This window comes from Capsicum annuum, chromosome 8 (genome assembly GCF_002878395.1).
Source record: "Capsicum annuum cultivar UCD-10X-F1 chromosome 8, UCD10Xv1.1, whole genome shotgun sequence".
Classification (NCBI taxonomy): Eukaryota; Viridiplantae; Streptophyta; class Magnoliopsida; order Solanales; family Solanaceae; genus Capsicum; species Capsicum annuum.
This window is the reverse complement of record NC_061118.1, coordinates 65763163-65907341: the sequence shown is the minus strand read 5'-3', so window position 1 is coordinate 65907341 and position 144179 is coordinate 65763163.

Genomic DNA, 144179 nt, shown 5'->3' with positions numbered 1-144179 from the left:
CTTTTAAGTGCTTAAAAAAAGATTTCCTACAATCAAGCTCATAATCATTCATCAAAAACTAGCATTATCAATCTCCTCCTTTTTGATGAATAACAAAAAGATTAGATTACTTAGATTACATCCCTATTAGGTATACCTGAGTCGCGACAGTGAATGAACTCCCCTTGAATGAGTGAACTCCCCTGAGTGGGTAGTTTCTTGCATGGTTAGATCAGATACCAAAATACACAACCAATTGGTGATTCATTACATGGTTAGAGCAGATATCAAAATATACAACCAATCTCCTTCTCTGACATCAATCAAAAAGAAAGAAGGGTGACCTAAAGAAAACATAAAGACAGTCATGAAGAATAAAGCATAATTAGAGAGAGCGCACATAATCAGTTAAAAAAATATCAATATTTTCAAAAGGGTTTAGCAATAATGCCAAGGAATTTTCTAAGAGAACCAAATCTTTCTTCATGCTGAGGTTTGGTAAAAATATCAGCTAATTAAAAATTAGTGCTGACAAAAAATAACTCAATGCCTCATTTTGAAACATGATCTCTAATGAAATGATGCTTAACATCAATGTGTTTTGCTCTAGAATGATGCACAGAATTCTTAGACAAGCAAATAACACTAGAGTTATCACAAAATATCTTGATAGGTTTAAAACATAGATCATAATCACTGAGTTGATGGGACATCTAAAGAATCTGATCACAACATAATCCAATAGCTATATATTTATATTTTGTGGTGGATAGAGACACAATTTTGCTTCTAGATATTCCATGACACAAGGGATTGTCCTATGAACTGACAAGTGCCACTGGTGCTTTTTCTATTAGTTTTATCACCTGCAAAATCTACATCTAAAAAACCTTTTAAAATAATGTTAGCAGACTTAGGGTACCATAGACCATAGGAGCTTGTACCAAAAAGGTATCTGATAATACATTTCACAGCAGTCAGATGAGCCTCTTTGGGAGCTGACTGAAACCTTGTACATTTGCAAATACTGAAAAGAATGTCAGGTCGACTGACTGTAAGATATAAGAGTGGACCAATGATGCCACGATAGTAGGTTTCATTAACATTTTTTCCATCTTTACATAATTCCAGAACACAGGTAGAGCTCATAGGAGTATTGGAAGGTTTGACATTTTTTATTCCAAATCTTTGAATGAAATATTTGGTGTACTCATTTTGGGAGATGAATGTTCTCTCAGTAGACTGGTGGATTTGTAATTTCACAAAGAATGTTAATTCTCCCATCACGCTCATTTCAAATTCACTTTCCATTAATTTAGATAATTCCTTGCATAAAACAACATTAGTACTTTCAAAGATAATATCATCCACATAAATTTGAATAATCAAGTTTCTAGAGGGGATACGTTTGATAAACAGAGTAGTATTAATTTTTATTCTTGAGAAATCATGGTCAATTAAAAAGTTACTCAGTCTATCATACCAAGCTCTAGGAGTTTATTTTAGATCATAGAGAGATTTAGAGAGTTTGAAGACATGATAGGGAAAGTTTGGATTTTCAAAACCTGGGAGTTAATTCACGAAGACTTGATTATCGATAAAACCGTTTTAAAAAGCACTTTTCATATCCAATTGAAATAATTTGAACCCTTTATCAGAAGCGTAAGTAATTAAAAGTCTAATGGATTCTAACCTTGCTACTGTGTGAAGGTTTCATCATAATCGACTCCTTCTTGTTGTGAATAGCCTTGAGCGACTAGACGAGCTTTGTTTCGCACAACTTTACCTGATTCATCTATTTTGATTCCGAATATCCATTTGGTTCCAATAATGAGGATATTTTCTGATTTTGGAATGAGAGTCCACACATTATTTCTGTCAAGCTGCTCAAGCTCTTCTTTCCTTATTTTTACCCAACTGTCATCTTTTAAGGCTTCATTTACTTTCTTTGATTCAAGTTGAGATATGAGGGCTATGTTCATATTTTTTCTGCTGGAGGCCCTTATTTGCATTCCTTTCTTTGGGTCCTTAGTGATGAATTTCTTAGGATCGTCAGACTCGCTTCTCCATTCATTTAGAATTGCTTTTTGTTTGATTTGATCATTTGGAGCAGTGTCAGTTTCACTAGGGGGTTCGAAAAGGAGATATCCATGGTGGGCAGAGCTTTTTTTAAATTGTACCTATCCAATCTCATTATCTACAAAGCTAGCATTCTTAACACAATGATTAATATCATAAAAAACAACATGGACAGATTCCTCAACACAAAGAGTGTGTTTATTGAAAATTCTATATGATCTACTAGAGTTAGAGTAACCCATGAAAATACCTTCGTCGCTTCTTTAATCGAACTTACCAATATTGTCCTTGCCATTGTTATGAACAAAACATTTAGACCTAAAAGCATGGAAGTACCCAATATTGGGTCTTTTATTATTCCAAAGCTCATATGGATTTTTCTTCAGAATAGGTCTAATGTCACGATCCAAACCAGGCCTGGCCATGATGGGTATCTCAAGTCCACCATAGATCAGAGATCACCCCATTAACCTAGCCTCAAGAGCAAAATAATAGCAAAAATAACAATCGAAAGCCAATTAAACAGTGATAAAAAATAAATAGTTAACTCTATGAAATTAAGATTCAATCAATAACCAACCAACCCACATCTGTCTACAATAGCCTCTAAAACTAGAATAATATCTAAGTCGGGACGTGCCCCCGACTATGACAAAAAAGAATCTACAAGTACTGAACCAATAATTAAAGATAAAATGATAAAGCCTTCCGAAGGATGGAAGCTCACCACTTCACAACGACTCAATGAACAGGATCAACCACCTAACACTGCACAAGAGCAATAGAAGTGTCTTCGAACCCTACATCATAAAATGATATAGCATCCTAGGATGGTCAGTGGGATAAGCACTGGCATGTAACTCAGGGAAAAAGCTAAAATAATACCATATCTAAAATTAGTTAAAACCACGTGCACACATTCATATATACATATATATAGGATGACGACATAGGGTATGGTTCATGAACATGAGAGTTTTAAAATCGTTAACCTGGACTGTGTAGCTCGATCCATCCTAAAGGCATCCATGGGCTATATGGGTTTAGATCCCCCTGCTGAAAGGGACCTAGTAAGTGTTAGCTACATGAACTGAGAAAAATTTGAGGAAAAACCAAAGCCACCATAGGAAATAGTCATCCCCAATATATATATATATCAAGTGTGTATCTAACACACAGTCATATAGACCTCTACCGCTGGCAAACATGGTTTCCAGTGTTCGTCCTCCCAGGACTTACGTCTTCAAGGTGAGCTACGCAATCCCCTTTATGTCTATATTAAAATAAATTTACACATAATTCTAACCATTAACCTGAGATTCATTCATTAAAACGTTTAACACTTGGTATAGTCATATTAATACGCTTGTAAGCTAAAATAAATAGGCCAAACCAATTCACACAACAAAATTGGACACCCAAGTTCCATTTTTATATTTAATTATCCATTAATCCAATGCATTGGGTTCAAAAGCAAGTTAAACCATGCAGTTTTTCATAATAAAAATAAAATTTACAATGTGGGTTGAGGTTCATGCAATTCCAAATCAAAATTCATCCAATTTGGGAAAACCCATGTCTCCCATTCCAACCATTTAACTAATATACCAATTCAGTTCTAAAAAATTAGTTTAAAACATGAATAATCAATTCTAAACATGGAACAAGTGATTCAAACAGTAACCACCAAAACTCCTCAACCCAATTTCAAAACCCACAACTTAAATCACATGAAAATCCATTTAAATCAATGCCACAATGCAAAATTAAAGTTTAGGGAAGAGAAACATGTCTAAAACACACAATACTTCAAAGTCAATTTGAAGTTTGGAGCCCGAATGATGAATGCACAGTGAAACCCTCAAGCTTTCTTGGTTTAAATGTTAGAAAAGAGATTGAGAGTGTTTGATCTTTTTAAATAAAGGATAAAAGGTTAATTTTATGTTTATAAGTCGTGGAAAGGGTGAAAAGACCCCAAAGTCCCTCACCTTAAGTGGAACAAAACAAAACTAGATAAAATTTGCACCTTGACGTGGCATGCCACTATCGCAGAGTTTATCCTATATGTCACACCGATATCGCAGATGGTAACATATGTGACAGGGCGATATCGCAGACCCTCACTTCCTCGGGGTCCCAAAATGACCTCGAACCTCTTTCAAAAATTTCAAAACTTTTTCAAATTATCCTTTTATCATCTCTAAACACAATTCAAGTCAAAAATTGATATTACGCATGCAGACAGGTTAAAAAATAAAATGATCAAAATTTTAAGGGTCTTACATTATTTCTCCCTAGGATCATTCATCCCTAATGATAAGTTAGGACATTTTTAGCATAATAATAGCAAGAATACACCCGAATCAAATGACAACTCGAAATGTAAAAAGAGGAAAACAAAATTCATACCTTAGGCACTTTCATCCAACCCTAGGAACAAGAATGGATAATTGGCCTTCATATCTTCCTCAGCTTCCCATGTAACCTCTTCTACCTTTTGGTTTCTCCATAGGACCTTCACGAAAGCTATATCTTTCGTCCTCAATCTACGTACTTGCCTATCCAATATCTCAATCGGGACTTTCTCGAAAGATAAAGAATTTGTAACACTAGCATCACCAACGGGCATATCAAGGAAGGATCACCCATACACTTTTTCAGCATAGACACATGAAACATAGGATGAGTAGAAGCTAACTTGCAGGCAAGTCTAACTCATATGCTACATTCCCAATTCTCCACACAATTTGATAGGGACCAACATAATGGGGACTGAGCTTCCCCTTATTCCTAACCTCATGACTCCTTTAATCAGAGACACTTTCAATAATACCTAATCACTGACCTTAAATTCCAATTCTCTTCATCTCACATCTACATAAGACATTTGGTGAATCTGAGCAGTCTTAAGTCTTTCTCTAATCACCTTCGTCTTCTTCATGGCTTAGTGAACAAAGTTGGGACCAAACAACCTACTCTCACCAACCTCAAACTATCCAATAGGAGACCTACACCTCCTAGCATAAAGAGCCTCAAAAGGAGCCATTTGAATGCTCGAATGAAAAATTTTATTGTACGCAAACTCGATAAGAGGCAAATGGTACACCCAATTACCCTTAAAATCAATCACACATGCCCTTAGTATATCCTCAAAGGTATGAATAGTACGCTCTGCTTGTCCATCCATTTGAGGGTGGAAAGCAGTGTTGAGGTTCACCTAAGTACCCAAACCTTTCTAAAACAAATGCCAAAAGAGAGAAAAGAACTGCGTACCTCTGTCTAAAATAATGGACATTGCCGCACCATGCAACTTGATAATCTCCTGAATGAACAACTTTGCATAATCCTCTCCTGAATAGTTAGTCCTCATAGGCAAGAAGTGAGCAGACTTAGTTATCCTATCCATAATGACCCAAATTGAATCATACTAATTGCGAAACCGCAAAAAACCTATAATGAAATCTATATTAATCATCTCCCACTTCCATATGGGTAACTCTATCTCTTGGGATATGCCACCAGGTCTTAAATGTTCAACCTTGATTTGCTAACAAACCATACACTTTGCAACAAAATTAGCCATATCCTCTTCAGATTATTCCACCAGTAGATTTCCTTCAAGTCATGGTACATCTTAGTTGAACCTGGATGAACTGTATAGATGGACTCATGAGCCTCAGTCAAAATCCTTTCTCACAGCCCATCAATATCAGGAACGCACAACCTACCTTGGTATCTTAGAATACCATCTCCCCCAATCTCGAAAGCCATAACCTTTTGCTGATCCACATCATCCTTAATCTATATAAGTATGGGATTCAAAGCTTGCTTCTCCTTCACCTCAGCACCAAGGGATGATTTAACCACTTCTTAAATAATGACTCCTCCATCTTCAGAGTCTAAAACTCCCAAGTTAGCTAAATTGTAAATGTCCTTCACCCAACCTTTTTTCTCCTCAGCAACATAGGATAGGCTTTCCATAGACAACTTGCTGAGAGCATCAACAACAACATTAGCTTTACGTGGATGGTAGTGAAGACTTATGTTGTAATCTCTAAGAAATTCAAGCCACCACCTCTGTCTGAGATTAAACTCCTTCTGAGTAAACACATACTGCAAGCTCTTATGATCCAAATAGATATTTACATGCAGCTCATACAAATAATGATGCCAAATCTTCGAAGTAAAAGCCAAAGCTACCAACTCCAAATTGTGAGTTGAATGATTCCTCTCATGAACCTTAAGCTGTCTAGAAGCATAGGCCACAATTTTACTATGCTGCATTAAAACACAACCCAGTCCTACAAAGGATGCATCATAGAACACGAAAAAACTATCAATACCCACTAGCAGGGTCAAAACTGGAGTCAAAGTCAACTTATTCTTCAGTTCCTGAAAAATGACCTCACAAGCATCAGACCACAAAAACTTAAACTTCTTTCGAGTTAAATTAGTCAATGAAGAAGCAATAGAAGAGAAACTCTCCACAAACCTTTTATAATATCCAACCAAGCCCAAGAAGCTTCTAATGTTGGTTGGAGTTATGGGTCTAGGCCATTTATTAACTGTCTCAACCTTCTGCGGGTCCATCTTGATCCCCTCACTAGAAATAATATATCTAAGAAAGGTCACAACACTTAGCCAAAATTCACACTTAGAAAATTTTGCATACAACCCCTAATCCTTAAGAGTCTACATTACAATTCGTAGGTGATTGGCATGATCCTCCTCACTCTTGGAGTACACCAGAATGTCATCAATAATGACTATAACAAACAAGTCCAAAATTTGCTTGAAAACCCAATTCATAAGATCCATAAAAGCAGCAGGAGCATTAGTCAACCCAAATGACATAACCAAGAACTCATAATGGCCATACCAGGTTCTAAAAACAGTCTTGGGAATATCAACCTCCCTAAATTTCAACTGGTGATAGCCCGAGCGAAGATCAATCATAAGAATTACCTAGCACCTTGAAGCTGATCGAAATGGTCATTAATTCTAGAAAAAAGGCTACTTATTTTTCACTGTAACCTTATTCAACTGACGATAATCTATACACATCCAAAAAAACCCATCTTTCTTTCGCATAAAAAGTACAGGATCAACCTATAGAGAAACACTAGGACGAATGAAACCCTTATCAAGAAGATATTTCAACTGGTCCTTTAGCTCTTTTAATTCAGCTGGAGCCATTCTATAAGGAGGAATAGAAATAGGATGAGTATCCGGTAGAAGATCAATTCCAAATACTATTTCCCTATCAGGAGGAATTCCAGGAAGATCATCGAGATGAACTTCAGGAAATTTACTAACCACAGGGATGGTTTGCAAAGAAGGACTTTCAGAGTTAGAATCCTTAACCCAAACTAGATGATATAGACACCCTTTTGAAATTATTTTCTAAGCTCTAAGATGAGGTACTAAAGAACCCCCCACCTCTAAAAAAAAATATCAACTCACTAGGAAAGTGAAAACTGACTTTTTGAATCCTATAATCCAGATAATCATAGCATGAATGAAGCCAATCCATCCCTAAGATAACATTGAAATCCACCATACCCAACTCTATTAAATCCACCAATGTCCCTATGAAATATAGACACCACGCAACCCCTATAGATCCTTTTAGCAACATTAGACTCACCCACTAAAGAAGACACAGAAAAGTGGTCAAAAATATTTTTAGGACCAAAACCAAAATGCACAACCACATAAAGGGTCACATAAGAAAGGGTAGAACCCAAATCAAGCAAACAATCAACATCACGAAAAAAGAGCTGTAATATATCAGTAACAACATCAGGAGATGCCTCATATTCCTGATGGGTTGAGAGAGCATTGAGATAATTACTACCAGTGCTAGTACTAGAAGTAGCGCCCTTCGATCCAGGAGCTTAAGATGTGGCAACCAAATCTTTATTAGCTCCAGTGGCAACCCTGGCCGAAGGATAATCTTGCTACATATGACCAAGTTGACCATAATTATTACATTGATTTCTCCCCCCCATACAATAACCATGGTAAAGCTATCCACAAAAATGGCAAAGAGGATATGGTGGGGCTGATTGAGCTCCACTAGCCTGAGAGTGAGCACCATGTGCCTTAGAACCTCTGCTAGCCTGAAAATGATAATCACCTGAAGGCTTAGGAAAGGGAGCACTGGTAAACAAATAAGAGTAACCCTAGTTCTTCTTCTTGGTCCAATGTCTACCATATCTCCTACTATTCTATTGAACCCTACGCTACTTTGAATACCTAAAATTCTTGTTCTGCCTCTCTTCCATCTCCGTCTACTTCTTCTTTTCATCCTTAACCTGCTGTATATAAACTATAGGCCTGGAGATGTCCATATAATTGTTCAATATTGTAGCCTTACACTTTAATACCAAGTTGCGGGACAACCCAAAAGCAAACTTCCTCATCTTGGATCTGTAGCTAAATACTAACTCTGGAGCATAACGAGATAATTGCTGAAATTTTGAGGCAAACTCTTCACGCTCATCTTACCCTGCTTCAAATTAACAAACTCCCCAGCCTTAGCTTTCCTCAACTTTGGAGGAAAGAAGTGATCAATAAAGGTACCCAAAAACTCATCCCACACTACCTGCTTAATATCATCACCCGCATATCTTCCCATTCCTCATACCATTGATAAGCTTACATCCTTGATTGTAAGCAGCAAATTCCATACCCTCTATTTCAATAACATACATCACCCTAAAAATCTTCTCCATCTTATCTATAATCCTCTGAAAATCCTCCTCCACCTTAGAGCCTGTAATGGTTGGGAGATTCAACCTCATAAACTAGACAATTTGAGTGACCTCAAAAGAAGGAGCAACACAACCAACATGATCTGACTAACGGGATGGAGATGTCACCGACTAACTAGACAGATAAAACTCTGCATTAAAGATGTCTCCTTGAGTGTCATGACCTAAAATCTATAGGTTATGATGACACTTGTCGCGGTGAACCTTGACAAGTAAGCCTATCACCCAAACCGACATAGAAGGAGGAAAATGACAATAATAACCCCAAGGTAAGGCTTCTAGAATGAGCCAAAACAAGTATAATAAATGCAGAAAGAAACATAACAATGTAGCCATAACTTTCAAAACCAGATGTCAATAATATAAGAACAAATCTAGTAAAACTCAAATCCAAATAAAATACATGAGATATCCAAATACAAAGGAAAATCTATCTATAAAATGAAAATAAAGACTTAGTCTATAGAGAAGGTAGTAGAAGACATTCGTATGCTTTAAAAATCATTAGCTATCTTGAAGGCTCTGATAGTCACCCGAGTTATGCAATGTGAGGCGCACCCAAATCTGAATCTGTACCAAAAGGGTGAAGTAGGAGTGAGTACAGTCCACTTGTACTCAATTGATATCATAGGACGACTGAGCAAAGTAGAAAATAAAGTATACAAAATATATACTAAGGGCACACCACCCGCAGTCAGAAAATATCACACAACCGAAGCCCACATTGCTTGCACTAACAGTTCTAATATTTATATATATCACAAATACAATAACAATACAACAAGTATAATACTAGTATACAATATGTCACACACGAGTACAAATAGAGAAGAACATGTATATACAAGGTGGTCAAGTATAAATAGCATGATATAGAGCAAGTAGACATATAACAATTCAACATGGAAATTCAATCACTAAATCAACACAATAAAGCAAGTGCAATGTATAAGATGATGATGCCAATGATGAGGATGATAATGATGATGATGATGATGATAATGATGATGATAATGTTGGCACACAACCTTGAGATTGGCACACAGCCTTAAGATTGACACACAAACTTAAAAATTAGCACACAACATTAAAATTGGCACACAACCTTCTAATGTTTCAGTATTTCTAATATTTTTAGTGTTTCCAAAGTACATAAATAACAGAAGACACACAAATCAAGTACACATACATGACAACAAGTATATATAAAGTAGTAAAACAAACAAGTGAGATGATATATATGATGACATGAGAATGATGATGCATGTTTACAACCATTCAAAATGAGTATTTCCACAACCAATCCACAATGTATTTTTGCAACCAACCACAAGGTTACAATTATACAACCACGAGAGCCAATATTCACTCATTATTTCTACTATTCATGACTTTTTTTCCACATGATTTATATGCCCACAAAGTATGATTATATCATAACATGCCAAAGGTACCACAATAGGCATTTCTATCAATACAATACAATTATTCACACATATTCCAGGATATCAACATCATATAAGACCCCGCACGATCACACATATCATATAATATCGTAGATTTAACAATACATCACATTTAGGCCTCCACACGGGCATAACATATAGATAGTCATATTTCAATATTGGGTCCCACCCTTAACATGTATTTTGATATACAAATTAACTGTCTAACACAGTCTGAAAAGTTAAGCCATAACCTACCTCGAATGTCAAAATCGGTCCGCTACACTATGAATCCGCGACCTTACTTTCCATGAATGATCCTTAACTCTACTAAAACCATCAAATATGAAATCTATGCGTCAAAATAAAACCATTAACACCCATATTGACTACTTTTGGTTCGAGATCAAAACGGACCTCCGGAATGGGTTTACAAAAAAAAGGGCAAAATCATAACTTTACTTCAAAAACACATTCCCCATATTTGTGGAAATCTACTGCTAAAAACCCAAGTCAAATTGAGTAAAAAATAAGGTTTAAATCGAAAAAAAATTATTTTTAAGCTTTACTAGGTAAAATCTTTAAAATTCGGGTTAAAATCAAGAATCAGGGTTGTTTTAAAGGTTAATTGATGAAAAACGATTAATTATAAAATTAAATATTATCAAGTGAAAAGGAGTGAAATTGGGATTTAAAATCAAGCCCTATAATTTTTGAGGTTTTGAGAAATTAATTAAGAAATTACTAAAAAAGTGGGTGATTTCTTACCATAAATTCGTAAGAGAATCAAGAAATAGATGTTAATCTAGCTTTCCAAGCACCCACAAGCTTCACTTTTAAACTCTCGCACTATTTTATGGTTTTATTAACAAGAGGCAAGATGAGAAATGAGCAAAATGGGCCCGAAAAGCTACTTTAATAGTGCAGTTTTTTCTGCACTAGCTATTGAAAAATCTGATTTTTTAAGTCCAATTCGGACTTCGATGGGGTGCTCGGGATTCGTTTGGAGTATAATATACAAAAACGAACTATGTAACCATACTAAATTCGATGTTCCAGACTCAATGACGATATCAATTTTTTTTTAAAAAAATATTATTTTCACAAAGTTGACCCCTAAAATATAAAATTGTAATTTTCTAAATCGAGGGTCGAAGTGAGATTTAAAAGCCATAAAGTCACACCAATCATGTTACCACCCTAAAATCGATGTTCCAGATGCATTGGCAAATTTAGATTTCCCATCTGAGGTCGTTTCGATTAAATGTGGGTCCCACACCCATATTTCTAATTTTTTAACTTTCCGACCAACAGGTCAAAATGAGCTGGGGTGCATCGGGACCCGAACCAAATGTCTACCTAGGCTAAAATCGATATTCCAGAGCTGTTAGCATAGTCCATTCATCCATCCATCACATGGATCGAAAGATATCCACATAATTTCAAAATAAGGCTCTTGAAGCCATAAAAAAATACAATATCGCATAAATGGTACCAAAATGCATTCTGAAACCATGCCAATTACCCCCACACTTCATAAATACCATAATTCAACCACGGGAAGGGGTAAAATAGTCAAATTTCATAAAAATACACATTTCACATATTTCATCAAATTTTCAGGTCGTTAATCATCCACTACTAAAATTCTAGGTCGTCCTCGAACTAAAGCCAAAAGAAATACCTGAATCAATAAAGAGATGGGGATAAGAACTATGCATATTATACTCGACCTCCCAAGTAGCCTCATCTATAGGTCGATGTTTCCATTGAACCTTAACCACAGGGATGACTCTGAATTGCAACTGCTTCACATCCCTAGCCAAAATGGAGACCGACTCCTCAACTAAAGACAACCTCTCATCTAACTGAACTGACTCCCAATTTATAACATGAGACTCAGCCAAAATGTAACGGCAAAGTATAGAAAGATAAAAAATTAGATGAACAACCGCTATATTTGGGGGTAAGGCTAACTCATCGGCCACACCACCAACAGTCTAAAAAATCTCAAATGGACCAATATACCTGGGGCTAAGCTTTCCCATCTTTCCAAACTTCATCACACCTTTCATGGGTGAAACTCGAAGGAAAACACGATCCCTAGCACCAAATCTCAACGCACGAAGTCTACGATCAGCATAACACTTCTTCCCACTCTAGGTCGTTTCAAGTTTGTACCTCGAGGTCTAACCTCAGAAACATCAAACCAACAAACTGAAGAGAGCTAACTCCTATCATACAATGCCTCAAAAGGAGCCACGTTGATGCTAGAATGGTAGCTATTATTATGCAAACACTGCTAAAGCCAAATGCTGCTTCCAATGGTCACCAAAATCCATCATGCAAGCACGAAGCATATCTTTTAAAACCTGAATAGTACACTTTGATTGACCGTCAATGCAGGGATGAAATGCCATGCTAAGATCAACCCGAGTACCCAACTCATCCTGAAAAGTCTTTCAAAAGTGAGATGTAAACATAGAACCTCAATCTGAAATAATGGACATTGGCACACCATGCAGACACACAATCTCATGAATAAAGATATGGGCCAACCTCTCGGCCTTCAACTGCTGACAACAAAGGCAACGAGCCATAAAATCTGCTACATCTCGCCTTATACTACCCTACTAATAGTGCTGTCTCAAATTATGATACATCTTAGTCACACCTGGATGGATGGAATATCTAGAAAAATGGACCTCCTCCAAGATCAACGTAATCTAGTCACCCACTCTTGGCACACAAACTCAGTCTCCAATTTGCAAAACTCCATCTGAATCAAGTGAGGCTTCCTTAGTCTCTCCATTCAACACCTTATCTCAAATCAACCTTAATCTGGCATTATCAAATTGATGAGCTCAAATTTACTTGAATCTGGTAAAGCCCACGCCCTCCTTAGGCAAAGCCAATAAAGGAGCTAAAGTCAACAAATCCTTGAGCTTTTAAAATCTCACTTCACAAGCATCGGACCACTGAAAGAAAGTCTTCTTCTGAGTCAACTTAGTCAAAGGAGCTGCAATACAAGAAAAACCCTTGACAAAATACTGATAATAACTGTCCAATAAAACTTTGAATCTCGATGGGCAAAGTAGGTCTAGCTTAATCACGAACCACTGTAACCTTGGTTGGATAAACCATAATACCTTCCTTAGTCACCACATGACCCAAGAAAGAAACATGCCCTAACCAAAACTCACACTTAGAGAACTTTGTTTACAACTTTTCATCCCCCAATATTTGAAGCACAATCTGTAAATGCTCCTTATGCTCAACCTCACTCTTTAAATAAACCATGATATCATCTATAAATACAATAACAATGTTGTCAAGATACGATCAAAATACCCGATTCATCAACTCCATGAACGTGGTATGTGCATTGGTCAACTGAAAGGACATGACCAAGAACTCGTAATGGCCATATCAAGTCCAAAAAGCTATATTTGGAATATTTGAAGCTCTAATCCTCAACTGGTGATAATCAAACCTTAAATCAATCTTTGAAAACACCACAACACCCTCAAGCTAATCAAATAAATCATCAATGTGAGAAAGAGGATACTTATTCTAAACCATCACCTTGTTTAATTATTGATAATCAATACACATATGCATATCCATTAATTTTCTTCACAAACAAGATAGGCACACCCCAAGGCGATATACTAGGTCGGATAAATCCCTTATCTAATAACTCCTACAACTGATCCTTTAATTTCTTCAACTCGACTAGAGCCATCCTATAAGGAGGAATAAAGATGGGCTTGGTGCCTTACTCAAATTCAATAGCAAAGTCAATATCACGATCCAGAGGCATACCAAGCAAATTCATAGGAAACACATCCATAAACTCATGAACAATATGGATAGAATCTAAGAAAGGAGGCAAAACAACACTGGTGTTATGAATATAAGCCAAGTAAGATAAATATCCCCTCTCAATCAATTTATGAGCTTGAACATAAGATATAATCCTCTTAGACCAGAATGAAGTGAACCCTTCTAACCTATCCTTGGTACACCCGGCGAGGCTAAAAATCAGCAACTACAAGAAGAGTAGATGAGGAAGAGAACACATGGATTCAACAAGAAACAAAAGAAAAGTGCATAAATACAAAGGATAGATAGTGAGACATACACCTACACCAATGAATAGCACCAAGGTGTGTATCAAACACTTAGACACATAACACCAATGGAGGATAACACCGCACTCTTAGGTGGACACAAAGGGATCAACTCCTCAAGCACCCAACCTTTCTTGCCAAAATTTCAACAAGAGTGATTCCACACTCAAAGATGACCTAGTTTCAATATCTTTTCCAAGACCTACACTGAGATGGCTTTTCCAAGCCCTACACTAAGGAAAGAAAATAAAATTTGAGTTTCACTCAATCAATTCTTCAAAACTAATGAAAAGAGAAGCTAGTTTGTCTATTTATACTATTACGTAGTAAATCTCAAAAGTACCCTTAATGAATAAGGGAATTGGGGTGCCTCTTGAGTGTGACTTTAATGTGTAAAATTTCTTATATACCTTTCGCTTGAGGTTCCTCTTGAGTGTAAAGGTTCTCCTCCTAGCTTCTCTTGAACAAGGTTTCAAAAATACCCCAAAAGGCCTTCAATCACTTGTTGATTCTGAAGCTCGAACCTTTGATAATGCCTTGTACTCATTTGTGCTCTTTAGGATTGTATCATCCTCTCCATCTTGAAAGGAATTTGGCCTCAAATTCAGATCTAAGAGAGAGCAAAAAAAGCACACAATCCTCTTGGTAGGAGGGTTAGTATTAGTACCACACTTATCTCATCAATCCATGGTTGTTCACACTTAACATACACCCACATATCCTTGGTATTCAATGTGAGAAGCTTAGCATAAAGGATACCAAAGAAGTGAATAGCATCAATATTAAAAGATAATAAGCATGAACTGAAACTACACCTCCCACACCCCACAAGTACACCGAGATCAAATAGAAATAGTAGACTAGGGTCTAAACGAGAGGAGCCATTACTTTCACTAGTCTATCAAGCTAAGGGGGTATATATTTGAAATAAAACCAATAGTACTTTGTTATGATCATGAAATACTTACTACGAGCATGACAAAGGACATGGTTAAGAGAGACATCAAGGAAAAAACAATGCAATCAAAACACAACCTTCCCCACCCCAATAATATACCAGGATCAAATGGAAGAAATAGACAAGGATCTAAGCCAAGGTTACCCATTTCTTTTACTAGAGAATCAATCCCACAATCACCCAAGGAATTTCTCACAACTTTGACATACACATGGTCACTATGAAAAAGACTAATATCATGACTTTCATCACATAAGTTCAAAGGACCATACTCATTATCTACATCAACATTATAAGCATCAACATCTACTTGAGAGATTTCAAGCATATCATTCACATGTTTAAGTAGTGAGTTATTCTTAGGAGCACATTGCTCATTATACATAACAAGAGCACTACCAAGAAAATAAGCACATACTTGTAAACTCACGTACTTTTACACTATGTAAACCCAAATTCACATCCCCTTGGCTACTAATAGACACATCAGAATATTTTAAACTTAAGGGAGTGTAGAGTGTACCAATTTTACCTTGATTTATACTAGAGAAGCCCACATGTTTTTCACAATGGCCAACTATTGTGTGAATACTCTTGTCACTTGGTAAGGGAACCTTATTCAAGTTATAAGTGCTAGAACTAGGTGGACACAAATCATTTTTACAAAAAGAATTGATTTTATCATCTAAAGGATCAACTAGTGCTTGCGTACTCATAACAAGAGCTTGGTCCTTATGCAACGTAGTATCACAAAACAAAGATTCATACACTTCTTCACTAAGAAAATCCAAAACTACACCACTTTGGCCACTGTTAGCCACATGTAATAATTCAAGTTTCTAGAAGTGTAGAAGATAGGTTTGTTACCTTGTAGATCATGGGAAGTGTGTTCTTCACTTGTGTTTGCATTGTGGCAGCCTTTATGCTCCACATTACAAGGGAATATGTCAAGGTTTTCCTTTGGGCTCATTTCTTCATCACTTATCCCAAAATCTGGACTTTCGGCCAAGGGCTTAAAGGGAAATTCCTTGGGATTCTCCTTGGGGCTTCTAAGGTCTTGAACCTGCATATGAGAAGATAAATACTAGGGAAAATGCTAGTATTTTGGTTAGTGAGTAATAAGGATTCTTTGTGGACAAGACCCACAATCAATTGTGACTTTTCCCTTCCAACTTCATCTATTCTAGCCTCGGGTTCCCCTTTTCTTTTCCTCTTTTCTTCACATTCTTCTTGTATCCCAACACTAAGTTTCTCTCCATCTTGAGGTTTGACCTCATTCTCCTTGGATTCTAACTTATAGAGAGGAGTCATTGGATTTGGTTGTTGATGGGTTTGGATTTGTGTCATGGGGTTTGTGGAGTGTAAGGTCTTTGGTCAAGTGGATTTGGGACTTGGTGGTTTGAATTTTGTGGAGGTTTTGGTGGACATAGTCTATCAACCCCCGCGTTAATTCTAATCATGTCACCCCTTATGGATATTACGTCACCCTTCATGGATCTCAAATCTCCTTTTATAATGTCAAAATCACCCTTAAGTCTCGGGAAAGGGCATCAATCTGAGCTAACAAGACTCCCAAAACATCATTCCCAAGTGAGGGAGCACTTGAACTCTCTGATCCCATGCTCCTTGAACCTAACAAAAAATCAAAAACATCAAAGGAAACACCTACAAAATGAACACACAAGTTAGTTCAAAAGCCTCACCACACTCACACTCGGATCTCACCTCACACTTGGTCTCACAAGTGATGAAAACTTAGCAATGCTTGGAAAGTGAATTGAGTAGTGAATATGCCTTGGTCTGGAATCGATTTTTGTTTGATAAGACTCAAATAAAATAATGCACAGACTTGAGCCAACAAACTACTATGAATTAAAAATAAGAAAAGGCATACAAAAAATTGAAGACACGAACAAACGGACTCAAAACTAATTATCAATCTAGTAGGTACTTACTATCTTGCTAATTAGTGATAGATTTTAAGACACAAGAAACTAGAATAAAAATTAGAAACTAAGAAATCTAATTTTAGGACTCAATTTGGTTGTTCATAAAGTGATAATGTGGCAGCTTGTGGTTGGACGTCACTTTTCAAAATTTTCAATTCCAAATCTCTTGTTTCGCACTCCTTTAGGGAAGAAGAATTTCGGTTTTAGGGGGAAAAAAATGAAGGTTTGAATCCTTTTTGGAGCTTCAAATGAATTCAAAATAGATTGGTCCCCTCAAGTGTACTTTCAATTGTACTTGCTTGTCCCCTTGTCCCTTCTTCCTTTTTGGAAGACTTAGAATATGCTAGGGAATATTCTTGTATAAACACTTAGTACACTCTCTTTCTTCTCCCTTTTTGGATCAAACAAGCTACTTGAATATTCTTCTTCAACAAGATTTGAAGATGGTGGATGAACAAGATGAATATTCAAGAGTTGACCAAGGTTTGACCACTAGGCAAATAAACTCTAACTTTAATTTTTCTTTTAGATCTAGGTTCCATTTTCCAAACCAAGCACAACCAACACAAAACCAGCCACAAAAAGTTGATCAAAAATGATATCCCTCCTCAAAAGCTTTAAACAAGCCACAACAATGGTGGATCTAGCTCAAAAATAACCAAATCTTGTTCTACACTTAGGTCTAGACCCTTTAAGTGCTAGAGAACAAGAATCTAACACTAGAAACTATCAAAACAAGCTAAAAATTAGTAGATCTAACTTGTAACACATGGATCCACAACAAACACTACAAGATCTATCTTTTTTGTGATTTTTCTATGGATTTGACTCTTTTTTTGTGAGATTTTCTTAGATCCAAGGCTTAGAGTTATGGGAACAACTCTAAAACATGGATCTTGATACTAAATGATACAAAAATAAACTACTAAACATGAAATTACTCCCAAGGGATCAAACATTAGCAACTACAAGAAGAGTAGATGAAGAAGAGAACCCACGGATTCAATAAGAAACAAAAGAAAAGTGCATAAATGTAAAGGATAATTAGTGAGACATACACCTACACCAATGAATAGCACCAAGGTGTGTATAAAACACCAAGACACACAAAACCAATGGAGGATAACACCACACTCTTAGGTGGACACAAAGGGATCAACTCCTCAAGCACCCAACCTTTCTTGCCAAAATTTCAACAAGAGTGATTCCACACTCAAAGATGACCTAGTTTCAATGTCTTTTCCAAGACCTACACTGAGATGGCTTTTCCAAGCCCTACACTAAGGAAAGAAAATACAATTTGAGTTTCACTCAATCAATTCTTCAAAACTAATGAAAAGAGAAGCTAATTTGTCTATTTATACTATTACGTAGTAAATCTCAAAAGTACCCTTAATGAATAAGGGAATTGGGGTGCCTCTTGAGTGTGACTTTAATGTGTAAAATTTCTTATATACCTTTTGCTTGAGGTTCCTCTTGAGTGTAAAGGTTCTCCTCCTAGCTTCTCTTGAACAAGGCTTCAAAAATACTCCAAAAGGCCTTTAATCACTTATCAATTCCGAAGCTTGAACCTTTGATAATGCCTTAGACTGTTTTGTGCTCTTTAGGCTTGTATCAGGGAACCATTGGTCCTGAATGGCCACCTTACACTACTGAACCCAAAGATCCACCACCCAAATTTTGTAAGGCCACCTGCACTAGCCTACCCTGATGTCTACGAGAAACCCTAAAATCCCCACCACGAGAAATCTAACCTCTAAACTCACCAAAATAGCACACCTTTTTGGCACCTCCATGCAATACCCTAAGAATAACCTCTGTCATCTTTGTATGATCTATAGTACTCTGAAAACACGCTTTAAATACAACCATCTGAAATGTAGCCAACTAAAAGAGACATCCAAATCCTTCATAAACTTCTAAATCTTGTCTGACTCGATGGAAATATTGGTATAGAAATATATGAACAAGGCATTAAAACATACCTCATACTCTACAATGGTCATGGAACCTTGCTCCAGACAATCAAACTCATCGCACATTCGATCCCTCAAATTGTAAGGTACAAACCTCTCCAGAAAGGTATCGGATACTTGATTCTATGACAACTCAGGAGCATCAACAGGCCTACAACTAACAAATGATCTCTACCAATATCTTATAGTATCTTTCAACTAATATGTAGTATAGGCCACATCATCCATATAGAAAGAGTGAAACACAACTCAGAACACAAAATAAAAAAGAACTTTGTATTATAAAGAATAAAATAAGGAAAGTTTCCTTAAAAAATTATACAGCCTCTCGAAGATAGATACGAACTTCTACGTACCGATCCACTAGAATCTATTAGACATCCCATTCTTACACCATTGAGACCAATGAACCTGGATGCTCTGATACTAATTTTTCATGACCCAAAATCCATAGGTCATAATGACACTTGCCTATCACCCAAACCGATAAACAAGGGGAAAAAGATAGTAATAACCCCAAATACAATAAATGTGAAAAGAAACATAACAATGCTATCATAACTCTCAAAACTAGGTTTCAACAGTATAAAAATGTATCTAGTACACCTCATATCCAATTGAACTACATAAGATATCCAAATACAAGGAAAACTCCGTATTTGTTTTGAGAGTTAAAATCAAGAATTAGAGTTATTTGAAGGTTAAACTGATAAAAAAACTAGTAATTATAAGATTAAAATATTATTTAAATGAAAAGAAGTGAAATTGGGGTTTTGAGAAGTTAATCAAGAAATTACTAGAAAAAAAGGTGATTTCTTATCTTAAATCCGTAAGAGAATCAAGAAATAGATGTTAATCTAGCTTTCCAAGCACCCACAAACTTCACTTTTAAGCCCTCACGCTATTTTAGGGTTTAATTCTCAAGAGGCAAGATGAAAAATGAGCGAAATAGGCCCAAAAAGCTACTTTAATAGAGCAGATTTTTTTGTACTAGCTATTGAAAAAACTGATTCTTTTAAGTCCAATCCGGACTTCGATAGGGCGCTCAAGATTTATTTGGAGTCGGATATACGCAAATGAAATATGTAACCAGACTAAATTTGATGCTCCAGACTCAATGGACATATGAAATTTTCAAAAAAAAAAGGTCCTTTTCACAAAGTGACCTCCAAAGCCTGAAATTATAATTTTTCAAATCGAGAATCGAAATGAGATTTAAAAGTCATAAAATCACACCAAAATGTTACCATCCTAAAATCAATGTTTTGGACATGTTGGCGAGGTGGGATTTTCAATCCGAAGTTATTTTGACTAAATTTGGGTTCCACACCTATATTTCTAATTTTTTAGCTTTTTGACCAACAGGTCGAAATAAGCTTGGGTCTATTGAGACCCAAATCAAAGGTATACCTAGCCTAAATCAATATTCTGGGATACTGGTGTAGTCCGTTCAGTCATCCGTGACACAAATCAAAAGATATCCACATAAGTCCAAAATAAGGCTCTTGAAGCCATAAAAAATTACAATATCGCATAAATGGTACCAAAATGCATTTGAAAACCATGCCAATAACTACCACACCTCATAAATACCATAATGCAACTACGACAAGGGGTAAAATAGTCAAATCACAGAGAAACACATATTTAATATATTTCATCAATCTTTTAGGTCATTACATTGAGGTAGCTGATCATAGGTATCACCAGTCCGGGAAGCAGGAAGACTAGTAGAGACCAGTGGAACTCTACATGGAGCGGCATAATTAGGAGTAGGGACCCTAGACTTGGTCTACATTCCCTAATCAGGGCGAGTCCCTTCCACGTTCTCCTCACGTGGAATAGAGTTTCCAGCAGAGTTTCTATAAATATCAAATCTTCAGGAAGGCATGATTTGAAACATGAGCAAGTCAGGAGTTAGGGAAGTTTGATTACACTAAACTCTACGGCCCGAAATAGAACATAAGAAAGGAAAACATTTCTAAATACCTTGTAGCAACACATGAAAATCTCTCTACTCGACACGGATTTTTGGACACCCAACGACTCTAAACTTGACTCTAATACCAAGCTTGTCATGACCCAAATCAAGGCCTGGCCGTGGTGTGTATCTCCAGTCCACCACAAACCGGAGATCGCCCCCTTAACCTATCCTCAAGAGCACAATAATAACAAAAATAACAATGCAGAAGCCAATTAAACCATGATAAAAGATGAATAGTTAACTTTATGAAACTAAGATTAATCAATAACCAACCAACTCACACCTGTCCATAATAGCCTCTAAAACTAGAATAAAATCTAAGTCAAGACATGCCCCCGATTATGACCAAAATGAATCCAAAAGTACTAAACTAATAATGAAAGAATAATGAAATGATAAGGCCTTCCAAAGGATGGAAGCTCACCACTTCATAATGACTTAACAAATGGGATCAAACACCTAATGTTGCACAAGGAAATGGAAGTGTCTTTGGACCCTATATCCTAAAATAATATAGGTCCTAGGATGGTCAGTGGGATAAACACTGGCATGTAACTCAAAAAAGAGATGCAATAATGCCATGTCCAAAATCAGTTAAAACCATTTGAGCACATTTGTATATACATATATATAGGATGTAGAGACAGGGTATGGGTCATAAACATGAGAGTTTTAAAACCATTAACCTAGACTTTGTAGATCAATCTATCCTAAAGGCACCCATGGGCTATATGGGTTCAGCTCCCCTAGGCTATATAGGTTAGCTCCCCCTGCTGAAAGGGCCTTGGTGCATGTTAGCCTAACGAACCAAGGAAAATCCAAGGGAAAACTAAGCTACCATGGATAATAGTCATCCCGAATATACATATTTCAAATGTGTATCCAGTATATGGTCATATAGATCCCCAACGCTGGCAAACATAGTTTTCGATGTTCGTCCCACTGGGACTTACACCTTCACAGTGAGCCCATATTAAAATCAATTTACCCATAATTCTAACCATTAACCTGGGAGTCATTCATTAAGACATATACCACTTGGTATCGTCATACCAATACGCTTGCAAGCTAAACTAAATAGACCAAATCAATTCACACAACCAAATGGACTCCCAAGTTCTATTTATATCTAATTATCCATCAATGCAATGTATTGGGTCCACAAGCAAGTTAAAACCATGAAATTTTTCATAGTATAAATCAAATTTACAATATAGGTAGAGGTTCATGTAATTCCAAGACAAAATTCATCCAGTTTGAGTAAACCCATGTACCTCATTCCAACCATTTAAATAATATACAAATTTAATCCTAAAAATATTAATTTGAAGTATGAATAATCAATTCAAAATATAAGATAAGTAATTCAAAAAATAACCATCAAAACCCCTCAACCCAATTTCAAAATTCACAACTTAAATCACATAAAAATTTATTTAAATCAATACCATAATGTAAAATTAAATTTTAGGTAAGAGAAAAATGCCTAAACACACAAAATTTAAAATCAATTTGAAATTTGGAGCCTGGATGATGAATGCATAGTGAAATCTTTAAACTTTTTTGGTTTAGGTGTTAGAGAAGATAATGAGAGTGTTTGATTAATACGTCATTCTAGGCTAATTAAGAACTGAATAATTAGTCTACATCATCACAAATTTGGGTAAGAGTTCAAGTTACCTCAAAAGAAAGGTATTAGACATTTTTCGAGGTCCACAAATATGATTTTCGGCCAAATTCATATTTTACGTGGGAATTTCATGTGATAAGTAAAGATCACTTATTTTACTAACTCAATGTTAACTAAGTGATGAATAAACAAGACATGTTATTTAATTATTTTTAATTATTTATTATCTAAGTGATGATAACAACAAGACAAGAAACAATGTAACACAAATAAGTGAGGAAATAGAAATGACACAGTTTATATAGCAAATATGGGTTGCTTATATAATAAACCTAGATACCCTAAACGAATAAATGTACAAAGTAAAGAAAATAGAAAAACATATTCACAAAATTAGACAAAATATTTATTGGTTTTATTTGGATTAGCACCCAGATTATTAACTATTACCCGACCATTAACCAGCAACTAGGTTATTAACGGGTGATAATGTTGTATGCTGCATTGTTGGAATATGCATGGGTTATCATCATCTATAAATGACTAACCACACCCACCTAGTATAGTTATTAAGCCTAAAGGCACTTAAAAAAAGAAAAGATAAAACTAGAGTTCTCTAACATGCCTACCCGTTCCACTTTATTGTCTAAGAGGCATTGAAATTTTCTACTTTGGATTTTGAATCTTGAGAAAGAAACTGGGTTTACTAATTAGACTCAAAGTGCGTCAAACACATTGAACGGAATTTGGCACATAATTGTCTCAAATAATGCCTCTTGATTAGTTAAAAGTTGGTTAAGTGATTAACATTCTTAGAAGACAATTATTACTCATTTTTTAATTAGTTTGCCAATGCATAATTATGCCATTACAATTCCATTAACTTGGGGGAATGCCTCGATTCCCTTGTTCATTAAATCAAAACATAGACAACAAGATCTTCAAAATCCATGCTCATTGTTTAACCATTTAAGCAATGCAATAATATTGGTGAGTAATTCAAACCAAGTGACAATTCCACAATTCAAAGCCATTTACAGAAGTGGGTTGAGGTAACACAATTATTCAAAACCAATTATTTCATGTTTAAAACATCAATTTTGGGGAATAACTCGACCCCCATTCCAATTCTCATACCCATGCACTCCATTAGTTAAAAAATATTCAAATCAAAGTATGAACTATTCATGAAAACAATATAAAAATAATTTGATAATCAACCACTCCTAAACCCTCAACCTATGTAAAAACCCATATTCAAATCCATACAATTAATCCTTTAAAATACATGCTTTTCACAAAATAAGAATTGGGGAAGAGTAACATGTCTAAAAATATCACAACGCTGGAGAGAAATAACCCTTGAGAGCGCTAATTGATCAACTTCTTGGAAACCCTAAGTTCTCTTGACCTTGGATATTTATGAGTGTTTGAGAAGTTATTTTGATTTGTTTTTGAGTGATAATGATACCAAAAGGGGTTTTAAGTCGTGACACACGATTCGGGAAGAGAAAAAATATCCAGAGTGCCCTTAATGAAATACTGAAAAATTATCGCCAGTGACTATGGGTTACTACCCAACTTGTAAGGACTTACTACGACTCATCACCACGAGTCATAGTCTGGACAGTAGTTGATGGGACCCCATGGTAACCCTATGACTCACACCGTATGACTTGTTAAGAGATCCTACGACTCTTAGAGTCCTAGTCATAACCAAAACAGAGACACTTGGGGCAGACACTGGTTTAGCTATGGATACGACTCGTATAGAGTCTTTACGACTCTTTAAGATCCAATCATAATCATAATAAAAATTAATAAAAAATATATTTTGCATTTAACAATTAATGCTGAAAATATTTTAATGTCAAAAAATGATAAAATATATATTCTGCGTTTAACAATTAATGCTGGAAAATACTTTTAATGGCAGAAATTAACAAAACATGTTCTGTAAACTACTTAACCACAGAAAAATGGATTTTTTATTTCTGATAATTTATTTAATATGTCGAAACTGATTTTTGATATTGCTGAAAAATTATTTAAAGGCTGAATTTTTTAGAAACAATTGCTAAACTATCATTTAAGTATTTTGAAAAGTTAAACTACATGATGAAAATATGTCGAAAACTAGCAAATGTGCTATAAGCTAATTTGACCTACTCAGAGTTGATTTTAATTTATAAAGTTAATTATCAATCCTAAAACATGCTTTCTAGGCGATAAGCAAATTAATTAATAAATCCTAAATTATGTTTGACTAAGCGATTTACCTAATCACATAAAGCACATAAATTCTGCCCCACAAGCAGTCCCATAATTTTATTATACATAAGCTTTTATACAATAATATTACAGACTAATATAAGAAAAAAAGAAAACAACTAAACTAGGAAGGAATAATGTAGTCCCTCTCAAACACCGGGGTGACTGTTCAAATTCCAAAACTATCTGTTCATACCTGTTATACACAAAGAAATAGCAAAGCAAACCCAAAAGAGAAAATTACATAACAAAGATATAGCAAACAAAAACACCGGATAGTTCCTATATGCATGTTTTCTAACATCATCACATAGGATACTAAAATTACATCAACAAAAACTTACCGATAAGTTGCAAAGAAAAATAATAAAGAAGACCTTATCAAAGTAGTTGAAATAGTAGGACAGAATCAAACACCTTCTTTAAAATCAAAATGCAAAAAGACCTTAATATAATTATGAACTTTTTTATAGAGAAAGAAGTAACTAGCAGTGAGTCGAATGTCAGATGAAGGGTGACTATTAAAAGAGGAGGAGAGTGTTTATATATTTTAATATTTCAAGCCAGTTGTGTTTGCGTAAGGAAGGAAAATCATTTAAAAAAATCAGATCAATTGTATAAGTTAATCAAATCTCAAGTAAAAAGCTTACCATAAATAGGCAAAGTACCAAAGGGAGCAAAAGATGTGCAAATATCATAGAGATTCTCTTTAAAAGTGGTAAACAAAATCAAACGCAAGCTACCAATATTATGAACACGTAATTAAAGAAATTTTTAAAAACAACTAGGTACATAACAACTCAAAATTTACCAAACTTATCAGTAATTCAAATTTATCTTGATAAAAAAATCATTACCTGGAATGATGTAACTAAAAGTTGTCACATGTTTGAAAATAATTAGGATAAAATTGAATAACAAGCTTCCTTAATTAGCATGTAAATTTGTCATACTTGATTCAAGAGAGGGAGAAGATAAGCTATGTGAAGGAAATTTGAGATTATATACTAAATCAAGAAAATGATAGTATGAGAAAGAGCAAGGATCACATCATTTATCCATAAATAATTGAAAGACAATGTTTTGAATTCACACAAGTCAATCCCTAATTATTGAATTTAGGCTAGCCCCCAATTTGGCAGAAATTAGGGCTTTTAACATATGATAGTATTAGCACATAAACAAACACAAATGACAAAGAATCAGACAAAAAAATTCAATCAAACTTTGTTAATTTCAAATATGAAATCTGTCAAAGAACAGGGAAAAAAGAGGTAGAAGATAGTTGAAATTAAACACAAACATTCAACACTTTTTCAAACCTGTAGATAAGTTCTTGAGAAACCATCTCCTTATGATAAAAATAGGTCAACAACGGTGACTGCAGGCTTCATCGAAAAAGAGGACAAAATGGGCATTGGAGGCGGTGTTGACTGGCTCCGGTGGCTGGGTAGTGACACTAGTTTTGCTGCTTCACTGGTGACAGTGGCTGGAGGGATCACTTGGTTCTCTATTTTTTGCAACTGGAGGTGGTGGGTTTTGGTGAGGTTGGCCTTTTTGAGATGTTTAAACCAGTAGAGGGATTAAGAAAATAGGGAAAAGAGGAAAGGAGTATGGAGGATGACCAATTTTTGTAGGTAGGAATCATCGGCCTAAATTGTGGTGACACCAATAGTGATGTACGGTTGTGGAGGAGTTTAAGAGGGAAATAAAAGAGGAAGTACTGGGCGGCTTCGGTGGCATCTGATTTTTTAGAGAGTGTAGAGAGAGGAAGAAGGTGGTGTAGCTGAATTTGGGTAATAAGAAATTAGGTTTAGATTTTGATTAAAAATTATAAGCATTCCAAAGATGCTTGGAAAGGAAAGTCTTCTTGTTGAGAGGTTCAGGCTCATATTTTTGGCTTTTGAAGTAGGTTATGACTTAACTTTCTTTAGACTGGGCTGGGTAGATAACTATTTATGTAAAGTATGCTCTAGATTGAGGAGTTTATCATTGTTTTTATTTTTTAAAATCATTATTACTATCATGTGGCCTATGCGGGAGTTTATATGATCCTTATTATTGATTTGGGAGATTACTATAATTGAAATACCTACGTGGGGCTGGTGTTGATTTGGTTTGAGTATTAATTGTTATTTATTTTCATTGTGTGCTCGAGTGGGGGCTTATGTTGACTTCGTTGATGTCATATATGGATTCTTCACTATTGTGTAGCCATGAGGGGCTTATATCATGATACATTGAGTTTTGGGTGAATTGAGGTTATTCATACCATTGTTGATCTGATTATTGTATGTTGTTGATTTTGCTATGGTCATGCATACTTATTTACCTCCTATTTTCATGGAGTTGATATAACTATGGAACTTGAACTTCTTTGCAAAATAAAATATATCATTTTATAAAATCTTTTAGATGAGGGAAGTGCCAGCAAGGTTGATGATAAGCTTGTAATTAGTATATGGGTTGATATCCCTCCATGGGTACTTTCCTAGAAGCTTAGGCTCTAAGAGTGTATACAAAAAAAATTGCCTATATACCATATTATTGTGTGGAACTATATGTCATATATAAATGATACTGCATTTTGAAATTCTTTATATATGGTGTGATATCCTTATAATGTTGTTATGGTTGAACTATTATATTATTAGAAGATGTATGGCTCGATCCATTAGGATTTTTCTATTTGCAGAGTGGGTGCGTACTTATATCTTTCTTTAATTTTTTATTTGTCTATTTTGGTTGGTCTACCTATGATGCATACTAAGTATAAATGAACCATACTCTTTCTTTCCTTTTGTACCATTTTATTGCAGATCCTGGTTTGAGTGCTACTCGTAGACGTGATTTCATGCAGCTTTGTGATTTCAAAGTAAGGGTGAGCTCCCTATCCATTGCCTATTCTCAACTTCATGTAGTTCCTTTATGTCCTTACTTTATTTTAGAGACAGATGTTATGTATTCGTACTTTATGTTAGTACTAGAGTTGCTCTTACTCATTACACTAGATCTTTGGGGATATGAGTTTTATTATTCAGATATTTGTCTTGTTATCATATTTACTCGAATTTATTCTAAAGTCTCATATATTGTATTATTCTTTACCTTTTTTTTAATTATTTATTATCTTTTAGAGTTGGGAGTACCTACCAAGATTAGATCAGGGTATGTTCCATAACGACCTCAGATTTTAAGTCGTAACAAATTGATATAGTAGAGAGTGCTATATTTGTGATGAGTTTGAACACCTACCTAGATATTTACCCATGTGAGTGTTAGGTACTTCCTATCAAAGTTAATAACTTCAGCCTTTTCTAGCACCATTACCTCTGGTCAGAGGGTGCACAGAATGGTAAAGGTGGATCATGGGGTACTAGGGGGCGGAGAGCTTACCATAGCGGATGAGGAATTGTTGGAAGAAAACATAGAGGGAATACTATAGTCATAAGGATGGTGAAGTAAATTCATGACAAGGAGGAAAAATGATCAAGATGTTATATCCATGGATAAAAAGTGTGTCATGGACTTGGCAAGAAATAATTGGTAAGCTCAGTATTATAATCCAAAACTACATAATCATAGTGATACTTGAAGGAGGCCTAACATACATAAACTTAAGTGTATCTTAGATGGAGCATGTAGGGGAAATCCATGAATAATCTCATATGGTTTCTGCCTAAGGGATGATAACAGAGATATAGTATATGCCAAAGCAAAATAAATAAGCATTGCCACAAACACAAATGATAAGTTATTAGCTATCTAAGAAGAATTAGGTTGTTGCCAGAAAAAGGAATTAAGGGATGTTATAGACTGATTCAGTCAGCCTCAAAAACATCATTCATAAATAATGGAAGGTGCACTGGGACTGTTGGAGAGGGTAGAAGATATTAGTAGAAGATAACAATAATTCAATTTAAATATTATTCTTACTTTTTTAGGGAGGGGAACAACATCATAATTTTATTAACTAATAAAGAGATGGAATTACAATAAAAAAAGGAGTACCAGAATTTTTAGGAGTTACCATTGAAGATTATGAGAGTTCTTAACATGAATAAGTCATAGATACCTAATCTAAAGGTTAACATGAATAAGTCATATATACCTAATCTAAAGGTAAAAACCCACAAAGTCATTCCATAATGCTAGTAGAATAGATTACCCAAATTAAAAGATTTATGTCATATCGCAAAAATAAACATAGGAGAAGCGTAGATATAGAGCCATCGAAATTCAAAGATAGTAAGTACACAACCATATTATAAACTAAGTTTTCTCCAAAGAAGACATCAAAACTGTGAATAAACTATCTAGGATTACAAGCTATAGCTATTAAAAAGATTCAAAAATAGAGGTAGAGAATGAAAAACATACGAGATTTGATAAGTTCAGGCTTTTTTCTATGGTCCCTTAGGATGAATCCCGACCACCTTTGGAAAAAAGGGACTCTAATTTATAGAGTAGAAAAAGGAAAAAGTAGAAGAGGAAAAAGGTACATCTTGGAATAATAAAGATGATAAAAAGAGATATAACCACACTATTCATGGCTCAATCTTGAAGATGACCAAAAAGAGGAGCCTTAAAAACTAGGAGTTCTACCAACACCACTCCAATAATATTTTCAGATGAAAATGACAAGCTTATAGAAAGAGTATACTAGACTTTTCTCAGATACTCCAACATTTGTATAGATTAGGAAATTATTTCCTAATAGCTTACCTTATTAGATACTTTAATATTCTATCAATCTAAATCATTGTACTTCATCCCATCAGTATATTAAAACTCAGCATGTATGGACTATTCATCCACCTTACAAGCAGTGATCCATAATTGGCGTTATGATATAAATCGATAACATTGCATACATATCTAGTAGTCGACTTAACAAATATTAGTTAAAAGTTCTATGCACATGCCCTCACCACAAAGAAGTTTCATACTCAAAATATTGAGTTAATATGGGACTGAAATTAAATTTCTCACTCTCATAATGAATTTTAAACAATGCACATATGATGCCATATACTTTTGCTTGCTATTTTATATCAGAGGGTGAGAAGGTTGACCAAGATCACTAAAGGGCTTAGCTTGTAATAAAGGCATTGGTGCAAGTAAGATATATTTGGGGGTTAGTGACTCAACCTTCCTTGACATCTATGGACTTTTATTTCATTTTGCACCCAATTATCTCACCCTTATTCTCCCTTTTGTCTCTAGTATTTTTATTCACGAATATGGAAACTCTTTTGATTCAACTTTCTCTTAACTAATCTTATAAAGTTCTACCATGTAAGTAAATATTTTATAGTCAGCAGTTTCTATTATAGTTCTGGCCTTGGTGGAATCCTAAGTAGATTGAGTCATTGTTGAAATAGTATTCAAGGCCTGCTTCCTACTTGGGACAACTCTTGACACTTCTGAAGGTATACCTTCTATGGCTTATCTACTAGACCCAAGGATAAGAGGTGATGGCTTGTGTACTCTTAATTTAAACTTGTGCTCATCTTTGGACTTTTCAATATCATGCTTCTTTGATGTGACAACCTAGTCATCAAATTCCAATCAGCACTGGCATTTGAGCTTGTTTACCCAACCTCCAAATGAGGTAAAGAAATAAAAGAGAAATGGATAATTTTGTTACTCGACCCCTTAATATCATCTACTATGATCATTCTATAATTTATATTGAATCTCAACATATGACAGGCCACCATGATTGCTCTCTTATCTACCAACTGATTAGTTTCTCCCATAGTACTCAACCCATACTGCATTACTACCCACTCAAACTTAGCCATCAAGTTTAGGGTCTCCTTGTTGATTTTCTCCTTTGTGCTAGTTCACCTTCAGCTATTACTTGATCTAAACATAGACGTGATCTTGTACCATATTTTGGGGTCAAAATTTGTAACATTGGTAGGTGGAACATAATTAGGCCCATATAAGAAATGTTTGATTTTTAGATCAGAATATCTACTGAGATTTCGTGAACCAGAACTTTTAGCAAGTGTGGCATCTCTGAAAGCTTTTTCCTCCTTTTGCAATATATCTCCAAGGTGGCAACATAGTTTGCATAGAACTCACGCATCACGGTTGGGTAGTAGTATCTTAGTACTGTGCTAGTCTATCTTAAATTATAATAATTGAACTACTTTTTAATGTCTATTCAGCCAACTCTAATAAGATAGTATGAACCTCCTAAGCAAATGGTCCTTTAATATTTCCTTTTTTGATCATCGTCATGCTATCTTTGAAATACTTATGAGAGCCCTTAACTTTCAAATATATTGCTTCTCAAAAACCCAGAGTTTGTCATTTAATGACCCTATTTTGAAGAGGTTCTTGTTCCTCTTCTAGGCTTTCAGTGGCATCATTAACACCTTTATTATCAATATTTAAACTTGAGGCTTTTGTACTAGACTCATTGTCAGAGGATTCTTCTCCCTCATCAGACTAGGGAGAAAATTCTCCTTGTCTTACTACTTGTCTAATATGGTAGACTTTTACTTCATTAATTTCTCCGACCTTTAGGTCGGGTTCATTCCTAAGATTGGAGATAGTGGTGTCCTTTTTAAACCTCTTTTTGCCCCTTTACATATATGTTAAAACTTAGGAGGCATAATTACCTATAGATAAATGAGTTTAGAAACTAAACAAATGCTGTACAAATAAGAACAAAATGTATGACTTTTAATGGTCCATCACCTTATTGATGCTCCATGGATTGTACCGTTGAGCTTAAATAGTTTTAAAGGTTCAAAATGATGGTGAAGATGATGGTCTATAGACGTGGCTATGGTTTATCAGTTTTACCATCCTTCCTATCCAGAATCAAATCCAAAATTAGGTGCCAGATGACAGTGAAGTCGATGGTCCGTTAGGTCTATCGTCACACCTATACAAAAACAACTTATCGGTTTTTTGATGTGATGATAAAGTGGATGCCATGTTGATCATGTAACGGTTTACTACTATTACCATCACCATAAAACAGTGTCAAAATATATCTTGGAGATGGGATTGCTCTTGAAATTATTAGTATTTCATTTAATAATTAAGATCACCAACCCATATGGGGTGTTGATCTCATTATGTAGTATTTTTTTCAATCACTATAAGTCAGGGTTACTTAGAATACACCCTCCATGTCTCAATTAGATTATTGCCTTCCAACTCAAAATCAAAAATTAAAAAGAAAAATAATAAAAATAAGAAAAATTTACAATAATATTTCGTACCATGAAAGTGTTGTGCAGAAGACACAAGTGTGAATTTGAAGCTTATTCTTTACCCATTTGCAGAAAATAAAAACAATAGCAAATTTTTGGGTTATTATAAATAGTGTCAGTGGGTTTCAGAGTTATAAATGGTGTGTGGTGGGATTTTGAGAGTTTTGGAAGAATAAGAGGTGTTGTGATTGTGGGTGATGTAGTAAAAATGGAAAAAGGAATATTTAAAACATTTCATTCATTTAAAAATTCTATAGTTTAGATCAGGTATGGTATTTGTCGATCGAATCGAGTCTTGATCATTTCAGTCGAGTCAGGATTTCATTTGGTGTATGATTATTTATTGATTTTTAGTTGGGTGATGGTGCGGCCAATTTAATTTTAAAAGTACATAACCTTTCCTGGGATTAACGATTGACGTATAGTCCATTGATGTCTCCATAGGCCTTTTAAGCAACCATCAAACATAATAGAATCAACTACAATTAGGTGCCGACTGACAGTGTAAATGATAGTCTATCGAGTGCTTAACGACCCATAGAGTTAACTATCCTCCTTATCTAGAATCCACCTAATAACATTTCCAACTTGACATTGTACTCGATAATTAATCAACTTGCCACGGCCGTTGGTTGTACCATAACATTAATTTAGTTTCAACAACTTACACCTGCATACTTCAACACAACATTAATGACCAAGAATGGAATCTAGTCTAAAAATATGGTATCATAATGAAATATGGGTTGTCTCCCATTAATTTTGAATATAATGTCGCAGCATGACTTGGGTATTTAAATTACTCAGTCTTCATAAAGATACATCAATGTTAACACCTTTACTCTTTAGGAACTTCTACATACTATTTTACGCATTGGCCGTTCACTTTGAAAAACTTTCCATCTTTGTTTTCCAATTCCACTACTCTGGATGGAAACACTTGAGTGACTTTGAACTGCCCAAACTATTTTGATTTCATTTTGCTCAAAAACAACTTTAGTCTTGAGTTGAACAATAATACCAAGTCTCCGACGTTACATTCTCTCTTATCATTTCTCTTGTCATGGTATAATTTCATCCTCTCCTTATAAAGGACATCCCTATAATAAGCTCATAGCTGGAATTCATCCATCTTATTCAGTTGTCCTATATCAAATCTGCAGCCTCACTCCAACTCAGATTTAGCATTTTGAGTGCCCACAGGGCCTTGTGCTCAAGCTCTACTAGCAAATAACAGGCTTTTCCAAAGACAAGTTGGTAAGGAGACATACCAATTGGCATTTTATAAGCCTATAGTGCATCTTTAAGTTTGCAAGCCGAATCATTCTGGTTGGCTTTTACTAACTTGGCTAGTACTATCTTGATTTCTTGATTTGATACATCCACTTTCCTACTATTTTTAGGTTCTACATAGTAGCCATCTTATGTTGCTACACTCTGCACTCAGCTAAAAGTGTATGGAATATCTTATTGCATAAATTCTACCTCCCATCACTTATAATTATTTGTGAAGTCCCAAACCTTAAGAAAATATTCTTTTTCAAAAACTTAGCAACACTTTTTCCTTTATTTTTTGCCTAAGTCACAGCTTTCACCCATTTTGATACATAATCCAATGCCACCAAGATATACTTTATGGCCATCAGAACTCACAAATAAGCTCATAAAGTTTATGCCCCACATATATTCTACTTACAATATTATGGACAAAGGTAATTTCTATTTTTGGGAGATAAACCCTAGTTGTTGGCACTGATCACATGCCTTGACAACGTCTTGAACATTTGTGGATGGTGGGCTAGAGTAACCATATTTCAATATTTTTGGGGTTGTACGATTACCTACTTGATTTTCCCCTATTGAGGAGAAATAGAAATACTTGATTACCTACTTGATTTCCACCTGAGCTTGGATGTCGTGGCCTATTATTCCTACAGAACAATGCAGTATGAGGACCAGTGTATCACAGGAATCTCTGAAGCATCAAATTCAGGAACATCGTGGCTTAAACCATAATGTGAATCTCTTTGGAGCTGGTTGGATTCGATCATAATGCCTGAAGGTATAAAACCTGAACTCCATGAGAATGTAGTGATGGTAGCAAAAATACCACAACTTCCATAGGATTTCTTACTGGAGGTCATCGGCTAGTGATATGAACACATAACAGAAAAGATATCCTAGTTGTACTTTAAATGGCTTCAGGATGGATTTTCTACACCTTTTGAACACTTGAAGCTCGTACTGGAGGGGTACACCACTTGTACAGCACCCTATTTTTATTACTCTAGAGGAATAATTCATCTCACAGCAGATGCCAGAATACTTTCCACAATAGTAGAGAAGCCTGGGATTTACTCATCTGCATATTAGTGCTATATGAATTGCGTTTACATATCAAGGGAGAAAAGGCTGATTAGTTGCAACACATATTTCTCTTCTTGATGCCAGATTCAATAAGTACCAACATGTGAATATGAGTACATCAGAGATCATCCTGAATTATTGTGCAGTCTTTGTCACCATGTTCCCCAAATTCAACATTCAACTATCTGATCCATATCAAAAGAGGTGTTAAAGATCCAAGTTTTTCTTCTCGGAGCTCCACAGGACAAAGGTGCCATTCAAGCAACTCTCTATTTCTAGATAGCCTGGCAAGTTCAAAACCATAATATGAACCTATCTCCTTCAAGTGTCAAGAACTTTTTGTTCTTGAGCATAAATATAACTGATGAAACCATAAAGTGTAGTAAGATCCTGAGAAACATATTGAGGGATGAACTGGTCAGCATTATCCTAACTTTATAGGTTACCAATATGAGAAGTTGAGAGCCTAACATCAACCTCTCAAGTTTACTAATGATTCTGACCACCTATATTTAAAAAATCCACCCAGAACTACCTTCTACATCCCCATGTACAACCCAAGTGATGATCTTCCGAATGTAAAGAAATCGAGGACCATTCTCAGGTTCCTCGCTGGCTTTATGAAATATCATGATTATATAAAGAACTTAAATCATGAGGATCATAGTCTAATATGGTGTAAATTCCCTTACTCAGGAAATTACCCATAGAGGACTGATTGTGGCTGTAAAAATTATAATAGAAAGGATGAAATAGCTGCTCGATCTAGGGTCAATCCTCAAATGCTCATGAAGTCCCTTTCTAGCTCTAGTTGCATCAATGCTTTCCCAATCAACCACCACTATGAAAAGGATAACATAAGCCAAGCTCCAAAAGTACCACATGTTATCCGCTCAGGAGGTGCTCAAGCATACACTCAGTATGCCATACTTATCAAAGCACTTGAAGATAAGTTGCGAACCATCCAGTTTGAAAAATATCCTTTAGGAAACCCATTCCTATATTTTCTTGACCAACAAAAAAAGGAAATGGCCTCTCTTGACGAACAAATCTAGAATCTGAAATATAATTGCACCATACTACAAAACGCCCAACTATCCACCGTATTTCCACATGAAATCCTTCACAAGGATTAGGATAACCTTTCCCACCTCATTCATCCCTACTATCCACTTCAACTTTAAAAGATAAACAATAATTTGATACTATGTAGGCAAGGAAAAATGCTATGGCACAAAATCGAGTCGAAAAGATAATGAAATTTAAGAGGGGGTGAATTAAAATTTTCTTGTGAGTCGACTACTGAATCCTCACAGCTGAATTTCCTGCAAATCAGAATGCTTCACAAATAGATTAAATTCAGAATAGTTAAGTAAGTAAAAAACAAAATATAAAGTAATAACACAAAGATTTATCCTAGTTCAGAACACTAATGTGGTGACTATGTCAAGTCCCTTTGGGTTTCAAAATTTTCTTAGATCATTGAATGTTCGGCTCGAGTACAATGATAAAAAACAAGTTCTGAAGACTTATTTTGCTCTTCAGATCTTTTGACATAGCTTCGATTGATGTTAAAAAGTTGAATCGATCCTAATCTTTATGTAACAATTGTAAACTAAAGTTACAAAGCCTTGTGAGACGAAGATTTTACTTGAAATTGCATGGGAATTGTCTATCTTCGGTCTTCATCATTTGTAGTCTTTAGCTGCTACTCTTCACAAGGAAATCCAAGAGATTTCTTCTCAATCATGGATTTAAATTGATTCCTTTATTAAGGAATGTAGCCATTTAGTATGTCCGTATACAACTTTGGATCATGTCCATATCAGATATGTCCGTGATCTATATTTCCTTTTAGTCTTGATATCTATGTGACGATTATAGACTTTTTTCTTTTATTTAGATCCTAATTGATTTTCTGATTGATCCAATCTGCCGTGATTCTGGGATAGTGATTCTCCTTTTATTTCTAAGATATTTGATCAATTTACTTGCCATGCTTGTTTGAGTGCCGTGATCTTTTTATGATTGGATGTCCTTCCATTCCAAGAGTCAGCTTTCTTTATTAGTGGTCTTGAATATCCTGCAAGGATTCACTTGTTAGTTTTTTATTATTAAAATATAGACTTTGGAGGCTAACAATATCCCCCATTTTGATAATGATAAACATGAGTAAATATCAATTGACTTCTCTATAAGTCAGCTTGCTCCCATTGACTTGTAAGTATCAGCCTGCCTTTATGCGCTGAAAGTCGACTTTTGTCCCCCAACTTGTGTGAATCTTTGTTGCTCTAAATTTCTGTGATGATCATTCGACCTTTGTGTGTCAACAGTCAACTTATTTCTGTGTCGACATTCAACTTGTTTCTCCTGACTAATAGGTGCTTACCTTCCTGTCTTTCTCCCCCCTTTGGCATAATTAAAAAGAATAACAGCAAGAAAATAGCACATACAAATAGAGCAACACATAATACACATACACAGAGGCAGTAGATAACCATGGATAGTCATAACTAGACATAGTAAAAGAAGTCAAATAGTATGATAAAAATTATCTTACAACCCAAAAACGTAAGGGACATAACCCCCTTCTGAATGAAAAGTTCATAATTCACCGTTTCTAAAATAAGTAGGTGAGAGTGTTATGCATATTTTTATAGAACTTGCCATAGGATTTTTCAACATTCTTGACAAAGGAAGAGTAGGAGTTTTGAACACAAACAACCAGATCATCATTCGAGGAAGAGGCTTGGGATTTCAAAGAGTATGTGAGAGAGCACTCGAGAGAACAACTTGACTCCTTCTTGTTTGAGCCCATCAAGTCTTAGCCAGACCATACTTATGTCGGAGCTCGTACTTTTCACTAGATCCAAGAGCTTGGCAATAAAATCTTGGAGTTGCATTATACCTTCATAGATAGCTTTGAACCACTGCTTAAATTCTTTAAGTTCCTTCATCAAAGAGATAGAGGAGTTAGAGACATATTTACTTACATTTGGAGGCTCAGACTTAGTACTGATAGACTCCTTCCTGCACCATTCATCTTTCACCAGAACATATCCCATACTGTTGAAAGTTCTTGAATCATAAGTTGTAGTAACTTCTATAGGGGGATAACCAGACAGATCAATGGAGTAGAACAAGAGGATCTAGGTGATAAGCAGTCCGTATGGCAAACTGGCAGATAAATTAAATTCCCTTGTGCTATCAAGCATATACTCACATATCCAAGTATCCCAATATATTTTGATCTTTTTAACCAGGCAGTACAACATAAAGACATCATGATAAGTGATGTTGCTTATGGATCCTTTTCGCAGAATCAAAATGGTAGCAACGATATTGGCCATAATACCAAATTTGAAGCATAGCGAGAGAGGACCACAGTTGGTTGATATGGAGTTAGGGTTAGACAAAAATTTCTTGGCTTTCTCAAACCCTACTTCAAAGCCCTCAGGCTAGTTATTGTTCTTAAAAAGGGACCATACCAAAAAATTTAGTATAAAAACATTCTCAAATAGAAAGTTGTTCAAGAAAATTCTTGTGCCTAGTATAAGATTCTTGAATTCACCACTGTCTGGGGAAAGTCTAAGATAGGCGTAAAATATGCGAATAGGGTCTTCATAAACTAGAGTTCCACAGAGGCGAAAAAGCAAGGATAGGTCTTGAAATTTGAAAAAGTGGCTAATATTACAAGAGGCATCTTTAAGTTGGGTAGGATAGATGATATGTCCAGGAATGATTAAGCAATTTTTGAAGGAGAGGAACTTTTCTTTGTGAAGGTTTGTCCAAAATTGGTGTATATTTTTTGGAGGAAGAGAGTTAGAAGGATTTGGATAGGGCTTCTTTGCAGAAGAGACAGGGATGGAAGAGGTCTATTGTCTCTTGAGGAGAATGGATTGAGATGAAATGGATTGAGATGAGGACTCATCAAAGGATTTTGAAAGAGGAATAAGGCCGTCGAAGGAATTCTAGAGACGTTAGCCATGGAATGATTTTTGTCATAAAAAAGAGAGGGTAAGAATTAAAGGAGGAAAGAGAGGGAGAAGGAGATCCGGTTAAGAGAACCTAGAGAAGGCAACTGTTTAGAAAGGAGAGGAATGGAGAAGTGAAGGGGCGTGAAAGGGAACTGATAGAAGTCAAAGAACATTACATAAGGAAGCGAGAGGGGCCACAGTGGTGGCATAGGAAATGATGAAATATTGATGGCAATCTTTTAAAGAAGATTTTTTGGTAAAATAGGTAAAATTGGACAAAAAACTGTTGTGACCAAAAATATGACTCATAAGTCATTAATGCTAAATCTTTTTCAAAATCTTTCTTCCAGTAAAAAATAATATTGGATTAAGTAAAATGATTTGTGTCCAAAAATATGACTCATGAATTACACCAAATCTTTTTGAGAAATCAAGATTTTTTGATAATATACGATTGTCGTCAAGATCATGGATAAAAAATACTTAGATCTAATATACTTTTCCCTAAATACACAGAACATTTAGCACAACATTATCATATATTTTGGGAATAATCTCAAAAGACAGATTAAAATCAGCTAGTTGATGCAAGATTCAGAGAATTTAAGTACAAAAACTTTCAAGAGTTATGTATACTACTACTCTAGTTATCGAGTCAACTAAAGTTTTGTTCCTTGCAGAGTCATGAGTTTGGGGCATCACTCGTGAGATGAAACTTTTATTAAAATAGCAAAATTCTCACAAGAAGATGTTAGAATTACCAGGAGTAATGCTAAAGCTTGAATAGTAAAAAAATAATTAATTTCTAAAGGCTTAAGAAAATGCCCCCCTTTTCAAAAGTTTTGAAAACAAATTTTAAAATTTTGGAGATTGTTTCACGATTTTTTTTATAAAAAATAAAGCTTAAAATATTTGAGGGCATCAACTGATAAAGTCAATTTATATTTGATTCTGACCTTGTCATAGGCATAAAAGATTTTGTTGAGGTCTGTACCCTCCTGGAGGAAATCTATCTTTATTTCTATTTCATTATTTCAGATACAAGAGTCGACTCTGAAGAGGGTATAGCCAACTCTGGTGATATTTCCTTCAATGTTGTCAGTGAATCTGACTATTTTTTATCTACATTCTTTTAAAATAGAAGAGACCCTTTCTTTCCAGCTATAATTCTGAAACATCCACTATCAATCCTTCTTTTTTTTATAGATTTTATGGACATATCCCTGTAAAATAAAAAGATTAATTCCGTTAAGGTACCCGAGTGGTCTTGGGTCCTTGCGGGTTAGATATACTTCCTTTGGGATTCCAAACCCACAAAATTTTAGGCTTATACCTACAATTATAGGATTTGTGCCCTCTATGTCCATAGATAAAACAAATGGGCCCTTGATAGGAGAAAGAGTTCTTAGCTGATTTAAACGACCCTGATAAGGAACTCGAATAGTTTTTGAATGATTTTGATCCTACAAAACTATGGCTTGAGGATACCTTAAAATTGTTTAATTTTATTTTTGCATTATGAAGCTCTTCGTGAAGTAGGTCAATTTCAATTTGACATGCTTCAATTTCTATTTGCCAATTTTGTCGTTCCTCTTTGAGTTTTCATTTAAATCGAGCTTCACAAATTTTCTTCTCTTGAGTGAGTTTGGTATATGTATCTATAAGTTTTTGAATCTCATCAGTAATCATATCTAAGTTAGATTCAAGAGTGTTACAATTATGACAATCGTGTAGTCTTACCTTGCTAGATTCACCTATTGCCAGGAAACACATATTTTTGGCTTCTACTTCTTCTTTGGTTTCATCTTCATCACTCCCAGCTCCAAAATTTTTATTTTTCCTAGATGTTCTTCTTTTTAATTCTGGACAATTCTGTTTGAAGTGGCCAGTCTTTCCACAGTAGTAACAACATTCATCATTTCTAATGAAATTATTATTTTTGCCTCTTTGGGATCTTTGCTATCTCTGTATCATGGTCTACCTTACCTCATGGTGGATGAGGGCTATTACTTCGCTATTAGTGTTATATAGAATGTCCTTCTCTCCAGCTGAAGTAGCGTTGAAGGCTACTAGTTTATTCTTTTTATTCTTGTAAAACCTGTTAATATAACTTTTCTCATATGCGATAAGGTCACCTCGTAGTTCGTCATATGTCATGTTGTGAAGATCTCCGTCTTACAGAATAGCAACTTTGGTTTCCCAAGTCTTTGGGAGACTTTGGACTAGCTTATGTACATGTAGGATATATGGAAAGATCATTCCCAGTGATTTCAATTCACACATAATTTTGCTCAATCTGGCAAACATTGTTTCAATGTCCTCATTTTCATCCATTTTGAATAGCTCGTATTTATTAAACAGGGCAGTAATTTTTGACTTCTTGACTTCGATAGTTCCTTCATAGGTTACCTCCAGTTTGTCCCATAATTCTTTTGCAGTTTCATTCGTTGATATCTTGTCGTATTCTTCTCCACTAACCACACATAAAAGAAAACTTATAGAACATGCGTTAGTTTGAATTACCTCTTTTTGTTTTCTGGTAACCTCAAATCTTTCAAGGTCTTCTATATTAGAATTTCTAGATTCTTTATCTTTTTCCTTTGACTTCTCTTTAAGTCCCAGAATGGGCTTTGAACCCTTCTTGATAACAACCCAGGCTCCGAAGTCATTTGATTGGACAAAAATTCTGAACCTATTTTTCCAGTAAGAGTAATGTTGCCCATTAAAGTATGGTGGTCTTGTGGAGTGGTGACCATCCTAGGGAAGAGCACTAGGAGTTTGATAATTGGCCATCTAATCTTTGCTGACTTGCAGTTAAGTAATGTAGTTGGTGAGACTTGCTTGATACCAATTGAAATTCAAAAGGGGTAGGAGTGGGTGAATCAAAAATTTCTTCTATGAGTCGACTACTGACTCCTCATAGTTGACACTCCTATAGATCAAAACACTTCATAAACAGATTAAATTCAAAAAAATTACTAAGTAAAAAAATAACATGTAAAGCAATAACACAAAGATTTATCTTGGTTTCGAACACCAATGTGGTGCCTACGTCCAGTCCCCTTGGGTTTTAAAATTTCCTTAGATTGTTGAATGTTTGGCTCGAGTACAATGATAGGATATAAGTTCTGAAGACTTATTTTGCTCTTCAGATCTTACGACACAACTTCAGTTGATGTTCTGAAGTTTACTCGATCCTACTCTTTATATAACAATTGTAAACTAAAGTTACAAAGCCTTATGAAACTAAGATTGAGACACTTTGAGTTTTTTGCTTGAAGTTGCATGACAAGTGTATGTCTTTGGTCTTCATCATTTATAGTCATCAGCTGCTACTCTTCATAAGGAAACCCAAGAGTTATCTAAATTAAGGATTTAAATAGATCCCTTGATTGAGGAATGCAACTATTTTTTATGTCCATTTACGGCTTTGGATCACGTCCATATCAGATATGTCCGTGATCTTTCTTTTTAGTCTTGATGCCCATGTCTTAGTTTTATCCTTTCTTCTTTTGTTTAGATCCTGATTGATTTTCGGATTGATCTAATCTTCCATGATTTTGGGGTAGTGATTCTTCTTTCATTTCCAAGATATTTGATTAATTTACTTGCTATGCTTGTTTGAGTGCCGTGATCTTCTTATGATTGGATGTCATTCTATTCCTAGAGCCGACTTTCTTTATCAGTGGTCTTGAATATCCTGCAAGGATCCACTTGTTAGTTTGTCACTATTAAAATATAGACTTTGAAGGCTAACAAATAAGGCATTCTAGCCGGGTTCCATATGACACTGATGGAATAGCCTTGATGTAGGCTCTAATCCTCTATAGTCCAGATCCTCTAATCCTAGCTAATGACTTGGAGATTCATAGCATAGATAATGACAAGCCACTAGATGTTCTTTCTGTTTAGAGAATAGTCCAAAATTGTGATCCAAAAGAACAACTGTAGGAAAAGAATGACCAGTCAATTGATCTAGCCCTTATGATAATCACAAGTTGTGAACTAGATTTTACCACTTCAGATGATCTATTGCAGATCATTAATGAGGAATCCCATAACGACGAACAAATATCTCAAAAGCAAATGTCTTATTAAGAACAATAGCAAGGTATCTGACTTGATCAACCTCAAACTATATGAACCAATTCTTATTGTTCCAAAGGATAATAAGTCTATGCCGAAAGATTCATCTCCTCCCACTGACTCCCATCCTTTTGAGAAGCATAAGGAAATTGTTTTTAGAAATACCATGTCGGATGTATGTTCACAATCTATCCAGTTTGACTGTATACCTGATGATCCAATTTTCAAGATATATGGGTCTCAAAATATCTCAAAGAGTCAAAAAAGACACAAGAGATACATGCAGTACTGCTGTTGGGTGTATTTATGCATTCTAGCATTACTATTCTAGCCTATTTAGCCTTGTTTTGAGGATGATTATTATAATACATGTGTTGATAATAAAATAAGTATTTTTTCAAGTGTCCATGAATGTGATTACAATGTTTAATGGTGTTTTCACATGATTTTGGGTCCTATTTGAGCATTTAGAGTCAATCAAGAAAACCAGTGTGACTAGCTTGAGCTACGTGTTTGTCTTGTCTATCGTGTTGGGTTCTAATGTGTTTAATGAGTTATAAAGGTTGTTATTATGAATTTATATGTGGAAAAAATTGCTTATAATATTCAAGGGTCAATTGGATCAAGCCAAGGGTCAAAACAATGAGTTAAATATCAAAGTGAAATTAGCCTATGCGTAGCTAGTGTTTTTGATTCACCGTCTTGGATGTTGTGTTATTATGAGCTCTAAATTGTTTTGTTTAATGCTATAGGATGCTTGATGAATGGATTATTATGATATATGAAGGATATAAAAGCTTTAAATCAATTGGAAACAACTCAAAAAGGGCTTGGAATGGCTCAACAAAACCAAAATTCATAAATTGACGCAATTTGGACCCCTAAAGTGTCTTGGGCGTGTGTGGACTATGTAATTGTCCAATGGGAACGTGCTGTACACCATTGAATTCGGAAAGGTCCTGAAATGGTAACCCACCACTCAGTGGTGATAAGTCAATTGATATTTATCGAAAAACAAAAGCTCAACGCGATTATACCGCTTAGCGGTGAGCACCAAAATCGGGAAAAAGCACCCAGTGATGGCATTTGGCACTATACCGCTCAGCAGTGAGCATCAAAATCAGGAAAATTCTGCCTTACTAAACAAGGACAATGTTGAAACCTAATCTAAGTCGGTTTATGAATTGTCTACTATAAATATAACGTCTTAAATTCTGTTTTAAACATATTGGAGTGTCTTGGAACACCTTAGATCAATTAGAACATCATTGGAGGCTACCACAGATTATTTTTAGGTTTTATATTCTTTTATTCTTAGTTTATTTATGGTTTTAATCATTCATACAATTATTTGGATGTTAATTATGATTATGAGTGGCTAGAAACTCCCTCTCCGGGGTTAAAGCCAAGAACAAGAGTATTAATGCTTTGAACTAAGTTTGCTTGATTTGCTTATCATTTTGGTTGTTTGTTTATTCTTGATTTAACTATTATATGGATTGATCACCCAAAAAATACATCTATTGTCACCCTTGTGATCTCGGGAGAGGGAATAGGGAGATAGAACATTTTGATGAACAAAGTATGGGTTTTTATTCTTTTATGAAATAAAGAATGGAACGGAGCATCTAGGATAGGGATGCCCTTAGATGTCTTAGTTGATTCAAACTTAGGATGATGGCTTTAAAACACTTAATTGGATCTTTGCATCCTCGCTCAATGATGTAGTTGTAATATCCATATTAGGTAAACAATTAGAAGTTGGGAGACCATAATCATGCCATTAACCCTACGAATCAACAATCAAGATAAGAAAATTAATGAATGAAGTTCAATAACATAGTATGATTGTTCGAAGTGCTTTAACCCTGGGCTTTACTTCATTGATTGTTTCAAGACTTTATTTTATGCAGTTTTTAGTCCACCTTGCAGTTTTCAATACTTTCTAACTATGGCCTTTACGAATTCATTTCAATACTTTCTAACTATGGCCTTTACGAATTCATACATGCTTCGTGCTTATAGGGAAATGTATTGTATTTAATAGCATAATCCTAGTGTTTATCAACCATCAAGGACTAATTTACTTTAGTGGAAACGAATAAAAAATGTTTACCAAAAACAATATGAAATATCCAAGTAGTTAATCCTGCTAAGGCATTACCATATGAAATAGGGGTTGGGAATCCTATTTTCTTGTCACTACTCTCTTATCCTAACATCAACCTTTCTTTTGAACAATTTGCATTTTAAGGCATATCCTTTATGTTTCCAACCACGAGAATTCAAGATAAGCGAAGAGAGTATGATGTAAAAAAATCAATGCATACTAAATTCAAAACCCAAAGTGATAGATTGTATGCTACAAGGCTTCCATAACCCTAACTAATAAACTTAGCTACTCATGAATAAAACAAAAATCATCATAAGTATATTCATCATACCAAAACCTATAAGAAGATCTTGGTGTCCGGATAGGGAAAACAAGAGAAAAATATTTCTCTCTCTCTCCTCAAGCTAAGCCGCCTTTCTCCCCTCCCCCAAAATAATACAGAATAATGAATTATGAATAAAAATTCAGCATTAAGCCTTTTAATAATCTTTTCTCTCATAATTGCCTTCTAAGTCCCTGAACTAATTATAAATGACAAATAGTCTTGGACATAGTTTCTAGGCGCCACATTTGGTCCAGACTGCTGCTCTCTCTTGTGTCATATGCCATCTACATTCCATAGTCCCATTATGTCTTCATCTACTTCATTAATACCTGAAATCATGGGAATCACATCAGTTAGCTCAGTTACATAGAAGTAGAGTAAAAACATAAGAAACTAGGCACTTTGTTCTCTAAACTTTTCTAAAATATGGATAAGTTATGGTGCTTAGGCGTATAAATACACCCAAAATCTCCACCCCACACTTAAAGCTTTGTTCGTCCTCGAACAACATATCTATTTATGCATACTACAAAAGCCTTAGCACCCACAACGGAAAACAAGATGCTCAATAGGCTCACACAACAATTATGAACAAGAAGTAGATTCAGGAATCATTACTAGAGACAACCTACCCTCAAGAATAGACTCATTAAGTTTGCAATTTCATGCATATCATTTAAGCATAGAAATCATATAAATTATTCAACCTTCATCAACCATGTGCCCTTACAATAAGAAAGTTACCCATAATTACTCACAATTATGTAATTTCTAACAAAATGGGTACAAGAATCAAGTTGAGCTAACTCTCACAAAGAATTCTCAAATTACATATGATGACCATATGCTTTCCCTTAGTGTAATTCTCCACTAATATCAGAATGCTAAGATTAGGATCAAATAGGTGTTCTACGGGTTGTAATGCAGGCTAAATGATAGGTAGGAACTATTTTGGCCAGAAATACTGACTATATTCCCTAAGTGATTTAATACACTACATTATGCAATTAAGACCAATCTCTAACAACCAATTTCCACTTCTGCTATCTTCACAGATTTGCTTTTCACCCCAACTCATTAAGCTTAATTAATAACACTATGGTAGAAGTATGCAACCCTTTCAAATAATTTTTTTTCACCCTTTTCACGTTACGCACCCCTATAATAGCCACCCTCAACTTAAGTGACTTGCCTTAGTTGAGGTGCATAATGTCAAAGAAGGACCAGGATCAAAACAGGTTCATCGTAACATGTCCGCGATAAAATTTAGTTCTTTTTTCAACAATTTTCACTACTCCTAACTACATCAATTGCTCAAGCCAATAACTAGGCTTTGGGGCATCAATTTCACTTTTTTCCTCTTATTGTCAAACTCTGAACTCACATTGATTTTACATTAAAGTGCTTAGGAGCTTTTGGATCAAATTACGGTCTATTAAAGAACGAATTAGGATACATATGAGGCTAACAAAAGAACAAGATAAAGGCTCAACGGGGATAACTATGATAATGTACAAAGATAGGTCAAAAGAAGGTATGAACAATGGCTATCAAAGAAATGCTTAAATCATCTCCTAAACTCACAGTCTTTATTTTGCTTTGCATACACACCAGGCAAGTTCTAGCATCAGTTACAATAAGGAATATACAACATTCTTACACACTCATGGCACATGGTCAACTCAATTAGGAGCACTATAGATTCTCAACCCAACAATTACATGAATTCAAATAAAACCAACAATCACAACTAGAGTCACGACTAGAGCCTAGGTGTTTCAAACGTAATGATCCATCGCATACTTATGTTATAATGTCATGTGATCCACAAGAACAGTTACATGTAATTAAATGACTAATTTTCTCTTAAGACTATTGTCATCCATTAATCATCGATAAAAACACCTAATTATGTCTAAATTAAATAAACATCTAACAAGAAATAAAATAAACAAAATAACTAATCCTATCACAGAAGAATGCTAAGGAGAAGGTACTATTTTCTTACAAAACAAGTAGCAAAGTAACCAACCACCCCACACTCAATCTCAAAACTGTCCCTAGTGCAAATAACTAGATAAAGAACCTGGCTAGTAGTACTCCTCATCCATATTATGATTCATGCCACCTGCATTGAGATCATCATCAGAGCCATTTTTCCTGTATTCATCATATCATCCACGTCAGCCACACATAATGAAACTAACTACAATTAAGATGAAGGTGGTGAAGTCACCACCCCACACTTAATTTGTTAGTATAAACCAATTAAGTGTTATTATCAGGTACTCAGACTTCACCGACATACACTTTGGTATGGTGCACCTACATTATTCTCAATATAATTCACTCACTTCAATTTCCTCAATTATATTTCAATGAAGCACTTTTTAAATAGAATTATGCTCTACACTTTTAGCTATACCAAAATATACAAAACACTATCACTTTCACAACATCGCCATGGCAAGAATTTAATTCGTAATCCTTAAGAAATAAATTAACTATAACATAAAGTCATAATAACTAAGCATTAAGAAAGTAAAACTTACCTTGAAGATGAAAGATTAGTGAAGCACAAAGAGAATGGTGAGAGCTTAATATTGTAACGCTTAAGGGTAAAATAAGGATGAATTTAGGCATTTAGGGTATGAAGTATATTTCAAGAATAAAAATCTGGGTCGGGTTGGACCAAGTTAAAGTTGGATATTAAGCTAACATTGGAGAGGTTTGCGGCACACAACTTATCACACAAGATTAAGTGTACGTCACATTAGGCATCACACACTTTAGATAGTGAGCATATGCCTTATTGTGTGCGACGCATATGTTATCGCACATATAAAGGTATCTGACGCACCAGTTATTGCAGAAGTTGTATTATGTGGCGCACATGGTATCACACAGTTAGTTAGTGAGCATGTGTAGAGTATTGGGCGGTGCACATGTTATCGCACATCTTAAAGTGTGTGGCGCACATGGTATCACATAGTTGAGACAGTGAACATGTGCAGAGACTTATGCGACGCACAAGTTATCACACACTTTGAGGTGTGCGGCGTACATATTATTGCACAACTTAAGGTATCCGGCCAACATCATGCCACCCATTTTTACCCATGTAAAGCAATGTGTTTAGGCAAACTTGTGAAGCATGTTTAGGCAATGCCTTTACCATGGTCTATGAAAACTTGGACATCATGCACCCCATTCTCCATATAAAGCCTTGAGAAATATTCGTACCATGGGGGATTTACCCCCGAACCCCCATCGAGGTCACAAAATAAAGTCGCACCACAAAAATTTTTAGGTTGGATTAACATAATTCGAGGCATGACTCTAACACGAATCATACTTGACCCTTGCACATTTGCCCACTCCCACTTATCTGTAATGTTCCAATCACTCCTAAAATTAACACCATTGACATGGCTCAATTCCAAACCAAATTTAATAATAATAACCTCCTTAGTACTTCATGCACTTATACTTAATCAAAAATAACAAAAACAATTAGAAAGATGAGTTCCCTCCCACCAAGCGCTGTAGTTTCTGTTGTGATTCGAATCTTATTTTTGCATTTTTTTAACATGATAAAATAAAAATAAAATCATAGGTTGCCTCCCATGTAGAGCTTGATTTAACGTCGCGGCACGACTCGATTATCTTGACTACTCAGACTTTGTCAAGATACATCGATGATACCATTTGTACCTTATTTGTTGGATCAAGACAATGCTTTATTCCTAGTCCAACCACTTTTTAGTCACTCACATCCTTGCTTGAGAGCTCAACCAAACCATCTATGGTCTCTAATGTAGACCTATCCTTAATTGGTGTATCTCGCTCATCTTCATAGAATACATCAACAATTGAGAAGACACTCATCTTCTTTGGTTGTTTCATATACCAACATGCTTCAAAACTAACTTCTTTCTCGTTGAGCCTAAATTTTAGCTCTTTCAGCTCCATGTCAACTAACACTCCCCTAGTTTCTAAGAATGGCCTACCCAAAATTATGGGTACTTCAAAGTCCACTTTGTAATCAAGAATTACAAAGTTAGCAGGAAATATAAAATTCAAAACTTTTACAAGTACATCATGTAGAATCCCAATCGGCCTTCTTATCGATCTATTTGCCATTAAAAGCCACATATTGGTGGGTGTAGGATCTGCTAAACCCAGTTTCTTGAAAACCATCAATGGCATAAGATTTATTCTTTCCCCAAGATCACAAAGGGCCTTTTCAAACTTTAGCAATCCAATCATACATAGAACAGTAAATTCTTCCGGATCAGCTTTCATCTGGACAATAGATCATGTAGAAATAACACTACAATGATGAATATTATCTACCATTTCATGGCTCAAAGTCCTTTTCTTTGTCAACACGTATTTCATAAACTTAGCATATTCGAGCATCTGTTCTAGTACTTCAACTAAGGGCACATTCACTGTCAGTTGCTTCAACATAGACATGAATTTGCTAAACTTTCCATCATCTTTTTTCTTCTTAAACTATTGTGGAAATAGGAGTGGTGGTCTTGGGATTTTAGTTGGAGCAACTTTTACCTCCTTTATTATGCCTTGTGCCGCATCACTAACATGCTTTGGCTTAGGTGGTTTTTCCACTGCCGCACTCTTTTTTTTGAACCTCCCAAATCTATAGGTACCACTGAAGATTCATCAACCATCTCCTAATCCATTTCGACCGCATCAGTATGAGAGGATGCTCCCAATCCTAGATTAGATAATATCTTACCACTCCTAGTGGTAATGACTATACACGATCCATCAGTCCTCAAATTCTGAACTGTATCACTCGGTAAAGTCCCATTCTATCTTTGGTTAAATACTTTAGATAATTGGATCATCTGCTGCCCCAGTTGTTTATAGCAATTGAGTGCGAATTTACTAGTTGACTCATAGAAGATAAGTCACTCTTCATAGTAGTCACCCCAGAATTGGTCGCCTTAACTCCTTTTAATAGTTTCTCCATCATGTCCTCCATGGACATTTTACCTGAACTGGTGGCAGCATTATCACGGTTTCTAGGAGGTACATATAGTCCACTCCTGTCACTTTTATTCTTCCTATCTCCTTGATGGTTCTAACCTTGGTTTCCTTGACCACCGGTCTGGAAACCCCCTGGTTATACAAGTAGTTAGCCTCTTCCTCGGTGTTTGATTTAGCTCCCTTACCATGGGACCCTACAACTTTTACCTTTTCTATATTCCCTGATAGCAAATGTTTCATGAGCAAATCTATCTGGGTTTTTATGTGAGCCATATCTCGATCACGCTCCTCTTCTCTTCTATGCTGCTTCATTGATATTATACTAGACCTAATATTGCTTGCTACCACAGAATCTCTAGTATGCCAAGCTCTACTTGTCTTAGTCATTCTTTCTAACATGTCCGTAGCCTTAGTAAAGGTGAACTCCATGAAAGCTTCTCCTGCAGCATTATCCACTATTGGCTTTGGAAGGGAGTTCAAAGCTTTGTAGAATATTTCCATTAAGTGTTCATCAGTCATCTTATGGTTTGGGCATTAAGTTAACTTCTTTTTAGATCTCACCCAAGTCTTATTCAAAGCTTCATTAGCCAATTGCCTAAAGTTGCTGATCTTATCTCTCTACTATAACATTCTGGAGGAAAGAAAGAACCTTTTTAGGAAATCTCCTTTCAATTACCTCTAGTTTGTTATAGAATCAGGAGTCAACTCATTTAACCACATAGTTGTTTCTCCAGACAGAGACAGTGGGAACAATCTTAAATGAATAGAATTTTTTCCCTCTCCAATATTATCAAATGACTTATAAATACTGATGAAATTCACCAAATATAGATTTGGATCATCACCAGATAATCCACCAAAGAGTCCTTTCAGATTCAGTAGCTAGATCATAGTACTAGTGATATTGAATTTTACCCCAGGAGCTAGTGGTGGTAGAATGATTTCCCCTGTAGATCTGGTTCCATCTAAATCATCCTCTTCGTTGTCAATATCAAGCTATGCAGCTTGGCGGTATGGTCTTCCTCTGAATGGAAGATTTCGATTTACAGGTGTAACTACCTCTACTATGTGCCTGCTATTAGCCTGGTCAATTAAATTATTATCTCCCAGGTCCTCTTCATCTTGATTAGGTACCCGACCTAGGTTATATGCATTCTGTAGATTTAATTGAGCATTATCCAAAGCGGCTAATCTTTTAGCTTTCTGTTGGTTAGCCATTCTTTCAATGAGATGAGGTTCAGGATTGAAGAGTAATAATGGTTTTCCTGAACTTTTGGTTTGTGGCATAAACAATAATGAGCCTGTAACAAGCAAAAACAACAAATAAACATAAAATCAGCAAACTTGACTAGCAGTCAATTAACACACATAGGCTCAATCGACAACCGTATTCCCCAACAACGGCGCCAAAATTTGATATGCTCAAATTACACCTCTCTTACGAGAGAGTAAGCGGTCATTGTCAAATATATAACCCAACTAGGTTGGGTTCGAATACCACAGGGAATATGGTGCTAATTAAGTTGTATGCGTATTAGTTGACTTTTAATCATTTGTTTCCATAAAATAAAAAGGGGGGAATTGATTCAGTTCACAAATTAATGGTTTTAGTTTAACAAGATGAAATATATGTAGACGTATTCAAATTCAGAGAAACAGCAAGCTAGGGTTATGTCCACCTTGTAGTTTTTAATACTTTCTAACTATGGGCTTTACGAATTCATACATGCTTCATTCTTATAGAGAAAAGTATTGTATTTAATAACATTAACCTAGTGTTTCTCCAACATCAAGGACTAATTCACTTTAGTTATCTCGAGTCAAAAGCGTTTACCAAAAACAATATGAAATCTCTAAGTAGTTAATCCTGCTAAGGCATTACCATGTCAAATAGGGGTTGGGAATCTTATTTTCTTGTCACTACTCTCTTTTCTAAACATCAACCTTTCTTTAAAATAAGTTATGTTTTAAGGCATATCCTCTATGTTTGCAACCACCAGAATTCAAGATAAGCGAAGAGAGTATAATGTAAACATATCAATGCATAATGAATTCAAAACCCAAAGTGATAGATTGTATGCTACAAGGATTCCAAAGCCCTAAATAATAAACTTAGCTACTCTTGAATAAAATGAAAATCATCATAAGTATATTCATCATACCAAAAATTAGGAGAAGATCTTGGTGTGCGAATAGGGAAAACAAGAGAAAAACATTTCTCTCTCTCTCCTCAAGCTAAGCCACCTTTCTCCTATCCCCAAAAATAATACAAAATAATGAATTATGAATAAAAATTTAGCATTAAGCCTTTTAATAATCTTTTCTCTCATAATTGCCTTCTAAGTCCCTAAATTAATTATAATTGACAAACTAGTCTTGGACATAGTTTCTAGGCGCCACATTTGGTCCAGACTGCTACTCTCTCTTGTGTCATATGCCATCCACATTCCATAGTCCCATTATGTCTCCATCTACTTCATTAATACCTGAAATCATGCTAATCACATCGATTAGCTCACTTACATAGAAGTACAGTAAAAACATAAGAAACTAGGCACTTTATTCTCTAAACTTAGCTAAAATATGGATAAGTTATGGTGCTTAGGTGTATAAATACACCCAAGATCACAACATTAGTGTGTTTTGTTTTTATTTTCCTCATCATATGTTAGTAGGGACCGGTGTGAATAAATATAAGGCTTATCTAGTGATAACCGATAAAGCTTATCCCTTACAAAAGGACAAGACTTATCTAGTCATACCGAATAATGAATTTCCCTTAGAAGATAGGATAGGATTGTAATATTTTATTTTATGTTTCTTCATAGGTCTAGCTTATCTAGTAATCTTCCTTCTCCTATAAAAGGAAGGATAGGCCTTTAGATAGAGGGAATATTTTCTCCACTTAGAAATTCACTCTCTATTTGGACAAAATTCCCCCTCTTGTAATCTTTTCATATTTTCAATAATGATACTCGTTGGCTAAAATCTCTTGCTCTTGTTTTTTCTCTTCCAAAGGGATGGGTGCTTTGGTCCTTTAGGTCAGAGATTGCGTAAGGAAAAACTTTGGTGAGATACTTGTTGTGACTGCTATATGGAACACCAAAGGTACTTTCCATAAATATAAAACAAAGATGGCTTCATCCACTCTATATAGATGTCTATGTCCTTTCTATTTATATGAAACTAAATTGGCTTAGTCTACACTACAGCATTCTGATTTGATTCATTATTTGATAAAGAACACGTAGATCAGAGCTCTGCCTTAGTACACCTTTGGTTCTGCAGATGCTTGAGGGAAACAGGCTTGGGAGAGCTGCCTTGAGACCCATTTACGTCATATACAGAACAATATTGTACTCTGGAGATAAAATATTTCATGTGTACTAAGACTGGCAAAGTCAAGCCATCCCGCTATGGGTTGCAAAGTCATTGTTACCCAGGTAAACCATCTAGATATGTAGCTCAGTTTCAAAGTCATGCCATCCCATTTAGGGTTGTGAAGTCCTTGTTACTAAAGCAAACTATCCTATCAGATGCGTAGCTCAGTCATAAGAAAGCTATGGTGTATCGATTAAAAGCTTTGATTTTGTATGGCTTGCCACCTATATGGATATGAATTATCTATCATGTTAGAAAGGTTAGTCTCTCTATCTGTAGTGTCGACGAAAGATTTGATTTCATATAGCGTGCCACCTATATAGTGATGAAACCATCTATCATGTTGGAAAGTTTGGAGCTCTGTTGCTAGCTACCTAGTTTCCACCACCGGTTGTCCTTCATGCCCTACTGTATCCCCGTCTATGTGGAATTAGAGCCATCCCCATTCCCAGAGTGAGGGTTGAAGCAGGAGTTTGCCTACACATCTGCTGATTGCAAACATCTGAGCCATCTTTACATTTTTATATTTAGTTTTTACTTTTTCCTTTTTGTTATCTTAGCGGTTAATCGTAGATCCGTCCTAAGTGTTCACATCCAAATTTTACTACCAAAGTCCTGTAAATATTAGATTCATAGTATTTCCATTATCAAAGTCGGTTTTTTCCAATATCATATTTTGTGTCTTGTACATAATTGAGTCATAGTTTCCTTTCTTTGACCTTTCAATCAAATAATATAGTCTTATTGTCCACAAAAATACAAAAATATTTTCCTTTTTATTTAGTCTTTTCCATTAAGCCTTAGAACAAATGCATTTATTCTTTATAGTCTAGAAAATACAAAAATATGTCTTCCTTTTAGTCTTCTTCTTCAAGTGTGTCCAGTCCTTGTAAATCTCTAGCTCAATTAAATATGTTACCTACCATTACCACAACTCTGTCATGTAAATATGAATACCTATATGAAGTAGATATGTTATGACCAAAACCAAAAATATCCACAATATTTCTACCTCTATTAAACCCAAACTCTGCCTATGGAAAGAAGGCATATAACTCGGGGCTGCTGATATGCCCAAATTACACCACTCTTACGAGAGAGTAAGAGGTCACTGTCAAATATATAACCCAACTGGGTTGGGTGTCGAATCCCACAGGGAATACTATGTGTACTAAGTATTGTGACTGTTATTAGATTGTTGATCTAAGGTTCCTGGGTAGAAGAAAGTTTGAATGTGTTAACAAATTTTTTTTCGTATTTATATCACACAAGGTCAAGCTACTAAGATTTAATGTAGATGTAATTTCAATGAGAATGAATTAACTAAAGTTACACTCACCAAGATGTTCAAATAGTTAGGGTTGTGAGTTTGTGTTCGACTTCCAAGTTATGTGCTCAATTGCAAGAATTATTGAATTCTTAGAATTACCCACATGTTTCTCAACCTAATGAGTGTTTCTCCTTTTACTTCTCTTGAAATTAAAGGATTCATGCATTATTCAATAACACTCTAATGAGGGTTGATCCTATTAAGGCATCAACCCGTTAACCTAAAGGGTAAACCTATGAAGTTCATGTAAATCTTTTTTTTCCCAACATCCACTTTCTTGTCAGACAAGAAGTGTTCATAGGCTCATTTCTACAGTTTACAACCAAGAGATGACATTATAATGAAGAAAGATTCATGAAATTTTGATAGATGTTAGAAATTAAACCAATTCACAACCCCAAAATAGTTCTCTACATCAAGGCTCCCATAACCCTAGTTATGGGAGTTCAACTACTCATCTCCATATAAGAAATCAAAGATATATTGATGTTCATAAATTGCTTCAAGAGAGTACTTGAAAAAGTCACAATATTGTTCTTCTCAATTTTCAATGGAAAATATAAAAACTAATAATCAGCTCTCAATCTCTAGATTCAAATCTAAATGAAAAGTGTTACACAACTCTCAGTAGAGGAGAAAGTATGAAACTAATGACCAAAGATCCGAAATAAACCCTAATACTTGGTATTTATATGAGACCAAAACTGGGGTTATAAAATTCAAATTTAGAATTTTGCTTCATAGTCGATGAGTCGAGCGACGGTTCATCGAAGGTCTGACTGTTCATTGAAGGGACGATGGTCTATCACCTAAACAATTGCTGGACCTCCAGTGCTTCCATTTTCTATTCCTGATTGACGGGTAGGGTGATGGTTCATCGAGGGGCCGACGGTCCATCTCCTGGAGCATCGCCTGACTTCCAGTGTTTCCTGATTCTATTTCTTGGTGACAGTTAAGGCCGATGGTTCATTGCAGAGTCGACGGTTCATCGCCTGGAGTGTCACAGGATATCCAGAGTCACTGTCTTCTATTTTTGGGCAATGGTTCAAGCTAATGATTCTTCGTAAGGTCGACGGTCCGTTGACTGAACCGTCGATGATTATTTTTTCTTTGCCTTAACTAGTTTAATCCAAGTCATCCTTCACATAGTGTTTATCCTGAAATCACTATATTAATCTATTAAATACAATAGTAGTTACTTGAAAACACATAATTATCCTAAGAAAAAGGCCTAAAATGTTTCGTTAAAAGCTGAAACATTAACACCCTCAACTTAAGGAAATTGCTTGTCCTCAAGCAACTTAACACCAACATACATATATGAACAATGTCTTGATGGGCATTTCATAGTAAAATCAACACGATCATACAATCATTCCACTACCTATTTGGTTATGCTATCTCAACACACATAGATCTATTACTGACGTTAACTACTAATCAACATATTCACAGCTACAGATACAACACCCCATAGAAATAAGTAGGACGGATATAACATAACATGCCCTCACAGTTAAAGAAGTCCACCTCACATTAAATAGTTAAATCATGGACGAAACTAAGCTTCTCTTTCTCAGAAAAGAAGTTACAAAAGACAGTGTATACCTATAAGCTTGCCCTTATCATCTAATGTTCTCTTATGATTGATTCTCTAAGATCACATAGGGCTTGCTAAGGGTTGAATATAGGTTTTAGGCTTTGTGAGGGTTATTCATTTGGATAAGTGACTTAAAGTACAAAAATTCACTCTCCTTACCCATTTTGGTAGCGACTTAGCAGAATTAAAGGTTCTTTCATTCATTCGCAGTCAATATTATCCATCCACACCCTTGTCGCAACCTAGATTTTTTTATTCTTTTAAGAAAGCATCAGCCACCCTCAACTTATGCTGATGTTGAGAGTTGAGGTACACAATATCTATTTAGACAGCTAACTAAACCTAGGCCAGGCTGCTAATAATCCAATAGGAGCTTGCGTAAGTTAAAGTGCACAATGTCCAAAATTGGACCAGGGACAAAGCTAATTGCTAACACCTTCTAGAGAGTGAATCAAACTCATTTGGACTAAAAAAAACACTAACACAACTCAACAGGGTTGACAAAGGAAACACAATGTTTTTGGTGGGTCATTTATTTGTCAAAGTGGACTAACAAAACAAGGAGGCCTACTATCCTTTTTATTGGTTCAAAACACATGACAACATCTAATGAACTGGTCAAGTTCTAGGTGTAACACTTATGCCAGAACTATACTAACACTCACCCACACAGGCAGTGAGCTAATTTCAATTTTACTAATTCTTAGGATCCAGATCACATAGCTATGCTTTGATTCACTACTAACTTCATGCCAGTATTAGAATCACACATGATTGCACAACAATTTACCACTTGGTAAGAGGAAAAAATTATACAAAAATCAAAAAACAAAACTTTGACACGATCATTTGTCATTCATATTTACAACAAGGTGCAAACAAAAATGCCATTTTTATATCATACAATAACATTAATGACTGCACAGAACTTAAGAAAGGAAATATGCAACCCTACAATTAATGAAAATGCAAATAACTCATGGTACAAGTACACCACCCCCACGAATACAAACATGCATTATCCTCAAAGCATCAAATAAAAGTACAAAGGAGTGTGGTATACTTGTATTACCTCTCATTCATCTGTGGCATTAGTGAAGTGTGGTGAGGCTCCAGTATCATCATTGGGTGCAATGTTAACCCCCATGGTAATGGGAGTACTCATAATCTCTCCTTTCAGAATTGGAGGTACCACATCTCTAGCGAGAGATACCGGTTGCCCCCTTGCTGGGACAGAACTAGTAGATACTCTAGCAGCTTTATCTTGAAGCCTCTTCTGCCTCTACTCTTCTTTCTTTATTGACTTCCTAACTGCTCTCTTTGTATCACAGTCAAATCTCTGCTCAGGTTATAGAGCTATAAGGGTTTTCCTTTTACCAACTTTCCTTGCGACTTTAGCAGCTTTCCTTGTGGCTTTTTCAACTTTCTTATCCATCTCTTCCACCTTCTTACCCTTATCTCTGATTGGTCACCCCATTAAATCAACAAGACCTTTATCTTCATTGTTGGCATTATGAACAGTATCAAATGTGGTCTGATGTGGTTGCTGATTTATCTGATCTATGTCAGCCCAATGTTTTCTAACTTCCTCAATCAATTTTGCAAAATCTAGAATGGGAAGGGTATCCAACCTCTTGTTAATAGGCTCCCCCATGTTGTCCATTCGTAGTTTAATGTTCTTGAAATGCTAGTTCACTTCCTCCACAATTCTCTTAACAAAGGTTTGAAATCCGACCTTCATATAGCCAATTGCTTTTCAATTCTTTTCTGTGCTCGTACATACTTTTCAAAATTTTCATGGTTCAGCCTGTATTTTGAGTATTGGGGAAGAACTAATGAAGAATCTTGTTAAAAAAAGCCCTCCTTATGGATATCCTATCTATTAGCTCCATCCCATTATAGAAATGCTCTAGAGCACCCTCAATTTGCCACCATATAGCTTTCCGCACTTGCAGATCCTTACGCCGAGCCAAATTTGGGTCCTCTTGTTCAGGGCTCTCCACTTGGTTGGGGTTAGGTAATTCAACCCATTCCTCAACCAAAATTGAACTTGAGCTGTTGTTGCTACCTCCTTTTCTGACTGGAAGGATAAAGAAATGACTTGTTGATTTTGATGGGTGTTGCATACTAGTACGTCCACCCCCTATGATCTATCCCTTTGGCCTCTACCTCTACCTCTGGTGGTTTTTAATTTGTTTGCCATGATACCTTCAAAAAATAGGTTAGTAGTTCACAGACTTAAACTAAAAAATAGGAAAAATTATTATCCCGTGACAGCTAGGGCGACAGTCTGTCAGTTCGGTGATGATCCATTGAACTAAACCGTCAGGGTCATTCCAGTAATATTGACTCTAAGAATGTGGCAACGATTTCAAGAGATGGGTCATTGGGTATCCGACGGTCCATCACTCAGACTGTCGCCTGTCATTTTCACTTTCAGGTTTTGTTTCGGCATTTTATCAAACACCTGCTCACTTTTATTTCAAGCATGATTATTCATGGTTTTTTCACCAATAATACACTACTTATTTTGTTTTTTCTTGATCCTTGGGCTACTCAGACTTTACCCAGGATAGAGTTTGTCATGTTTTCTCTCAGTTCAGACCCACACAGACGAACTCAAGATTAGAGAGAAATATTTCAATGTTGCAAACTTCACATGCTTTCTTTATTCTTGGTCTTAAATAATATAGAAAGTAATGGAAAGAACATACTTAGTGTTGCAGTACTTGATTATTATCCTAACTTGTACTCTAAACATCGGACACAATATGACACCTAGGTTTTATGAAGAACTCTTTGCTGCTTGTGATTGAAAGAACAAAGAGAATATAGACTTTAAATAGATGGGGAAGAGGGAAGTGGAAAGTATTCATAGAGAATTAAAGGGTTTAGGTGTGTTGAATAGTTTGGGAGTTACTCAATTGCTTCAAATTATTTATATTTAAAAATATTTGGCTCAGATAAGAATGAAAAATTTGGATATTTGAATCAATCCGATCCAATCCGCTAAAATAGGGTTATGTGCGACGGTTTTGTGATGGACCATTGCATAAGCGGCGATCTATCGGGAGACCCATCGGTCCATTCTAGAGAACTTAACATAGGGGACATTGGTGATGGTTGAGTCGATAGTCCATCAAGTTTGCGACGGTCCGTCGATCAACCCGTCGAGATTCTTCCAGTAACCTGGTGTTTGGACTTTTCTGCGATGGCTACCGTGATGGTCCATCAAGCCACCAATGATCTGTTGGGTAACCAGTCAGTTACCCCCAAACTTTCTCAGCTTCTATTTTTCTACACTATCATACCTACATACCTACACAAACCCTTTAGCTTGTATAAAATAACAAAGAAAACACCAAAATAACTAAAAATAGTGCTTTACAATAACACACTGTGGGTTGCCTCCCACTAGCACCTGATTTATTGTCGCGGTATGACTCAGATATCTCGATTGTTTAGATTTCATCAAGATAGAAAACACCAATAATCTTTATCGAGTCTTTTTGATCGATATACAGTTTTACACATTTCCCATTTACCTTGATGAGACTTCCGTCTTTATTTTTAAGTTACACTACTCCAGATCAGTAGACTTGATTCACTTTAAATGGGCTTGACCATTTTGATTTGAGCTTACTTGGAAATAGTTTGAGTCTGGGGTTGAATTGAAACACTAAGTCACCTTTCTAGAAATCCTACTTTTCAATCCTGCTGTCGTGGTACTTCTTCATTCTTTCCTTGTATAGATCAGCCCGATCATAAGCTCCAAGATGAAATTCATCCATCTTATTTAGCTACCCCAGTTTTATATTCGCTGCCTCATTCCAGTTTAGATTAAGCCACATCAGTTCCTAGATCGCTTTATGCTCTAGCTAAATCGGCAAATGGCACGCTTTGCCATAAACCAATTCTTATGGCGACATGCTAATGGGTGTCTTGAAAGCCGTTTGATATGCCTATAAGGCATCCTCCAGCTTCCTTGACCAATCCTTCCGGCTAGCATTTACAGTCTTGGCCAGGATAGCTTTGATTTCCTGATTAGAGATCTCCACCTATCCACTGGTCTGTGGGTGATATGGAGTAGCTACCTTATGATATTTGACTCCATATTTTGCCAAGGCGGCTGTAAATATCTTGTTGCAAAAGCGTGATCCTCCATCTCTTATGATGGTACGTGGTACCCCAAAGCGGGAGAAGATATTTCTCTTTAAAAATACAACAACCCGCTTTCCTTTATTATCCACCAGAGCCACATCCTCAACCCATTTTGAAACGTAATCAACAACAACTAGTATGTACTTCATCCCAAATGAGCTCATGAAAGGCCCCGTGAAATCAATGCCCCACATATCAAATAATTCTACCTCCAACATTTTAGACATTGGCATCTAATAGTGCTTTAAGATGGACCCTTGCCTTTGACATTTGACATATGTCTTCATGAACTCATAAACATCCTTCAACAAAGAGGGCCAGTAGTAGTCTCTCTAAAGCACTTTTCTTGCAGTCCAATCACCTGCATGGTGACCTCCAATTGGGGAACCATGACTCACTTCAAGTATACTAAACATATATACTTCTGGGATGCACCATCTAATAATACCATCCACACATTGCCTAAAAATATACGGCTCATCCCAGAAGTAATGGTTCATATTATGGATAAACTTTTTTCTTTGATGAAAAAAAGATTCTCTGGGATCACCTCACTCACCATATATTTTGCAAAATCAGCATACAAAGGCCTTTTCTCGATAATAGCAGCCAAGATTTCCTCATCAGGAAATGTATCATTGATATCAAATTCATCTCTAGCTACTTGTCCCCCTTCAGGCCTAAACAGGTGGTCCACAACTTGATTTGCGCAACCCTTCCGATCTTTGACTCCAAAGTCAAACTCTTGAAGCATCAGCAACCATCTAATCAACCTTAGCTTAGCATTTCTTTTTCCATCAAATATCTTAAGGCTTCATGGTCAGTGTGGACAACCACCTTGGTTCCTAGCAAATATGCTCGAAACTTTTCAAAGGCATATAAAACTATAAGGAGTTCCTATTCTATGACGGTGTAGTTCTTTTGAGCTCCATTCAGCTCTTTGATGGATTAATATATTGTATGAAATCATTTGTCTTTCTTTTGTGCCAGCAAAACTCCAAGGGCAACATCGCTTGCATCACACATGATATCAAATTGTTTTGACCAATCTGCTGCAACAATAATAGGAGCATCAATCATCTTCTCTTTAAGGCATTCAAATACCTTTAACCAATCACCATCAAAAGAGAATTTGAATTTATTCTTCAGAAGTTTGCAATGGGGATTTGTAATCTTTGTGAAGTCCTTTATGAACCTCTTATAGAAGCCAGCATGACCAAGGAAACTTCGCACTCTCTTCACTGAAATAGGAGGTGGAAGCTTCTCTATAACCTCAACTTTTGCTCGATCAACTTCAATCCCCTTTGCTGAAATTTTGTGACTAAGAACAATGCCCTCCTTTACCATGAAGTGGCATTTCTCCCAATTAAGCACAAGATTGTACTCCCCACACCGCTACAAGGCCCTACTTAGATTTAGTAAGTAGAGCTCAAAACAATTACCAACAACCAAGAAATCATCCATAAACATCTCTAACATTTCTTCAACCATATAAGAGAATATTGATATCATGCAATGCTAAAAAGTAGCTGGTGCATTACAGAACCCGAAAGGTATCCTCTTGAAATAAAATGTGCCATATGGCCATGTGAATGTCATCTTATCCTGATCTTTAGGAGTAGTACAGATCTTGTTATAGAAAGAATAACCATCCAAAAAATAATACCCCCCATTTCCCGCTAATTGATCAAGCATTTACTCCATAAAGGGCATTGGGAAATGGTCTTTCCAAGTCTACAAGTTTAGTTTGTGATAGTTTATGCAAACTCTTCACCCAGTCACTATGCAAACTCTTCACCCAGTCACAGACCTGAGGGGAATCAACCCATTCTTTTCATTTGCAACAACAATCATGCCCCCTTTCTTGGGCACATATTGAGCTAGGCTTATCCTATTTCACGGCTTACCCATTTACTGTCTGAAATAGAATAAACCACTCTTAAGTCTAGCTACTTAATAATTTATTTCTTCACCACCTCTTTCATTGGTGGATTAAGACAGCATTAATGCTCTATGGTTGGAGTACAATCTTTCTCAAGTTGTATCTTATGAGTGCAGATGCTAGGGGGAATGCCAATAATATCCGCAATAGTCCAGCCTATTATTTTTTCATACCTATGAAGCACTGAAATAAGTGCTTCCACCTGTTTCTTACCCAAATCAACTAAAATAATAATGGGTAACATGTTTCCATTTCCTAGAAATATGTACCTTAATGCCCTGGCAGCTCTTTCAATTCTAACACCGATGGCTCTTCAATGGATGGCTTAGCTAGTGGTGTTGGTCAATTTTTTAGATTAAGATCTAGCTTCTTTGGAGCATAAGAATATGAACTCATGCCTATCAAGACACACATATTCTCCACATAACCTTCAATACCGTCTTGATCAAAATTTATTAATACAGCAGCTAGAGTCTCCACACCAAATTTTTCTTCTATAGGTACTTCCTGCTCCTCATAATACACATCCATAATATAAAATATGCTCATATCTTTATGCTGTTTCATGGACTGGCATACATTGAATCAAACTACTTTATTATTCAGCTAGAACAGTAGCTTATTTGCCTTTAGATCAATAAGTACACTCCTGGTTACGAGGAAAGGACTACCTAAGATTATGGGCACCTCGAAGACCACCTTGCAATCGAGAATGACAAAATTAATTAGAAATATGAAACTATTTTCTTTCACTAATATGTCATATAAAATCCCCACAGGTCGCTTTACATATCTGTCTGCCATAACTTATCACATGTTTGTGGGAGTAGGATCCCCCGAACTAGTTTCTTATGCACAACAAGCGGCATCAAGTTTATACTTGCCCCCAAATCACATAGAACTTTTGCAAAATCAAGAGGCCCAATAGTGCATGGGATAGTAAATGCTCATAGATTTTCCTTCTTCTACACCAAAGACCTTGTAGAAATAGCACCACAATGATGAAGATTGTCCACCATCTCATAGCTAACTGTCCACTTCTTCGTAACAAGGTCTTTCATGAAATTTATGTACCTGGGCATTTTCTCCAATGCTTCCACTAATGTAAAATTGATTATCAACTTCTTAAGAATGGCCATAAACTTGCAAAACTTAGTGTCGTCGGCCTTCATTTTTAATCGATGGGAAATAGAGGAGGTGGTTTTGGGAGTGCAGTAACCACCACTTCAGTCTCCTGTACCTTGCTTTTATCCAACTCATCAATCTACTGATGGTTGGATAGTGTATTAGCAATAACTTTATCTATTTTTTCAGACTCTACTGGATAAGTTTTTTCATGCTCAATATCTTTTACAATCACAACTTTTCCCACAGATGGGCTTGTTAATACCTTACCACTCTATGTGCTCATTTCCATATAGGAGCTAGTCTTTTGAGAATTCTAAACTGTATCACTTGGCAACGTTCCACTCTTCTTCTAATTCAATATTGCAAAAAGTTGGCTCATTTGCTATTCTAACTATTTGATTGAAGTGGAGTGCGAGTTTACTAACTAACTCATAGAAGACAAATTGCTCTTCATGGTATTCTCCCCAGAGTAGGTAAACTTAACTCCCTTTAATAATTTCTCCAGTATGTCCTCCATGGATATCTTACTATAGCAAGTTGCTGCATTATCTCTGCTTTTGGGAGGTACATATAGCCTACTCATATCAGTCTTGCTTTTCCAGTTTTCGTGATCCCTATCATTGTAACCAACCTTGTCATAGTTGTTACGACCTTAATTTTCTTGGATATTGCTTCAAAACCCCCCTTGATTATTCATATAGTTAACCTCTTCTTCTGATTCAGAATAATCTCTACCTTGGGATGCAACACTTTTCACTTTTTTAGTCTTTGCAGATATTAAATACTTGGTCAATAAATCTATCTGCGTCTTTAAGTATGCCATGTCTTGATCATGTTCTTTCACTTTCTTACATTGTTCTGTAGTCATGCCAATAGACACAGTAGGACTTGCTACCACAGAATCCCTGGTTGATGTGTGAGTAAAAGCTAAAACATTTAATGTTTTTTAGCTCAAAATAATTGTGAATTCTGAAGCAACTCTTGTTGTTTTGATGTGTTTGCTCATGATATTGCAGAAAAAGATTGAAGAAATGGGAATAAAAAATAATGAAGCAAAAGAGTTGAAAATCTGAGAAAAAATAGAAGAAAACATGGCTGGCGACCTCCGTGATAAGTTGTCCTCCTTGTGATAGCCTATCAGCATTGGCGTCAGCCTTAACTAGGGAGTTATAGTTTGAGGAGCTATTCAAATGATGTCGGTGACATGGCATCAAAGTTGTGATAAGGCATCAACAATGGTGTCAGCCTTAAGCAGAAAGTTAGCATGAGAAGAAGATATCTGACGATGTTGGTGATACGCCGTCAGATCCCTGATGCGGCGTCAACCAAATCGTTAGCCTAAGACAAAACCTGAAGGCAACTGAACCCTCTCTATTTCCATCTATGATAGGGTGTCAACTTTTTGGCAAGGCGTCAGCCAGGGCGTCACCTATTTCGGACAATTTTATTAATTTTGTTATTTTATTTCCTTAATTAGGATTTAGTATAAATAGCATATTTTAGGGTTTTTGAGAGGGAATAATTCATTTATCAGACATCAACTCTAAGAGAAGAGACACGTATTTTTGCTCTCTTTTATAAATTATTCTTGTGTTTTCGTATCAACTATTTTTGGGGTTTCTACCTTGTGATTAAATCGGAGGAACTACTTGTTGTTTCTATCCATTCGTAAGTTTATCATTATAATCATGAATTCAACTTGTTATTTCATTCATCAAATCATGAGTGGCTAATTTTATTAGCCGGAGTTATGGGATCCATGGATTAGGGTTTGATATGATACTAGGTGTTTAACGGATTAAAAGAGTAGTAAAACATCTTAAGATTCTGTTGTTTTAACTAAAATCTAGTGGTTGCAAACATTAGGTGATGCCTTAGGTTTTATTTGTTTCTACCAGAGAAACAGACTAGAGGACGTGAATTATCAACAGGGACACGGAAGCTACCAACCTTCTATGTAATGATTAATGTCATAATTGGATTAATCTACCAAAGATAACATCCTATTGGAAATAGATAGGTTATCTAAGTTCGAGAGAATTAGATAATAAATTGTCTGGTGAGGTCGAGAGATAAGTCAGATAGTATAATCGTCAGGGATATTCTGCTGTTCTACTCATTCTGAGAATCTCTAGCATTACCTAGTATCTGTCAATTCCCAAAACCCTTGGTGAACATAGCTCTAGTTTCCCATTTATCTTGATTACAGACACTGAAGTATTGAAAGTGATATTTAACACACCATGAACTTAAACCCCTATCTTTCGGAAATAGTAAACTACCCGTAAAATCTTTCATAAATAAATCAAAGTTCACACCCTATTCCCTGTGGGATTCGACCCGAACCTAGTTAGGCTTTATATTGACAACGATCGCTTACACCCATTCAAGAGTGTAATTTGAGTGTTATCAAAAAATGGTGCCATTGCCGGGGAATACAGTTGTAGTCTAAAAATTTTATGTGTGAAAATTTGCTGATAGTTAAGTTTCCATGATTTACATTTATTTGTTGTTTTTGTTTATTGTAGGTACTGTGTTGCTTATGCCAAGAATGTGAATTTTTGGAGAACCTCTATTACCAATCAATCTGGAACCTCAACTAATTGGGAGAATGGCTGAACAATAGGAAGAAGAAAGACTAGCTGCTTTAGCCAGGGCTCAGGTGAATGTGCAAAATTTAGGTCAACAAGCACGTTACCAAAATCCTGATGATGAAGACTTGGGTAATGAGGAATTGCTGAATCCTCAAAACCCAAGGAGAGCTAAGCAAGTTGCTGTACTAGTGCAGTGAAACGTTAACAAAAATCATCCATTCTGAGGAAGGTATGGTCAACAGCCTATGCAATATGAGGCTGATAAAGATGATGAAGGAATGGAAGGAGCTGGTGCAATGGGTGCTATTATTCTGCGACTGTTGGCACCAAGTGTAAAGTTCAGCATAACAAGTACCATGATCCAACCCTTGAATCTAAAAGGATTATTTGGAGGCTTGCCTGGTGATGATCTGAACATGCATTTGGTGAACTTCATCACCATCTGCAAATCTTTTGACAATCTAGGAGTAAGCTAGAATACGATCAGGTTGAGGTTATTTCCATTGTCTCTATCTAGAGAGGCAACAATGTGGTTGAATGATTTAGAGCCCGACTCTATAACTAACTGGAGACAGTTGAAAGATGCATTCCTAGAATAGTTCTTTCCCCCTCCAGAAGGGTATAGTGGAGGGACGAGATTAGTAATTTCAGATAACTTCCGACTGAAGCACTGCAAGAGACTTGGGAAAGGTTTAAGAAGAAACTTACACAATGTCCAAACCATAATATGACAGACTTGAACTTGATGGAGACTTTGTACAGAGCTTTCAACTCTGTGACAAAGCCAATTGTCGACAACGCTGTAGGTGGTTCGTTCATTGACCTCTCTTTTCTGGATGCTTCTGATATGCTGAATAGAATGACCAAGCAGAGTCAACCTTGGCACACTAGGGATTATGTAGTGGCTAGCCCTACTGTTGCTGGTGGCATTATTATAGAGCAGCGTAGAAGGGATAAGAAGTGAGATCAGGAAATGGACCATCTAAAGACGCAGATGGACTTACTAGCTAAGCACTTTCTGTCCAAAAAGACTAAAATGGTCAAGGCTGTGGACTCTCAAGGTACTGTATCTGCAGGTATTGATGCTGCGGCAAACTATGTGAGTAATCAGGGGGGTTTCTGAGGCAATAGCCAAGAAAACCAAGGTCGGACTTTCTATGAAAAGCCTGATTATAAAGATAGGAAGCAGGGAAATTAGAGAAACAATAATGATAGGAGTGGTTTGTATACTCCACTTGGAAGTTAGGATGCTGCAACAACTAGTTTTGGCAAGATGTTCATAGAGGAAATGATGAAAAATCTTTTGAAGGGAGTGGAGGCAACCAAATCGGGGATATCTAATATGAAAAGTGAGTTTTCTACCCTCAGTCAGTTGGTTAGCTCACACTCAGCTTCTATTAAGTAGTTGGAGCAACAGATGAGCCAACTTTTGGCTACTCTAAATCAGAGAAAAGCTGGCACTTTACCTAGTGACACGGTTCAGAACTTGCAGACTAATGGCTCTTGTATGGTGATTACCACTCGTAGTGGTAAGATATTATCTGGACCTTCTATGGGTAAAGCTGTGGAGAAGGAGGTAAGTGTTGATAAATTAGAAGGAAGAAATCTAGTAGAGTCTGAGAAGCTGAATGGCTTCGTTGACATATCAGAAAAAGAAAACGACAAGAAAGAGGAAGTGGTATTGAAATAAATGCCAATACCACCACCTTTATTTTCCCAGAGGTTGAAAAAGAAAAAAACTAATGAGAAATATAGCAAGTTCATGGCAAAAATGAAATAGCTGACTGTGAATGTGCCATTGATGGATGTACTTGAGCAAATACTGAACTATGCTAAATTTATGAAGGAATTGCTAACAAAGAAGCGGAAGGTAAGTTGTGAGCCGATGGACAACATCCATCACTGTGGTATTGTGTCTTCACAATCCTTAGTGCAGAAAAAGCCTGATCTTGGAGCATTTACCATACCGTGCACAGTTGGGTCCATAAAGTTTACCAAAGATTTATGTGACTTAGGATCAAGTATAAATCTGATGCCGCTTAATATCTCCAAGAAGCTTGTATTGAGGGAGCCTACCCCCACAACGATGCATCTTGTTATGGCAGATAGATTAGTTAAGCGACTAGTTAGTATATTGTAGGATGTGCCGGTAAAGGTGGATGATTTTAGTCTTCCTGTAGACTTTGTGATACTGGATGTGATATTGATTTTGAGGTACCCATTATCTTGGGTAGACCATTATTAGCCATGGGGAGAGTATTGGTTGATATGGAGATCAATGAGCTCAAGTTCAGATATAGGAAAAAGGAGGCTAGATTTAATATGCAACCTCCTATGAAGCAGTTTGAGGAGATGAACATCTTCTCGGTTGTGGATGTATTCCAGGAATGTGGTAATGAGGTAGTGATAGGACATCTTGACGAATTCTGAGTAGTCAATATAACCAAGTCGTGCCGCGATACTAAATCAGACGCTATTGGGAGGCAACCCAAAATTTTATTTTCATGCATTTTGTTTTTATTCAATTAGGTAGTAATAGGAAGGAACTGAAGAGGTACAAAAAGGTCAAGGTAAAAATTGAAGAATGCAAGTCAAGTGGTCTTGATGACATTCGTGATAGGGTATCACAACTGTGATGACTTATCACCAACGTCATTAGAAAGATTAGAGGGTGAGACCTTCTTTGTTAAGGCTGACGACCTCTGTGATAAGCTATCACATTTATGATGGCTTATCACGAGTTGGCATCAGCCATTGAGTTAATTTGAAAAATCTGGGCCCAATTCGATCCAAATCCGACACGTCCCAGGTGTAAAACCCTTCAGGTTCCCACTTTATTTTATTTTCTTCTTTAAGTATTATTTTATTTCCTTAGTACGATCTTTACTTTCTTTCAAAACACTCCCAAGTATTCAAGGAAACCTTCTTCCTAATATATGTGGGATTGCAAGGAAAATTAGAGTCTATCTCTCATTTTTTCTTCTCTCTCGCGTAATCAAGTGGAGTCAACTTATTAGGTATGCTCATTGAAGTGGTAAAGTTGTTGAAAACATAATGCTCTAAAGGAAGAAAATTGAGTTCAAGTTTTAATAGCATGGAAATCGAAAATTATGGTGAAGTTGTGCCTAAATTGAAAAAATTTGAAAACCCTAAGTACAAAAATAAAAATACCATGTGATTATACGAAGAATTTTGTCCCAAAATTATGACTATAAACTGAGTAGGGGAAAAATTATAGCTGACGACATTGATGATAGGCTATCATAAGCGTGACGCCTTATCAGCCACGTCGTCACAAGTTAGATGATGATGCTAAGTGAACTTGAATAACATGTTTTGACTGTTATACCTTGATCATTAACTTGTGTTTGTCTTATGGTCCAGGAACATTCTAATGGCACCTAAAATCAAGAATCCTAACACTCCAAAGAAAGATGCCAAGCCTAAAGTGGTTCGAAAGCTTATTAATGAAGACTCTGATTACAAAGATGAAGAACCACTACTTAGGTGGAGGAGAAAGAAACCAAGTCCAAAGGCACCTCTTCCACCTAAACCCATTGTGGTGGAGGATAGTGATGACACTAAGACTACCACCCCAGTTGAGGGTGAATCTTCTGAGCAAGAAGGTTCTAAGAAAATTGAGTCCTAACAGCCTGAGTCTAAGAAGGATGATTCTGAGGAAACATTCTCTGAAACTCCTGCGACTGAAAATCAAGATGAGAAGGAACCCACAGTTTGGGGAACTTTGATAAAATGCAAGAATCTGGAGGTTAAAGAGAGTGCTAGATGGCAGATCCCTGAAACAAAAGACATCTTCCTCAAAGGGCTGATTAGAACAAAAAGCAGATCTACCAGATGACTGGTGTTTCTAGAGAAGAGAGTTATCATCGCAGAATTTCCTGGGTATCCTGCAGTTGAGTAGAAATTCAAAAATTATGGGCTGGGATAGACTTCTAAGGGAGGTAAACCATTTTGCCTTATAGTAGTCTGGGAGTTCTATGTGAACTACTAGGCTAAATTAAAGAGCATGTGCAAGAGTGGAGAGACCACAGCAGACCAACCTTTGCTGACCAGAGTTCCGGTTCGTGGGGTAAATGTAGATATTTCTGATACGACTATCAACAAGTTTCTACATAGACCCAACTTCAATCCATAGGTCACAAATCCAATATTCTACCATAGTTTGAAGACTAAGGATGACCAGCGTCCTTGGTTAGCTACACTTATACCTGAGGGAGACCCTTTATGGTTGACCCAACCTAGTGAGCGTATTTATAAGGCTTCTTTAACTCAAGAGGCAAAATTCTGGTGAGGTGTTATGCGCACCCATTTGATGCCGACCGACGGAGGTAATATTCTGGGTGATGATTGAGCAATATTGGCTACATGTATTGTGGCCAACCTTAAGCTTAATTTTGGGGAGATTATTATTGAAGAGATCAAGATTCGAGTAACGAGGTCTGACACAGCTTATCTATTCCCTTGTCTGATTACTAGGCTATGCACAGAGGCAAGGGTACCACATATTGCTGGGATTGATGAGACTTTGTATGCCACCAAGACCCACAACCCTATTCACTATGAGGAAAGATATGCAAGCTTCTGAGGCTGCTCAGGCAGGCTCAATTCCTGATGATGAGCCAGGTCCATCAGTTTCTACAGCACTAGCAAAAGATGGATCCCAACCTATTAATATCAGAAAAGTGGCCAAATAGGTCAGATGGTGTGAGACATAGCTACGTGCCTTTGCTAAGCAGTTTGCTGCTACTGTAGATAACAGAATCAGGGCTGCTCTTGAGCCCTTTTTCTACTTGGCCTGCACGAGTTCCAAATTTGGAGAACCGTTTTGATGCAAGGGTACAGGAGCTGGCTGGAGCAGAGCTTGCTGAATTCAGAGTGGCCCTAGATAAGGTAAAAGCTGAGATGGTGGTAGTAAAACAACACCAGTTTATGATTTCTACAGGGAAGATAACTGAGAAACCTGAGGATGAACCTCCTATCCTAGATCTCACTGTGGAGCTAGTGAAAAAGAAAAAGAAGAAAGACAAAAAAGCTGAAAAAGGTAGGAAAAAAATACAAGAAGGTGTGATAATGAGAGCAAGTTTGAGAGAAAGGTAAATAAGAAGAAGAAGGCAGAGAAGACACTGTAGGTAGATGATGAGTTGACAGACTAGGAGAAAGCAGATCTAAAAAGGGCAACACAACATCCCGAGAGGACAAATAGAAATGGGAAGAAGCACTACGAGTGAGAGCTAAAGGAGCTTCATCAAGAAGAACAACTGAACTGGAGCAAAGAGAAGCTCCTGATGAGGATAACACTGCTGCAGGGTCGAGGAACCATGATTTGAGACTTGATTGACTCTAGGTATATCCTAACCCTTAGGTTTTTTTTATTTTAAGTTGAAGATGTAGGGTAGCATGTAGTTGGAGCATATTCTGTAAATAACTAGGAGTAGTGCAAGTTTTGTAGGTAGTTAACTAATTTTGTGATTTTGAACACCTTTTCGAAGGTTTGTTTTGCATGACTGTATGAATTGCACCTTAGTGTGACCACTGTGCATCTCGTCATGGAATTAGCTTAGTTATCTAACCATCACTACTGAACAATTGCATAAACCAGATAGGTAGTAGCTTGTGATATTGCTTGTGTGCCATGTGTGTGTGAGACTATACCGAGCTCTTTTTGTAGTGTCAAATCTAGAACTTGCCCGGTTCATAATAGCGTAGTTGAAAGATAGGGATTAGGAAAGGATCATAGGCCTTTTTGATTTTTAAGTCACTTTTTGTTTTGCCTAAATGACCTTCCCTGAATGCATGATATCCCTTGATCCCAGTTTAAGCCTTAATTGACCATTTTTCTTTCTATGTTACCTATCATCTTTCCTTTTTAAATCATAATGAACCTATTTTGGCCCTGGTCCTCCTTGGATACTATGCACCTTAACATAGGCAAATAGCCTAAATTGAGGGTGGCTATCATAGGGGTGAGTGATATAAGTTGGGTATGAAGAAGGGTAGAGTAGAAGAGAAAGAATCAAAGAAAAAGAATAAAAGGTTGGGTGTTGGTGAAAAAGAGCAAGAAAGAAACTCTGCTTGAATAAAAAGAAGAGCACCCATCCAGAAAGTGTGATCAAGAAAATAGAAAAAAAGGGAAGAAAAAGAGAAAAAGAAAAGAAAAGAAAAAGAGAGAAAAAGAGGTTAATAAGTGGACCCCACATGTTAAGGTAGTGTCAAGGAGGTTAGTCACTCTAAATGCCTTATAATATCATACCATCCCTAGCCTACGGTACAAGCCAAAGAAAGACCTATATTGATCCTAGCGTACCTTTTTGGAAACCTTAGTAATGGCGATAAGGGAAAGCATATAGTATTTGGCATACACGGGTTTGAACTTTATTCTGAGAGTGAGTGTTTTTGTGATGATCGCTGTGTTTATATATTTGATGTCTGACATGAGAAAAAGAGGGGAATTTCTTTGTTGTGAGGGCACACTAGTATCTTGCTAAGTTATTTACTTGTTTGGGTAGTGTACATTAATACATGCATAATTGTTGGTACTTAGTTGATACCATGGGTAGAAGCCATTGTGATACATTGTTGCTTTTCAGTAAATTGCATAATTATTTTGAGTTGGTTAACCTTGGAGATGGTAAACTAAGTTTTGAGTTAAATTAGTCGTTGACTGCTGAATATTCATTGTATTCCCTAGTTAGTGGTTGCTTGAGGATAAGAAATTGTTTTAAGTTGAGGGTGTCGATGTGTGAGCAAAAAGCTAACATATTTAATGCTTTTTAGCTCAAAATAATTGTGAATTCTGAAGCAACTCTTTTTGTTTTGATGTGTTTGCTCATGGTATTGTAGAAAAAGGCTGAAGAAATAAGAATAAACAATAATAGAGCAAAAGACTTAAAAATCTGAGAAAAATAGAAGAAAACATGATTGACGACCTCCGTTATAAGTCATCATCCTCGTCATAGCCTATCAGCATTGGCGTCAGCCTTAACTAGGGAGTTGCAGTTTGAGGAGCTGTTCAAACGACGCTAGTGATGTGGCATCAAATTCGTGATAAGGCGTAAAGAATGGTGTCAGCCTTAAGTAGAAAGTTAGCATAGGAAGGAGATATCTGACAATGTCAGTGATACGCCGTCAGATTCCTGATGTGGCGTCAGTCATATCGTCAGCCTAAGATAGAACCTGAAGGCAACTGAAGCCTCTCAGGCGCCATCTATGATAGGGCATCAACTTCTTGGCGCGGCGTCAGCCTGGGCGTCACCTATTCCGGACAATTTTATTAATTTTGTTATTTTATTTCCTTAATTAGGATTTAGTATAAATAGCATATTTTAGTGTTTTTGAGAGGGAATAATTCATTTATTAGACATCAACTCTAAGAGAAGAGACACGTATTTTTGCTCTCTTTCATAAATTATTCTTGTGTTTTCATATCAACTAATTTTAGGGTTTCTACCTTGTGATTATATCGGAGGAACTACTTGCTGTTTTCTATCAATTCATAATTTTATCATTATAATCATGAATTCAACTTGTTATTTCATTCATCAAATCATGAGTGGCTAATTTCATTAGCCGGAGTTATGGGATCCATGGATTAGGGTTTGATATGATACTAGGTGTTTAATGGTTTCAAAGAGTAGTAAAACATCTTGAGTTTCTGTTGTTTTAACTAAAATCTAGTGGCTGCAAATATTAGGTTATGCCTTAGGTTTTATTTTCTTCTAACGTAGAAATAGACTAGAGGACGTGAATTATCAACAGGGACTCGGAAGCTACCAACCTTCTGTTTAATGATTAATGCCATAACTGGATTAATCTACTTGAGATAACTTACTATTGGAAATAGATAAGTTATCTAAGTTTGAGTAAATTAGATAATAAATTGTCTTATGAGGTCGACAGATAAGTCAGATAGTATAATCGTCAGGGATATTCTGCTGTTCTACTCATTCCGAGAATCTCTAGCATTACCTAGTATCTGTCAATTGTTGAAACCCTTGGTGAACATAGCTCTGGTGTCCCATTTATCTTTATTACAAACACTGAAGTATTGAAAGTGATAATTAACACACCGTGAACTTAAATCCCCATCTTTCAAAAATAGTAAACTACCCGTAAAATCTTTCATAAATAAATCAAAGTTCACGTCCTATTCCCTGTGCGATTCGACCCCAACCTAGTTGGGTTTTATATTGACAACGATCTCTTAAACCCATTCAAGAGTGTAATTTGAGCGTTATCACTGGTATGCCAAGCTCTACTTTGTTGGATCATCCAATCAAGAATTTTCGAGGCCTCTTGAAAAGTGAGATCGACAAATGTCCCCCCTGTGGCATTATCAACAACTGGCTTTGTAATAGAGTTTAACGCCCTGTAAAGAGTCTCCATCAGATAAATATCTATCCTATTATAGTTCAAGTACTGTATTAACTTCTTTTTGAATCTCTCCCATGTCTCATGAAGAGCTTCAGTTTAGAGCTGCCTAAAGTTGCTGATCTCATCCTTAAACTGTACCCTCATGGAAGGTGGAAAAAACCTTTCTAGGAAAGCCTCTTTCAACTGCCTCTAGTTGGTTATAGAATCGGACGTCAGCTTATTAAGACATAATGTTGCCACCCCATACAGAGAAAATGGAAATAAACACAGGAGAATGACATTCTGTGCCACTCTTGGGTTATTAAAAGACTTGAAAATAGTGACAAAGTTCACTAAATGCAAATTTAGATCTTCTCCCGGGAGTCCACCGACCAACCCCTTCAGATGAAGGAGTTGAATCATTGTACTAGTAATATTGAACTTTTCTCTTAGTGCTAGAGGTGGAGTAATAATATCTCCAGTGGCACCAACTCCATCCATTCCATCCTCATCATCATTAAGATCAAATTGCATAGTTTGGCGATTAGGTCTCGCCCTGAAAGGACGATTTCTGTTTACATTTCTGTTCACTGGTGCAGCTATATTCTCTGCATGCCTTCGATTAATAGGATCTAACAAGTTGTCCTCCCCCAAATCTTCATCATTAGGATTAGGATGATATGCCTGCTGACCATCATTCTACTGATTTAGTTGAGCTCCAGCCAAAGCAGCTAGTATCTCAATATCTTGAGGATCTGCCATTCTGCCAATTAGTTGCGGTTCCAGATGTATTGGTAATAATGGTACACCCAATCTCCATGTACTTGGCATACATAATAACTCCTCTGCACAGAAGAAAAAAAACAAACAAAAGTAAAATTTAGGAAACTTGACCAAAGGTCATTTAACAAACATAAACTTAAATGACAACCGTATTCCCCGACAACGGCGCCAAAATTTGATATGCCCAAATTACACCTCTCTTACGAGAGAGTAAGTAGCCGCTGTCAAATAAAGAACCCAAATAGGTTTGGTGTCAAATCCTACATGGAATACCGTGTTCACTAAGTATTGTGACTATTATTAGACTATTGATCTAAGGTTCCTGAGTAGAAGGGAGTCTGAATGTGTTAACAAATTTTTTTCGTATTTATATCACACATGGTCCAGCTAATGAGAGTTAATGTAGATTTAATTTCAATGAGAATGAATTAACTAGAGTTATGCTCACCAAGATGTTCAAACAGTTAGGGTTGTGAGTTGGCTCTCGACTTCTAACTTATGTGTTCAATTACCAAAATTATTGAATTCTAAGAATTACCCACATGTTTCTCAACTTAATGAGTGTTTCAATTTTACTTCTCTCAAACATAAAAGATTCATGCATTATTCAATAACACTCTTATGAGGGTTGGCCTGTTAAGGCATCAGCCCGTTAAACCAAAGGGTAAACCTATGGAGTTTATGTGAATCACTTCTTTTCCCAAAATCTAATTTCTTATCAGACAAGGGTTGTTCATATGCTCACTTCTAAAGTTTGCAATCAATAGATGACATTATAATGAAGAAAGATTCATGAAATTTTGATAGATGTTAGAAATTAAACCAATTCATAACCCCAAAATAGTTCTCTACATCAAGGCTCCCATAACCCTAGTTATGGGAGTTTAGCTACTTATCTCCATATAAAAATTAAAAGATATATTGATGCTCATAAATGACCTCAAGAGAGTACTAGAAAAAGTCACAATATTGTTCTTCTCAATTTTCAATGGAAAATATAAAAACTAATAATCAGCTCTCAATCTCTAGATTTAAATCTATATAAAAAGTGTTAACTCTCAATAGAGGAGAAAGTATGAAACTAATAACCAAAGATCCAGAATAAACCCTAATACTTGGTATTTATAGGAGACCAAAACTGCGGTTTTAAAATTCAAATTTGGAATTTCCGTTTCATGGTCGATGAGTCAAGCGACAGTTCATCGAAGGCCTGACAGTTCCTTGAAGGGCCAATGGTCTATCACCTAGACCATCGCTAGACCTCCAATGCTTCCATTTTCTGTTCTTGATCAACGGGTAAGGCGACTATTTATCGAGGGACCGATGTTCTATCGCCTGACTTCTAGTAATTCCTGATTCTATTTCTTGGTGATGGTTAAGGTCGATGGTTCATCGTAGAGTCGACGATTTGTCACCTGGACTGTAGTAGGATATCCAGAGTCACTGTCTTCTATTTTTGGGAAATGGTTCAAGCCAATGGTTCTTCGCAAGGTCGACGGTTCATCAATTGAACCGTCGATGATCATTTTTCCTTTACCTTGCCTAGTTTAATTCAAGACATCCTTCACACAGTTTTTATCCTGAAATTACTATAGTACACTATTAAATACAACAATAGTTACTGGAAAACACATAATTATCCAAAGAAAAGGCCTAAAATGTTCCGTCAAAGGCCAGAACGTCTTGATTGGCATTTCACAGTAACATCAACACGATCATACAGTCATTCCACTACCCATTTGGTTATGCTATCTCTATACATATGGAGCTATTACTGACTTTAACTACTAATTGGCATATTCACAGAAATAAGTAGGACGGATATAACTCAACATGCCCTCATAGTCAAAGAAGTCCACCTCACATTAAACAATTAAATCATGGATGAAACTAAGCTTCTCTCTCTTAGAAAAGAAGTTACAAAACATAGTGTACACCTATAAGCTTGCCCTTATCATCTAATGTTCTCTCATGATTGACTCGCCAAGATCAAGTAGGGGTTGCTAAGGGTTGTAATGAGGTTTTTGGCTTGGTAAGGGTTATTCATTTGGATAAGTGACTTAAAGTACAAAACTTCACTCTCCTTACCTATTTTGGTAGCTACTCACTAGAATTAAAGGTCCTTTTATTCATTTACAGTCAATATTATCCATCCACGCCCTTGTCCCAAACCAAATTTTTTTTATTCTTTTAAGACAACATCATCCATCCTCAACTTATGCTGATGTAGAGAGTTAAGGTACACAATATCAATTTAGATAGTTAACTAGACCTGGGCTAAGCTACTAACAATTCAATAGTAGCTTTCCTAAGTTAAAGTGCATAATGTCCACAATTGGACCAGGGCCAAAGCTAAGTACTAATACCTTCTAGAGAGTGAATCAAACTCATTTGGACAAAAAAAACACTAACACAACTCAACAGGGTTGACAAAAGAAACACAATGTTTTTGGTGGGTCATTCATTTGTCAAAGTGGAATACTAAAATAATAAGGCCAACTATCCTTTCTTATTGGTTCAAAACACATGACAACATCTAGTGAACCGGGCAAGTTCTAGGTGTAACACTTATGCCAGAACTAAACTAATACTCACCCAGACAGGCACTGAGCTAATTTCTATCTTACTAATTCTAAGGATCCAGATCACATAGCTATGCTTTGCTTCACTACTAACTTTATGCCAGTATTAGAATCATACATGGTTGCACAGCACTTTACCACTTGGTAAGAGGAAATAATTATATAAAAATCAAAAAACAAAACTTTGCCACGATCACTTGTCATTCTTATATACAACAAGCTGCTAACAAAAATAGCACTTTTATATCACACAATAACATTAATAACTGAACAGAACTTAAGAAAGGAAATATGCAACCCTACAATTAATGAACAAATAACTCATGGTACAAGTATGCCACCCCCACAAATACAAATATGCATTATCCTCAAAGCATCAAATAAACGTACAGAGGAGTGTGGTATACTTGTATTGCCTCTCATTCATCTGAGGCATCGGTGAAGTGTGGCGAGGCTTCAGCATCCTTACCGGGAGTAATGTTGACCCTTATAGTGGTGAGAGTACTCATAATCTCTCCTTCCGAAATTGGAGGTACCACATCTCTAGCCAGAGCTATAGGTTGCCCTTAGCTGGGGTAGAACTAGTAGACATTCCAGCTGCTTCATCTTGAAGCCTTTCCTGCTTCTTCTCTTCTTCCTTCTTTTGAATTCTTAGCTGCTCTCTTCGTATCATACTAAAATCTCTGCTCAGGTGACATAGCTGGAAGCCATTTCCTTTTAAAAGCTTTCCTTGTGGCTTTAGCAACTTTCTCATCCGTCTCTGCCACTCTCTTATCCTTATATTTGATAGGTCACCCCATTAAATCAATAAGACCTTCATCTTCATCTCTGGCAATTTGAACAGTATCAAATATGGTTTACTGTGGTTGCTGATTTATCTTATCCACGTCTTCCCAGAGTTTTCTAACTTCCTTAATCAATTTTAAAAAATTCAGAATAGAAAGGGTATCCAGCCTCTTGTTTATATGCTTCCCTATGTTATCCATTCATAGCTGGATGTTCCTGAAAGGCCGGTTCATTTCTGCCACAATTCTCTCAAGAAAGGGGTTTAAAATCTGCCCTCTATATAGCCAATTGCTTTTCAATTCTTGTCTGTGCTTGTACATATTTTGAAAATTTTTCATGGTTCATCCTGTATTTTAAGTATCAGGGCAGAACTGATATAGAATCTGTAGTTCCACCCATGGGCATTGAAGCTAAACCTGCAGAAGTAGTAGAAGGAACGTACGTAGCATGTGGTAATGGTATACCTGAAGGACCTTCTGATGACTCAGGAATTTATGCTGACTGAGTTTGCTGAGCTGCAGGCCTGTTGATTTTCATAACGAACTTCGACACATCCCTTGTCTTATCAATATCTTGCTTGTGTATTACCAGGATCTCATTATCAATTTCGCTGATCTATGGAACCTTTGCTTGCTTTCATAATTCCATGATAATACATGGGAATGGTAGCATAGTCTGATTCTTGTAAGAGAGGAAGAACAATTCATCAGAAATAATATGGCCAAAATCCACTATTAGTCCCTCAATCAAAGTAGCAACAATCACAACCCTAGTGAGTTCTAGGCGGTTATCACCGCCAGTGGACATTAACCACAGCCTCACAATTGCCCACCAGAACTTGGCACTAAAATTTAGGGATGACTTGGATGTCTTTTCTTAGGGGTTATGTAGCCATGCAGGATCTTCTCCCTCTGTCAGTATCCTACCTAACCACAACCTTTTATGGGTTTGTGTGAACAATTGATGCTCCAATTCTGATATTGCACGGGGAATCTGATATTCAACTCCAAATAATAATATATTCGACATGCGTTTTGAAATATCTATATCAACTCCACAAATAGGAATGGTGTCCAGCTTGTTCATGTCAGCCGCTGATGCAACTTAAGGACATTTTTTTTCAAGCAATGCCAAGTAATTGGCAAAAAATTCATGAACCAGATTCGGTTGATAGGTCCTCACCGGCTTACTCATCTATGCCAGTTCATATTCATTGAATTGAGACTTAAGCTCTGGGTATTCGTGCAAGGTCGTAGTAACAATTTGATGCTATTAAAAAAAAGCCCTCTTTATGGATTTCCTGTCTATTGGTGCCATCCCATTATAGAAATGCTCTCGAGTGCCCTTTATCTGCCACCGTATATCTTTCCGTACTTGCAGATCTTTGTGTCAAACCAAATTCGGGTCCTCTTGTTCAGGGCTCTCCACTTGGATAAGGTGAGGTAGTTCAACCCCTTCCTCAATCAGAATTGAACTTGAGTTGCTGTTGCTACTACTTTCACCCTACTCTTCTGACTAGGAGGATGAGGAAATGACCTGCTGATTTCACTAGGTGTTGCGTCCCGGTACGTCCATCCTTTGTGATCTAGCCCCTTGGCCTCTACCCTTACCTCTGGTGGTTGGTAATTTTTTTGCCATGATACGTGCAAGCAATAGGTTATTAGTTCAAAGACTTAAACCAAAAAATAGGAAAAATTATTGTCCAATGATGGCTAGGGCGATGCTCCGTCAACCCAAACCATCGGGTCATTCAGTAACATTGACCCTGAGAAAGTGGTGATAGTTTCAGGTGATGGGTTATCGGGTATCCGACGGTCCGTTGCTATGACCGTTGCCTGTCATTTTTACTTTCAGGTTTTGTTTTGGCATTTTATCAAACACCTGCACACTTTAATTTCAAGCACGATTATTCATGGCTTTTTCACTAATAATACACTACTCATTTTTTTTCTTGATCCTTGGGCTACTCAGACTTCACCCAGGATAAAGTTTGTCATATTTTCTTTTAGTTCAGACCCACAAAGATGAACTCAAGATCAGAGAGAAATATTTCTATATTGCAAACTTCACATGCTTTCTTTATTCTTGGTGTTGAATAACATAGAAAGTAATAGAGAGAACATACCTTAGTGTTGCAGTACTTGATTATTCTCCTGACTTGTACTCTAAACACTGGACATAATAAGACACCTGACTTTTATGAAGAACTCTTTGCTGTTTGTGATTGAAAGAACAAAGTGAATATAAAATTTAAATAGATGGGGAAGAGGGAAGTGGAAAGTCTTCAGAGAGGATTAAAGGGTTTAGATGGATTGAATAGTTTGGGAGTTACTCAATTGCTTCAAATTATCTATATTTAAAAATATTTGGGTCAGATAAGAAATAAAATTTTGGATATTTAAATCGATCTGACCAAACCCACTAAAATAGGGTTATGTACGATATTCGCGCAATGGTCCATCACATAAGAGACGATCCGTTGGGAGACCCATCGTTCCATTCTAGAGAACTTAACTTGGGGCACATTGGTGATTATTGAGTAGACGTTCCGTCGAGTATGCGACGGTCTGTCGGTCAATCCATCATAATTCTTCTGTAACCTGGTTTCTGGACTCTGCTGCGACAGCTACCACGACGGTCTGTTAAGTCACCGACAATCCATCGGGTAACCAGTCGGTCACCCCCAAACTTTCTCAGCTTCTGTTTTCTTGCACTGTCATATCTGCACACCTATCAAACCCTTTATTTTGTAAAAAACAACAAAACAAACACCAAAATAACTCAAACTAGTACTTTACAACAATACACTGTGGGTTGCTTCCTACTAGCGCCTGATTTATTATCGCGGCATAACTCAGTTATCTCGATTAATTAGACTTTATCAAGATAGACAACAACAATGATCTTTATTGAGTCCTTTTGACCGATATATAGTTTCACACATTGCCCATTTACCTAAAAGACACTTCCATCTTCATTTTCAAGTTCCACTACTGCAGATCAGTAGGCTTGATTCACTTTAAATGGGCCAGACCATTTGGATTTGAGCTTACCTGGAAACAATTTTAGTCTAGAGTTGAATAGAAGCAGCAAGTCACCTTTCTAGAAATCCTACTTTTCAATCCTGCTATTATGGTACTTCTTTATTTCCTTGTATCCATCTCATTTAGCTACCCCAGTCTCATATTCACTGCCCTATTCCAGTTCAGATTAAGATAATTCAGTACCCATAATGCTTTATGCTCTAGCTCAATCGGCAAATGGCACGCCTTGCCATAAACCAATTCGTATGGCGACATACCAATGGGTATCTTGAAAGCCGTTTGATATGCCCATAAGCCATCGTCCAACTTCCTAGACCAATCCTTCCAGCTAGCATTTACAGCCTTGGCCAGTATAGCTTTGATTTACTGATTAGAGATTTCCACCTACCCACTGGTCTGTGGGTGATATGGAGTAGCCACCTTATGTTGTTTGACTCCATATTTTGCCAAGGCGGCTCTAAATATCTTGTTGCAAAAGCGTGATCATACATCACTTATGATGGTACGTGGTACCCCAAAGCGAGAGAATATATTTCTCTTTAAAAATACAACAACCCACTTTCTTTCATTATCCGCCAGAGCCACTGCCTTGACCTATTTTGACATGTAAGAAAGGAAATCTGCCACCCTACAATTAATGAAAATGCAAATAACTCATGGTACAATCACGGCACCCCCACAAATATAAATATGTTTTTCCTTTTAGCAGTTTTCCTTGCGGCTTTAGCAGTTTTCCTTGCAGCTTTTTTAGCTTTCTTATCCATTTCTGCCACCTTCTTACCTTATCTTTGATTGGTTTCCCTATTAAATCAACAAGACCTTCATCTTCATCACTGGAAATTTGAACAGTACTAAATATGGTCTGCTGTGGTTGCTGATTTATCTTATCCAGGTCAGCCCAAAGTTTTCTAACTTCCTCAATTAATTTTGCAAAATCTGAAATAGACAGGGTATCCAGCTTCTTAATGATATGCTCCCCCATGTTTTCCATTCGTAGCTGGATGTTCCTAAAAGGTCGGTTCACTTCCTCCATAATTCTCTCAATAAAAGGTTTGAAATCTGCCCTCCATATAGCTAATTACTTTTCAATTCTTTTCTATGCTCGTACATACTTTGTAAAATTTTTATGGATCAACCTGTATTTTGAGTATTGAGGCAGAACTGATGCAGAATCTATAGTTCCACCCATGGGCATCTAAGCTGAACCTGCAGAAGTAGTAGGAGGCACATATGTAGTATGTGGTAATAGCATACCTGAAGGACCTTCTGATGACTCAGGAATTAGTGTCGACTGAGTTTGCTGAGCTAGAGGCCTGTTGATTTGCATATCTAACTTTGACTTATCCCTTGTCTTGTCAATATTATACTTGTGTATTGTCAGGATCTCATTATCAACTCCGCTGATCAAAGGAACCTTTACTTGCTTACATAATTCTATGATAAGGCATGGGAATGGTAGCATAGTCTGAGTCTTATGAGCGTGAAAGAACAATTCATCAGAAATAATGTCGCCAAAATTCATTGTCAGTCTTTCAATCAAAGCAGCAACAATCACAGCTCTAGTGAGTTCTAGGCGGTCATCACCGCCAGTCGAAATCATCCTCAGCCTTACAATTGCACACTAGAACTTGGCCCTAAAATTTAGGGATGGCTTGGATATCTTTTCTCAGGGGTTGTGTAACTATGTAGGCTCTCCTCCCTCTGTCAGTATCCTGTCTAATCACATCCTTTATTGGGTCTATGTGAACAACCAATGCTCCAAGTCTGATATTGCTCGGGGTATTTGATATTCAGCTCCAAATAAGAATCTATTCAACCAGCATTCTGAAATATCAGTATCAACACCACGAACAGGAATGGTGTCCAGCTTGTTCATGTCAGCCGCTGATGCACCTAGAGGACATTTTTTTCAAGAAACACCAAGTAATTGGCAAAAAATTCCTAAACTAGATTCGGTTGATAGGTCCACAATAGCTTACTCATCCATGATAGTTCGTATTCATTGAATCGGCGCCCAAGCTCTAGGTATTCGTGCAAGGTCATAGTCATAATTTGATGCTATTAAAAAATATCCCTCTTTATGGATACCCTGTCTGTTGGTTCCATCCCATTATAGAAATTCTCTCGAGCTTCCCATACTTGCAGATCCTTATGCCGAACCAAATTTGGGTCCTCTTATTCAGGGCTCTCCAATTGGATAGGGTTAGGTACTTCAACCCCTTTCTCAACCATAATTGAACTTGAGCTACTGTTACTACTACTTTCACCCTCCTCTTCTGACTGGGAGGATGAAGAAATGACCTGCTGATTTCATCGGGTATTGCGTGCCGGTACGTCCACCCCTTGTGATCTAGCCCCTTTGCCTCTACCACTATCTCTGGTGGTTGGTAATATGTTTTCCATTATACCTGTAAGCAATAGGTTATTAGTTTACAAACTTAAACCAAAAAATAGGAAAGTCTAAGATGGCTAGGGCGATGGTCCGTCAGTCCAGCGATAGTTCGTCGACCCAAATTGTTAGGGTCATTCTAGTAACATTAACTCTGAGAAAGTGGCGACGAGTTCAGGCGACGGGTCTTCTGGTATCCGACGGTCTGTTACTCTTACCATCGCCTATCATTTTCACTTTTATGTTTAGTTTCGGTATTTTATCAAACACCTTCACACTTTCATTTCAAGCACAATTATTCATGGCCTTTTCACCAATAATACACTACTCATTTCGCTTTTTCTTGATCCTTAGGCTACTCAGACTTCACCCAGGATAGAAATTGTCATATTTTCTCTTAGTTCAGACCTACACATATGAACTCAAGATCAAAGAGAAATATTTCAATATTGCAAACTTCACATACTTTCTTTATTCTTGGTGTTGAATAACATAGAAAGTAATGGAGAGAACATACTTTAGTGTTGCAGTACTTGATTATTCTTCTGACTTGTACTCTAAAAACCGGATGCAATATGACACCTGACTTTTATGAAGAACTCTTTGCTCCTTGTCATTGAAAGAACAAAGAGAATATAGAATTTAAATAGATAGGGAAGAGGGAAGTGTTAAGTCTTCAGAGAGAATTAAAGGGTTCAGGTACGTTGAATAGTTTGAGAGTTACTCAATTTCTTCAAATTATCTATATTTAAAAATATATGGGTCGAATAAGAATGAAAAATTTGGATATTTAAATCAATCCAACCCAACCCACTGAAATAGGGTTATGTGCGACGGTTAATCGCATAAGTGGCGATCTATCAAGAGACTCATCGGTCTATTCCAGAGAAAATAACTTGGGGCACATTGGCGACGGTTGAGTCGACGGTCCGTGAAGTATGCGACGGTATGTCGGTCAACCTATCACGATTCTTCCAGTAACCTAGTTTTTGGACTTTACTGCGATGGCTACCACAATGGTCCGTCGAGTCACCAACGATCCATCGGGTAACCAGTTGGTCACCCCCAAACTTTTTCAGCTTTTATTTTCCTGAACTATCAAACCTGCACACCTACACAAACCCTTTAACTTGTTCAAAGCAACAAAACAAACACCAAAATAACTCATACTAGTTTTTTACAACAAAACACTATGAGTTGCCTCCCACTAGCGCCTGATTTATTATCAGGTCATGAATTGGTTATATCAATTGATCAGACTTCATCGAGATAAATAACCCCAATGCTCTTTATCGAGTCCTTTCAACTGGTATACAGTTTCACACATTGCCCATCTACCTTGAAGACACTTCCATATTCATTTTCAAGTTGCACTACTCCAAATGAGTAGACTTGATTCACTTTAAATGGGCTGGACCATTTGGATTTAAGCTTACCTGGAAACAGTTTGAGTCTGGAGTTGAATAAAAGCACCAAGTCACCTTTCTGGAAATCCTACTTTTTAATCCTGCTGTCATGATACATCTTTATTCTTTCCTTATATAGATCAACCTAATCAAAAGTTCCAAGAAGAAACTCATCCATCTCATTTAGCTACCCCAGTCTCATATTCGCTGCCTCATTCCAGTTCAAATTAAGCCACTTCATGCCCACAACGCTTTATGCTCTTGCTAAATCGACAAATGGCACACCTTGCCATAAACCAATTAATATGGTGACATGCCAATGGGTTTCTTAAAAGCCATTTGATATGCCCATAAGTCATCGTCCAGCTTCCTAGACCAATCCTTCCAGCTAGCATTTATAGTCTTGGGCAGGATAGCTTTGATTTCCCGATTAGAGATCTGCACCTGCCCACTGGTCTATGGGTGATATGGAGTATCTACCTTATGCTATTTGTCTCCATATTTTACCAAGGATGCTCTAAATATCTTGTTGCAAAAGCATGATCCTCCATTGCTTATGATGGTACGTGGTTCCCCAAAGTAAGAGAAGATATTTCTGTTTAAAAATGCAACAACCCACTTTCCTTCATTATCCGCTAGAGCCACAATCTCGACCCCATTTTGACACGTAATCAGTAGCAACTAGTATGTACTTTATCCTAAATAAGCTCACGAAAGGCCCCATGAAATCAATGCCCCACACATAAAATAATTCTACCTCCAGGATTTTAGACATTGGTATCTCAAAGTGCTTTGAGATGGACCTTTGCCTTTGACATTGGTCATATCTCTTCATGAACTCATAAGTATCCTTGAACAAAGAGGGCCAATAGTAGCCTCTCTGAAGAACTTTTGTTGCAGTACGATCCCCTGCATGGTGACCTCGAACTGGGGTAGCATGACTCGCTTCCAGTATACTCAACATTTCTACTTCTGGGATGCACTATCTAATAATACCATCCGCACATTGCCAAAAAAGATATGGCTAATCCCATAAGTATTGGTTCACATCATGGATAAACTTTATTCTTTGATGAAATGAAAGATTCTCTGAGATCACCTCACTCACCACATAATTTGGAAAATCAGCATACCAGGGTATTTTCTCCATAACAACAGCCAAGATTTCCTCATCAGGAAATGTATCATTGATCTCCAATTCATCTATGGCTGCTTGTCCCTCTTCAAGCCTAGACAGGTGGTCCACAACTTGATTTTTGTAACCCTTCTGATCTTTGACTCCAAAGTCAAACTCTTGAAGCAGCAGATCCCATCTAATTAACATTGGCTTAACATTTTTTTTGCCATCAAACATCTCAAGGTTTCGTGGTTAGTGTGGACCACCACCTTGGTTCCTCTGAAATATGCTTGGAACTTTTCAAAGGCATATACAACTGTAAGGATTTCCTGTTCTATGATGGTGTAGTTCTTTTGAGCTCCATTCAATGCTTTGATGGCACAATATATTGGTTGAAATAATTTGTCTTTCTTTTGTCCCAGCACAACTCTAAGGGCAACACTGCTTTCATAACACATGATCTCAAATGGTTTTGACCAATCCGGTGCAACAATAATAGAAGCATCAACCAACTTCTCTTTAAGGCATTCAAATACCTTTAAGCAATCACTATCAAAGGAGAATTTGACTTCCTTCTCCAGAAGTTTGCAAAGGGGATTTTCAATCTTTGAGAAGTCGTTTATAAACCTCCTATAAAAGCCAGCATGACGAAGGAAACTTCGCACCCTCTTTACCAAAATAGGAGGTGGAAGCTTCTCTATAATCTCAAGGAAATAGGAGAACAATGCCCTCCTTCACCATAAAGTGGCATTTCTCCCAATTAAGCACAAGATTGTACTCCTTATACCGCTGCAAAGCCCTACTCAGATTAATTAATTAATTTTAATAAAACCGACCACTTGTGGTCGATATTTTTATTTAAATTAATTAATTAATTTTTATAAAAGCGACCACATGTAGTTGATTCTTTTATTTAATATAATTAATTACTTAAAAATACAAATCACAAGTAGTCATTTTTTAAAAATTAATTAATTAATTATATTAAACTGACCACAAGTGGTTAATTTTTATAAAATTACCAGAAAATCGACCACATGTGGTCGATTTTCTGGAACTCTTTTTTATGTGGTCAGTTTTTGTAAAATTTTACAAAAAACTAACCACTTGTGGTTAGTTTTTCTGGTAATTTTTTTTAAAATAATACCTTATATATGCTACATTCCATCAATAAACAAACCAAACGAGCATACAATATATATGCTACATTCTATTCAAACAACCAACATGCAATATGTGTCTAAAAACATACAAAAGTGCAAAAACTACAACTCATCTCCAAGTCAAACTATAACACATACAAAAGTCTAAAAATACCACTCATCATCCTCTTCGTCATCTACATCCTCAGCCGCACACATATGATTTGATTTATCATCTGCGGTGATATCATCCAGTGGGCCTAGACCTTTCACAGCCTGAACTGCATCACCAGGACAAGGAGGAAGAATCCCTACAGATCGAATAAAAGAGCTAAACTACTGCTGCAACATGTTGATTTTTGATGTTGTTTTCTCTGCCTTCTGCTTCGTGCTTTCTCTCTATGTAGCAAGCTCTTCAATGAGTTTAGAAATCATTTTTTAGTGATTTAATGATTTCTCTATCAACTGATGAGGGATAGTATGTAGGGCTGGACGAAGACCTAACATTCTCGCTTAAATATTTTCTGTGGTATCCGTAGTATTGGCCTCTAACTGGAGGACCCATAGTTTATTTCCATAACTTCTTCTCTACATCTTTAGGTATTGTGTCACCCTGACTTTCAAGAGGCTGAGTACTACAATACTCATTAATGAGCTGTATATATTTTTCCTATATTTAAAGTAAAGTTAAAATTAATAGTAAAAAAATATTAAACTACTCGTACTTGAATAATATCAACTTTGAGAAAAAGATGCATATGTAGAAAATTTGATTCTTACATGGGTAGCTTTTGCACGAGGCTCAACCAAGACATCTTCATCAGTTGGGTTCTTTTTCTTCCTTATATGGGTCTCCTCGAATACCGTATCTTGTCTTACCTTCCTACCCAATTTTTTTGCCTACATATGATAAAATTATTAATCTTTAAATAATTAAAAATTTAAATAGAAACAAACAATTGAAACTGTAAAAGTTACATATCATTTTTTTTCTCCGACTAACTGCACCCGCAGTATGTAGAGGGCTACACTTGGATGATGTCCTAGGTTTCTTTCCTTTCTCAGTCAACACTTGGTATTCTTTCCTATTCCAATAGTGAAGATAATCTTGCCGTATGGGTTTGAGTATAAACCCTAGTCGTACCCTATTCGTTCTGGTATAATCCAATAGACCGTTCATCCTGGCTCTAGCTCTTCTATATAAATTCCTCTTTATAGTATGGACATGGGCGTCATCCCACCAAAAATATTTCTACAACAAAAAAATATAATATTTAATTTTTGGTTCTAACAATGTGTTAGGTTTTCGATAAGTTAAATTCTTATATGAAATTCTTTAAAAAATTTTTCTCTTTTATTTTCTGAAACATTTTGCGAACTAGTCCATTTAGTCATAATTTTTCCAATTCCCTCACCGGGCATAAACCTACATCATAAGATCAAATAGTAATTTCATAGAGCATGATAATATAGTAAATAAAAAATAAATAATGTTATTATATTTAGAAATCTTACCCTACTCTATATGGAATAATATACTGCCTTGGATAAACATCTCTATCTCCGGGATGAGGAATAAGTACTAGTGGATGCATTGGAGTAGGAAAATCTGAAGCACCAGATGAAGTGCCTCCAAGATGAAGATCTGTCAACCTAATAGATCCAGCAGAATCACTGTGAGAACATGGGTGACTGCTAGTAGAGGGTACTGCAAAAGATGGTAGATGACCGGATATGATAGCGGTCGTCTGATAGTATTGTGATGGCGGTGGCATAGGGATAGGACCAGAATGAGTTGCTGTAGACCCATGAAGTGGACCCACATGTGTAGAAGCAGGAACTGAATGCTGCGAAGACCTAGAATATGGGGGTCATGTTGGCACATCAGCAAACCGACCCTCAGATATATATGAATACCTGTCAATCATATATAAGGCAGAGGTTGTTTTTTTATTTTAGAAATGAAACTAGTAAAGTAAGATGCCAGAAATCTTGATTTCGTCTTGTCTTTACTCTTCCCCCTATCCTTCCGTCTCTTGTCTGCTTAACTTTGATACCCGAATCTCCTTTTGTTTGAAGTTTATTAGACATGAATGAACCCGAACAGACATACCCCCTATTTTTGCTTTATGCCATATGGGTTTAGTTTCATAATGTTATTACCTGACTCCATTTATTGAATTTAGTGGGGATCGCTTTTGGCATCTAGCTCCACGACGTGGTCTTGACATCCAAGGTGTCCTATTCATGTCAAGTTGTGTCTTATTCTTTTGTTGCTCCATTCCAAGCATTTTTGTGTTGTTTCCAACTGATTTGAAGCTTGTATATCCTTAATATATAATCAGAATCAAATCACCATTCTTATTATAGAATTAAACACAACGGATTAGAGCTCAAAACACACATCCAAAACGACGATCTAGAAACTTAATCTAAGAATACTAACTTTGCCCCATTTGATCTTTCAATTAGTTTTGACTATTGTCTTGATTTAATTGCAATTTTAACATTATAAATAAGTTGTTCCACACATAATTATATAATAATACCATTAGGAACTCATTATAAACTTTAGAATCAATCGAGATCAACTAGAACAACACATAGCTCAAGCTAGTAACACTAGTTTTCTCACATGAACTCTAAATGACCAACTTTAATCCAAATTTGTTTGAAAACACCTTTAAACATTAAAATCACATAATTAAAATATATATGCTTATTTATATCATTATTAACACATTAAGCACATGAATTGTCCTTAAAACAAGGCTAAATAAATCCAAATAACAACACTTAAGTGCATAAATCCACCTTAGATCATCACCCCACACTTAAAGTCTTGTTCATCCTCGAACAACTCTTTACTCTAAGCATCGTAAGCTGAGGTGACTCCAAACTTATACTACAAGCAAGACACCGAAGCTAGTACTACACTGACGACACAGAATGCAAGTTTCTCCACTAAGCATGTTACATACACAGTTGGAAGTTCAAGAACACAACTGTAAAACATCCTAGACTCAAGAACTGACTCACCTAGTTATCAAACACATCAAAACTCACAAAAATGTAGTTTGTAACATAATGGGTACAAGAATAAAATTGAGCTCACTCTCAAAGGAATTCACAAGTTACACATATTGAACCAAAGGCTTTCACTTAGTGTGGTACTTTACTAATATCAGAATGATAAAGCTTAGGATCAAATAGGTCTTTAATAGCTGTAATGTAGTCTAAGGGATGGGTTGGAACTATTCTTTCTAGTAATAGTAACTGTCTTCCCTAAGCAATTTAACACATCACATTATACAATTAAGATCAATATCTAACAACCAACTTTCACCTCTACAACTTTTACACACCTTTTATTTTACCCCATCTATTTAAGCTCATTAACATAAAATATGGTAGGAGCATTTTCTATTACTTGTTGATTCAATTTTTTGAGCATAAATTTTCTTTTTCACTCCCAACTACAACACATCAACTCTACACACCAATAACCACTAATTTGGGACTTCACTTTCACCTTTTTTCCTCATATTTTTTCACAATCCTTAATTAATTTTTACTAAAGCACTTAAGAGCTTTGGATCAAATTAAGGTCTATCAAAGAAGGGATTGGCTACTAAAGAATAAGATAAAGGCTTAATGAGGCTGACTAAGATTATGCATAATGGTAGGCAAAAAGAGGGTATAAACATGGCTATCAAAGAAATGCCTATATAATATCCTAAACCCATACTCTTTATTTTGTTTTGCATACACACCAAAAAAGTTCTAGCATCAAATATAAGAAGGAATATAAAAAAATCTCACACACACATGGAATATGCTTAACTCAAGTAGGACCATCATAAACTCTTAACTAAACAATCTAATGAATTCAACATTAATCCACTAGTACAAAGGTTATAATCATGAGTGTAGGAATTTAAAAATTAGCAATTCACACAATGAACATGCTTTTCAATCAAAACACTTGCATCTTCCGATCAAATGTAGCACCAACAAGAATATCTTATCATATCCTAAAAAAATTTTAAAATTATCCCTGAATATGGGAATTTCCTACCCCCTCTTAAGAATCTACTTTGTCCCCAAAGTATACTCTAAAGTAGGGAGAGAAATACTCTTTGAGTCTTCTAGGCCTAACTAGTAGTATTTTATTTATCAAATGGGCCTGAGGAACCCACACTTAGTCTTCGCCATGCTCGTTAGCTCAAGTTTTTCGGTACTCATACTTTCTATCATCCTGTGACTCTACCAAAACAAAAACAAAAACTAGTGAAGTAAAAAGTAAAATACTAAAAGTAAAACATACCTTAACTTGGGTTGCCTCCCAGGCAACGCCTAATTTAGTGTCATGGTACGACCTAATCTGCAATTATTTATTTTCATTCATCTTGTTTCTAACACTCGGATGCCATTATTTTGTTTGTTTCTAACCACTTGAGTTTCAACTCTCAAGGTCAATAACTCTCTCAATAATAGCCTTCTTAGGCTCATAAATTTGCATCATTTTAGCCTTGGGTATTGGTGGCTTGGGCTGCTCAATGAGAAAGTCCAAAGAGGTCTTTTAGGGAATAAAATCCACCACCCTACACTTATACCCTTCAATCACTATAATCATGTACAAATCTTTGTAGTGGGATAGTGTGTTAAGCGGTTTGTAAACTTTGAAAAATGCCTCTTAATCATCCAACCTCATTATGAGTGTTCCCGCTCTCATATATATCCAAGCTCCTCCCATTGCCAAAAATGATACATCTCAAGATGACTCGTACGTTTTCATATTTGTAAAAATCTGAAACAATAATGTTAGCAAGAATAATAAACTTGCCAACCTTGATAAGAACATCCTCTATGACCCCTTCAGGATGGGCTATGGTCTCGTTTGACAATAGTAGTAACATAGAGCTCGATCTTACCTTCCCCAAATCTAAAGTATTGAACAAAGAAAGGGTCATCAAATTGATGCTTGCCCCTAAGTCTCTAAGTGCGTGTTCCACCTCAATATACCCAATTTGAATAAGGAGATTAAAATTTCTAGGGTCTTTGAGATTATTGGGTATCTTCTACATCACCACAGATCTGCACTCCTTAGTGAGTGCTACTATCTCCACATCCTGCAGCTTAACTTTATTTGTGACCACACCCTTTAAGTACTTAGCATACTTGGGCATTCCCTACAAATCATTTAAAAAGGAAGGTTAATATGAAGCTCTCTGAATGTGTCAAAAAATGTTTTGAAGCATGCATCCTCCTTTGCCTTTATATGTTTCCTTGGAAAATGTAGTGGTGGTCTCTATTTCACCTAATCAACAACTTTTGTTTTGGAGTACTCAGACTTCCTTGAAGTTTCAACATCACTGTTATCTACCTGATTAGGAACCAAATCAGTATCTACCTCATTAGTTTTCTTTGGAGGTTCTTTATTGAGCCCCTTACCACTCCTGTAGTGATTGCCATAACTTAGGATTTTTAGTATCAGTTGGCAAACCACCTTGAGCCTTGGTATTCTACGCTGCTGCTATCTAACCTATCCACAACTCCAAGATCCTTGTAGCCGCTTGCTGGATTTTTTTATCTACTTCTAATTTTGCTTGAGCAACTAAGATATATTTCAACATCTCTTCTATATTGCTAGGGGCCAGATTTACTTGAGCCTGTGGTTACTGAAACTATTGTGGTTAGGTGTTCTATTGATGATTTGGTGGCTGAGTCTGCCACTTTAGATTTTAGGCGTTCCCATAATTTGGCCTTTGACCATTTCCCATAAACATCACTAACTCATGATTTGTAGAATACATATCTATAGAATGGCCTTTATTGCCACAAACCACATGCCAAATACTTGTCTGCTGAATTGGATTCACTGTTGCTCCAACTTCATATTATTGAATTGAGTTGTTAAGTGATTTTATAATACAGAAATCTGAGTAGATACACCAGTAACTGATCCACTTCCAGCATTTCTACAACCTTCTTTGTCGTATTTCCCAATTCAGAATGCCATTCAGGATTTCCTTGCGCAACCTGGATCAATAAAGTATATAGCTCATCATACATTAATTCCAACACTTGACCACCTGAATTTGAATCTTGCTAAATTTTGTGTTGTGATCAAGTGCTTCAACAAAAATATGAGCTAATACCTTATTGGATTGATAATGATGCTGACAGACCCGAAGAAGAGCTTTGAATCTCTCTCAAACATGATATAAGTTCTCATCCACCCTCTATTTAAAGCTTATAATCTCACTGCTTAGTTCACCGTCTTGCCAGATGGAAAAAGTTGGATGAGTAATTTCTTGGCTAAGTCATCCCAAGTTGTGATTGAACTTACCGACTCAGCGTTCAACCACTTCTTCGCTTTCCCCAATAATAAAAAGGGAAAAGTGTCAGTCTAACATATTGAGTTGACACACCCATAGGGATGAATGTGTCACTAATCTCAAAAAAATTCTGCAAGTGGACTTGTGGATCTTTATGTGAAAGTCCAACAAACTGTCCACCACTGATCAAAAGCTACACCATGTTCTGTTTCATCTCAAAGTTACCTCTAGCAGCTAGTTTTTGAAAAGGGGGGGGAGAAAATTTGTCGAAAGTGGGACTGCCACTTCACGAACCATCCTGTGGGATAGTTGATCTTCATTCATTAAAGCAAGATTGTCTTGTTCCTTTGGAAATTATGAGATACGGGGGAGAAAGATTGATTCTCTCCTTTGTTGATGGGAGTGTTGCTCGGGTTTGGGGCTTGGTTCAACCAATTTACTATTCCTTGCCAGCTTGCAAGCATATAAACTTGTTTCCTACAAAATCAATCCCAAGATGTAGAGTAAAGCATAAAATAAATCTAAAAAGTAAAAATGAAACAAAAATAGTTGCCAAGTTACAAGTCCGTGGCAATGGTGCCAAAAAATTATTGCGCCCAAACACACACACAAGTGTACATGGTCTCACCAAGTAACACAATGGACTCTTACAAAGCCAAATATCAATCCCTCAGAGACATGTGTTAAACAACTATTCACTTCTAGTTCGACTATTGAGATTAAACTAGTGAAAATATAACCAAAATAGTTTTGAAAATTTGTAATTAGAAGTAAACTAAAATAATGAGGTAAAGTAAAGACTTTGGACAATCGATGGATAAAAACCCAGGTTTAAGGCACTATAAATGATAATACTATGGTATTGAACTTCATTCATTCGATTGCTTATCTTGGTTGTTGATTCCTAGGGTTTATCATATGATTATGGCCTCCCGATATCTAATCGTCTACCTAACTTTGGCATTATAATTACATTATTGAGTTGGGATGTAATAATCCAATTAGATGCATGAAGTTATAACTCTACATATGAACCAAACAAGGCTTCTAGGTATATCCCTATCCTAGTCTCTAATTTTAATTTTTTATTTTATAAAAGAATAAGAACCTTGTTCTATCTATCCCCTTGTTCTATCTTTCAATTCCCCCTCCTAAGATCATAAGGTTGATAATATATGTATTCTAAAGTTAGATACTTCTTAAAATAGTTAAAACAAGGATAAAAAACAACCAAATATTATAAGTAATCCAAAGAAACTCAATTCAAAATAAAAATAAACATGTTCTTGGCCTTAACCCCTGAATAAGGCTTTTAGCCACTCATGGACATAGTCGTATTAAAGATAATTGAATGCAAGATAAAATCCATTAAGAAGATAAAGTAAAAGAATAAAAACCCTAATTGAAGTGTGTTTAATCCCCTCTCCAAGTTTCAAAGCCGTCCAAGGTGTTTCCAATTGATTTGATGTGTTCCTTTTATAAAGGGACTCTATTTTCTGCAGTTTGCACCTCACCATGATGCGGGACTAGTTTTTTGTGTCTAGCTCTGCAATGCGGCCTTATCATAGTGAGATATTGGATTGTTCCACTAGATAATTTACACTTGGTGCAATGCATGGCTAGTTTTCCGCATCTAGCTCCGCGATGCGGTCTTGACATCTAAGGTGTCCTATCACGTCAACTTGTGTCTTGTGCTTTTGTTGCTCCATTCCAACCATTTTTGTGTTGTTTCTACTTGATTTGAAGATTTTATATCCTTAATATAAAATAATAATCATCTAACCAAGCTTTATATAGCATTTAAAATAATGTATTAGAGCTCAAAATACACAACATCCAAACGTCGAACTAGAAACTTAAACTAAGAATACTAGTTTTGCCCCTTTTGATCTTTCACTTCCTTTAGTTTTTTGGCTAGATTCAATTGAACTTTATACACTGTAAAAAATTATTACACATATAATTACACAATCATACCATTAGGAACTCAGTATACACAATCATACCATTAGGAGCTCAAGTTGTCTCATATGAACTCTAAATGACCAATTTTAATCCAAACTTGTTTGAAAACACCTTTAAACATTAAAATCACATATTAAACACTTATATGATTATTTATATCATTATTAACACATTAATAACATGAATTGTCCTCAAAAAAATGCTAAATAATCCCGGATAACCACATTAAAGTGCATAAATCTATCTCAGATCATCACCCCATAATTAAAGCCTTATTTATCCTCGAAAAACTCTTTAGTCTAAGCATCATAAGCTGAGGTGACTCCATACTTCTACTACAAGAAAGACACCCAAGATAGTACTATAATGACTACACACAATACGAGTTTATACACTACATATGTTACATGCACAATTGACAGTTCAAGAACACCACTCCAAAACATCCTAGACTCAAGAATTGACTCACCTAGTTTGCAAAGTCATACATATTGTTCAATCAAAGACATCATACTATTCACACAACTATCATTAAACATGTTCCCTCCCAACAAGAGAGCTACCCAAAATCACTCACATAAATGCAGTTTATAACAGAATGGGTACAAAATTCAAATTATGCTCACTCTCATAAGGAATTCAAAAGTTACACATATTGAACCATAGGCTTTCCCTTAGTGTAGTACTTCACTAATATCAGAATGATGAATCTTAGAATCAAATATGTCTTTAATGGTTGTAATGTAGGCTAAGAAATGGGTAGGAACTATTATTTCTAGTATTAGTGTCTATCTTCCCTATGTGATTTAATACATCACATAATTCAATTAAGATTAATCTCTAACAACCAACTTTCTCCTCTACGACCTTTACACACCTTTTGTTTTACCCTATCTCATTAAGCTCATTAATATACAATATGGTGGAAGTATTTTCTATTACTTCATGATTCAATTTTTTGAGTACAAATTTTCGTTTTCACTCCCGACCACAACACATCAACTTTACACACCAATAAGCATTACTTTGGGGCTTCACTTTCACCTTTTCTACTCATTTTTTTTTCACACTCCTTACTCAATTAATTTTACACTAAAGAACTTAGGAGCTTTGGATCAAATTAAGGTCTATCAAAGAAGGGATTAGGATACATATACGGCTACCAAAGAATAAGCTAAAGGCTCAATAGGGATGACTAATATTATGCACAATGGTAGGTAAAAAGAGGGTATGAACATGGCTATCAAAGAAATGCATATATTATCTCCTAAACACAAACTCTTTATTTTGATTTGCACACACACCATCCAAGTACTAGCATCAAATGCAACAAGGAATATGCAGACATCTCACACACACATGGCATATGCTTAACTCAATTAGGATCACCATACACTCTTAACCAAATAATCACATGAGTTCAACATTAAGCCACAAGTACAATGGTCACAATCACGAGCGTAGAAGTTTCAAAAGTAGCAATTCACACAATCAACATGATTTTTCAACCAAAACACTTTCATCACACAGTCAAATATAGCACCAACAAGAATATCTTATTTATTACTAACAAAAAATTTTAAAATTACCCCTAAATATGTGAATTTCCCCATCCCACACTTAAAAATCTACTTTGTCTTCAAATTATACTCTAAAGTAAAGATAGAAATACTCCCCGAGGCCTCTAGGCCTAGCTAGTAGTATCTTTATACATTAAGGGGTCCGAGAACTCCATACTTAGTCTTCACCATGCTCCTTAGCTCAGGTTTCTGGTACTTAAACTTTCCATTAACCTGTGACTCAATAAAAAAAATAGAAAAGTAAAAACTAAAATACTAAAATAAAACATATCTTAACTTGGGTTTCCTCCCAAGAAATACCCAATTTAGTGTTACGGAACGACCCAATCTATTACTTATTTGTTTTCCTTGTTCCTCTTCCATACACTTAGACACCATCTTCTTATCCATTTCTAACACTCGAGTGTGAACTCTCAAGGTTAATAACTCTCTCAACAATAGACTTCTCAGGCTTATCAATTTGTATCATTTTATGATTAGGTATTTGTGGCTTGGACCGCTCAATGAGTAAGTTAGAAGAGATCTTTTGTGGAATAGTCTCCACCATACCACACTTATCCCCTTTAATCACTATAATTATGCACAAATCTTTGTAGTAGAATAGACTATTGAGGGGTTTGTACACTTTGAAAACCACCTCTTCATCCTCCAACCTCATTGTGAGCGTGCCCTATCTCACATCTATCAAAGCTTCTCCCGTCACCAAAAATGGACATCCCAAGATGATTGGTACATTTTTATCTGCTTGAAAATATAAAATAATAAAGTCATCAAGAATAATAAACATACCAACCTTTATAAGAACATTCTATATGATTCCTTCAGGAAAGAATATGGTCTAGTTTGTCAATTATAGTAGCAAAAAGCTTGGTCTCAACTTCCCTAAACCCAAAGTGTTGAACAAATAAAGGGGCATCAAATTGATGCTTTCCCCTAAGTCCCTAAGTGCATGGACTACCTTACTATTTCTAATTTGAATGGGGAGAGAGAACTTCCCAGGTTCTTTGATCTTCTTGGGCATCTTCTGCATCACCATAGAGATACACTTCTCAGTGAGTGCTTCTATCCCCACATCCTGTAGCTTAACTTTCATTGTGACCACATCCTTCAAGTACTTAGCGTACTTGGGCATTCCCTGTATGTGAACAAAACAAGGCTTCTAGGTATATTCCATTCTTGTCTCTAATTTAAATTCCTTTTTTTATAAAAGAATAAGAAATTTGTTCTATATATCCCCATGTTTTTTCTTCCTATTCCCCCTCTTGAGATTATAAGGTCGACAATATATGTATTTAAAGGTTAGATACTCCTTAAAATTTAAAAATAAGTATAAGAAATAACCAAATATTATAATCAATCCAAACAAACTCAAGTCAAAGCGACAGTAAATATGTTCTTGGCATTAACCCTAAAATAGGGCTTTAGCTAGTCATGGTCATAGTCATAATCAAAATATTTGAATACAAGATAAAATTCATTAAAAATCTAAAGTAAATGAAGAAAACCCCTAATTGAATTGTTTTTCATCCCCTATCCAAGTTTTAAAGCCATCCAAGGTTTTTCCAATTGATTTAATGTGTTCCTTTTATAATGAACTCAATTTTCTATAGTTTACACCTCTCTGCTATGTGGGGCTAGTTTACCGCATCTAGCTCTGCGATGCGGCCTTGTCATAGTGAGCTACTAGATTGTACCATTTGATAATTACCCCTCACTTTGATATGGGGATAGGTTTCTGTGTCTATCTCCGCAATGCAGTCTTGACATCGAAGGTGTCTTATTCATATTAAGTTGTGTCTTGTTGTTTCGTTTCTCTCTTCCAAGTCGTTTTGTGTTGTCTCCACTTGATTAGAAGCTTGTATATCCTTAATATATCATCTTAAACAAATATCCAAGAATCCTATATTATTAAAGACAATTATTAGAGCTCAAAACACACAACATCAAAAACAAAAAACGAGAAACTTACGCTAAGAATACTAGTTTAGCCCCCTTTTAATCTTTCATTTAGTTTTGACTCTTGGTTTTATTCATTTGAAATTTAAATACTATAAAAAGTTTTTCCATGCATAATTACACAATAATGCCATTAGGAACTAATTATACACATTGGAATACATCGATATCAACAAGAACAACACCTAGCTCAAGCTAATAACACTAGTTTTCTCACGTGTACTCTAAATGAAAAACTTTAATCCAAAATTATTCGGACACCGTTAAAAATTGGAATCACATATTTAAACACTTGTATGATTATTTATATAATTATTAAAACATTAAGCACATGAATTTTCCTCTAAACAAGGCTAAATAAGCCCGGATAACAACACCAAAGTGTATTAATCCACCTCAGCTCAAGAAGGTAACCCACTGGAAAAGGTAATCCACTGGAGGGGGTAACTTCTTAAACATGTAATCTGATGTCATCTTATCGGTAGTAAGGTTGGATTATTCTAGTGATAACCTCACATATCCTTCTTCCATCCACCAATTTTTGTTGTGCTTCTGCCTGAGGCATTCTTGGCCTTCCAAGTTTCTCTTTATCGATCTAGTAAAGTAGCTCCATCTGTTGGAGGATGAATCCTTGCATTTCTATTGTAGAGATTTTATCCATATGCTTTTGATAAAGTTTGTGACTTCATCTCTCGTGATTTCATACTGTGGCTAATATTCCTTTACTGCTCGTTGGACTTTATCCCAGTGTTGATGATCGTTCATGTAGTTCCAGTTTTCTAATTACTTTAGCCATATTTATTTTGGGATATATCTACTCTTCTAGATAATTAAGCATTGTGGATCAAAATATACATTATTATAGACACGGGAAATTTCCAAAGGAGCAAAATTTTTGGCAGAGCTTAGATGTCATGGTTCGTAATTCCTATAAAATAATACATAATAAATACCATTGCATCATTGGAATCACTGATGAATTTATATCTAGTATTCTCATGGCTTGAACCACAATATTAATCTCTTTAGAGCTGGTTTGATTCGATTAAAATGCCTGAAGGTATCACACTTAAACTTTATTAGAATTTAGTATTGGTGGCATAGGTACTAGAATAGACATAAGAGTTCTTATGGGAAGTCATTAGATAGTGCTATGAACACATAGAAGAAAGGATATTTTAGGTGCACTCCAAATGGCTTTAGGATAGATCTGCCATACTTTCTAAACACTTGAAGCCCGTAGAAGGTTGTTCTTTATCAGAGAATAGATGGATCAAAGGGATACACATATTGATTGAATAGATCTGGAGGGTAGTCTGCTATTTTTAAAGATTATGGTCCTATCGTGTTGAGCATAAGTATCTAACTAGCCTGATTCTATTTGTCTTCTCTATTACCAGTTATCAGGTAGAGTTCATCAGCATAAATATTGCCTAATTCTTCATATATGTCTATGGAGAAGAGGGTGTACTTTATTGTTTCTTTATATAGCAAGAAGACTAATTCAAGACTATCTTCTTTGCTGAGATAGATTCCCACATGATAAACTATTTTTTCAAAGAGGTGGATAGAGTCCTTTGACTTCTTGGATTGAGGATAATTTCTGGAAAATTGGCCAAGATTTCTTCAAATGAAGCAGTCATCATTCTTTTTCTTATAATTTGCTATGCTCTTTTATCTGAAATACCCAGTTCGATGGATCACCCTACTCCTATCGTTGATAGGATTTGAAAGTTTGAACCTCTTAAACAGAAGCTGTCTTTTTGATCTAGTCTTTCGATGTGAGTAGGAGCATTCATACTTGGTAACACGGTCATCCTTTTTGAAAGCTCGATCATGTGCTAGATTATTCTGGATGATCTATTTCAGCACTGATCTCTTCATACATATGTTCTCCAAAGGTTGAAAGATGGCCTTCCGGGGTGTAGCCTATCTGTGGGACGATTATGGATTTGAATTTTTCCACCACAATCATTATCATATGGCCTGCTAGCATCTTTGGCAGTGATTAGACAAAAGCTTGCTTCAGGCTGGGATCTCTGCCAACCTCAAAGTATACTTTAGCCATGTTCTAGAAGTGGATATCGATGACATTTCCATCAAATGATAGACACTTTATCTCGAAGAGCTATCGCTAGAGGTTTTCATGTCTATAGCCTGTATCATTGTATAAGACCTCATGTAGGATCCTAATATTGAAGAAAAAGTCTTGGGATATTAGGTAAGTGTTCTTCTCGGAAATCCTAAGAGCATTCCACCAGTATTTAAGTATGCCAGATATTCTAGATGTTAATTATAAGAGTATCATGTATTTATCCCATTCATCTAGATTCTTCATCACCATCCAAGTGTAGAAGTCTTGGATCCTTTGAGGCCAAGATAAAATGTTGACATCATCGAGAGTAATGGTGTGAAATATAGTTTCCTCTATTTTGTTTGCAAATGTAGAAAGATCTGGCCTTTTTTTTAGGATTGGATCATCTATCATCCCATATTGGTCATCAATAACTTTTGATACCTTCGATTCCTTAGAGTGGTTAGCGTATATAGGTGGATAGCCTTCTTCGAGGGACTTTACTGAGTATCCATCATCAACAATATCAATATGCTTAGTATGTGATGGACCATTGGTAGATGAATCTTTGTTATCTTGTATATTTCCATCAGAAGTGCCATCACCAGTTTTAGAACATACAGGGTGAGTAACAGATAAGTATTTTGGATTCTTCTTAGTTCTAAAGCCATAAAAATTATCGATGGCTTTTAGATACTCCTCTTCTGAGATATTCTTGAAAACTTGATCAGGAATGACATCTCCAAGATATACAACATCAGACTAAGAGATCATTTGATTTGAGATGATCAAGTCATCTTTTATAGTGGTATCTTGGAAATAGCCTTCTATTGCTGAGGTAACAATTTTTGGTGGACTCCTTGACTTCATCTTGTTGCTCTTTACATTGTGGTTCTGAACTTTGGATGTCCAAGTTGTTATCTAGGGCTATGGGATCATGTGTAGGAGCAGCATGTCTTAGGACCATCTATCAGCATAGTATGGAGTATGTCTGGAGTACTTCATCCTATTGACCCAATCTTGTGCCATCTTGGCTTCCTTTTTAACTTCCATGTCATCTTTTCTTTCCCATAAAAATTTTTTAATATCAAACTCCTCATGTTCACCTGTTGGAGCTAGAGTGAATAGTGATAAATAAGATGGCTAGATGGAAAAAGGCTGGCCTTATGTTTGTGGAAGATATGTTTTTGGAAATATGGTGGACTTTAGGTGTTCTGGCGTTTAGCATAGTTTTATTTCAAGAGATGTATTTTTTCTTTTATTGAGGCCATTTCCTTTTATTGTTGGTCAAGGAAATGCAGTATGGAGGATCCTAGTGGGCTTTTTTCAGATTGAACAGTCTATAGCCTGCTTTCCAATGCTCTGATAATTATGGCATGTTGAGTTAATGGTTGATGGATTATTGGCTCCTCTTGTCTGATATATAGAATAACATGTGGCAACTTTGGAGTATGGTTTTGGTTATTCCTTTTGGATGGGTAATTTGGTAAGAAGGTATGGCTAGGACTGGAGCTGGTTTTTGTTATCATAAACATTAGAGGTTTAGGATTTGATTTGGATTTAGAGGATTTATTTTTGGATGGAGTGGGCTGTAGTAGCCATTCTTAGGGTGTGTAGGATACTTCAAATAGATGCTTGATTTCTCTATCATCTGAATGCCTCTGGCAATAAGTTTTTTTTTTTAAATCCCCAATACTCATCCTATTCTATTTTATCTTACTCGTCATCATAATCATTAAACTAGTCCTCTTGGTATTTATGACAGTCACAGTCAATATCCCATAGGCAGTGTCCTGTAAATAGGTCTTTGAACTAGAGGACAGTATGCCCATCATGACCAAATTATTGTATCCAGTTCTATCAATTCATGGCACTAGTGAGATAGCCTATCATATTCCCTGGATCTGTATTCTCTTAATTCAAGAAGGTGTCAGCAAGGGTATGCATATGGATGGAGAGAGACAATTTGTATGGTTTTTTTTAACAAATATAGATTTTGGTGTTCTAAGATATTAAGGATGCTCATAGCTTTGGAGACATGGATATGGAAGAATCATGAAGAATTCTTCCTTAGAGACATCTTTTGGGATTTGGTTACACTAGGTCATTCCTTTGGCGGCATCTACGGTTATATATAACGAGCGATGGCCACCTGGAAGGGATAAGTTTTTTCTATGGTTTTGGACTTACCAAACTATATGGTGTTATAAGGTTGTTTGTGTAAAGCTATAGTTCGGTGGGGCTTCAAGGATTTGAAGTTGAAGCCTCAATGCCTTTGTGAGATATTGATCATAGAGGGACATGTTGAAATTGGGGAATATGGTAACAACGACTGTCCCTAAGTACAGTGTGATTTCAAAAGGGCCTAAGTTCACATATTGGTACTCTTTGAATCTAGTATCAAGAAGGGAAAGGTGTGCCTTTATCAACTATCCTTTTCTTCTTTGATGTGTCAAGGCAATTTGAATCACACCAAAATTGATATGGGTAAAGTTAAACCTCGTCCACTATTGTGGAAAACCTTTGGCATCTGCAGAGTGATGAACTCTTTAGCTGGAGTCATAAGGTTATACTGATCAAGTTTAGTTCTATCAAATTATTCCGTAACTTCTTCTAGTTTCCATTGATACAAGGAATCAATATGCAACTTTGGATTACACTTTTTGCTGGCAAAGGCAGAATATGGGTTTGGTACAGGTAGATATGTAGAAGAAAGATCTTGTTCTTTTGACAACATTTCTACTTCATAAAGATATTCTTTCTTGCATGACAGAGTTTTGTTGATGGTTGGAGACATATGTAAGGTCTATAAGAATATACATAAACTAGTCATAGAAGACGTAGATGGTGAAGACTCTGAGACAAACATATTTTTGTATTTACTGGACTATAAAGACTCGATGTATTTTTTCTAAGGCATGATGGAAAAGACTTAAATAAATAGATATTTTTTTTAATTTTGGTGGACAATAAAACTCTATATATTTGTGCTAAATATCTAAGGAAAAAATGCAACAAATATTTGTTCTTAAATCTACGAAGACAAGGTATGACTTGATTACGTACAAGACTCAGGACGTAATAACTAGAAAATACTAACTCTGATAATGGAAATGGAACTATGGCTCAAATATGTACAGGAATTTTAGTAGTAACAACTGGGAAGCAAAGACAATGGATCGAAGAGTAATAACAAAGACAAAGTAAAGTGTAAAACTAAAACTAAAAATGTAAAGTTGGCTCACGTGGTTGCAATCTTTGGATGTGTATGCAAACTCCTACTTCCTCCCTTCTTCCGGGATTGGGGATGGATCTAATACCAAATTGACAGGGAGAGAATGGGACACAGAGGATAGATGGAGGCGAAAACTAGGTGGCTAGCAATAAAGGTTCAAACTTTACAACATGATAAGCGATTCACGTCCATATAGGCGGCACGCCATATGAAATCAAAGCTTCTATCAACATCATAGACACAGAGAATAACCTTTGCAATATCATAGGTGATTCACATCCATATAGGTGGAAAACCATATAAAATTAAAGAATTTAATTGACACACTATAGCTTTCTTACGACTGAGCTATGCATTCGACTTAGGACGGTTTGCTTCGGTAACATAGACTTCACAACTCTTAATGGGATGTAATGACTTTTCCATTGAGTTACACATCTGATAATGGAAGGTTTGCCTTGTCAAAAAAGACTTTGTAACCTTTAATAAGATAGATTGACTTTGATAGTCTTAGAACACATTAAATATTTTGTCTCCTTAGTACAAGACTATTCTGTATATGATATAAATGGATCTTATGGCAGATCTCCCTGTCCTACTGACCTGAAGCATCCATGGAAAGAATGGTGTACTAAGTTTGACCTCTGATCTATGTATTCTTTCTCAGATAACGAATCAAATCAAAAATCTAAAATGCAGACTAAGCCAATTTCATTTCATATAAATAGAAAGGACTTAGACATCTACGTCACATTGATGAAGAAAACTTTGTTTCATACTCATGGAAAGTAACTTGGGAGTTCCATGTTGCAGTCATAACAAGTACATCACCAAAGTATTTCCTTACCTTGCTACCTCGACTGAAAGGACAAAAGCACCCATCCCTTTGGAAGAGAAAATAAAAGCAAGCGAGTTTACCCAACAAAAATCTTTATTGAAATTATGAAAAGATTACAAGAGGGGAAAGTTTCATCCAAATAAAGAGTGAATCTATAAGCGGAGAAGATCTTGCCTCTAACTAATGGCCTATGCTTCCTTTAATAGGAAAAGAAATCATACTAGATGTAATGACCTAATTTTTTGGAATTGAAACGTCACATTGTGCTTATGATCCCGAAGGACCATAAGCCAACCCTCTACTGATATCTATACTTGAACACTGCATAATATAGATAATAAATGCAGAAATTGGGCATAAGGTTCAAAACTTCTAAAAATACTCAAAATTGAAAACTGAATACTGATAAATCTGTCTGAAAAGCTTCTAAACTATCTGAACGATGGAGTTGATGGGACATGTCCCCAACTAACTCCATCTACTAAAATTAAACCAAATCTGACACGATAATGATAAAAATAAGGATCATCCTCGATTGAAGAGGACTCACTGCTCTGTCTACTGCTGCTGATTGGGACTTAGCTACTAAGGGTACTCTTGATCTCATGCCTCTGAACCTATAATGTCAAATAATACACCATATTAAAAATGCAGTAGTACGGGAATGTGCTGAGTATGAAGATGAGGTAAGGCTAAATTCAAGGGCTTATGCATGAACAATTACTTAACTAAATAATAATGAGAGTACTGAATAAGAACACATGCATGAATGCACGAACCATAACTAAAATCATCGTGACTCGAAGTTCTAAAATTGATTAACTGAATTTACTCATACCAATGACTGAATTCAAAGCTTTCTACTATTGAATGACTGCATCAGAGATCAAACCTCTCTAACGGATGATTCCAAAATCTACTATCAATGATAAGAAAAGATCATGTCTAAATCTAACAACAAGAATACTCAACTAAATCGGAGACTAAGATCAAGCCTATCTGATGGGTGATCTTGGGATCTGATAATAAGATTACTCAACTGAATCTGAGATTCAGATCAAGCCTATCTAGCAAGTGACCTCATGATCTGATAATGAGATTACTCAATTGAATATGAGAAGAAGATCAAGCCTATCTGATAGGTGACCTCGAGATCTAATAATGAGATTACTTAACTAAATCTAAGATTGAGATCAAGCCTATATGATGGGTGATCTCAGGATCTGATACTGAATAACTTTATATGAGACTAAGCCTATCTGACGGGTGGTCTATGAATCAATAGAACTATCTGAGTTCCTCACTAAGATAGCTGACTGTATCTAACAGTCCTGATTTTTAAAAATTGATACTAAAACTGCAACTGTGGGAAGTAATCACTTAACCAACATGCCCCGAATCTCAACTAGTGTGGTCTAACCTGTAACCCTAACTAGAAAGGTATCAATACCGTGCCATGGGTAAATACCTATCTTATCAAGCCTATCTGATGGGTGACCCTCGCAGGAAGTCAAGCCTAAGGCAATATAATAGTCAAGCCTATCTGACGGGTGACTAGCCTTTCCTGACGGGTGACTCCTACATCTTGTGCTGGCTATGTAGTTTTGGAGTTCAGGGATTGCTCCTAATGACTCTGCCTCTCTGACGCGGAGCCTTCATTCCTGCCCTCACTCAGTGCTAGCTCCTACTCCCAACTGAAAGGCTCTGAACTGATTCTTACCTGAACACAAACTAAGCTGAATCTAATATTGATCATGTTTCTTGAGCGATCTGACTGAGTTAAGCTGAATTCACTTGGTTCTGTATCTGGCACAATACTACTGAATTCATTATCTAACTAAACGACATTGAGCTTGAAATAGATTACTCGAATACTACTGAGGGCTGAACTGAACACTTGAAAACTACTAGATCTGAGCTAAGTACAGAACTGAGGCTAGATTACTAGCGCTACAAAGACTACAAAGATTACTGAGATTACTTAAGTTCTGTATTGTCTGAGAGTACAGAGTTCTATAACTCATTGAGTTCTGAGAATCATGGCTTGACTGAGATTATCATGAAAATTGACATGGGCTCTATACTGCAGCTAAATTTTTGGTTATAAATACCCCTAGAACTCGATAACATAAAAGTAAAACATAACCATTCTTGAATAATCAAGTCCATGGACAATCATTCACCATCACAATCACTAAGACATCACTTCAAGCATTTAGGAATTATAAACATGTGATAGTATAGGGAGACATGCTATTGGATCCTACTCCATTCAACAAGGCCTTGCATCAAGCACTTCACACATATTTAAGTCTTGGCATGTACCGGAGAACACATAATTGGGGAACTTCATGCTATCATGTTACAATTCATTTATCAAACACTTAGCATGTACTAAAGTCTTAGCATGTATCAAAGAGCACAAAATTAGGGAATTTCATGCTATCATGCCACAATTCATTCACTAAGGCTTTTCAACAAACACTTGGCATGCATGGGCTTATACACAATTGGGGATTTCTAGTCAACATGCTATAATGGATCTAATTAATTCACATAAGCATTTTATCAATCATATGGGGAGAGTTCTTTGCTTATTAAACAATTTCTACACTTAATTGACATGAACACACCACTTAACAAGCAACTTGAAGAGGGTTTATCATGAACATCGCATGAATACCACACACTAAGGTCAAATCTTGAAAAACTTGTAAACAAACATGAATCACAACTCAATAATAGCATGAACATCAATTTCAACTCACCTGAATCATTAAAACTCGAAAACATAAAAGCTTTGAAATTTAGAAAAGGGTTCTTGAGCTTCTTGGATGAAAGGGACCCAAGAATTAACATCTACATACCTTAGAAAACTCTTTCTTGAAAGCCCTTGGAGAGATTCTTGATTTCTTGATTTCTCTTGAAGAGGAAGAAAGGGTTTTGATTTTGTAGAAACCCTAGCACTTTTTCTTGAACAACTTTGAGAGAAAACAATGATAATTTAGGTGAAATGAGGCCAAATCCTGTGTTAAAAAGTATATATAGGGGTTGGGAAAAGACCCTTTTTGCCCTTGGAATTAAATTGAAAAATAACAATTTTACATGCTGGCGCGACGCACCATAATCGTGAAGCTCACTAGAAATTGGAAAATCGGGAAACTACTTGATGGCGCGACGTGGTGGAAATCATATTGCCACCTTGGTTGCAAACTGAAAAGGCATCGCAATGCGGTGGAATCACGTTGGTGCACTGGAAATTAACAATTCTAAAATTAAGCCCTAGCGCAATCCTCCATAATTGTGAAGGCTCACTAGATTCTGATGATTGCCATTTTGGCTGGCTCTGTGATGCGCTAAAGTGCCAGGTGGCACATTTTCTCACTAAAATAGCTTTAACTTTTTGCCCGAGTGTTAGATTTAGGCAAATTTGATATCGACCAAAAGCTTATTCAATTCTCTACATGACAAAAAGTTGATATTAGGGAAATTATATATGGTTCAAAATATTTATCAATTGAGAAGAAACTTCTCAATCTTTAAAGGCTGGACTTATGATTAACTGAACACGCTTGAAGGCTCAGACTATAAGACAATTTTGTGGGGTCTTACACTAATTATAAGATAAAATATTAAAATACTATCCTATCTTCTAAGGGATAGGCATTATCCATTAGAGGGATAAGCTTTATCTATTATGACTAGATAACATATGATGGGCCAAATTAAAAGAAAACACACTAATATTATTGGCATGTGATAGCATATGCAAGTAGGTGAGTCAGCAACTTGTAGGCAGGTACATCAGTAGCTTGTAGAATTCTTGCAAGCAGGTGGATATGCTCTTCGTCTTCAAAGTAGTTGAGTCAACAACTTAAAGACAAACCCATCTAAAAGGGTAACCCATTGAATAGGGTTTTCTTCGATAAGAGGGTAACCTACTGAAAAGGGTAACCTACTAGTAAGGGTAACCCATCTGATAGGGTTTTCTCTGATAAGAGGGTAACCCACTAGAAAGGGTAACCCGCTTGAGAGATTAACCCTCTAGAAAGGGTAACCTGCCAACAATGAACTTGCATATCTTTCTTTTATTCACCAATCAACACCGTGCTTTTCTTAAGGCGTTCTTGCCCTTCCAAGCTCCTTTTCATCAATCTAATGAAGTATCTTCTTCTACTGGATAACTTCATCTCTCGTGATTTTGTATTGTGGTTTGTATTTCTTTGTGGCTCATCGAACTTCATCATAGTATGGATGATCATTGGTGTAGTTCCACTTTCCCTATTGCTTTTGCCAAATTTCTTTTGGAATGCATCTATTCTACTAGAAAATAAAGCGTGGTGCTTCATAGTATTAATCTTTTAGAGAAAGTATAGACACGGGAAATTTATAGAGGAGTGAAATTTTTAGCTGATCTTGGAAGTTGTGGCCCATGATTCCTATAGGACGGTGCAACATGAAGACCATTGCATCGTAGAAATCTCTGAATCATCAAATCTAGTATTCTCATATTTTAAACCATAGCATGGATCTCTTCAGAGATGGTTTGATTCAATCAAAATGCCTAAAGGCGTCATACTTGAACTTTATGAGAATGTAGTGTTGGTGGCACAGGTACCAGAATTGCCATAGGAATACTTGAAGCTCTTAGAAAGTCTATTTTTCTCAGACATATGGATAAGAAGGATCTATATTTTGGTTGAATAGATTTGAAGGGCAGTTTGCAACTTTAAAAGATAATATTTCTATCGTATTAGATATGAGAATCTAAATGGCCAATCTCTGGTTGACTTCTTAAGTGCTTGATATTAGGTAGATATCATCTTCATGGATATTTCTTGATTCTTCATAAATTTCTAGGGAGAAAAATGTGTCCTCTATCAGCTCTTCTTCCAATGAGCAGACCAGTTCAAGGTCGTCCTCTTTGCTGAGATAGATTTCTTCATGATCAACTATTTCTTCAAAGAAGTGGATAAAGTCCTTATACTTGTTGGTTTAAAGATAGTTTATTGTATGGTGACTGGGATTTCTGTGGATGAAGTAGCTATCCTCCTTATAGTTTGCTGGATCCTTCATCTGAAGTACCTAGTTTGCCAGACTGCCTTACTTCTCTCATCAGGAGGCCTTGGCAATTTGAATCTTCTGAACCACAAATTTTTATATGATCCCACCTGACAACTTAAGAAGGGGCTATTGGAATTTGTAACAAGATTGTTCCTGCTGTAATAAAGATTAAGATCTAAGTTGTTCTGGATGATCTGCTTCAGAACAAATCTCTTTCTATGTGGACTATTGAAGACCTAGAAGTTAAACTACAAGGTGTTGTTTGCATTTCTGTAGAAGACTTCTCAAATAATTCTGATGTTGATGGAAAAGTCTTGAGATGTGAGATAAGTGCTTTTATCTACAAACCCAAGTGCATTACACCAATCAGTGAATGTTTTAGAGAATCTGTACATTTAATATGATAGTATCATACATTGTTTTCTTTTAGCCAGATTCTTCATTATTATGAGAGCGTAGAAGTCGTGAGGCAAAGGTAGAATAGGAGCAATGATTTCCTTTACCTCTATTTTTGGTTCTTTCCTCCTTTTGGGAATGGATCTCTTGTCAGCTCATATTGATCAGAGACTGATTTAGTGACCTCTGGTTCTTTAGAGTATTTCTTGAACATGGATGGATGTTTCTTCTCAGGCGATTGGATTGATTGATACAAATAAATTTCATTACCTTTGACATATTCATCCACATGAAAATTATCATTAGTATCGAAGGACTATTTACTAATTAAAGGTTATAGTTGTCCATCAATGAAGACATCCTCGAATGTTCCTTTCACTAGGTTATAAGCAAATTAGGGAATGTTATCTACATCTGGATGAAGACCATAGTTTTCTCTGAGGTTTGCGATACGCTCTTGGCCTTTCTGGATTTAGGATATACTTTTGTAAAGTATCCTCTGTTACTTTTCTCCTAGTGGAGTTGACACCTTTGCTGATTATCAGTCCTTATCTGGCAGTTTCTTCTTTCTAGTTTAGCTATATTGCATGTACCTTTTGTTCCTTGCTTCATGACTTAAGAAATAGAGAAACCATTCTAACTTGAGAACTAGGTTATCATGTATCACATCAGAGTTGAAAAATTTTAAGCTTTTATCTGACATGATGTTACTAAATGAAGTTTCCTTATGCTTTACGGGAGGATGGGAGTTTGTGGTATGAGAAGATACTTTTGGCATAATCTCATCATCATTTGGAACAACAAAACTCAGGTCAACTTGATTGAGGTTGATTATGTCAACAGTCTTGTCATTATTCTTAAGAAGGCATTGTTTTAGAGTGACCTAATCGTCGTTGTGGAATTCCTCATTAGGGATCTGCAGAGATCATCTGATGTAGTAGAATTTGGTTTATGACTTGATATCATCATATGTGCTACATCAACTAATATGTCACTTATGTCCTGCAGTTGTTCTAGATCAAAAGTATGGACTACTCTCTAAGTAGAAGGAACATTTGGGGGCTCATTATTTTAGTTTTCTGAGCTTTAGATCTCTAAGACATATGTTAGAACTACAGGATCTGGTATATTAAAGATGGAAGAACATCTTGATACCATTTTATCAGTATTATATGGAACCTAACTAGAATACTTTATTTTCTGGACCTAGTTTTATGCCATCTCGATTTTTTATGTCATGGCATATTTCCTCAACCCCAATGTATTAGAATCTTGTTCATCTTTTGAATATGAGGTGAACTGAGGTGGAAAAGTATAGCCTAATCTATGTGTAAATATGGTGGATACTTGGGCATTTTGTAGTATGTCACAGTTATATTTTAGATTCTGGATTTGTTCTTTAAGAGAGGCCATTTCTTTTTGTTATTGGTCAAGAAAATATAGAAATGGGGTTCTTAGTAGACATTTTTCAAACTGAATGGTCTGCAACTTATATTTGAGTGCTTTGATAAGTATGGCATGTTGGGTGTATGCTTGAGCACATTCTGGGAAGATAATATGTAGTACTTTTGGAGCTCGGATTAGGTTATCATTTTTAAAGTAGTGGTCTGGTGGGAAAACATCGATGTGGCTGGATCTACAAAGAGACATCATGAGCATTTGAGGGTTGGCCTTAGAAAGAGTATCCATTTCATCCTTCCTGTTGAAGATTTTACAGTCACACTAAGTCCTCCAAGGGTAAGGTCCTGCAAAAGGGAATTTATGCCACATCAGACTATGACCTTTATGATTGAAGTGATTTATCCAATCGTGTTCTTTTATGAAGATAGAGAGGAAATTAAAAATGGTTCTTGAGTCCATTACATCCGAAAGATCATTACTTGGGTTGTACATGGAGATGTATAAGGTGGTTTTGGGTGGCATTTTTAGATAGGCGTGGTCGGAATCATTAGTGGACTTGAGAGGCTGAGTAAAGGCTCTCAACTTATAATATTTTATGACCTATGAGGCGGGGATAATGCTGACCATTTCATCCCTCAACATGTTTCATGGGACTTTTGTGCACTCTGTGGTTCCATCATGTGCATCTATGCTCAGGAATAGAGAGTTCTTACTACTTGGAGGAGATAGGTTCATATTATGGTTTTGGACTCGCCAGGCTATTTGATAGTAAAGAGTTTCCTGAATGGTAACTCTAACCTGTAGAGCTCTGAGAATCTGAACCTTGATTTTCAACGACTTCATGTGATGTGGATCAGATAGTGGAATGTTGAAGTTGGGGAACATGGTTACAAAGACTGTACCATCATCCATGATGATATCTAATGTACTCAAATTCACATGTTGGTACTTTTGGAATCTAGTATCAAGAAGAGAAAGATGTGCCACAACTGGCCGGCCTTTTCTCCCTTGATATGTCAACACAATTTGTACAACACTAATATCAAGAAGAGTAAATCCAAGGCTTTTCGATTGTGGTGGAAAATCCTCTAGCATTTGTAGTGATATGAACCGTTCCTCTGCAGTCACAAGAATAGGATGCTGGAAAAATGCTGGAAACCGTTCCTCTAGCATTGGCTAACATTTTTGCATTCAGCAGTTGTGTATACAAACTCCTGCTTCTTCCCTTTCTCCAGGATTAGGGATGGCTCTGATACCAAATAGATGGGAGAGATAGTAGGACACGGAGAAATGTAGGTGAGGAAATTAAGTGGATGGCAATAGAGTTAGAAACTTTCCAACATGAAAGGTGGTTTTACGATACTGTAGGCGGCATGTCAAACGAAATCAAAGTTTTTATTGACACCAAATATGCAGATACTAACATTTCAAATATTATAGGTGATTCATATCTATATAGGTGGCAAGCCATTTAAATTAAAACTCTTAGACACCATCACTTTCTTATAATTGAGCTACGCATTTGGCTTAGGACGCTTTTCTTCCGTAACAAAGAATTCACAACCCTCAACCGGATAGCATGACTTTTCCTCTAAGTTACATATCTGATAATGAAAGATTTGTCTTGGAAAAAAGGAATTCACAACCCTCAATAGGATGGCATGACTTTGATACTGAGCTACATATTCCAAAATGGAATATTTGCCTTGGCAACAAAGAATTTGCAACCCTTAATGGGATGGATTGACTTTGTCAGTCTTAGAACACATGAATTATTTTATCTCCTTAGTACAAGACTATTTCGGATATGACATAAAGGGGTATTACAATGGCTCTCCCTAGCCTTTTACCCTTAATAATACGTGGAACTAAAGGTGTACTAAGGAAGACCTCAGATCTATATGTTTTTTCTCGTATAATGAATTAAATTAGAAAGCTATAGTACAGACTAAGCCAATTTCGTTTAAACTACATGGAAAGGACTTATACATCTATGTCATATGGACAAAGCCAACTTTGTTTCATTTTCATGGAAAGTACCTTTGGAGTTCCATGTTATAGTCTGAAAAAGTACCTCCCCAATTATTTCCTTACCCCTCTATTCCAACCTAAAGGAACAAAGAACCCATACCTTGTGAAGAGGGAAATCAAGAACAAGAAAGTTTAGCCAACAAACATCTATATTGAAAATATTAAAAGATTACAAGAGGGGGGATTTCATCCAAATAGATAGTGAATCTCTAAGTAGAGAGAATCTTGCCTCTACCTAAAGGTCTATGCTCCCTTTTATATGAGAAGGAAGATTACTAGATAAACTAGACCTATGGACAAATATGAAATAAAATATTACAATCTTATCCTATCTTCTAAGGGAGTGGAATTATCCGTTATGACTAGATAAGTCTTATCATTTTGTAAGGGATAAGCTTTATTTGTTATGAATAGATAAGCCTTATCTTTATTTATACTGGGTCATACTAATATGTGATGTGCCAAATAAAAAAAACACACTAATGTTTTTGGCATGTGATAGTATATGCAAGCAGGTGAGTTAGCATCTTGCAAGTAGGTGCATTAGCTGCTTGTAGGCATCTTGTCTGTAGGTGGATAAGCTCCTTACCTTCAAAGAAGCTAAGTCAACAACTTCAAGACAAACCCATTTGAAGGGGTAAGTTACTAAAGAGGGTTTCTTTAGAGATGAGGGTAACCCACTCTAAAGGGTAACTTGTTGATATGGGCAATACATCTGATAGAGTTTCTTTGGATAGAAGGGTAACCCACTGGAAAGTGTACCCCGCTAGAGAGGGTTAATTCTTGCATATGTCATCTAACATCATCTTTCAGGAAGAATGTTGGATGGTTCCAGCGATGAACTCACGTATCCTTCTTCCATCCACTAATCGACGCCGTGCTTTTGCCTATGGTGTTGTTGGATTTCAAAGCTTCTTTTCATCAATCTAGTAAAGTAACTCTTTCTGTTGGATGATGAAACTGTGAATTCCAATTGGGTAGCTTTCAGCCTTATGCTTTTGATGGAGTTTGTGACTTCATCTCTTATTATTTCATACTATGGATGATATACTTTTGCCGCTCGTCGGACTTCATCCTAATGGGGATGATCATTGGTGTCGTTCCACTCTCCCTTTTTTTTGGCCATATTTCTTTTGGAATGTATTTATCCTGCAAAAAAATAAAGTATTATGATTCATCATATTCATTTTCTAGGTAGAGTATAAACAGGTAAAATTTCTGGAGGAGTGAAATTTTCGGCTGAGCTTGGACATCATGGCCTATGATTCCTAAAGGACTATGCAACATAAAGACCATTGCATCATAGGAATATTTTAATCTTTGAATCCAGTATTCTCGTGTCTTGAGCCATTACATAAATTTCTTCAGAGCTGGTTGGATTCGATCAAAATTCCTAAAGGCATTATACTTGAACTGCATGATAGTTTAGTGTTGGTGCCACTAGTACCAGAATAGCCATAGGAGTTCTTGCAGAAAGGTATTGGATAGTGCAATGAACACATGGCAGAAAAGATATTCTGGGTGCACTCCCAATGGCTTCATGATGTATCCACCATACTTTATGAACTCTTGAATCTCATAGAAGGTTCTTCTTTCTTGGTGTATGGAATGATCGAAGGAATCAACATATTGGTTGAAAAGATCTGAAGGGTGGTCTATTATTTTGGAAGATAGTAATCCTGCCGTGTTGAGCATGAGTATTTAACTAGCCTAGTATTGGTTGTCTTCTCCATTACTGGATATCAGGTAGAGGCTATCAGCATAGATCTCGCCTGATTCTTTATATACGTCTATAGAGAAGAGGGTTTCCTCAGTCAGTTCTTCTTCCAGCGAGAAGACCAATTCAAGGTCGTTCTCTTTGCTGAGATAGATTCTCATATGGTCGACTATTTCTTCAAAGAGGTAGACATAGTCCTTCAACTTCTTAGCTTGAGGACAGTTTTTTGCAAAGTGACCAAGATTTCTGTAGATGAAGAAGCCATTATTCTTCTTCTTGTAATTTTTTGGGCTCCTTCTCCTAAAACACCTGGGTCATTGAATCACCCTACTTCCATCATCGGAAGGCTTTGGTAGTTTGAACCTCATGAATAAAAATTGTCTTTTTAATCTCATTTTTCAACGTGAATAAGAGCTATCATTCTTGGTTATGAGATCATCCTTGTTGCAAGCTCGATCGAGGGCTAGATTTTTTTTAATGATATGCTTTAGCACAAATCTCTTTATGAATATATTGTCAAGAGGTTGGAAGATGTCTTGCCGGATGTAGCTAATCTGTGGTACAGTTATGGATTTGAATTTCTCCTCCACAATCATCATTGTGTACCCTACTAGCATCTTTGGCAATGATGATATAAAGTCTTGCTTTAGGCTGGGATCTCTGTCCAACTCAAAGTATATCTTCACCATTTTTTGGAATTAGATATCAATTACATTTCTATCAAATAATAGGCACTTTATCTCGAAGTGCTGTCACCAAAGATTTTCATATCACTGGACTGTGTCTTTGCAGAAGACCTCATGCGGGATTCTATTGTTGAAGACAAAGTCCTAGGATGTCAGATAAGTGTTCTTATAAAAAATCCCAAAAGCATTCCATCAGTCTCTAAGTATGCTAGAGAATCTGATTATGAACTCCAAGAGTATTATGTATTTCTCCCGTTCAGCTAGATTCTTTGCCGCCATCCAAGTATAGAAGTCTTGGATCATTTGGGGCCAAGTTGAAATCTTGATGTCATCAAGAGTGAAGGTGTAAAATATGGTTCCCATGGTTTTCTTTGCCAGTGTACTTAGATCTAGCCTTCTTTCTAGGTTGGATCATCTGTTATCCCATCTTGGTTATCGATAACTTTGGAGACCTCTGGATCCTTGGAGTGATTCATGTATATTGATAGATAGTATTCTTCTAGAGATTTAATTGAGGTTCAAGAGTTTCCTTAACATACTCTCATGAATCGACAGAATCTATACTGTCCTCTATATATCCATCAGTGGAAAGTTATTGCCCGTGTTAGAGTATGCATCTGTATCTGACAAAATGTCATTATTTGAAGTAGGACTAATATGGTTAGCATCCTTGATCCTTTTATTGTATTTTAGAGATTCTTCAACTAGATATGGATAAGTTACGACTTGTCGAAATGCAATTGCATCATCATTGATGTTCAAGCCATATAGATTTGGATTGAGTTGATCTGAACTAGTAATTGGATCACGTTGGGACAACAACCACCTATAATTGAGAAGTTGTTCAGCAAGGAATTTCAATATCTATCTTCATATGACACTTTTGTCTTGTAGATTATAAGATTATCATCTAGGAAAGTGATTTTGTGATCCAATATTATTATGGCCTCTCTATATATATCAGATTCTATCTTTATTTTAGACTGCTTTCGAGTGGCATCAACTTTTATTTTTATAGGAATGGAATCTTTTCTTTCCCAAGAAAGCTTAGCAATGTCAAACTCTTGTTCATCTTGAGATCCCTGGGATCCTTGGGATGATGACATAGCAATATGGGAGCTTGAAGGAGGAGTAGGAAATATGTAGCTCATCTTTGGTAGAGAGTATGTATGGGATGACATAGGGAACTATGTTAGCTTTTGTAGTGAGTTATTGGTTTTCTAGGTAGGAATCCACCGTATTTTAGGTGCTGGATTTGTTCTTTCAGAGGAGCCATTTCATTTTTTTTGTTGCTCAAAGAAATGAGACAGTGAAGTGCATAATGGATATATATCATACTACATAGATTGGAGCCTGAGTTCCAACTGTTAAATAAGTCTATCATGCTGAGTAGATGCTTGTTCTGCTCTTTTGTTCATTCTTTCAAATTTTCTTGCCAACTTATTCTATGAGTGAGCAACATTATTCACGGCTTGGTTAATGTTGGACAACATCCTTTTCTGGTATATGCCATTTTTAGGATTGCTAGTTAAGTATTGCTTCTATATCGATAAGGGGAATTTTCTGTTTGTATGATAGGATATTAATTTTAAATTGTATCTTTGGAGCATGGCTTAAGTTATCCTTTACAAAAGTTTTGTTTGGTGGAAAGTCATCTGAGTGACTAGTTCCTGCTGGGGACATCATGAGCACATTTACTGTAGGCTACTTATCTCTGGTTTTGGTGGTTTAATTTTTTGGTGGAGTGGGTGAGGTATCTCCTTGGCACATGTGGCATCTATAATTTGACTTCTATGGATAGTGTCAAGAAAAATGACATTTGCACCACACATTATATCGATCGGCATGATTAAAGTAGTGTATCCAATCATGCTCGTCCATAAAGCTGCGTAGGAACCAATATAGGAATTTTGTGTTTCTGACTAGTGAAAGGTCGTCAGAAGGTTGGTACATATGAATTGAGAAGGTGGTTTTGGTAGGATTCTTTAGGTATGAGTGGTCGAAGTTAATCATTATAGTATTATCACACCTTTGGGAAAAGGTTGTTTCTGTGGACTGCACAGGTTGAGGATGGTCTCTCAATTTCTCATAGTTTTTGAGCACTGAGTTGAGTACACTGAGTTGTTCCATTAGTGGCATCTATGTTTAGTAACAAAGCATTTTTTCCACCTAGAAGGGATAGATCCATAAATTGATACTGAAATCCCCAAGCTACTTAGTCATGGAGAGTTTCCTGAATGGCATCTATAGCCTGTGGAGCTTCGAGAATATGAACTTGGATCTTAATCACCTCCGTCAGATGTGAATCAGAGTGGGATATGTTGAAGTTGGGAAATACACTAATAAAAACTGTCCCGGCGTTTAGTATGATTTTTGAAGTTCCCAAATTGGCAAATTGGTATTCATTGTATCTGGTATAAGAAAGGGAAATACGAACAACTACCGGCTGTCCATTTCTTCTGTGATATGTCAACGCAACCCTAATAGCACCAAAGTGAATATGGGTGAAGCCTTGGATTCTCCATTGCCGTGAAAATTCTTCAGGTATCTATAAAGTGATGAACTATTCTACTGTGTTACAAGAATAGGATGCTGATCTATTTTTGACATAGCAACATATTCTTTAACTCCTCTTATTCTTTGTTGTACCAAAGAATGGATCTGTATCCATATGTTACATGACTTCTTTGCAAAGGCAGAGTAAGGGTTCAATAGAGATTTAGAAGGACTAGAAACACTTTAAGAAGAAGACTCTGAAGAAGACATATTTTTGTATTTTTCTAGACTATAAGGACTCGATGTATTTTTTCAAAATTTCTAAAGAAAACACTCAATAAAATGATTATCTTTGTATTTTTGTGGACAAAAAGACTCAAAATATTAGTGCTAAAGATTTAAGTACAAGACACATCAAATATTTGTTCTAGAATCTAAGAAAAGAAGCTACAACTCGATTATGTACAAGGCTCTAAATATGATACTAGAAAAAACTGACTCTTATAATGGAAATACTATAAATCTACTATTTATAGGACTTTGGTAATGATAATTGGGAAATGAGTACTAAGGATGGATCCAAGACTACAGATCTAAAAGTAACAACTAAGACAAAGCAAAGGGCAAATTAAAAACTAAAAATAAAAATGTAAAGTTGCTCACGTGTTTACAATCAGCATATTTGAATGCAATATTTTGCTTTCTCCCTCCCTTCGTGAGTAGGGATGGCTCTGATACCAAATAGATGGGGAGAAAGTGGGGCACAGATGACTGCCGGCGAGAGTAACTAGGTGGCTAGCAACAAAGCTCCAAACTTTCTTATGACTGAGCTATACGTGTAGGCGCACCGCCAAGGCTAGCCACCAAGTTATGACTGAGCTATGCATCTTATGACTGAGCTACGCATCTGATATAATGGTTTTCTTAAGTAACAAAGACTTCAAAACCCTGAATGGGATGGCATGACTCTGCCTTCAAGCTACAAATCCGGTAATGGATGGTTTTCCTTAGCAATAAAGGCTTTAAAACCCTTAACGGGATGGCTTAACGTTGCCAGTCTTAGAACACATGAATTAATTTATCTTCTTAGTACAAGACAGTTTTGTATATTACATAAACAGGTCTTACTACTTCTCCCCCTAGTCTATTTCCCTTAATCATCCATGAAACGAAAGGTGTGCTAAGGCAAACCTCATATCGGCGTGATCTTTTTTAGATAACAAATTAAATTAAAAAGCTATATGAAGACTAAGACAATTTTGTTTGATATACAAGGAAAGGACTTATACATCTACGTCTCATGGATGAAGCCAACTTCATTTCATATTCATGAAAGTACCTTTTGGAGTTCCATGTTACAGTCACAATAAGCACCTCGCCAAAGTATTTGCTTACCACACTACTCTGACCTAAAGGGTCAAAGCACCCATCCCTTTGGAAGAGATAAAATAAGAGAAACCGAGTCTATCCAACAAACATCTTTATTAAAAAAATAAAAAGATTAAAAGAAGGGAGGTTTTAGTCCAAATAGACAGTAAATCTCTAAGCTGAGAAGATCTCGCCTCTAACTAAAGGCCTATGCTTCCTTTTATAGAAGAATGAAGTTTAATAGATAAGATAGACCTAGAGATAAACATTAAATAAAAGATTATAATCCTATCCTATCTTCTAAGGAATAGGCATTATCTGTTATGACTAGATAAGTCCTATTATTTTGTAAGGGATAAGCTTTATCTATTATGACTAGATAAAACTTATGTTTATAGGTATCTTGCAATCAAGTGGATAAGCTTATTGTTTTCAAAGTAGCTGAGTTAGTAGCTTCAAGATAAACATATTTGAAATAGTAACCCACTAAAAAGTGTTTCCTTGGAGATAAGGGTAACTTACTGGAAAGGGTAATCCACCGATAAAGGTAACCTATCATACAAGGTTTCCTTGGAGAGGAGGGTAACCCACTTAAAAGGGTAACCTACTAGAAAGTGTAACCTACTAGAAAGGGTAACCCACTAGAGAGAGTAACTTCTTGCATATGTTATCTGGCGTTATCTTTCAGTTAGAAATGTTAGATGGTGCCAGAAATAAACTCACATATCCTTCTTCCATCCACCAATCAATTTCGTGCTTCTGCCTACAGCATTATTGGCCTTCTAAGCTTCTCTTGTTCGATCTAGTAAAGTATATCCTTCTGCTGGATAACAAATCTATGCATTTCTATTGGGTAGATTTTAGCCTTATGTTTTTTGTGGCGTTAGTCACTTTATCTCGCGTGATTTTATAATATAGCTTATATTCTTTTACTGCTCATCGGACTTCATCCCAGTAGGTATAATCATTGGTGTAGTTCCACTTTCCCCAATCCTTTGGCTAGATTTATGTATGAATGCATATGTTCTTCTGAAAAATAAACTGTTGTGCTTCATAGTATTCATTTTCTAAGAAGAGTATAGACACGGGAAATTTCTAAAGGTGAGAAATTTCTGACTAATCTTGGACGTCATGGACTATGATTCTTACATGATGATGTAGTATGAAAACAATTGAATCATAGGAATTATTGAATATTTTAATCCAGTATTCTAGTGGCTTAAACTACAACACGAATCTCTTCATCGCTAGTTGGATTCGATTGAAATACTTGAAGACATCACACTTTAACTCCATGAGAATGTAGTGCTGATGGGATAGGTACCAGAATATCCATAGAAGTTCTTATGGGAAGTCATTAGATAGTGCAATGAACATATGGCAAAAAGTATAATTCGGGTGCACTTCAAACGGCTTCAGGTTGGATCCGCTATACTTTTTGAACACTTGAAGCTCTTAGAAGGTTCTCTTTTCTTGGAGTATGGATGGATTGAAGGGATCCAAATATTGGTTGAACATATCTGAAGGGTAGTCTATTATTTAGATAGATAGTAATCCTACTGTGTTGAGCATGAGGATTTGACTAGGTTAGTGCTGGTTGTCTTCTCCATTACTGTATATCAGGAAGAGATCATTGACATAGATGTCCTCTAATTCTTTATATATGTCTATGGAAAAGAGGGTGTCCTCCTTCAGTTCTTCTTCCATGAAGAATACCAATTCAAGGTCATCATCTTTGCTGAGATAGATTCCCGCATGGACGAATCTTTCTTTAAAGAGGTTTATAGATTCCTTTGACTTCTTGGCTTAAGGATAGTTTTTAGAAAAGTTACTAAGCTGTCTGTAGATGAAGCAGCCATCATTCTTCTTCTTGTAATTTTCTGGGCTCATTTACCTAAAATACCTGGTTCGTTAGATCACCTTGCTCCTATTATCAGAAGGCATTGGCAGTTTGAAACTCTAAATGGTATCTATCATTATGATCTTGTCTTTTAACACGAGCAGGAGTAGTTGGACTTGGTGATGAGTTCATCCTTATTGGAAGCTTGATCGAGGGCTAGATTATTCCTTATGATCTTCTTCAGCAAAGATCTCTTCGTGCATAAGCTGTCCAAAGCTAGCAAGATGGCTTATCAAATGTAGCCAATCTATTTTATGGTTATGGATTTGAACTTCTCCTCCACAATCATCATTATGTGGCCTACTAGTATCTTTGATAGTAATGATATGACTTCTTGCTTTAGGATAGGATCTCTACCCAATATAAAGTAGATCTTCTCCAGCTTCTAGAAGTGGATATCAATAACATTTCTATCAAACTATAAGAACTTTACCTCAAAGAGCTATCATTAGAGATTTTCTTATCTCTAGCTTGCGTCTTTGCAAAAAACCTCATGTAGGATCCTGCTATTGAAGGCAAAGTCCTGGGATATCAGATAAGTGTTCTTATTGGAAATACCAAGAGCATTCCACAAGTCTCTGAGTACGTCGAAGAATCTAGATTTGAACTCTAATAGTATTATGTATTTCTCCCGTTCATCCAGATTCTTCATCACCATCCAAGTATAGAAGTCCTGGATCCTTTGGGGATAAGTTGAAATCTTGACGTCTTTAAGAGTGAAGTGTGAAATCACATTCCTATTATTTTATTTATCGGTGTACCTAGATATGGCCTTCTTTATGAGATTGGATCATCCGTCATCCCAAATTTGTCATCAATAAATTCGATAACCTCTAGATCCTTGGAGTGGTTTATGTATATTAGTAGATAGTTTTATTTCGGTGATTCAATTGAGGATTTTGGAGTGTCCTTAACGTACTCTCATGAATTGATAGACTCCTCACTGTGATCCATATATCCATCAGCAGGAAAGTTATCACTGGTGTCATAGTATGTATTTTTGTCAAATAGACCTTTATCATATAAAGCAGGACTAATGGGGTCAGCATCCTAGATCTATTCATTAAATTTTAGAGATTCTTCAACTGGATCATGAACTTCTGTTGTTGTGGATCTGGAACTGCATCATTATTGATGTTCAATGATATAAATTTGGGATGAGTTTATCTCAATCAGTATATGTATCATGTTAGGATGAAAACCACATGTGATTAGAAAGCTATTATTCAGCAAGGAATTCCATTCTCTATATTTGTATGGCACTTCTAGCTTATGGATTATCAGATTATCATTTGGGAAGGTGATGTTGTGGTCTAAGATCATCATGGTCCCTCTGTATAAATCAAATTCCATCTTTCTTTTAGACTGCTTTTGAGTGGCATCGACTTTTCTTTTTACAGCAATGGCATCTTTTCTTTCTCAAGCTATCTTAGTAATGTCAAACTCCTGTTCATCTTAAGATCCCTGGGATCCTTGGGATGATGACATAGGAATATGGGATCTTGAAGAAAGAGTGGGAAATATGTGGCTTTTATTTGGCATAGAGTATGTATGGGGCAACATTGGGAACAAGGTTGGCTTTGGTAGTTAGCTTTGGTTTCTTTGGTGTTGGAAGCCACAATATTTCAGGTGCTGGATTTGTTCTTTTAGAGAAGCCACATCCTTTGGCTGTTGGTTGAATAAATAAGATAGTAAAATGTATTGCGAACATATATCATACTACATAAATTCGAGCCATAACTATCAGATAAGTCTGTCATGCTGGGTAGATGCTTGTTCTACTCTTTTGTTCATTCCTTCAACTTTGCTTGCCAATTTGGTCGGTGAGAGAGCAATATGTTTCACATCTTTGTTGATGTTGGACAATATCCTATTCTAGTACATGGCATTTTTAGATTGCTAATTGAGTGTTGCTTCTATGTCGATGAGGGAAATTTTTCTCCAAATGGTAGGATAATAGTTTTAGCTTTTATATTTGGAGCATGACTGAGGTTATCCTTTACAAAGGGTTTGTTTGGTTGAAATTCATTTGAGTGACTAGTGCCGGTTGGGGACATCATGAGCATATTTGTTGCAGGCTACCTATCTCTTGTTTTGGTAGTTTTATTTTATGGTGGAGTAGGTGAGGTATCTCCTTGGCAAATATGGCATTTCCAATTCGGCTTCCATAGACTGTGTGAAGAGAAATGACATTTGCACCACAAAGTATATTGATTGTCATGATTAACGTAGTGTATCTAATCAAGCTCGTCCATGCAGCTGCTTAGGAACTAGTGTAGGAATTTTGGGTTGTTGACTAGAGAATGGTCGTTGGAGGGTTGGTACGTAGCGATTGAGAAGGTGGTTTTTGTTGGATTTTTTAGGTGTGAGTGGTCGAAACTTATTATGACGGTATTATTAAACCTTCTGGAAAAGGTTGGTTCTATGAACTAAAGAGGTTGAGGATGGTCTCTCAATTTCTCATAGTTTGTGACCCATGAATCAGGGAGTACTTTAAATAGTTTATCTTGGGAGCTAAGTACACTAAGTTTCATCAGTGGCATCAATGTTTAGGAACAAAACATTTTCTCCACCTAGAAGGGATAGATCCATAGCATGATTCTAAACTCGCCAAGCTACTTGGTTGTGGAGAGTTCCTTGAATAGCATCTCTGACCTGTAGAGCTCTGAGAATCTGAACCTGGATCTTTAATTCCTCTTTCAGTGCAGATCAAATAGGAACATGCTGAAGTTGAGAAATACAGTGACAAGGATTGTCCTAATGTTCAATATGATTTTTGAACATATTGGTATTTTTTTTATCTGCTATCAAAAAGGGAAAGACATGCAACTATTTGCTGTCCTTTTTCTTTTGTGATACATAAATGCCAGCCTAACAACTCTAAAGTGAATATGGGTGAAGCCTTTGATTCTCCATTGTCGTGGAAAATATTTAGGCATCTATAAAGTGATGAGTTGTTCCTTTTGAGTTGCAAGAATAGGATACTGATCTAATTTTGATGGACCAACATATTCTTTAACCCCTCATGGTCTTTGCTATACCAAAGAACAGATTTCCAGCCATGGGTTATATTCCTTCTTTACAAAGACAGTAAGGGTTCAATAGAGGTAGATATGTTATGGATATTTGTGGTAACACAGCTACTTTGTATAGGTAGTCATATTTAGATAATTACTATGGCTGCAGCATGGAACTATGAAGGTACTTTTATTAAATATGAAAAGAAGTTGGCTTCATCCACACGACGTAGATGTCTAAATCCTCTCCATGTATATGAAATGAAATTGGCTTAGTTTGCATAATAGATTTCTGATTTGAGTCATTATCTTAGAAAGAACATGCAGATTTGAGGTCTGCCTTAGTAGACCATTGGTTCTGTGGATGCTTGAGGGTAATAGGCTAGGGAGAGCCGGCGTAAGACCTATGTATGTCATATATGGAATAGTATTGTACTAAGAGGACAAAATATTTCATATGTTCTTAGACTGAAAAAGTCAAGCTGTCCTCTTAAGGGTTGTAGAGTCTTTGTCGCCAAGGTAAACCACCCGGATGTGTAGCTCAGTTTAGAAGTCATGCCATCCTATTGAGGGTTGTGAAGTCTTTGTTACCGAAGTAAACTATCCTAATGTTGATGTGTAGCTCAGTAGTAAGAAATCTATGGTGTGTCGATTAAAGCTTTGATTTCTTATGGATTACCTCCTATATGGACGTAAATCACCTATCTTGTTGGAAAGATAAGTCTCTAGATCTTTGGTGTCGACAAAAGCTTTGATTTCATATGGTGTGCCACCTACATGGTCGTGAAATTGCCTATAATGTTGGAAAGTTTGGAGCCCTTTTGATAGCCACTTAGTTTCTTTTATCGGCAGTCCTCTATAACCCACTGTCTCCCCATCTATTTGGTATCAAAGCCATCCCCACTCACGGAGGGAGGGAGGAAGCAGGAGTTTGCATACATATCTGCTCATTGCAAACATGTGAGCCCGATTTACATTTTTTTTTACTTTTTCCTTTACTTTTTCTTAGTTGTTACTCTTAGATCTATAGTCTTTGCTTCTTAGTTTTTACTACAAAACACCTGTAAATATTAGAGTCCTAGTGTTTCCATTATCATAGTCAGTGTTTTCCACATATCATATATTGTGTGTTGTACATAATTGAGTCTTAGTTTCTTTTCTCAGATTTTAGAACAAATATTTGTTATGTCTTGTCCTTGGATCTTTAGCATAAATGTAGAGTCTTATTGTCTAAAAAATACAAATTGATTTTCCATTTTATTGAGTATTTTCCATAGAGCCTTAGAACAGATACATAGAGTCACTAAAGTCCAAAAATACAAAAATATGACTTTTCCTTATTATTTATCTACTTTGTCTACTTTGTCCTATCCGTACATGTTTCTTCCTAAGTTTGAAATGTTTCCAACCTCTCAAAGAATTTTTTCATGTAAAGATGAGTACCTCTCTAAGGTAGAGGTGCTACAACTAGAACACGATATATCATCTACATATATACCTCTACCTAACCCTTGCTCTGCCTTTGCCAAAAAACATGTAACCCATGGATACAAATTGATTTTTTCCATCAAAATAGGACATGAGAAGTTAAGGAATACTTTGTTGCAATAATTCATGACTAGCATATCCTTATGACTCCAAATGACCATTTAATCACTTTGCAGATGCCAAAACACTTTCCACAAGACTAGAAAAGCCATGGTTAGACCCATATCCATTTTGGTGCCATTCTTTTTGCATTGACACATCATGGAAGAAAGCCCAGCCAATAAAGGCATGCCTTTCTCTCCTTGATATTAGATTATGCAATTACCAACATGAGAATTTGGGTACTCTACATGTTCTCCTGGATGTTGGGACAATTGTTGATACACTATTTACAAACCTTACCATGTCACTTTCTGATCCATGCTTAACAGAGGCACTAAAAATTCAAGTTCAAATCTTGGAAAATCCAGATGCTAGCTTATGTCCTATGGTACATCACCAATTATCTTGGCAAGCAAAAAATCATAAGAATACCCTATCCATGCTAGGAGACCAAACCTCCTTGTCCCCAGTTATAAATACTACCCAAAGAACCACCCTTGGTGTACAAATCTCAAAGCAAGTGTCAAAGGAAGAACTGCCCAGAGTCATTCCTGAATCATGGGTAAATAGTTATAAGAAGCTCAAATTCGATTCTCAGTGTCTTTGAACTTTCTATCCCATATCATAATTTAAACCTCACGAGACATCTTTACCTATCAACATGCTTATCTCCATTGATATATATCGGAAGGAGGAAAGCCCAGACCTAACATATATCTCATACTTACTTGAATGATTCATGAGAGATATAGATTAGGTTCAATAGTTCAATCATGAGGGATGTAACGTACACTAGTTCAAATGTCCTTTCACGGGATATTGCCTATGGGTGAACAACTATAGCTGTGCAAAGTCTGATGCAGCCACCCTTTTCCTCATTCCAATCAAGCTCATATACCTTACAACTACTCAGTCCAACTTAAGAAGATGACCAGAGATCTGACATTTCTAGATTCTCATTGTAAAGAAAAAAATCCATGGTAGACTGGTATCAAGCCGAAGGAATCTAAGGAGAATTCAAATGATAAAGGCCCCGTATGTTGCTGACATGATGAACTCAGTGCCAACCGCTCCACTACACTATGATATATTTTTGGAGCAGGATCTATAGTCCCAAATTTTGACCAGGAGATTCTAGATGAAGTTCCACCAGATGAGGATTGTGATTCTATCAAGCATGGTCTTCTAAATGGTAACCACACATGTCCAGGAATATCCTAGGCTAATGAAACTCTTATGTCAGAATAGTCCATCTCAGAAATCAATGCAGCAACAACAAAGAATTATTTCCCTCAATAGTTTCGTGGTGACCCTATTGAGAAATATCTAAATTCCCCAATGAATTTAAGGATATTGATCCAGAGGGAGGAGAAGAGCAATGACAAACCCATTCATTTGATCCGCCAAATATGATAATCTTAAAAAATAATTCAGATCATGTTCTTCTTGCAGAGGCTGATGAAACCACTGGTGTGATTACCACCAATCATGTTGATCCATATCCTAAGCTAAATGGGTTTCCCTAGATCTCAAAACATCAAGAAAGGCATAAGATTTACATGCAATACAGACGATCCCAAAAGAAGAAACCACCGAATAAGAAACTAATGATCAATAGTGTCGCTAGATCTCCAAAAAGAAAGATCCAGGCTAAAACAAGTTCTTCATCTTCCATGACAAAGGACATTTTGTAAAAGAATTTCCTAAGTCCAGAAAGGCAAAAAGGGAGGCTCAGTCCTCAGAAGACGATGGATGCTAAGTTCCCAATGAAAGATGAGGTCCTTCACTCCAATCCAAATAGCATTCCTAAATCTGCTTACAACACAAACACAGGAATGCCCAAGGACATTCCATCCCCCTTTATTTATGTCCAACCTCAGCCCCTTATTATCGATGACTTCCTGGAGAAGATATCATCACTCATCGGTGAAGGTAAATTCAACCAGTTAGAATAAATAATTAAGGAGATAAACATGATCACAGAAGAAATCAACATGATCTTCGAGCTGGAAACACCTCATGTTGAGCTTAAGATATATCCATCAAGATGGGAAAAGCCCCCTTAAGTTATCAGTTTCATGAACATCAGAGCAACTGCCTCAGTACTAAATCCTAACATCATCCCTAGTGATCAATAGGTCTCTAACTTTAAGACCTTTGGCACTATATTAAATAGAGAAATCCTCACAAACAGGGTGATTATGAGGTAGCCAATCATGATTGAATTCTTCCCAGATGTACTTTATACAACAAAATACCCCATCTCCAATATACCAAAGAAAGATGTAATCATTAGTTTTGGCATCTACAGGTAGCTAAAGAACCGACTCCTTATTCTGATAGAAGGTATAACCTTCATAGGCCGATGCAAGCAATATTCCACCATACCGAGGTTGTTCCAGATTATTGATGAAGACCCAATAAAGAAGAGGGAGAATCAACTAATATAAGAATATTGTGTTGAATCCTACAAAAAGAGTTCCTCAAGAAGACTAAACATCCCTTGTGGCTCAATTAGGAATTCTTCATCAGACTTTCATTCAGAAAAAGTGAAAATATTACTTCCACGAAGGCAAATTATTTTGGTATGAATATCAACCATCTTCATCTTTAAAATAAGGAGAGTGTACAGAATATCTAGATTTTTGGATCATCGAGCCATCAGATTCCTACTGGGGTTACAAGTCATTCTATGTCAACAAAATTAGACAAGGGGAAAATTTTGTCTAGTCTTAAACTACCAGCCCTTAATCATTTCCTTCTATATGAGAAATTCCCCACTTCAAATAAGTTGAACCTATTTGCACACCAAGCAAAAGCTACCCACTTTTCCTAACTCGATCTTAAATCAGGATTCTAGCATCTTGTCATACACCCAAAAAATAGAGCTAACACAACCTTCTATATAACAGATCATCACTACCAGTGAAAAGTTATGTCATTTGGGCTCAAACCTTCTGCTTCACTAGTCCAAATGGCTATTATTAAGATATTCTAGCCTATTCTCCATACATTATTGGTCTACATTAAGGACAGATTACTCATCAACAGCACTTTAGAGGAACACGTGGAGCTCTTCAATTAATTCCATAACCTGGTAAAGCAGCATGGATTTATGCTCTTGGAAAAGAACATGACCCTCATAAAAGATAAGATTTATTTTCTGTAGATGCACTTTTCCCATGAGTCTTACACTATCGGACCACACATATGCTAAAAATTGCTTAAGTTTCCAGATATTAATTTCTCAGTTAAGCAGATCAAGTAATTTCTTGGTGTGATTAATTATGTTGGACATTTCATACCCAATGTATCTATTTATAACTCCTTTCTCACAAAGATGCTAAATAAAAATACTCCATCCAAGGGAAAAAACAAGATGATGCGGTCCAAAAGATAAATGGACTATCCAATAAAGCAAATAAAATCCATATTCCATCGGATTGACAGATGATATTGAAGACCGATGCCAACAGTGATTATTAAAGTGCAAGTCTCCTAGAGGAAAAAGATGGCCAATATAAAATATACTGATACGCTAGTGAAAGGTTCAAAGAAGTAGAAAGACACTACCATAACACCTTTAAATAAATTCTTTTTGTGAGAAACAAAATAAAGAAGTTTAACTTCTTTCTCATTTATAAAGAATTTCACATTGAAATGGATAATAGGCTTTTCCCATAATTGTCTAGCTAAATCAAAATATTAACCCAAATCTACAGATTCTCTTATGGTTTAAATGGTTTCTACCTATAAATTCTAAGTGAAACACATCAAGGGAAAGGAGAACCTATTGGAGAAATTCCTATCAAGGCATAAAGAATTCTTTTCTAAAAACTATTCAATAAAAGAGAAGAAGAAGAAGACACCAGTCATCAGACTCTTGTGATCACTTATCAATAATAATGTTTGTTGGTGTATTCAAAAAGGATGCACGAGCTCATCGTCAACACAATCCAACACTATTTCTTAAAAGATGACATCAGATGACATGTGCAAGAAGTTACCCTCTCTAGTGGGTTACCCTTCCTGGAAGTTACCCTCTCCAACGATTACCCTTTCCAGTAAGTTACCTTCTCTCAAAGGAAATCCTGTCATATGGGTTACCCTCACTAGCATGTTACTTTTTCACGTGGGTTAGCCTCATCTACAAGAAAACCCTGTTAAGTGGGTCACCCTTTCAGATGGGTTTGCATTGAAGATGCTGACTCAACTACTTTAAAGATATGAAACTTATCCACCTATTTGCAAGATGTCTATAAGCTACTGATGCATCTACTTGTAAGCTGCTGACTCATCTGCTTGCATATGCTATCACATATCAATAAAATTAATGTTATTTGTTTTTTATTTATCCCATCACATATTAGTAGGGCTCGATGTGAATAAAAATATGGGTTATCTAGTCATAACAGATAAAGTTTATCCATTAGAAAAGGATAAAACTAATCTAGTCATAACAAATAATGCCTATTCTTTAGAAGATATGATAGGATAGTAATATTTTATTTCATGTTTATTCATAGGTATAGCTTATTTAGTAAGCTTCTTTCTCCTATAAAAGAAATCATAGGCCTTTAGTTAGAGGGAAAGATCTTCTTCACTTAGAAATTCACTCTCTGTTTGGATGAAACCCTCCCCTCTTCTAATTTTTTTTATATTTTCAATAAAGATTTTTGTTGGATAAAATCTCTTGCTCTTGTTTTCACTCTACAAAGAGATGGGTGCTTTGGTCCTTTAGGTCAGAGTAGTGCGGTAATAAAATACTTCAGCGAGGTACATGTTGTGACTCCAACATAGAACTCCAAAGGTACTTTCCATAGTTATGAAATGAAGTTGGCTTTGTCCGTATGATGTAGATGTCTAAGTCTTTTCCAAGTATATGAAACAAAATTGGCTTAGTCTACACTATAACTTTCTGGTTTGATTCATTATCTAAGGAATAACATTCAGATCTGAGGTATGCCTTATACACCTTTGGTTCTACGGATTCTTGAGGGCAATAGGCCCGGGAAAGCTTCTTTAAGGCCCATTTATAACATATATGGAACAGTCTTTACTAAGAAAACAAAAGTGTTCATGTGTTCTAAGGCTGGCCAGTCAATCCATCCCATTAAGGATTGCTAAGTCTCTTTTGCCCAAGCAAACTATCCATTATCAGATGTGTAGCTTAGTGGAAACGTCATTCTATCCCATTGAGGATTTTGATGTCTTGGTCATCGAAGAAAATATTCCAATGTTGGATGCACCGCTCAGTGGTAAAAAAGCTATGGTGTGTTGATTAAAAGGTTTGATTTCGTATGGATTGCGGCCTATATAGATGTGAAGTGAATGTCATGTCGGAAAGGTTAGAATGTGCATCTGTATTATTGATAAAATCTTTGATTTTGTATGGCGTGCTGCCTACATGGTAGTGAAACTGCCTTTCAAGTTGGAAAGTTTGGAGCTGTATTACTAGCCACCAAGGGATGTTTAGTCTTCTTGAGGAACATTTTGTGTGTTCAACATAAGATTCTTCTATCAACTGATTCGCCATCTTCTTTACTATATCTTTGTGAACAATTTGGAACAACCTTGTTATGGTAGAATATTTCCTGAATCGTCCCATGAAGGTTATACTTTCCATCAGAATAAGGAGGCAGTTGTTTAGCTGCCTATAGATGTCAAAACCAATGATCAGATACTTCCCTGGTATATTAGAGATAAGGATTTTTGTTAGGTAAAGTATGCCTGGATAGAATTTTTTCATGATTGGCTACCTCATAATCACCCTGATTGGAAGGACCCCTCTTTTAGATGCTGTGACAAAAGTCTTAAAGTGAGGGACCCATTGATCACTAGGATGATGTCAAAATTTAGTATTGAGGCCGCAACTCTGGTGTCTATGAAGGCAATGACCTAAAGGGACTTGTTCCATATTGATAGATATATCATAAGCTTGACATGAGGTGTTTCCAGATTAGAGATCATCTTTATTTCTTCTATGATCATGTTGATCTCCTCCATCAGTTTTGCTAACCGATTGAATTCAACTTTACCGATGGGTGATGATATCTTCTCTAGGTAGTCATCGATAATAAGGGATTGAGGTTGGCCATCAATGAAGAGAGATGGAATGTCCTTGGTCGTTCCTATGTCTTTGTTGCAAACAAATTTAGGAATGCTATCTGGATTAGAGTGAAGGACCTTATCTTTGGTTAGGAACTTAGCATCCATCATTTTTTATGAGGACCAAGCCTCATTTTATGCCTTTCTAAACTTAGGACATTATTTTGGAAAGTGTTATTTGTCATGGTAGATGAAGCCTTATGTGTGCTTGGATCATTCTTTTTAGAGGATCTGGCATCACTGTTGATCATTAGTTCCTTAACGACAATTTTTTCTTTCTATCCCGCTCATACTGCATGTATCTCTTATGCCTTTCTTGATATTTGTAGAGCTGGGAAGATCCATATGGCTTAGGGTTTAGATCAAAATGTTTAGTGGTAATCACACCAGTGGTTTTGTCATCCTCTGTAAAAAGAACAAGATTCGAATTATAGTTTCAGATTATTATGTTTGTCGGATCAAATGATTGGGTCTATTATTGCTCTTATCCTCCCTCTAGGTCAACATCTTCCAAGGCATTAGGGTAATTCAAATATTTTTTAACAAGGTTACCATGGAACTGCTGATGGGGATGATTCCTTATTACTGCTGCATCGAACCATAAGATGGCCTATTCTGACATAGGAGGATCAACAACCTAAAAGATTCCTAGACATACGTGGTCAACATTAAGAATATTATGCTTGATGGAATCCCAGTCCTCATCTGGTGGAAGTCTATCGAGAATCTCCAAGTCACCATCTGGGACTATAAAATCAAACTTCGAAAAGATATCATCATGTATTGGAGTGGTAGACACTTAATTCATCATATCAGTATCATTCAGGGCCTTCATCCTTTTAACTTATCCTTGGGTCCCTTTGCCTTGCTAGCAATCTTCCATCACTTTTTTTATTTTCCATGAGAATATAGAAATATCCGATCTCTTCTCATCTTCTTGAGTTGGAATGATTAGTTCTAAGGTAGATGATCTTGATGGAAATGAGGAAATGGCTGGCTTTTGTAGTGATGGTGAAAGTATGATGATTTGAGGTGGTTTTATGCACTATAGTGTTGTTATCCGGGCCTATTTAGCCTTGTTTTGAGGACAAATTGTGTTCTTAATGTGTTAACGATAATATAATTGAGCATCTAAGTTTTCAAGTACTTTATTACAATGTTTAAGGTATATTTCAAACAAGTTTGTACTTAATATCATCATTTAGAGTTCATATGAGAAAACTAGTTTTACTAGCTTGAGCTAGGTGTTGTTCTAGTTGATCGCGATGGATTCTAATATGTGTTATGAGTTCCTAATGGTATGATTGTGTAATTATGTGTGTAAAAATATGATTCTGTTGTTTAAAGTTCAATTGAATCAAACCAAGAGTTAAAACTAAGTGAAACATAAAAAGGGGCAAAAATAGTATTCTTAGCTTAAGTTTTTAGTTCGTCGTATTGGATGTTGTATTGTTTTGAGGTCTAATTTATTGTTTTTAATGATATAGTATGATTTGTGAGTATATTATGATGATATATCAATGATACAAAAGCTTCAAATAAGGTTTAAAAAGCTTAAAAATGCTTGGAATGGATCAACAAAAGCACAAGACACAATTTGACGTGAAATAGATCTCTTGGAAGTTCATGGCGCATCACAGACCAAAGCTAAGGTAAAATGGTACATTATATGCATAAAATATTCCTAAGTGACCCATAATAGTGGGTATCAAGATAATTGTATGACACACAGCTAGACATAGAAAATTAACCTCACGACACGGCCTAGTGCAATAAATCGACAGTTTTGTCCTCCTATAAACAGGACAATTGTACTTGATGGTAGACTCCTTGGATGAATTTGAAACTTAAAGAGGATCTGTAAAAAACTTCAATTATAGTTTTTATTTATTTAATTTAACTTTTTAATGGACTTTATCATGTTTTAATTCATCATAATTATGGTTATGTCCATGAGTGGCTAAAAGCCCCCTTTTCGGGGTTAAGGCCAAGAATATTTTTACTATTGATTTGAATTGAGATTTTTTGGATTTATTATCATATTTAGTTGTTTATTTATACTTGTATTACTATTTTAAGGATTTGGGACCCTTAGAATACATATATTGTAGACCTTGTGAGCTCGGGAGGGGTAATAGGAAGATAGAACGTGGGGGTAAATAGAGTAATGTTCTTATTATTTTATAAAATAAGGAATTTGAATAAGCATTTAGGATATAGATATACCTAAAAGCCTTACTTGGTTTGCTGTGGGATGATATATAGATGTGTTTAGCTTAGTTCTCATATCCCCGCTCAACGATGTAGTTGTGGGTCTAAGTTAGATGGGTTATTAGAGGCTTGAGAGACCATGATCATTAAATCAACCCTATGAATCAACAACTAAGATAAGTAGTCTAATGAAAGAAGTTCAATATGATTGTTTATAGTTCTTTAACCCCGGGTTTTTATTCATTGATTTTCCAAAGTCCTTACCTTCCTACATTACTTTAGTTTACTTTTGATTACAAGCTCTCAAAACTCTTTTGGCTACGTTGTCCTAGTTAATCTCAATTGTTAAACTAGAATTGGATAGTTGCTTAACACAAGTCTCTAAGGGATCAATATTCGGCATTATTTTAGGCCACTATATTACTTGGTGAAACCACATACACTTGCGTTGCACTTGGGAGCAACATACGGCATATGATGGTATATCTTGTGGATTTATGATGGCGTTTGTTAATAGGGTAATTTGTTCCTTGAGTGATACCATTTCTCTTATTTTCTGGTCAATGAATGATAGTACTGAGGTTTTTAGTGGACATGTCGTAGACCGGATAGACTATTTTATTTATTCTAGAACTTCTATATGTTTGGCATGACCCAAAACCCAATATTCATCATCGTCATCGTTTGTCCTGTCCACATCACACACTACACAGCTATAGTTGCTCACCTATGGGCCATGTCCTATGAAAGGATATTTGAACCAGTGTACGTTACATCTCTCATGATTGAACTATTTAACCAAATACATATCTCTCATGAATTATTTAAGTGAGAGATATATGTTGGGTCTAGGCTTTCTTCCCTTAGATTAGTATCAGTAGGGACAAGCATATTGATAGGCAAAGATGTCTTGAGAGGTGTAACTTTTGATATGGAATAGAAATTTTGAAGACTGTGAGAATCGAATCTAAGCTTCTTATAACTATTGGATTATGATTCTAGAATGACTCTGAGCAATTCTTCCTTAGACAATTGCTTTGAGATTTGTACACCAAGGGTGGTTCTTTGGGTAGTATTTATAACTAGGGACAATGAGGTTTAGTCTCCTGGATTTGATTGGGTATTCTTATGATTTTGCACTTGCCAAGATAATTGGTAATGTACTGTCAGACATAAGCCAGAATCTGAAGTTTTGAGGATTTGGACTTGAATTTTTAGTGCCTCTATTCAGCTTGGATCAGAAAGGGACATGGAAAGGTTTGGAAATAAAGTAACAATAACTGTCCCAACATCTAAGAGAACATGTAGAGTACCAAAATTTGCATGTTTGTATTAGCGGAATATCGTATCAATGAGAGAGAGACATGCCTTTATTGGCTAGCCTTTTCTTTTATGATGCGTCAATGAAACATGAATGGCCCCAAAATGGATAGTTTTTCCAGTCTTGTGAAAAATGTTTTGGCATCTGCAGAGTGAAAAAATGGTAATTTGGACTCGTAAGGATATGATGGTCAAGAATTGTCTGAGCAACATATTCCTTAACTTCTTATGGCCTATTTTATTGCAAAGAATCAATCTGCATCCATGGGTTACATGTTGTTTTTCGAAAATGAAGAGTAAGGGTTAGGTAGAGGTATATATGTGGAGGATATATCTTATTTAGCCTGTAGCACCTCTACTTCATAGAGATAGTCATCTTTACATGACAAAGTTCTATGAGAGGTTGGAAACAATTCTAAGGCAGAAAAATGTATGGATAGGACAAAGTAGACGAAACTGGTGAATAATTAAGAAAAGACATATTTTTGTATTTTTGGAATCTGAAGACTCGATGTATTTGTTCTAAGGCTCTAGGGAAAAAACTCAATAAAATGGAAAATATATTTGTATTTTATGGACAATAAACTATATTTGTGCTAAAGATCTAAGGACAAGACACAACAAATATTTGTTCTAAAAGCGAAGAAAAGAAACTACAACTCGATTATGTACAAGACACTAAATATGATAGGTGGAAAACACTGACTCTAATAATGGAAACACTATGAATATAATATTTACACGACTTTGGTAGTAATAAATGGGAAGCAAAAACTACGGATCTAAGAGTAACAGCTAAGAAAAAGTAAAGGAAAAAGTAAAACTAAAAATAAAAATATAAAGCTACCTCATGTGTTTGAAAATTGCAGATATGTATGCATACTATTTCTTCCTCCCTCCCTCCGGGAGTGGGGATGGATCTTATACCAAGTAGATATGAAGACATTGGGACATAGAGGACTACCAGCGAAAGCAACTAGGTGGCTAACAATAGAGCTCTAAACTTTCTAATAAGATAGGTGGTTTCACGATCGTGTAGGCGGCACGCCATACGGAATCAAATCTTCTTTCAACACCACAGATGCAGAGATTAAAATTTCCAACATGATGGTGATTCACGTCCATATAGGAAGTAAGCTATATTAAATCAAACTTTTTAATTGACACACCATAGCTTTCTTATGATCGAGCTATGCATCCGGCTACGGATGGTTTGCTTAGGAAACAAAGACTTTGCACCCCTCAATGGGATTGTAGGAATTTGCCATTGCACTACATATCTGGTAATCGACAATTTTCCTTGGCAACAAAGATACCGCAAGCCTTAATGAGATGGCTTGAATTTTTCAGTCTTAGAACACATGAATTATTTTGTCTTCTTAGTACAAGACTATTGTGTTTATAACATTAATGGGTCTTACGATGACTCTCCCTAGCCTGTTGCTCTCAAGCGACTGTGGAACTAATGGTTTACTTAGGTAAACCTAAGATCTTCCTGTTCTTTCTCAGATAACAAATTAAATTAGAAAGCTATAGTACAGACTAAGCCAATTTAATTTCATATATATGGAAAGGACGTAGACATCTTCATCATATAGATGAAGCCAAGTTTGTTTCATATTCATAGAAAGTACTTTAGGAGTTCCATGTTGCAGTCACAACAAGTATCTCGTTGAAGTATTTTCTTACCCCACTACTCCAACCTAAAGGATCGAAGCACCCATTCCTCTAGAAGAGAGAAAAAACAAGCAAGGGATTTTATCCAACAAACATATTTACTAAAAATATGAAAAGATTAATAGGGGGTTGTCCAAATAGAGAGTTAATCTCTACGTGGAGAAGATCTTACTTCTAACTAAAGACCTATGTCAGATGTCGAGAAACATATCGATGGATGAACTGGTTAGATTATCCCAGCTTCATGGGTGACTAAAATTGAGAAGTTGAGAGCCTACCTTCAACCTCTAAAGTCCACTGATGATTCCAACCACCTATATCTACAAAAGCTGCCCCAAACCACCTTCTACATCCCCATGTACAACCCAAGAGATGATCTTCTAGATGTAAAGGACCTAAGGACCAGTATTAGGTTCCTCGCTTGCTTCATGAAAGAACATGATTGGATAAAGAACTTCAATCATGAGGGTCATAGCCTGATGTGGCGTAAATTAACTTTCTGAGGACATTAAATATGAAGGACGGATTGTGGTTGTAAAATCTACGATAGAAAGAATGAAATGGCTGCTTGATCTAGGGTGAACCCTCAGATGCTTATGACATCCCATTCTAGATCCAGTCATATCAATTCTTTCCCACCAAACCACTATAAAAAGGATAACTTAAGCCATGCTCCCTAAGTACCACAAGTAATCAACTCAGGAGGTGCTCAAGTATACACCCAACATGCCACACTTATCAGAGCACTCGAAGATAAATTGCAGAATATCTAGTCTATAAAAAGTCTGATAGAAATCCCATTCCTATATTTTCTGGACCAATAATAAAAAGAAATGGACTCTCTTGATGAACAACTTTAGAATCTAAAATACGATTGCGCCATACTACTAAATGCCCAAGTATCCATTATATTTCAACATGGATATCCTTCTAAAGGATTAGACCAACCTTCTCTACCTCATTCATCCCTTCTATCCACTTCATCTTTAAAAAATAAACAACAGTTTGACATTGTGTGGGCAAGGAAAGATGCCATGGCACAAAAAGTCAATATGCCATAGAATAAAGTTGAGAACATAAGGCATTCTTGCTCAATTCTATGTGAAGCTCATGGAATAGACTTGAGGCGGGCTCTAACCCTCCATTGTCCAGATCCTATAGTCCCAAATTAAGATTTAGAGATTCAAAACACATAAAATAATGAGCCACCAGATGTTTCTTTTGTTTAGAGAGAAGTCAAGAATTGGGATCCAGAAGAACAACATAGGAAAAGAATAACTAGACAGTTGATTGAACACATATGATGATTAGAAATTATGAACCATATTCCACCACTTCAGATGATCTCTTATAGATCACTAATGAGGAATAGGTATCTCTGAAATAATGTCTTCTAAAGAACAATAACAAGGTTACTGAATTGATCAACAACCAGATAACCCAAGTCTTGTTGTTTCAAAGGATAATAAGTCTATGTCAAAAGATTTATCTCCTCCTATAGACTCCTATCCTTCTGAGTAGCATAAGGAAACTTTATTCAACAACACCATGTTGGATAAATGTTCACAATCTGTCCACTCTAATGCTATACCTAACAATCCAGTTTGCAAGATAGATAGGTCTTTAAATATCTCAAAATGTCAAGTAAGGTATAAGAGATACATGAAGTACTGATAGGCCAGAAAGAGAAAACTGACAGATAAGGAACTGATGATCAAAAAAGATGCCAAATCCTCTCCAAAGAAAGATCCAGGTAATCACAAATGCTTCATCTGCCATGACAAAGCACACTTTGCAAAAATATGTCCTAAATCAGGAAAGGCCATGAGGGCAGCACAAGCCTCGGAGTAACCCATGGCTTCTCAGTTCCCAATGGAAGATAAAGCACTTTGTTATCATCATCCTAGTCTAGAAAAGGTTCCTGACTTTGCTTTTGATGCAGGAAAAGACATATTTGATGATATTCCATCTCTTTTCAATGATGGCCAACCACAAACAATCATTAGTAAACATTTATCTAATGCTAATCTGATGGATATATGATCTAACACTGATGATGACTTTCGTACTAATGAATATAGTAATAACAATGAGGATGCTTTGCAGCCGTTAATCCAATTTCCTGTGGAGGATTGTCCATCCATATTCAGGAAAAACTCCAGCAAACTAGAGCTCTTTAAATCAATTTCTGATCAATATAAGTTGACTAGTGATCCTTCCCAAAAAGAAGGCAAGTATCAATGATAGAGATGAAGCAAACCATTGCTTTGATCCTATCTTGGCCTCAGGCTTCCAAAACTCTCATGACGATTAAAAATTTGGTTAAAAGAGAATAATACATAGTACTACCAGCTTGCACTTCCAGATTCTCCAAATGCACTTAGGATTATGGAAATAGACACTTATCTCACATCTCAGGACTTGGTTGCCGATTTCAAATTCTTATGAGAAGTTTCTTGTAGAAACGTGAGCTACATACGACAGTCCATCTTCCAGGCCTTGAATATTTTATGCAAAAGAGATATGTACTAAATAAAATCAATCAGAACAACCCAGTTCTTTATCTTCATTACAGCAGAAACAATTATTTTATAAAGTCAAATTGCCCCTGCTAAAGTCGTTAGGTAGGATCTCAGAGGAAGCTGTTGTTCAGGATATTCAAACTGCCAAGGTCTCTCGACGATAAGAGTAGGGTAGTAAGGTGAACCAGGTATTTTAAGTAAAGGATCCCAAAAAATTATAAGAAGAAGAATAATGACTGCTTTATCTACAGAAAGCCTAGTCACTTTGCCGAAAACTATCCTCAACTAAAAAAGTCGAAGGACTCTATCCACCTTTTTGAAGAAATAGATGACCAAGTTAGAATATATCTCAGTAGAGAGGCCAAACATGAGTTGATCTTCTTAATGAAAGAAGAAATGACGGAGGACACCATCTTTTCTATAGATGTATATGAAGAATCAGGCAATATCTATGCCAATGATCTCTACCTGATATCCAGTAATAAAGAAGACAACCAGCACCAAGCTAGTCAAATCCTTATGCCCAACAAGATAGGATTACTATCTTTTAGAATAATAGACTACCCTTATAATCTATTACAACAATATATCGATCCCTTTGATCGATCCATACTTCGATAAAGGAGAACCTTTTACAAGCTTCAAGTGTTCAAAAAGTATGGAGGATCTATCCTAAAGCTATTCAAATTACACCCAGAATATCCTTTATGCCATGTGTTCATTGCAGTATCCAATGACTTCCCGCAAGAACTCCTGTGGCTATTTTGTTACCTATTCCATAAGTTCTAAATTCTCATGGAGTTCAAGTATGATGTGTTCAAGTATTTTGATTAAATCCTATTAGCACTGAAGAGATTCATGTTGTGGTTCAAGCCACGAGAATACTATATTTGAAGCTTCAAAGATTTATATGATAGAATGGTGTTCATGCTACATCATACTGTAGGAGTTACAAGCCACGATGTCTAAGCTATGCTAAAAATTTTACTCAGCTAGAATTTTCTCTTGTCTGTACTCTCCTTGAAAGATGAATACTATGAAGCACAACGCTTCATTTTATAGAAAAATAGATGCAATAAAAAAGAAATCTGGTCGAAGGAATGGGGAAGTCAAACTATACAAAAAATTATCCCCACCAGGATGAAGTCCTACGAGCATGAAAAAAATATCTGCCATAGTATGAAAACACAAGAGATAAAGTCACAAACTCTATTAAAAGCACAAGGATAAAAGATCCCTAATAGGAATGCGTAAATTCATCATCTAGTAAAAGGAGTTACTTCACTAGATCAATGAAGAGAAGCTTGGAAGGACAAGAAAACTACAGGTAGAAGTACGATATCGATTGGTGGATTGAATAAGGATACGTGAGTTCATCATCGACACCATCCATAACTTCTGCATGACAGATGATGTTAGATGACATGTGCACGAATCTACCCTCTCTACAAGGTTATCCTTTTTAGTGGGGTACCCTCTTCAGTAGGTTACCCTTCTCTTTAAGGAAACCCTATTAGATGGGTTACCTCATCAGTGGGTTACCCTTTCTAGTGGGATACCCTCATCTTTAAGGAAACCCTTTTCAATGGATTACCCTTTTAGATGGGTTTGTCTTAAAGATACTGACTGAACTACTTTGAAAACAAGGAGGTTATCCACCTTCTTTGAAGATGCCTACAAGCTGCTAATACACCTACTTGTTTGTTGCTGACTCACCAACTTGCATAAGCAATCACATGACAACAACATTAGTGTGTGTTTTTATTAGGGTAATCACATGTTAGAAGGCCCCTATTTGAATAAAGATAATGCTTATCTAGTCATAACAGATAAAGCTTATCCCTTACAATGGATAAGGCTTAACTAGTCATAACTGGTAATGCCTCTCACTTAGAAGATAGGATATGATTGTAATATTTTATTTCATGTTTATCCGTAGGTCTGCCTAATTCTTTTATTTTTCCACATCTTATTTAGATCATGCACATACAATGTGGTGGGAGTATTTTCTATTACTTCATAATTCTCACCGCGATATGGGGCTAGGTTTCTACGTCAAGCTCCACAATGCGGGATTATCGTGGCAAGCCACTAGATTATGCCACTCGAGAATTAACCCTCACCGTAATAAGGTATTATCATTATATGCAACTATATTTCATTGCATATAAAATTTACACAACAATAACAACTACTTTGGGGCTTCACTTTTACCTTCTATCCTTTTATTTTCAAACTTCCTACTTAATTAACTTATTGTAAAGTACTTAGTAGTTTTGGATCAAATTAATGACTATCAAAGAAGGTATTAAGCTACATATGAGCCTACCAAATAAATAAGTCAAAGGCTTAATGGGGATGACTAAGATTAAGCACAAAGGTGGGTCAAAAAGGGGGTATGAAACATGGCTATCAAAGAAATACCTAAATCATCTCCTAAACCCACTTTCTTTATTTTGTTTCATACACACACTAGGCATGTTCTAGAATCAAATGAAACAAGGAATATAAAAGAAACCTTATACACATTTTACATATGCCTGACTTACATAGGATTATCATAGACTCTTAACCAAATAATAGCATGAATTCAACACTAAGCCAACAAGTACTAGAGTCACAAAAATGA